At 42.5% G+C, this 137,110-nt stretch overlaps 2 protein-coding genes across 3 annotated transcripts; both read left to right on the top strand.

The window, feature by feature from the left end:
* Positions 1 to 28,321: 28,321 nt before the first annotated feature.
* ARL8B (ADP ribosylation factor like GTPase 8B) lies at positions 28,322 to 82,861 on the top strand. The gene is made up of 7 exons (XM_061396352.1): positions 28,322 to 28,664; positions 69,556 to 69,636; positions 70,976 to 71,049; positions 71,681 to 71,774; positions 75,251 to 75,318; positions 75,629 to 75,699; positions 80,772 to 82,861. The coding sequence occupies exons 1-7, from the start codon at positions 28,362 to 28,364 to the stop codon at positions 80,819 to 80,821; spliced, it is 741 nt and encodes a 246-aa protein (XP_061252336.1). The 5' UTR covers positions 28,322 to 28,361; the 3' UTR covers positions 80,822 to 82,861.
* Positions 82,862 to 90,828: 7,967 nt separating this feature from the next.
* EDEM1 (ER degradation enhancing alpha-mannosidase like protein 1) lies at positions 90,829 to 119,208 on the top strand. 2 transcript variants are annotated; one of them, XM_061396350.1, is made up of 12 exons: positions 90,831 to 91,482; positions 97,317 to 97,389; positions 100,740 to 100,843; positions 102,047 to 102,218; positions 103,248 to 103,431; positions 104,506 to 104,680; positions 106,957 to 107,077; positions 107,543 to 107,713; positions 109,708 to 109,781; positions 110,655 to 110,751; positions 112,930 to 113,133; positions 115,431 to 119,208. In XM_061396350.1, the coding sequence occupies exons 1-12, from the start codon at positions 90,971 to 90,973 to the stop codon at positions 115,518 to 115,520; spliced, it is 1,977 nt and encodes a 658-aa protein (XP_061252334.1). In that variant the 5' UTR covers positions 90,831 to 90,970; the 3' UTR covers positions 115,521 to 119,208. The 2 variants fall into 2 exon arrangements, with proteins under 2 accessions (XP_061252335.1, XP_061252334.1); XM_061396351.1 differs by lacking the exons at positions 109,708 to 109,781; positions 115,431 to 119,208 and having other exon boundaries at positions 90,829 to 91,482; positions 112,930 to 113,019.
* Positions 119,209 to 137,110: the final 17,902 nt, after the last annotated feature.

Here is a 137,110-nt window from a genome sequence, read left to right as displayed (position 1 = left end):
AATATTTTAAAAATTTCGTTGTACTGCTTTAAAAAATTGTTATGGTTTTCATTTTATGACAACTTATAATTGTTTTCCATTTAGAGTCAACATACAGGTTTCTTTCTTTTTTTTTTTTTTCTCTTTTGGTCACACCCTGCAAGTCGTGGGATCTTAGTTCCCTAACCAGGGATTGAAACTGGGCCCTCGGCAGTGAAAGTGTGGTATACTAACCACTGGACCTTAGGAACGCCAGGGACTTTCCACAAGTTTCTTTTTCAAATAAACTTATTAAAGTCAAAAAAGTGAGAATGAAAATATTAGTGGAATGGATGATAGCTAACAAAAATCATGAAGATGACACTTGAATTTGGAAAATGTTGAACTACTGTGTAAAGCAAGAAGCTTTAGCTGTTGTTGAGTCCAGATGACAATTGATTTAGTTTCTTATTGACAGCTGAAAATAACTTCTCCATTGATCTTTGCATTAAGATTTGGCATGATTTCCATTATATTTAATTTTGGCTCAGGTCTAGTCCAGGCCAATACCATTTCCAACAACTAACAACTTCCAATTATGTAGAACATTGGTGAAAAGAAAAGCAGAGAGGACTAAAAAACAGTGATACTATATTTTAAAATCAACATTTGACGCCAATCATCTTTATTTGGCCTTGGAGTACAGAATGAAGCAGGGCAAAGGCTAATAGAGTTTTGCCAAGAGAATGCACTGGTCATAGTAAACACCCTCTTCCAACCACACAACAGAAGACTCTACACATGGGACATCACCAGACGATCAACACCAAAATCAGAGTGATTATATGCTTTGCAGCCAATGATGGAGAAGCTCTATACAGTCAGCAAAAACAAGATTGGGAGCTGACTGTGGCTCAGATCATGAACTTATTGCCAAATTCAGACTTAAATTGAAGAAAGTGGGGGAAACCACTAGACCATTCAGGATTTGACCTAAATCAAATCCCTTATGACTATGCAGTGAAAGTGAGAAATAGATTCAAAGAACTAGATCTGATAGAGTGCCTAATGAACTATGGATGGAGGTTCATGACATTGTACAGGAGACAGGGATCAAGACCATCCCCAAGAAAAAGAAATGTAAAAAAGCAAAATGGCTGTCTGAGGAGGGCTTACAAATAGCTGTGAATAGAAGAGAAGCAAAAGGCAAAGGAAAAAAGGAAAGATATACCCATTTGAATGCAGCGTTCCAAAGAATAGCAAAGAGAAATAAGAAAGCCTTCCCCAGTGATCAGTGCAAAGAAATAAAGGAAAACGATAGAATGGGAAAGACTAGAGATCTCTTCAAGAAAATTAGAGATACCAAGGGAACACTTTATGCAAAGATGGGCTCAATAAAGGACAGAAATGGTATGGACCTAATAGAAGCAGAAGATATTAAAAACAGGTGGCAAGAATACACAGAAGAACTATACAAAAAAGATCTCCACAACTCAGATAATCATGGTGGTGTGATCACTGACCTAGAGCCAGACATCCTGGAATGTGAAGTCAAGTGGGCCTTAGGAAGCATCCCTATGAACAAAGCTAGTGGAGGTGATGGAATTCCAGTTGAGCTATTTCAGATCCTAAAAGATGAAGCTGTGAAAGTGCTGCACTCAATATACCAGCAAATTTGGAAAACTCAGCAGTGGCCATGGGACTGGAAAAGGTCAGTTTTCATTCCAATCCCAAAGAAAGGCAATGCCAAAGAATGCTCAAACTACCACATGATTGCACTCATCTCACACGCTAGTAAAGTAATGCTCAAAATTCTCCAAGCCAGGCTTCAGCAATACGTGAACCATGAACTTCCTGATGTTCAAGCTGGTTTTAGAAAAGGCAGAGGAACCAGAGATCAAATTGCCAACATCTGCTGGATTATCGAAAAAGCAAGAGAGTTCCAGAGAAACATCTATTTCTGCTTTATTGACATGCCAAAGCCTTTGACTGTGTGGATCACAATAAACTGTGGAAACTTCTGAAAGAGATGGAAATACCAGATCACCTGACCTGCCTCTTGAGAAACCTGTATGCAGGTCGGGAAGCAACAGTTAGAACTGGACATGGAACAACACACTGGTTCTAAATAGGAAAAGGAGTACGTCAAGGCTGTATATTGTCATCCTGCTTATTTAACTTATATACAGAGTACATCATGAGAAACGCCGGGCTGGATGAGGCACAAGCTGGAATCAAGATTGCCGGGAGAAATATCAATAACCTCAGATATGAAGAAGACACCACCCTTATGGCAGAAAGCAAAGAAGAACTTAAGAACCTCTTGATGAAAGTGAAAGAGGAGATGAAAAAGTTGGGTTAAAGCTCAATATTCAGAAAACTAAGAGCATGGCATCCAGTCCCATCACTTCATGGCAAATAGATAGGGAAACAGTGGAAACAGTGGCTGACTTTATTTTTTGAGGCTCCAAAATCACTGCAGATGGTGATTGCAGCCATAAAATTAAAAGACCCTTGCTCCTCGGAAGGAAAGTTACAACCAACCTAGACAGCATATTAAAATGCAGAGACGTTACTTTGTCAACAAAGGTCCATCTAGTCAAGGCTATGGTTTTTCCAGTAGTCATGTATGGATATTAGAGTTGGACTGTAAAGAAGGCTGAGCACTGAAGAATTGATGCTTTTGAACTGTGGTGTTGGGGAATACTCTTGAGAGTTCCTTGGACAGCAAGGAGATACATCGAGTCCATGGGTGGATCAGTCCTGGATGTTCGTTGGAAGGACTGGTGTTGAAGTTGAAACTCCAATACTCTGGCCACCTGATGCGAAGAGCTGACTCATTTGAAAAGACCCTGATGCTGGGAAAGATTGAAGGTGGGAGGAGAAGGGGACGACAGAGAATGAGATGGTTGAATGGCGTCACCAACTCAATGGACATGAGTTTGGGCGAACTCTGGGAGTTGGTGATGGGCAGGGAGGCGTGGCGTGCTGCAGTTCATGCGGTCGCAAAGAGTCGGATACAACTGTGCGACTGAACTGACTGACTGATCTTTATTTGGAGCATTGTACTTATTCTGAATAAAATCAATGAAGAAATTTCAAGGACAGTACATCTTTTTGCTTTTTTTAAAAAAAGGGGGTTGGGATAGAGGAATGTTGCACGTGTTTGAGTTTAAAAAGAAAACTTTTCCAAGATATGAAAAAGAAGAGAAAATCATGTCACAGAAGGTTTTTAGAGCAGTGAATACTCTTATAAGGCTATCATGATGGATGTTTATCATTGTACATTTGTCCCAACCCATGAAATGTGTGACATGAAAAGTGAACCTAAAGTCTATTTGGGTGATTATGTGTCTGTGTCAATTCATCTTTTGGAACAAGTGCACCACTCTGGAGGGGGGAGATGCTGATAAGTTGGGAGATCATGCAAGTGTGGGGACAGAGGGCTTATGGGGAACCTCTGTACCTTCCTCTTAGTTTTGCTGTGGACTTAATACTACTCTTTAAAAGTAAAAATTTTATTTTGAAAAAAGACAAATTTTTTTAAAAAGAAATTATTTGTCTATCAGTGACTTTGTTCTGATCAGCAGTGTGGATTATGAGGGCAACTTTTCTAGACAACTCAGTTCTGCTTATATTGTCTCATCCTCAGCCAAGGTTGATAAGGGAAATAGAAGGGCCAACTCATTTGAATTTGTTTAGACCAGCACTCTCCAAACTTTTTTTCGTCTTCTACTTTATCAGCAGAAAACTTTGAGCACATGCTCCCAATATATGTTTGTACATTTATTTATTTATAAATTATATATAGGCTCCTCTACTCATACAAATAACCTCATAAAACATACCTAAAATGGAATTTTAAAAGAATGAAACAAGGATAAAAGTATTTTATTTAATTTATTATTAACACTAAAAACTATTTCTTCTCCTCTATAGCTGATCTATTCATATGGAATATAAGAAAAGAATCACCTTCTGTTTCCTATCATCTTGTGCTTATATTCTCAGTTTGTCTTCCATCAGTAGATTTGCTGCATGTATCTATTAACAATATTTTTCTGTGAAGGTTAATTTTATTAAAATTGAAGGAGAAAAATCTGTAAATCCATATAAGTAGGAACATAGTAAAATATGCTAGAGATAGATGTCTTAGCCAGGTTCTCCCCAAAGTAGAGCCTGGTACAAAGTCTTATTTGCAGCTAATTTACTTGGGAATGTGATCCCAGAGAACAGTGATGCAGGAAAAGGGAGTGAAACAGTAGGGAAACCAGTACAAGAATGTCTGGCCAGGCTGTCTCTCCGACTGCCCTGAGTAAGGTAAGTTGGTGCTTCAACTCATTGCAACCTTGTGGGGAGCATTATGGAGTTCATTTCACAGCTGTGTGCCCTTGGAACAAAAACAGGAGACTTTAGCCATCGGCTCCTCTCCTGAATTGATGAAGAGTGGCTTTCTGGGCACAGATATCCATTTTTTTTTTTTTTCCTGGATTAAGCAAAGGAGGATCCCAAGGAGTCGGGAGAGGGAGCCACAATGTTGGCCATATCAGAGGCTTTTGAAGTGATACAGAAGAGGTCTCCCACGCAGCAGAAAAACCCAAAAGAATGCATTTATAATCAGAGTGATCCAATACTGTACTGCCAAATGGTCATTTGGACGCTGAGTGAACGAAAAGCTTTATTTCCTTCCTTCCTCCCTCCCTCCATCTCTTCTCTCCCTTCCCTCCCTTCCCCTTCCTTCCTTTTCTTTCTTTTTTTAAACCTAAATATAAGTGAAAGTTGTAATGACTTATTGTCTTACCTTACTGTACAAAAATTCTTCCATCCTGTACTCCATGAGTGAGTTCCCATGCTGATCAGAGGATATAGACAACCAATAAAAAGATACTAGAGGAAGTAAATTTGTTACTATTGAAAAAAAATCCAAGCAGTATAATCCAAAAGCCAAAAAGCATTTAGATTTCCCAGTCCTTTTTAATTAAAAAATGTCCAAGATTTGGAACAATTTATGTCCTAGAGTGGATGATAGAGTATTGGCAGTATAGAATTTGAACATTTATTGTGTATACAAGATAATAGCTGCTATTCGAAGATGTTTATAAGTGGTGAGACAATCTATCCTTGTAAGTTTGGGCATTGAGCCAGACTATTAGAGGGTGACTTTCTTGAATTGTCTTGGTCTCTGAAGGAGATATTTTATTAAATTTATGCTTTGGCATCATACTCGTGGCTTGTGTTGAAGAAAATCATAAGAAACAGCTGAAAGTAATTCACTGCTATATTTGCTTTAGAGGTGATGTTGGAGGAATAGCCATTACATCAGCCAATATGCCCTTTATGAAGACTTCTGAAGAAATCAATGCTCAGGCATCAATACTAGTTTTTCCAGAACAATGGGTACAGTGACTAGGGTGTGTGTGTGTGTGTGTGTGTAAAAATCAATCAAAATTTATTTAAATCTTGTATTCAGTGATCAAAATCAGTATTGAAACTGTTTTTCTTTCTGCTTTGGCCACCTGAAAGTTTAGTATTTAATTTGCTGCCCACTTTTAAAAATTGGACAAGACCATAGAGCATGCTTTATCTTGTTATTGGGCCTTGATTTTCCATACTCTGTTTCTTAAAGCAAGAAAGAAAATCTTGTGCAATTGCATGCATTTTTTTTTCAAAGCAGCCTCAAGTATGTTTAGAGTTAAGACTAAGAGCAATTTTCTTTTAAAAATTATTTATTTATTTATTTTTGGCTGTGCTGAGTCTTGGTTGCTAAGCATGGGCTTTCTCTAGTTGCGGCAAGCAGGGCTACTCTGTCGGTGTGGTGTGCCGGCTCACCGCAGTGTCTTCTCTTGCTGCGGGGCGTGGGCTCCAGGGCGCATGCGCTTCAGTAGTTGTGGCACGTGGGCTCCATAGCCGCGGGTCCTAGGCTGCAGAGTACAGACTCAGTAGTTGTGGTGCACGAGCTTTGTTGCTCCATGACATTTGGGATCTTCCCAGACCAGGGATTGAGCCCGAATCTCCTGACTGGCAGGTGGATTCTTTACCTCTGAGTCACCAGGGAAGCCCAGGCTAGGTGCAATTTTAAAAATAAGAACACCACGAGACAGCAAAAGAGACACTGATGTATAGAACAGTCTTATGGACTCTGTGGGAGAGGGAGAGGGTGGGAAGATTTGGGAGAATGACATTGAAACATGTAAAATATCATGTAAGAAACGAGTTGCCAGTCCAGGTTCGATACACGATACTGGATGCTTGGGGCTAGTGCACTGGGACGACCCAGAGGGATGGTATGGGGAGGGAGGAGGGAGGAGGGTTCAGGATGGGGAACACATGTATACCTGTGGCGGATTCATTTTGATATTTGGCAAAACTAATACAATTATGTAAAGTTTAAAAATAAAATAAAATTAAAAAAATAAAAATAAGAACACCATTTCAATATTCTGAGATTCATATGATGTAAATAAATCATTCCAAATGATAGGTATTTTAGCATTTAAGATCACGAGAAAAACTAGACTATGAACATTTATATCCTGCACTATTTTAAGTCTCTCATTTTTTTTAACCTTGATGCCAATAAATAACATTCCTTGATTCCTTTCCCAGTTCAAAACAGTTGTAGAATAAGACACAGCAGAGAGACAAATGGAGATAAAGATGTTATCTCTATTATTGACAAAAGTGATTGTAGACCATGGCTTCAGCTCTGTGTCCCTGAGGGCTTGCTAACACTCCACTGGAATTAACAGACTTTCCCACCTAGGCTGTGATACAGAAGGACTCCAGGTCTTCCCATAAGAACAGAGCCTGCTGAGCAGTCCACTGCCCATGAAGTGTAGGCTGCCCCCGTACATTTTCAGGCTGGCAAGTCCCAAGGCCTGATCCCAAGGCCTGATTCCACCATGGCCTGAGCTACCCTCCTCATTCCTTCTCCCAGAGCCACCAGTCAAGAGAGGTCACTGCTTCCCCGGGGCAGGGAAGGAGGTGGGCAGAGAGGCCAGAGTATCACCCTAGTGGGGTGTTACTGAATGGTTACCATTGCTGTGTTTCTGGTTGAAGGGTCCTACACATTGTACGATCTTTAGCATCCTTGACTTGTGATTCAACTATTTAACAGTCAAAATACTGCCCATGTATTTCTAGATGCACCTCTTTACCTCACAGAGTTGAAAACCTTGCTTGAGAGGAAGTTCCTCCACGGACACAGGAGGCCTATGTGTGACTGTGAATGGGAGTGAGTGAGAGGGGTCAGGTTTCTTGTTTATGTTAATGCCTTTGTTGTCATATACTTTCTATCAGCTATAAATTTTTTAACTTAGAATGATAGTGAGGAAGTGGGTGTCATTCTGGCCTTACCTGGTGTCCCCAAGAAATGTTCAACATAGCACAGTGAGGCAGCCAGCCTTCAGATTTGCTTCAGTGGCTTCTCACCCCTCCGGTTGGTAGTTCCCACATGTGATCTCAGGAATCGTCATATGGGAACCTTGGTGGCTTGACTTCTGACTGAAAAATCCTACAAAGCTAAAGCAGAAGAAGAGGGCAGGTGTGGAAGATACCAAGGGAAAGCTTGGGGAGGAATGGGGAGGCTTTTGCCTCTCCCACCAGAGCCACCCTAAACAAACAAAAAATAAAAGCAAATACATCCCCTGAGTCAGACAACAAATTTCTATTGGCTATCTACTTTACATACGGTAGTGTTTATGCTTCCATGCTACTCTGTCCATTCATCTCACCCACTCCTTCCTCCCTTGTCCATAAGTCTGTTCTCTATGTCTGCATCTTAATTGCTGCCCTGCAAATCGGTTCAAAGAAAAAAATAAATTTAATATCTGCTCCATCACGGTCCCAATTTTAGCCATCTAAAGGAACTAAAAAGTTAACATTTTTAAACGTCCATCCTTGTTTTGAATCCATCACTCACTCTCAGATATGACAATTTTTCATTATTTTTAAGTTCTACAGGTAGTTAGGGTCTTTACCTGATGGCTCAGAAGGTAAAAAAACCCTCCTGCCAATGCAGGAGACACAGGAGATGTGGGTTTGACCCCTAGGTCAGGAAGATCCCCTGGAGGAGGGCATGGCAAGCCACTCCAGTATGCTTGCCTGGAAAATCCCATGGACTGAGGGGCCTGGTGGGCTACAGTCTAAAGGGTCGCAAAGATTTGGACACGACTGAGTGACTAACACTTTCACTTTCACTTTTTTCCACAGGTAGTTAATACTTATTTCAAACACTATTGCATATTCATATCTTATCGACTGTAGATGGTATCTGTTGTCTTCAGGCCATGAGTTATGAAGAACACAGTGCATTTTCTCTACTACCTTTGTACCCACAACTCTTCCTTCCCCATCTAGGTTTTATCTTTAATTTTTATAATGGTGATCTTCATGACCTAAAATAATATTATCAAACCTCAGTTTATTTTTGAAATGTAGACATTTGTCTATTGACACTCCCCAGTGATGGAAATGGAAATCAACTCACAAACATCTCCATCAAGCTCTCACCTCCACACACTTTCAAATTTTTATTTTTCTTCTTTTTTACTGGCAAGATGGTAATTCTTTTCTTATCCATTTCAAGATTGAGTCTAAATTTCAAATTTAATACAACTATTATAATATTTTCATTAAATAATCACTAGTGCTGTGATTAGTTGCTCAGTCAAGTCCGACTCTTTGTGACCCCATGGACTGTAGCCTGCCAGGCTTCTCTTGTCCATGGGGATTCTCCAGGCAAGAATACTGGAGTGGGTTATCATGCCGTCTTCCAGGGGATCTTCCTAACCCAGGGATAGAACCCAGGTCTCCTGCATTGCAGGCAGATTCTTTACCATCTGAGCCACCAGGGAAGCCCAAAGAGCTAAATTAATCTGATTGAATCCATAGAGAAGAAAACGTAATCTTGTGCCCTTAAACTTCAGCTACCTGGCAGGAGATGCCTTGACCATCAGTGTTCAAGGGTACCTCCCTTCCTTGCTTTTGAATTTTCCTCTCTTCATCTGAATCATACTTAACCATACTGCTGCTTTTTTGTCTTACTCTATGTTCTTGCTTAAATTTTTTTTTCTCATTTTGCTAAACTGTCTCCTTTTTAATTACTATGTTGTTCTGGACTTCTGTTTATTTTATTGCAGGATAAACATAAACGTGTCCTGTAAGCACGTGAGTGCCTTCATTTCTCCAGGAGGTCACTGTGGCATGGGTTAACTGTAGGTGATGCACATTCCTATTTTGCTGGCTGAATTTTTACCTTGTAATTTTCCATCAGAGACTGCAGATTGGAATATGAGTTTGTTAGAATGCCCTCCTTATGGCTATCATTGAAAATCCTCACTTACTGATTTAAAAATATTAAAACAGACAATTGGCAACTTTGGTGGCTATTGATGGTACAGAGTTACTTACAACAAAGTCCATCCTGTCATCATGCGCTGTTGGCTGAGAAGTCCAGCTCTGACGCTTTTGTTCATGACCCTTTTATTCTCAGGCTCAGCTGATAGTATTAAAGATTCCTGAGAATCATATTTGTGTGTCAGCCCTCCCATCTCTCCCTCTTTTTACACCCAATCATTAAAACTGGTGAATTTTATGTCTTGATTTTTTTTCCTTTGTAGATACCTTTATGGAGGCAGTTTATGTAGAGGAAAATGCCCAAATCTTAAGTGTACAAATCTCAGGACAAACAACATTCCTGTTACTCTGGAAAGTTCTCTTATGCTCTTCTTTAGTTAGTTATTTCCTCTCCTCCGAGGTAACTCCTCTTCTGACTTCTAGCACCATAGTTTATTTTGATCTCTTCTAGAATGAACTTAGGAGAAGGCAATGGCACCCCACTCCAGTACTCTTGCCTGGAAAATCCCATGGATGGAGGAGCCTGGTAGGCTGCAGTCCATGGGGTCGCTGAGGGTTGGACATGACTGAGCGACTTCACTTTCACTTTTCACTTTCATGCATTGGAGAAGGAAATGACAACCCATTCCAGTGTTCTTTCCTGGAGAATCCCAGGGATGGGGGAGCCTGGTGGGCTGCCGTTGCACAGAGTTGGACATAACTGAAGTGACTTAGCAGCAGCAGCAGCAGAATGAACTTAAATGGAACTAGACCTTTGGAGTCCTTTGTGTCTGATTTCTTTTGCTCAACATAATGTTTTTTGAGATTTATCCATGTTGTTGTGGGTATCTGTAGTTGGTTCTTTTCTACAGATGAATGTTATTTCATGAATATACCAAAAATCTTTTTTTCCCCATTCTTCTGTTGATGGGCATTTGGATTTTTCCTTAATTTTGGCTATTATGAAAAAAGCTACTATGAGCAGTTGCGTATAAATCTTGACGTGCGCTTATGCTTGTATTTCTCATTTATACACCTAGGAATGCCTTTTGCTAGGTTATAGAGTAAATAAATACATGTGAACTTTACCGAAAGATGCCAAATTGTTCTCCCATAGTGGTGGCAGCATTTTATACTCTCACCAACAATATATGTGTTCCTAGTTGCTCCACATCTGTCCCAATACTTGACAGTTTTTTTTTTTTTTAATTTTAGCCTTTCTGATGTATGTATAGTAGTATCTCATTGTAGTTAAATATTTCTTTGAGAATTTTATTTTTCAGTTGAGAGTATATGTATCCTAGCATGTATGAATATGTCTGCATGTGATTCGTGTTGGCTGTGTATAGAAATCTAGGATCAAAAAAAAAAAAATCCATTCAAAACTAGAAAACATGATGTTACTGACTTATCGAATCATGTTTGCTGAGAAGTTCAGTGAGAGTAATGGGTCTCTGCTTTGCAGATAAACAGTACTGGTGCAAAGAATGTGAGTATTTCTTGAAGGATTTTTTTCTTTTATCTTAGAAATCTGAAGTTTCAATTGTGTGTTTCTCTTCATGAACTTTTTCTTTATTCCATTTAGCACTCAGGGACCTTTTAGATTCCCCATCTTTTTTTTTTATCTTGACAGTTTCCTCTCTTTAGGGAGATTACTTTCTCCTCTTTGTGGCGGCTGCATCTCTTCTTTCTGATAGTCCTAGTACGTAACAGTTGTGACCTAGTGGACTCATCTTCTATGTTCTTCAACTTTTTAATCTTTAACACAGCCTCCTCCATTATCAGCATCACTAACCAGAATGATACTTAAAAAAAAAATCAGAGTGACCATACACTGACACATCATAGTCACCCACAGTCCACAGTTTACATTATTGTTCACTGCTGGTGTTACATATTCTGTGGGTTTGAACAAACGCGTAAAGATACATATCCATCATTACGACATCATACAGCGTTATTTTCACTGCTCTAAAAATCCTCTGTGCTCTGTCTGTTCATCCCTCTCTCCCTTCCCTCAGCCCCTGGTGAGCACTGTTTACTGTCTCCACAGTTTTGCTCTCTGCAGAATGTCATATGGTTGAAATCACACAGTATGTAACCTTTTCAGATTGCCTTTTTTCACTTAGGAACATGCATTTAAGTTTCCTCCATGTCTTTTCATGGCTTGACAGCTCATTTGTTTTTAGTGCTGAATAATAATCCACTGTCTTGATATATCACTGTCCATTTACCCATTCACTTACTGAAGGACATCTTGGTTGCTTCTGAGTTTTGGCAATTGTGAATAAAGCTCCTATATACATCTGTATGGAAGCTATTGTGTAGATGCAAGTTTTCAACTCCTTTGAGTAGATACAATCTTAAAAAAAAAAAAGATTTTCCACCTCTTTGCTTTTGCTCTACATCGTAGGGGATTTTTTTCAAGATTATCTTCTAGGTTGCTGTCTTAGGCCTCACTTTATCTGTTCTATTATTCAGTCAGTCCATTCAATAATTAATTTTGGTCAGATTCTTTTATTCTGCTTCTGTCTTTCTCATATCAGCCTATATTATTTTATGGATGTAAAATATTCTCAAATAATTTTGATGGTCTTAATTAGTTCTTATTTAAAAATTAAATCTTTTTTTGCTGATTTTTTTTTTCTTCCTTCTTGGGTCAGTTGTTTGTTCCTCTTAATCCTTCTCTTCACTGTTTTTTGTTTTCCTTAATCATCTGGTGTACTCAGTCTAAACACAATTTGTGGCAGCTTATATTTTCCAAAGATAAGTACGCAAAAGTATTCCATCTCATATATACTTCTTAAAATGTGATGCTGATACTGTTTCATCAAGAAGAGAAGTGTATATTCTTTCCCTTGAATTGGAGACGGTCTGCAATTCACAGTCTGCAATGGATGTGATGCTATATGACTTCCAGAGCTAAGCCACAGGGTCAGTTCAGTATCTGCCTGTCTCTTTCTTAAGATATGTCCCTTTGGAGCCCTGAGCTGCCATGTATGAAGCTGAGCTGCCCAGAAGCCACCATATCTGTAGACACCACACAGAGATAGCAAGCAGTGCCTGTAGTCCAGGCCCAGCATTTGAACTGCTCCAGTGCTCCGAGGAGCAGACACAGCTGTCCCCACTGAATTCTGTCTGCCTCAATTGAAGATTTGTAAGCAGAATAATCGTTGTTATTATTTTAAGTTTTTCGCCACTTGCAGCCCAATGATAGATGACCACAACACTGCTCTTAACCCGTGATGGCCTCCCAGCTGCCCTACCCTGTGGATTTCCACCTTCAAGCTTCTCTTGTTCTTGGGAAGGATTGCTCTTTATTTGAGTGCTTTCTCTCTTCTCTCTTCTCCCTTTACCAAATCCCATTTTGCTTCTACCTTTTAGAATCACTCCCTCCCCCAATTTTAGCTCTGGTCCTGGTTCCTCTACGTTGTTTTTCTTCATAGTTATGGTTTTAGTAGCATATAAAAAAATAACTCCTTTATCTTCTCAGCAGGCCTTGGGGGACTAAATTCTGTCCTCAGCTGAACAGAAGCCTTGAAAAAGTAATACACACACACACGCACACACACACATTTTCAAAATGGAACAAAAATTCTGAGTGGAAATAATTTGGCAAAGAAAAAATTTTGGTCAGTCACACACAATGAATTTTTAAGTTCTGGAGAAGTGAACATTCAACATGATGGAAAGCAAAGTTACAGTATGAAAAACCTCCTTTATTTTGGTGAGAACACAGCACATGATCTATCCTCTTAACAAGTTTTAAGTGTGCAGTACATTATTGTTGACTGTTGGAACAATGTTGTAGCACAGATCTCTTCTTACCTAACGAATCCTTCTTACCTAACTGAAACTTTATGCCTCCCCATTTCGCCCTCCTCCTGGCCCTTGGTAACTGCTGTTTCAGTCAAGGATTTTAAGAAGTTGACTGTTTTAGAAACCTCACAGAAGTGTAATCATGCAATACTTGTCTTTCTGTGACTGGCTCTTTCACTTGGTATAATATCCTCCAGGTCCACTGTGTTGGCACATATAGCATAATTTTTTTTCTTTTTTAAAGGCTGAATAATATTCCACTGTGTATATATACCACATGCCCCCAGTCAGAACCCACGGAGAACCCCAGGACCAGAACACATGGAGAACTTGAGAGTTTTCCACAAACCTTCAAGAACCTGCTTGCCCTTATCTCCTCTGAGGAAAATATTCCTATGAGGGGCTTTCTTCCAAGAGTTGTCATACAATCTGAAAAATGAACTCACATCTCAGGCTGTGTCTCATTGGATCAGAAATGGCACCAAAACTCTCTGAACATGAGAAACTCCACGCTGTAAGGCTGTGTGGGGCATGAAATTCTTCATTCCACTCTGCATGGTGAAGAGCTGTCCAATCTCTGTGGGAAATATATGTTCTAAATGAACAAACATAAAGATGGGTACTTGACTTGGGCTGTCTCCTGTGCCTCATTGATCAAAAAAGCAATTGGAGCTAGAGAGATTGCTTGGCTGGAGAAAGGGACCATGTTAGCTCAGTCATAACATCCCATCTTGGGACTTCCCTGGTGGTCCAGTGCTAAGACTGTGCTTTCAATGCAAGGGGCACGGATTCCATTTCTAGTCAGGGAACTAAGACCCTACACGCTGCAGGGCACAGGCCCCCCGCCCCCCAAAAAAACCCCCAAACCCTCCAATCTCCAAAGGAATCTCTGGGCATGTTTGCCGTGGACAAGTTACAGGAAATAGACTAATAGGGTGAGTGTGACAACCAAAGTTAGAGTTTAGCATTTACTTCTAGGTTCAGCCTTAGGGCTTGGGAGAGGGCAACACCCCTGACGTTGCTTTGCGAAACACAAAGTGCAGCCGAAGTCCTTGCTGAGGACCAATGGGGCTTTTGTTTCCATGTGACCGTCTGCCTCAGAGCTATTTTTTGGGAAGTATTTTGTTTAAAATACAAAAATCTGTGTATCACTGGATGCCTGATTAACTAGACTCTGGGAGGAGTGGGGAGAAGGATGGAGCCCAGGAAATCTGCATTTGCAGCTTCCTGGGATATTCCTTCTGCACACTGAAGTTTGAGAACCTATACATGGGTTCAATCCCTTGGTGGGAAAGATCCTCTGGGGAAGGAAATGGCAACCACTCCAGTATTCTTGCCTGAAAATTCCACAATGCAGGAGGCTGGTGAGCTATAGTCCATGGATTCGCAAAGAGTCAGAGATGCTGAGTGACTAAGCACAAAATACAGGTAGCTTTCTTCAAGGGTGTGTGTGTGTGTGTGTACGGGGGGGTGGTATATGCACAACCTGTGTGTCAAGGATTATGTGGTGGCCATTCTTAGAAAGGGTCCAAGGTTTGTGGGACCAACCTCTTGCCTAGAAAAGAGGGTGAAATTAGCATTTTATTGGGTTGACCAAAAGTTCAAATGCTCTCTGAGAAGTTCCCTTCGGGAATAAGAAGGAAGCAAGTGATGTCATTTCCACCAGACTGCAGAGCCCTCACAGAGGTAGCCCCTTTGAGGAAAGGTGATCTCATGGGAGGATGTCTGTAAGAACTGTGTTCAAATGTTGTAGAGTGCAGTGAAGGGCTCCTTGGGTCAAGGAAAGGAACAAACATAATCTACGTTTCTTCAGGGGAAGTGCTGTCTAGGGCATGAAGTGGGGCAAGCAAGAATCCACTCCCAGTGTCACCAGCCCCACTTGACAGACAGGCCATCAGTGGGGCCAGGGACTGCATAGGTGGTTGACATACTGAAATACTTTTGTAATGGTGGTTCCCGTAGCCACTGCCTCAATCTCCTGTCCCCTCCAGTGTTCTCTCCTGACAATTCTATCCTTGCTTCCCCCTCATGTCCAGTATCTATGATCTAATGAACAAAGATTAAATTCAGGAATGATGGGGGTCCCAGCACCCTCCCTGGCCCTGCAGCTTGCTTATCTTCTGATGGGTTGGTGCCATGCAACACAGATGGTTCATTATTTGGGGTCACAGTTGTAGTGGGTGATTCATTTCTGACAATGACATCAAGTGAAAACTTGGAACATTAGTAACTCTGGTCAACTCTGAAGTGAGGATGCTTCCTGTTGAGCAGACCCCCTTCTTGGATTCTAACGTCCCCTCTATAATCTTGCATGCCAAGGCCAAGAGAGCACCCCAAACAGACAGATACCAGACTCCCTTCTAAACTTGATATATAGGCCTGTGAACAGCTCCTAATTCTATTTTAAAAATAAAGACATAGAGTCACTGCAAACCCCGGGGTCAGGAAGCAATTCATATGGGTTAAATAAGCATAAGGAATTATTATTTTTATTAAATTACCATGTATGTCACAGAAAGGTTACTGAAAACAGATCATCAGGTCAGGGCCTGTGGTTTCATGGCCCATTGGAAGTTCAGACCAGTAGAACAAACCTTCCAAGAGGGTTTTCCTTTTTCTGTTTTGTTCACTGAGACCCCGTTGCCTAGGGACTAGGACAGTGCCTGGCACATAATAGGTGCCCATCAAACATTTTTTGAATGATACCACAATTTCAAAGGATACTCAGTTGTTTTGTTTCAGCAAAGGTAAGAAGAAATAAGCAGGAGATAACAAATCTATTTTCTACATGTAAACATGAGAATTTAGAATCCCTACCACTGTAACTGTGGGATTCTCTATTAGAACTTAAATATCCATGGCTTCGACTTGCAACCTCTGCTTTTGAGGCCAGTTGCAATTTACTACGTAGAGTAGTACTTTATATGCGTGCTCAATTACTCAGGCGTGTCTGACTTTTTGTGACCCCATGGACTGTAGCCCACCATGCTCCTCTGTCCATGGGATTTCCCAGGCAAGAATACTGGAGTGGGTTGCCATTTTCTTCTCCAGGGGATCTTCCCAATCCAGGGATCAAACCCATTTCTCCTGCGTCTCCTGCATTGGCAGGCGGATTCTTTACCACCTGGCCACCTGGGAAATCCTGTAGTACTCTAAAGAATTGACAAAAACAAAATAGGGATGTCCTCATTATTCCATATTTGAACTTGAGCTCTTTGGAGAGGCTCTCAGTAAAGGCTCACTCAGTGACAGGCTCTGGGCAGATCTAGACTCAGGAACCGAGTTCGAGAGGCCAGAGGGATTGATGGATGAGATGAAAGACTATTTTTTAATTAATTTATTTTTTAATTGAAGGATAATTGCTTTACAGGATTTAGTTGTTTTCTGTCAAACATCTCCATGAGTCAGCTATAGGTACATAGACTTTAAAATTTTTATTTATTTTAAATTATTTTTTAAACTAAAGTATAGTTGATTGACAATGTTGTTAGTTTCAGGTATACAATAAAGTTTTATACACACACACACACACACATATATGTTCTTTTTCAGATTCTTTTCCCTTATGCTGCTGCTGGGCTAAGTTGCTTCAGTCGTGTCTGACTCTGTGCGACCCCATAGACGGCAGCCCACCAGGCTCCCCCGTCCCTGGGATTCTCCAGGCAAGAACACTGGAGTGGCTTGCCATTTCCTTCTCCAATGCATGAAAGTGAAAAGTGAAAGTGAAGTCGCTCAGTCATGTCTGACTCTTAGTGACCCCATGGACTGCAGCCTACCAGGCTCCCCCGTCTGTGGGATTTTCCAGGAAAGAGTACTGGAGTGGGGTGCCAGTGCCTTCTCCATCTTTTCCTTTATAGCTTATCATAAAGTACTGAGGGTAGTTCCCCATGCTATACAACAGGTCTTTGTTGGTTATCTATTTTATGTACAGTAGTGTGTGTGTTAATCCCAACCTCCTAATTCATCCCTCTCCCCTTCCCTCTTTGGTAACCATAAATTTGTTTTCTATGTCTATGGGTCTGTTTCTGTTTGGGGATGAGGTGACAGTTTTTTTTTTTTCTTTAATTTTATTAATGTTATTACTTGGATTCTCTGGATCTGATTTTCACCACATGAGATCTTTTAGTTGAGGCATGTGGAATATAGTTCCCTGACCAGGAATCGAACCTGGGCCCCCTGCATTGTAAACATGGAATCAGCCACTGAACCACGAAGGAAGTCCCTGAGGTGAAAGGCTTTGGACTTGATCTCCTGTTGTCAGATTTCTTCTTGGCATTTCACCTGTTTTGCATTTTCTGTTTGCTTCTCTGAGCCTCATTAAAAAGTAGCTTAAACATTAATTAGCAGCTATCTATTATTTCCCTCCTCTTATTGAGCCCACAAAATCAAGCCCTCAAAGCAAAATACCCAGAGAGAACTGGCAGGCCCTTGAAATTCAATAGATTTTAGTTGCATTAGGATGATTGCATTAAATGAAAACAAATAAACACACACATACACACACCCTTCTCTAACAGTGGCACACCTGACCATTAACTAGGAATGCTAATCGGGATATTAACAGTTGTAATTTCTTGAGTACTTACTATATACCAGGCAGGTATTTCACATCCATAAGTGAACTGTCATGTTGGTGAAAACATGGAAACTGAGGTTTAGGGAGATTATCTTGTTCAGTGAAATGAAGCCAAATTAGAAGGCTACTTATAGGCTTTAAGTGTAATATGCTTTTGTGAAAGTAGCCAAATTATAAGGCTACTTCTGGTTTAAAGGTGCCTCTAATGTGTTTAGTGAAAAAAGGCAGATTTCACAAAAGCATATTATACTTAATTTCATTAATAGAAATTGTACATAAACACATACACATGCACTCATATATCTTCATAAACACATGAGAAAAATCAGCAGAAAGTTGCCCAAACTTAACGCAAGTTACCCACCTTCTCTATGCCTTGGTTTTTACATCTGTAAAGTGGATGTGGTAAAAGTATCCATCACATGAAAAGGACATACTGGTTAAATGAAGCAGTCTGTATAAAGCATTTAACACAGTGCCTGACACATAAGTGAGTCCTTGATCTGTTTTTGCCATTATTATTTTTACTATCACTACTATTACTAAAGAAAAGTCAGTTCAGTTCAGTCGCTCACTGGTGTCCACTCTTTGCGACCCCACGGACGGCAGCCCGGCCAGGCTCCTCTGTCCATGGAATTCTCCAGGCCAGAATACTGGAGTGGGTTGCCTATTCCTTCTCCAGGGCACCTTCCAGACTCAAGAATGGAACCGGGGTCTCCTGCATTGTAGGAGGATTCTTTACCAACTGAGCTACCAGGGAAGCCCTATATAATTTACATAATATATAATGTAAATTATTTTATAAAAAGTACCGCTCATGTCAAAATTTATTTCCCCAAGCGCTTTTATCTTCACTCACAAACATCCAGTACAATAATAATGAACTCTTAAAAAAAAAAATCTGAAAGGTCTATTCAAGTGTTTCTGTTCCACAGCGTATTTTTGGCGCAGAGCAGTTTGTGGAACCCCATGTCATTAACAAAGTTTTCTTTGGCTGCCTAGGATCAGTCTTCCCCCAGTACATCCGCAGGGCAGGCGACCTGCCTGAGTCTGCTCAACGCCGGGGTGTTTTGGACTGACACATCTATTCTGAAAGCTTCCAGGCCGCCTTTGAACTTGGCTTGACAGCCGATGAAACTCTCCCGGAGCATCCCAGACGATCCCGCGGCGCTTGGGAACCGTGTTCCTCTCTCTAGCTGCCAGAAGGAGCCCTGCAGTGCGCCCGGCAGCCGCCAGCTGGAGCTCAAAGGCAGCGGCGCGGCTCGGAGACCGCGAGGAGCCTCGCGGTGGGGGCGCCTCCGCTCCTGCCGCCCAGCTTCCTGCGCGCACCCCGCCTGCGGGAACCAAGGGCATCCTTTCCAAAGCTGGACCGAAGTTCACTTACATCTCCCTGTTCTATGCCTGTCTATTCCATTATCACAGGTTGTTTTAGGGGTTTAATACGACCAAACTGAAACGTTGTCAAAGGAGGGAGATCCGAATGTGGAGAGGACTGGAAACTGGCCATTACTTCATTCACTGGCAAACATTTACAGTTTCCCCTGCTAGGTCTCAGGGAAGATTGGATCTTCCCTGGTAGCTTAATCGGCAAAGAATCTGCCTCAGTGCCGGAGACCCCGGTTCGATCCCTGGGTTGGAAAGATCCCCTGGAGAAGGAAATGGCAAACCACTCCAGTATTCTTGCCTGGAAAATCCCATGGACAGAGGAGCCTGGCGGGCTACAGTCCATGGGGTCACAAAGAGTCAGACACGACTTTGCAACTAAGCCACCCACCAGGTGTCTGACCTGCAGCCAGGGGCTGGGAATGCCAAGTAAGGCCAACCAGCCTTTCCAGACAGAGGGCCTCAGTCTAGTTAATAATAACAGGGTAAAACATGGTTTGGATGAAACTGTTTGGTTCGGCTTTTGGCTGAAGCACCAAAACCAAAATTCATGTCACATATCAATGAGATGTGTGAGATCGCCCTGCAGAATTGCAAAGAGTGATGGCTTGGAGGCGCTGAACTCTTCATCCCCACTGAGGGTAGGAAAGGGACCTAGAGAAGGAAATTGAAGGAAAAAGTATTCAAAGAGGGCTGTTGATGAGTTGAATCTCCCCCCCAACCCTTACAGCCAGGGAGGGGGCATGTGAGGCTAGTTCTCTTAGCTTAAAACCAAGGGGAATGGGCTTTAAAGGGACCATTTAGAGAGGCCATCTGGGAAATCTAAAACATGTGGCCTGGGTTGACTAGCTGTTCTGACTGAAGAGGAAAAGGTGTTACCGCGCTGGGGGTGAGCTTACCCCCAAAATTTGTGAAGACAAAGTACAGTGAGTGTTCCCAGGAGAGCGGATGTGGGTCTCCAGTGGAGAGAACTGAGGTGGAGCTGCCTTAGGTCTTGTCCGTGGAGACGTCCTGGTGGAGTGAGGAGATCTCAGCAAAAAAAGATAAGACTCCTAAGTGCTCTGATTCTAAAGGAAGGAATCCTTAAGGCACCTGCTAACACAGAGATGCATTTGCCTGAATCCAGTGAACTGCAAGTAAGGTACTTCCAGTGTACCACGAGGGGCACCGTCAGCCCGAAACACCTGCCATGCCTGGAGAAGGCCAGTCTCTACCATGGCTATGCCAGTCAAGCCAGCACTTTCTGCTCCCCACGCCTGGCTCCCTGTCTCCACTGCATCTGTGCTTCATGGGTAGGGTGACCGTAGACCCCAGTTTGACCAGGGTGGTTCTGATTGACTTCCAAAGTTCTGGCATAATTATTAACAGCACCCCCTTTCACTCTCAAAAGGATCCCATTTGGATGAGAAATTTCATGTTCATCCTACTGATGGGAGGTAGCCCCTTAGGCAGGTCTAACCCCCAATGCCTCAGTCTGTAACCTTATTTGGAAATGAGGTAATCAAGTTAAGATGAGGTTATGAAAGTGGCCCTCTATGACTGGTGTCCTTATAAAAGGAGGGAATTTGGACACAGAGTCAGGCATGCACCCAGGGAAGATGCCATATGAGGATGAAGGCAGAGATGGGGTGATGCCTGTACAAGCCATGGAATGCCAGCAATCTACCAGAATCTACCGGCAATCTACCTCTCCTGTGGGAGAGGCCTGGACCATGCTCCCTTACAGCTCTCAGAAGGGACAATCCTATGACAGCTCGATCTGAGACTTCTGTCCATCAGACTGTAAAACAAAGCATCTCTGTTTTCTAAACTCCCAATCTGCTATCCTTCTTTATAGCAGCCTGGGGAGATGAAAACACCAGGAAACAGAAGCTGCCAGTCTTATCCTCTGTCCCCTTCCCAAAGGTCCAATCTTCAGCTCAACCTAGGCAGCAGGAGAAATTTTGCCTAAAATAATTTGTTTTTTTCAGTTTTCTTCAAACTCCATATATTTGTTACTGAACCTGAAGTATGTGCAGGTTATTTTTGACGGCGTAAGAATATGGGTGCAGGGGGAGAAGCCTAACTCTAACTGCACCAGAGCAATGGCACAGCAGCAAGGGGTGCTGGGTGTCCCCAGAAAGGAGCTAGTTGTCTGGAGAGAAGATAAACCCAATAGCAAACCAGTAGCAAGTAAGCTGTTTGTTAGTATTTCTGCGCTGCAGTACTGAGTGAGGTTGGTGATAAAATAGTCCTCGTACCTGGGTGCCACTGCTGCTGCTCCCACCTCTCAGTACACCATTGCCCCAGGTTGGATTTGAAAGACAGGACGGTGGGAAATAGGAAAAAACAAACACCAAAGAGTAACGTTGAATCCAGCAGTTTTTCAGCTGGGGGCAGTCTTGCCCCTAAGGGATGTCTGGAGCTGTTTTTTATTGTCCTAACTGGGGAAAATGTGTGCTACCAGGGCCTAGTAGATGGAGGCCAGGGATACTTTTAGAGATTCTATAGAATACAGAACAGCTGCCCACAGCTGGAATTCTGTGGCCCCAAATGCCCATAGTGCTGAGGTTGAGAAGCTCTGGCTTCAACACTGAAACCATAGGATGTATCTTAAGTGCTTCCAAAGTGCCCCTGGAAACAGACAGGACTCCCAGGGCATGTGACTGTAGAATGGGAAGCCTTAGAAGGGGACTGTGTTGGTCACTTGCTGGGTAGCGTGCCTGTCACAACACAGAACTTCCATGTGAGGCATTGGGATCTCGGACGTGAGAAGCATCAGTAGTGGCATTTAAGGAGCACCTTCTGTGCACAGAGCTCTGCTGAGAGGCAATGTTGCATTGTTTCATTTGACTCTTGTGACAATCCTAAGTTGTTGTTTAGTCTCTAAGTTGTGTCCAACTCTTTTCCGACCCTATGCACTGTAGCCTGCCAGGCTCCTCTGCCCGTGGAATTCCCCAGGCAAGTATACTGGAGTGGGTTGCCATTTCCCCCTCCAGAGGATCTTCTTAACCCAGGGATCGAAATTTTGTCTCCTGCATTGGCAGGGGATTCATTTCCGCTGAGCCACCGAGGAAGTCCAACAGCCCTGACAGGTAGATATATTTCCATTTAGGCTAAGAGAGGTGTAGTAATTTGCCAAAAGTCAGAAGGGAAAAAACTGGGATGCAAACCTACTCCTTGACTCCAGAATGTGTGTTTTCTTACCTTACAACTGGATTTGCCTCTTGGTGAGAGTTGAGCCCAAAGACACAATTAAGCCAAAGAGCCAGAGAAAAGAGGTTTTATTACTTGCAGTGAGTAAGGAGAACACCGGGATCTTTCCCAAAGCGGTGCCTCCTTGAACAGCAAAACTTTAGTTGAGGACATGCATATTCATGAAGGGGCTTGCACAGTGCATGCATATTCATTAAAGGACTTGAGCAGAAGAGAATTCAGCCTAGAATTGGGGCAAAGGTTGTCAGGATCCATGTTTTGGTTGATTAAAGTCACAGGAGTCAGAAGAGGTCAACATCATCATTCCTTAGGTTCCCACCAGTCTGGGGTCTCAGCATGTGGGGACCTTAATTCCTGCAGAACTCAGAGATTTGTGTCAGATTGTTATGTATAGCTCTTGAAGAGGAACTGGACTCTGTTTTGTCCCTGAACTGTTGTTTCTTGACTGCTTTCCCCTTGTTCCTGCCTTCCCTTGTTTCCTTAACATCATTAATTACTGAGACTTGCTCAAAAACAAACATTGTGGCCAGGCTTACATCTATGACTTATGCCAAAGAATGGCTTCTTTTGCAACAAGAAAGAGAATAGACTGGCTTAAAATTGGGAAAGGAGTACGTCAAGGCTGTGTATTGTCACCCTGCTTATTTAACTTATATGAAGTGTACATCATGTGAAATGCAGGCTAGATGAAGCACAAATTTGAATTAAGATTGCCGGGAGAAATATCACTAACCTCAGATATGCAGATGACACCACCCTTATGGCAGAAAGCAAAGAGTAACTAAAGAGCCTCTCAATGAAAGTGAAAGTAGAGAGTGAAAAAGCTGGTTTAAACTCAGCATTCAAAAAACAAAGATCATGGCATCTAGTCCCATCACTTCATGACAAATAGATGGGGAAACAATGGAAACAGCAAAGACTTTATTTTGAGGGGCTCCAAAATCACTGAAGATGGTGACTGCAGCCATGAAATTAAAAGAAGTTTCCTCCTTCAAAGAAAAGCTATGACAGACCTAGATGGCATATTAAAAAGCAGAGACATTACTTTGCTCACAAAGTTGGTCTAGTCAAAGCTACGGTTTTTCCAGTAGTCATGTATGGATGTGAGAGTTGGACCATAAAGAAAGCTGAGCAGCGAAGAATTGATGCTTTTGAACTGTGGTGTTGGAGAAGACTCTTGAGAGTCCCTTGGACAGCAAGGAGGTCAAATCAGTCAATCCTATGGGAAATCAATCCTGAATATTCATTGCAAGGACTGATGCTGAAGCTGAAGCTCCAATACTTTGGCCACCTGATGAAAGAACTGATCCATTGGCAAAGATCCTGATGCTGGGAAAGATTGAAGGCAGGAGGAGAAGGGGATGACAGAGGATGAGATGGCATCACTGACTTGGTGGACATGAGTTTGAGCAAGCTCCAGGAATTGGTAATGGACAGGGAAGCCTGGCATGCTGCAGTCCATGGGGTTGAAAGTGTCGGACATGACTGAGCGACTGAACTGAATTGAACATCAAGAAAGTCTTGCTGGTTCTCTTTCTCCAGGACCCCTCCCCTTTCTTATCTGGTTAGACTTTTATCCCCGAAACCATAACACTGGCCAGTAATCAACTCCACCAAAAAGCAGTGATGACCTGGATGAAGGAGAGATCCATCTGAAAAAAGTTAATGCTTCTATTTTGCACCTGCATTCTTTTCTTTTTCTATGTTTTTCTACTTTGTTGCATTTTATTTCATTTCCTTACCTCCCTTTGTACCTTTCATAGATACTGGAAACTAAAGCCCAGAGAGGGGACATGACTTGCCCAAGGTCACTGTTTAGTCTTAGCCAGAAGAAGAACTTTTAATTTAAGGCTTTTTCCTGTCAGCAGAATGCTCTTTTCATTACCCAGTGTTGAGTAGCCTTGGAGTTCTCTAATGATTGACTTTTCTTACAATGGGGTTAACTAGCTCTTAGATGAGTGAGGAACATGAGGAACATGAGGAACACTCATGATGAGTGTTGCTTCTAAAGAGAACTCCCTGGGACTTCCCTGGTGGTTCAGTGGTTAAGAATCTGCCTGCCAATGCAGGGTACGCAGGTTCAGTTCAGACCCTAGTGGGGGACCTAAGATCCCACATGCTAGGAAGCAACTAAGCCGTTGTGCCACCACTAGAGAGTCCATATGCTGCGATGAAAGATCCTGCGTGGTCCATCTAAGACCTGACGCAGCCAAATAAAGAAAAATAAATAAATAGAACTCCCGAATTGTTTCTTGCTTCCCTGTTCCTGAGGCCTACCCTCCTTTTAAAAGACAAAGCTGACATTCTTCCCCTTGTCAATTTCGAAGGACTCTCTCTGTAACCTGGGCTGACATCCATGGTTAAGAAAAGATTCTGGCTCCTTGACTGACTTGGCCAAGATGCAGCCATGTCCTGCGGAGAAGGCTCAGGTGCTGTCATTTTAAGACGCTGTGAGGCTGATAGTCAGGCCAGTGGGAACATATGGAATGTGTCACACCCATCTTCTTCTTTGTCCAAAACTATTATCCCATTAGACAAATGTGAGGCTCACAAAACAGAGAGCTAAGAGATGAGACACTAACCACTTATTTTCTCAGAATGACTTTATTGGTTTAGATAAAAACCAATGTGAAGGCGATTACAACTTAAAATCATGTCCCTAGCTGTGATATTTCCTCCCCTGTGTCTCAGTTTTGTTTTGTTTTCTTTTTCTTTTTTTGCCTTTTTCTTTTCTTCTTGATTATTTATTTTTGAGATCGACCCAGTGCAAGCTTTGTTCAGTGGCCAAAGAATGGAGAAGCTGGGACAGATCAACTTCTCACACACCTGGCAAGAACGAGTCATTCTGTTTTTCTTTTTAACTTTTTATTTTATATTGGAGTAGAGTGGATTAACAATGTTGTGTTAGTTTCAGGGGTATAGCAAAGGATTTACTGGTACATATACATGTATCTTCTTTTTCAAATTCTTTTTCTGATAGCTAAAACTAGAGTGGTCTTCAGGGATGCCTCTAGCTCTGATGCCATAGAGTTTTCCTTTTCTTATACAACAGTCATATAGCAAGCGCATGCGTCATTCTGACTTGCCTTGTTCTCTTCATCCACATTCTCAGGACACTGGGATTCCTGACCTTTACATGTGACCTGGGAATGATCTGAGCACATGATCTGGCATTCCCATTTTTAAAACTTAATTCTAAATAAAGTTCAAAGGGAGGAGTACCCACATAGGACTTTGGTTAAAATATCAGATAAAGGTGGTATCTTTACCCCTGTTTTTCAGATGAGAAAATGAGCCCCTATATTGTTAACTAAATGTCCGGAGTCACTATGTTCCAGAAATGATAACTAGCATTTCGTGAATGTGAATGCTGTGCCAGGCGCTATATGAAGAGCTTCATGTGGACTCATTCACTTGCTCCTCACAATAACCTTTTGAGGCTGGTAACAATTCTCTCACTTTACAGTGGACAGAGGCGCAGAGAGACTGAGCGACTTGCACAGTTCACACCGCTGATAGGCGGACGGGGTCATACCACAAGGTTCCTTCTTCTGTAAACGCTGTAAATATACCAGCTTGCCTTTCATTACCTTACTTCATCTAATTTGCAATTATTTTATTTCATTCTCATTTGAATGCTACGAATTATGTACTTACTCTCAGTGGTGTGCCAATAAATGTCTAATAACTGGCTCACTAGGGAAGGGAGGAGCCTAATTTGTAGTGTTTGCCAATTTCAGTGGTGCAAATATCCCCGGTAGTTCATCTCAAGCTACTAATGAGACATCGATGAACCCAGACTTTTGAAAAGAAATGTTCTCCGTTATAGGGTATTTCCATTCTGTGGATACACGTACATAACTTCAAGAATTATAGCTAATAGTAAACTGTATTAAAATAATTAGGAAATGATGTTTTGAATATTTGAATATTTATGGTTTTATTTTTAATGAAATGTATTTAACTGTAGGTGAACAAAGGAAGCTCAGAATAATACCTACAACATGTTCCCATTTTGGGGCTTAAGAGAAAATTCTCTACCCCATATATGTGTATAAACATTTGCTGGTGCTGGGTGCTTAGTCACTCAGTCGTGTCCGACTCTTTGGGACCCCATGGACTGCAGCCCACCAGTCTCCCCTGTCCATGGGATTCTCCAGGCCAGGATACTGGAGTGGGTTGCCATGCCCTCCTCCAAGGGATCTTCCCAACCCAAGGATTGAATCCAGGTCTCCTGCATTGCAGGTGGATTCTTTACTGTCTGAGCCACCAGGGAAGCCCATAAATGTTTATTTGATCAATAAAAAAGTAAATTCTTCAAATGGGTTACATCAGAGATGGGGAAGTGAGGATGCCCAGAGACAGATTATGCCTCTGTACTTCTTGATTGTTGTACAACCATCATACTGGGCTTTTATGACAAAAAATAATTTATAAAGTTTTTAGTTTTAGTTTTTTGGTTTTCTTTTGTTTTTGCTCCCACCACACAGCTTGCGGGATCTCCAGGGACTGAACCTGGGTCGCAGCAGTGGAAATGCCAAGTCCTAACCACGGGACACCCAGGGAAGTCCCGATATAAAGTTTTTTTTTTCTTTTAATATGAAACTAGAATCAGGAAGTAAGAAGTGACTTTTCTATTAAATGGAAAAGTGGTGGTTTCTTGGCCATTTCTTGGTGTTCCCTGGCTTGCAGCTGCAACACTTCAGTCTCTGCCTCTGTCGTCCCGTAGTTTTCTCCCCTTCTGTGCCCGTGCATCTTCTCCTCTTCTTACAAGGACACCAGTCATTTTCTATTAAGGGCCTACTGTACCCTGCTAAGACCGTCTTAACTGATTATATCTGCTTTGGTCCTCGTTTGCAAAGGTCACATCCTGAGGTACTGGAAGGTCAGGACTCCAACATATCTTTTGCAGGGACACAGTTCAATCCATAATGCCTTCCTACCATCATAGCTGCATGGAACTGCCAGAGCAAACTTTTAAAAATACAAATTGGTTCACCTTCCCAGTTCCCTATTACACCGAAATCGAACTAGAGCCCCCATGCCTTCCTTCTTCTGATCCCAGCTGCTGCCTCCATTCATCTCTCTTCCCACTCCCTGTCTTATTAATCTGAGGTGACAGCACTGAATTCTGTTCCTAGAGCATTCTAAACACCTTTCCCCTTCAGAGTCTTTGCTGTTCCTTCTGTCTGGAATGTGCTTCCACCGGATGAGTGCCTCGCTCTCCTTCTCACGGCCTCTAGGTTATCACGTTGAGGGTCACCTCCTCTGAGAGGTCTAGTCTGACTACATCAGGGGCCACTCCCTATTCTTCTCCCTCTGTGGAAGGTAAGCTCCTCAGAGGGAGGGTTTTCTAAAATCTGAAAACCTTGCAGACATTTTAATGTACCTTTTAATTAAATTAAACTTTTCAACAGGCAACTCATTTATATGATTTAAGTGAAAATGATATAAAAAGATATTCAGAGAAGTCTCATTCCCATTTCTGCCTTTGACCATCGAGTTTACCTCACCCCAATAGAAAACTGTTTTTATTAGTCTTCCAGCATTTCTTTATGCAACCATAACATGTGTTTTATATATGTACATATGTATTCTTGTTTTCCCATATTATACCAAAAATATCATATAATGCATAGTTGGTGCCTTAGTTTATGCACCTTGAAAATACTTCCTGGACATCATTACATATCAGTTTACAGAAAACTTTCTCATTTTTTAAAAAACAGTATTCAGTTTTGGGAATGTGCTAATCACTCCTCTACTGATAAACACGTGTGGCTTCCATCTTTTGTTACGTAGGACAGGGATTTTCATGATGAAACCCGCAGAGTTTTGAAGTCTTTCTGCACAGAGCCGACAGTCAGTAAACAATTGTAGAGAAAATGAATGATGAATGAATCAACAGGAATGAGCCAAGGAGTATATAGTAGGAAAGGAGCCCAAGGGCGGCACGCTGGTGCACGGTGCTGCACGGAGAGTCCACCAGGTGGCGCTGCAGGCGGCGGGCGCGCCTGGCCGGACGGGCCTTGCCGCTCTTGCCGTGGGCGCCGGCGGCGGCGCGGGGACGAGCGTGGGGGGTAGGGCGAGTCATATGACCGGCTCGGCTTCCTGGCTCCGGCCGCCGTCGCCCGCCAGTGTCCGCCTGTGTCGCGCCGGGGCCCCGAGGAGCCGTTGGCGGGGTCCGGGCCGAGGCCCGCTCGTGTGCAGGTCGTCGCCGCCGCCGCTGCCCGCCCGCTCGCCCGTCCGTCCGTCCTCCCTCCCGGCCGCCATCATGCTGGCGCTCATCTCCCGCCTGCTGGACTGGTTCCGCTCGCTCTTCTGGAAGGAGGAGATGGAGCTGACGCTCGTGGGGCTGCAGTACTCGGGCAAGACCACCTTCGTCAATGTCATCGCGGTGAGTGCCCTCCCGCTTACCCTCCCGGGGCGCCGCAGCCCGCGAGTCCGGCCCGGCGTCTGCTCGAAGGCCGGGCGGTGGTGGGGGGGGTGGGGGTCCCCTCAGCGCGGCGGGGCTCTTGGGAGTGTGCGTGTCGGGGGAGGGGGCAGCTGTGCTGGTCGCCTCCCCGAGCGTCAGGACCTGGAGTTTCCCGCGTGTTGGTGGCTGAAGTGCATCGGTGCGGTCGGCAGTTGAAGGGTTATTTCCATTTAGTCGTCTTCTTCCAAGCGCCGTGTCCTCGTCGCGGCCGGGGTTTGGAAAGGGTGTAATTGGCCTTGTCACATTTTTAAGGCGCTTGGGGGGTGGGGGTCTGGGATTTCCTTCGAGTTTGGTCTTTTCGGGCCGCGCAGGGGTTAACTTCAGCTTGTCACTTTCCTGAAGGGTGGGATTTGGCCAGTCCGTGTGTCCCGTGAGAAAGCCTAAAATAATTGAGATTGTCTCAACTAGCCACTCGGGACGGAGAGCACCATTGTGAGGAAAGCAGGGGACCAGTGTGGGTTCATCCCTCAATTCTTCGGGCAGCTTGTCTCGTGTTATTCAGTTAATTGGTTTTCTCACCCGTTCCCCGAGGGGCCGAGTAGATTGTGCTGCGTTCGCCGGTAAAGCTAAAGACATTTCCAGCCAGTCCATAATAGTGCACAGCTTTTATTTTTTTAATTAATTTGTTTATTTGAAGTATAGTTGATTTACAAGTGCACAGCTTTTACAAAGCCAAGAAGTTGGGTGGGTGGGTGGGTCTCTATTTCTAGAGCTAATTGTCCTCGTTTAGGGGCTAAGATTTGTGGTCAGCATGAAGTTGGAAAAGAGGTGTTGGTCTTCTGTAATGGTTTTTCTTACATACAGAGAAAGGAAGGGACTGGGTAGAAACATCCACTCCCAGGGAATGAGTTTCTGGGAGGGAAAGAAATTGCCCTGGGAACCTATATACAGTGTGGTGTTTATTCATCGGTGATTGAGGGAAGGAGGATAATTAAATTTTGCTCGTTTGGTTGGCAGGGGAAGGAATAAGAGTGAACGATTCTCGTCAGTCTTCGTTTAGAGCCCAGGAGTTGCTGTGACTCAGTCTTAGCTGATACGGACTTGAGCTTGTCATGGACGAACTTTTGAGCTACTCCAAAGAGAGATGGCAGCAGTTTTTCCACCGTTTAGATGATGGGTGAAATCCTTTTTTTATTGGCGACTCGCTGTCCAACTGGTTTGGTTAGTGGAATGATTCAAACATGCCTGTCTTGTTGGAGAACACAACTTGTGTAACTTGTGACTCTTAGTCCTTGCAGTGATAGAGCAACAGGAAGGAGAAGTAGAGATGAGCAGACATCCAAACTTGCTTTGAGGAATATTGCATATAAGCATAAGGAAAACTTGCGTACTTGTTTGGCTCTTGTAATGTTATTGGGCTGGAGGCTTGAGATGACTGTCTTTTCATCAGGCCTAAAAGAGTGGATTGGATATCTAATACCATTAAAATCAGTAAGAAAAAACTTCAGGCTTTGGCTAAGTATCCATATTCGAACTCCTTATATGATGTGGAAAAGATAAGCTGAGCTCATTTAATTGTAAATTTTCTGATACTGTTTTGGGATGTTGAAGAATTGGTGTCTCTTCCTAAATCCTCTCTTTTTGAGAAGACTTAATTATAGTGTTTTGTAGGTTTATTACTACAATTAATTGTATTTGTTACAAAGAAATAGTTATCGTTGGGAAACCTAAAAAGATTTTAGTAAATCTTGAGGAACTCCTGAAACCATAAGCTCGATTTTCATGCTTGTGTGTTTAGTAGACAGGTTAGCTTGACATAATGAGCATGAGCTTTGAAGTCAAACAACCCTGGATTTGCAATCTGGCTCTGCCACTTAGCAGCCTTGTATCCTCTTTCAGTCTTTGCTTTCCCATCTATTAAGAGGAGTTAATAATAGGTTTCTTACAGAGTTGCTGTGAGTGCGTGAAATGACAGATATTAAGTGATGAGCATCATGCCTGCCCATAGAAGGGGCTAGATAAATGATAAGTGTTGTATTATTTGTAGTGGGTACAGTCATTTAATGCAGAAACGGCATTTTGAAAAATATTTAGAAAGATATTAGCTGAGGTCATTCCTTTGCATTTGTGTAGGTATTCAAATGTGGACTGCTGTAGTGGATTCATAGATCATGACAAGTAATCGCAGCGTGTCCTCCCTCTCCCCCCATCTGTTAACATCTGGAAAGCTGTTAAACTCAAAGTGAACTATTGTTTTAACGTTAGACTCTTATTTTTGTTTCGGTTTGGGCAAGCTGTGCAGCTTGGAGGATCTTAGTTCCCTGAGCAGGGATTGAACTCTGACCCTTGGCAGTGAGAGCTCTGCGTCCTAACCACTGGACTGCCCGGGAATTACCTAGACTCTTCTTTCTGAATGTGGGTTGCAGATGAAGTCTTAGTCACTCAGTCATGTCTGACTCTCTGCGATCCCATGGGCTGTAGCATGCCAGGTTCCTCTTTCCATGGAATTCTCCAGGCAAGAATACTGGAGTGGTACCCATTCCCTTCTCCAGGGGATCTTCCCAACCCAGGGATCAAACCCTGGTCTCCCACATTGCAGACTGATTCTTTACCCTCTGAGCCACCAGGAAAGACCGTAATGTGACTAGGTTCTGTTAAGAAAAAAATCATGACTGTGATCGCTTGTGGTCTTTAAAATGATGGAAAAAAGTTGTCAGTTACTAAGTCCTGTCCGACTCTTTTTCGACCCCATGGACGCCTACCAGGCTCCTCTGTCAATGGGGTTTCCTAGGCAAGAATACTGGAGTGGGTTGCTATCTCCTTCTCCAGGGGATCTTCCTGACCCAGAGATCAAACTCGAGTCTCCTGTGTTTGCAAATGGATTCCTTACTGCTGAGCCACCAGGGAAACTTGGAAGAAAGAGACCTCAGTAAATTTTTTTTAAACCTCAGGCTTTAACCTAATCTGTGTTTCTTATATATCGAGGGTGAGGGAAAAGTTAGTAGTCTATAGTGAATTTACAGAGTTTTAGATAGAAACAGTATGTCTAAAATAGTAAATTTAGCTTTATTTTTAAAAAATCAACTGCATTATTCTTTGTATAAAATGTTTGATTTATAGACTCAGAGATTCAGACGTGTTGAACACTATGTGTCACTTTAGAAAGATGGCCATTTATTTCTCAAATTCAAAGTAATTTTCCAGGTATGAAATGCCTCAGGTGAAACTGGTTTTCTTAGGTAAATATCAACTTTTTGTAAACATCACATTAAAATGTGGCTATATTTACTGCCTTAAAAGTTAATAAGACTGAGAGATGTTATTTAACTTACTATAGAGGTTTGTGAAGCTGAATTACTTACATGTAGAACACCTCCAAGTCTTTAGTTTTTTGATTAATGTTAGAAAATGAAATACTGCTTATTGCTAAGTATTATGGCAGTTGTTGCATAATAAATCATGTGTTTTGTATGTGTAATTTATGTTGAGTAACCTTTACTCTTAACTGAGACTCTTAGATGGGTTATAGGATAGTTATGAAGAAATGTTTGATAGGATTTACCAAAATGGATAAGTTTTATAGACATTGTGTATTTTTGAAAGTAGTAGTATTATAAAAAGTTTCTCTACATTTTTGTGAAGTGTTGATAGCTCATAGGTTAATGAAAGGAAAAGTTTATTACTCCTGAGAATTACGAAAAGGAGATACTTGGAAAGACTGTAGAAATTTGGACCTAGAATAATTTTTTTAAGTTTGTTAAAAAAAAAAAAAAAGTGGTCTATTTTTATCCTTGTTTTATAGATGTAGCCAGGAGATCCAGAAAGGTTAAGTGAAATTCCTAAGGCTAATTAGTAGCAGAGATAAAATTAGAACCCAGGGCCAGTGCATTTTCTCCTTACCTACCTCTGTAGACCTGAGATTAGAATCATAGAGCTGTGAATCAGGAGATCTTAATTCCTTAAATATTTATTTTGAATGTGAGCATACTCCTCTTATGAATATGAACAGCATTTTAAATCCAACATCTTAAGCGTATTGACTACCATTTGAGGACTACACATGCATGCACACACACAAATACAGTGTGTGTGTGTGTGTGTGTGTGTGTGTATTTGAAGACATGAATTGGGGGAAAGAATGATCTGCCCATGAATTAGGGGCAAGTAGGCACACAGCAACTCAGCAGTGGCCACAGGACTGGAAAAGGTCAGTTTTTATTCCAATCCCAAAGAAAGGCAATGCCAAAGAATGCTCAGACTACTGCACAATTGCACACATCTCACACGCTAGTAAAGTAATACTCAAAATTTTCCAAGCCAGGCTTCAGCAATACGTGAACCGTGAACTTCAGATGTTCAAGCTGGTTTTAGAAAAGGCAGAGGAACCAGAGATCAAATTGCCAACATCCGCTGGATTATCGAAAAAGCAAGAGAGTTCCAGAGAAACATCTATTTCTGCTTTATTGACATGCCAAAGCCTTTGACTGTGTGGATCACAATAAACTGTGGAAAGTTCTGAAAGAGATGGGAATACCAGACCACCTGACCTGCCTCTTGAGAAACCTATTTACAGGTCAGGAAGCAACAGTTAGAACTGGATATGGAACAACAGACTGGTTCCAAATAGAAAAAGGAGTACGTCAAGGCTGTATATTGTTACCCTGTTTGTTTAACTTATATGCAGAGTACATCATGAGAAACGCTGGGCTGGAAGAAGCACAAACTGGAATCAAGATTGCTGGAAGAAATATCAATCGCCTCAGATATGCAGATGACACCACCCTTATGGCAGAAAGTGAAGAGGAACTCAAAAGCCTCTTGATGAAAGTGAAAGAGGAGAGTGAAAAAGTTGGCTTAAAGCTCAACATTCAGAAAACGAAGATCATGGCATCCGGTCCCATCACTTCATGGGAAATAGATGGGGAAACAGTGGAAACAGTGTCAGACTTTATTTTCTTGGGCTCCAAAATCACTGCAGATGGTGATTGCAGCCATGAAATTAAAAGACGCTTACTCCTTGGAAAGTTATGACCAACCTAGATAACATATTGAAAAGCAGAGACATTACTTTGCTAACAAAGGTTCGTCTAGTCAAGGCTATGGTTTTTCCTGTGGTCATGTATGGATGTGAGAGTTGGACTGTGAAGAAGGCTGAGCGCCCAAGACTTGATGCTTTTGAACTGTGGTGTTGGAGAAGACTCTTGAGAGTCCCTTGGACTGCAAGGAGATCCAACCAGTCCATCCTAAAGGAGATCAGTCCTGGGTATTCATTGGAAGGACTGATTCTAAAGCTGAAACTCCAGTACTTTGGCCACCTCATGTGAAGAGTTGACTCATTGGAAAAGACTCTGATACTGGGAGGGATTGGGGGCAGGAGGAGAAGGGGACGACAGAGGATGAGATGGCTGGATGGCATCACTGACTCGATGGACTTGAGTCTGAGTGAACTCCGGGAGTTGGTGATGGACAGGGAGGCCTGGCGTGCTGCGATTCATGGGGTCGAAAAGAGTCGGACACGACTGAGTGACTGAACTGAACTGAGGCACACAGCACAGTTGAATATTATTACGTTCGAACATTTAAATAACTGACTAACAGGCGTTGTTGGGTTATTGAACTATGTTGTTATTGTTTAGTTGCCAAGTCTCTGCAGCTCCATGGACTGTAGCCCGCCATGCTCCTCAGTCCATGGGATTTTCCAGGCAAGCATACTGGAGTGGTTTGCCATTTCCTTCTCCAGGGGATTTTCCTGACCCAGGAATCAAATCTGCATCTTTTGCATTCGCAAGTGGATTTTTTACCACTTAACTACCAGAGAAGCTGAACTATGTTAAAAAAAAAAAAAGGAGAAATAATTCTGTGATCAGAGTGTTCCTTATTGAATTACTCTAGGGTAAGAATGCCAAAAATAGTTTTTATATTTACCTGTAAAGTTTAGCAAATCTGAACTGTGACTATAGGAGCTGGCCTTCCGGGTTGCCTTCAGATAGAGATTCGAAATTGTGGAACAGGAAGCAACTTGCTAAGGAGCATTTCTTCAAACTTCTTTATCCTTTTCCCCTCACTCATTATTTTTTCCAATGCAGGCTTAGAATCCCAGAGCAAAATGTTCTTGTTAAAAAGCTGTTAAGAGTGCATTAAGGCATTTTAAATTACTATCTTAGAGGATATTTCACAACTTAAAGCACTTACTAAGTTTCTCAAATGTTAAGTCTCTTTTAAGATAAAGAATGTCACTGCACATGGATACAAAATTCATTGTACTATAAAAAAGTTACTTAATATTTTTAGAAGATTTTTTTTCCTAATTATCAAACTATCACAAAGTCATTAGTAGATATTTGGAAAGAATACTATAACATATAAACTGCTTGTTATCCCCACCATCCAAGATTAAGTACTGTCAGCATATCAAAGTATTTCCTTTTCGTCTTTTTTTTTTTTTAATAATGTGTATATCCAAACCCTTTTTTTTTTTTTAAGTTTTGAGATACTATTTATAATGTTTGTATCGTGGTTTGTTTTAATTATCATGTACACATTCTTCTGTTCTAAAACCATCTTTAATGCCTTCATAATTTATTCTCTTATAGCATATCTTGTGGATATACCATAATGTATTTGATCATTTCCTCATTATTGGACATTTGAGTGGTTTCCAGGGTTTTGCTGTTGTACATCAATTTGATCTGCATTTCCTGGGGATGGATTCCAGAGTTGGCATCACTGAATCAAGGGCATGAACATATTTCATGTCAAATGGCCAAAATTGTTTTCCAGAAAGTATGCACTCCTCTGAACAGATTTTATATACTATGTAAACTTGGACTTCATTTAAGCACTGTGTCCTATGGTATTTTTAGGGCATACTTAGTTTTGTTGTAAAGTTAACCAGCAGTGTTTTTAAACTATCCTATCAGATAATTGCTCTGTTTTCATGTTTCCCTGGTGGCTCAGACAGTAAAAGCGTCTGCCTGCAATGCGGAGACCAGGGTTTGATTCCTGGGTTGGGAAGATCCCCTGGAGAAGGAAATGGCAATCCACTCCAGTACTCTTGCCTGGAAGATCCCATGGACGGAGGAGCCTGGTAGGCTACAGACTGAGCAACTTCACTTCACTTCACTTCACTTCATCAGATAATTGCTCTGTTTTCGTGTTTTAAAAAGTACCATTTATGCTTCAGCAACTGCTAAGACTAAGACTGTAGAAAACATAATTCCTTTTCAGTTTTCTTTTTTTAATTGAACTTTTAGGCAACCCATAAAAATACAGCTGATCCCCTGTAGCTATCACAGTTTAGTTTTAAACTTACTGGTGGATTGCATCAGGAGTTTGTATTGCAGAATTATGATGTATTTCCGTGCAATCCTTACCCAATCTTGCCCTGTTACAGTGGGATGCTGCTTTTTGAAGGGAGAGGTGTTAGAAATATTTTTTTTCTAAACCAGAGTCTAAAGAAGTTTGCTAGATAGATCACTTCTTGAAACTATAGCATATGACATTTTTAAACTTGTAACTTGAGTATTGTTTATATTTGTAAAAGTTGATTCATGTCTTTTGAGCTCTTGTATGAAAAAAAAAGGAAAAAGTATTAACCTGTTTGCTGAATAGGTCAAAATCAAATGATAATTTAAGGATTTTAGTTTTTCTGAGATGGGACAAATCAAAATTGAAATCTGTAGTGGAGTAATTTGAGTTCATTTCTTTCCTCAAAGTCAAAACCACAGGTCTTATATTCTATTGTGCTATTTTTTTTTTTAAGGTTACAGTGTTTCTTAAATTAGACATTGGATCTGCTATTTGGATCTGATTTCATAGTTTGCCCAGTTTTATTTAATAGAGGAACATTCTTATTTCATATCCTGACAGGAACTTAAAAAAAATTAAAATAGTAATAAAGCTTTAGGGTTCATTTAGAAATGATCTTCAAGAATACTGTAATTTTAAAAAATTGTAATACTGGCAAAATAATTTTAGGATTCAGATATCTAAGTTGTGACACCTATCTTGAAAATTGAGGCCTTTTCTGCTAGACTGGGGTTAGAAAAGTAATTGTTGTTAAAAAGGAAAAATTGAATGATGATTGGCAAACTGATTCTAAAAATGTCCTTTGTACCAATTGATAGGAATTAGTTAAGCATCCGCCAGAGTAGTATTACTGTGAGAATATATTTTGAGCCTAAATTTGTTGGCATATGAATGTGGTATAGTTGAGTTTATTTAGAATATGTTTAAGTGGCTCCTTGAGTTAAAATGGCAGGGAGGTTAGGAGTTGAAAGCCAGATGATCTAGGTTCACATCCTGACTCTTGTGGTATTTTTGGTAAGTTATTCAACTCAGTATCTGCTTCCTTATTTGTAAAATGGGAATAATAGTCATTTCTTAGAGTTACTGTGGGTTAATACTTGTAAAACACTTTGAACAGTGATCAGGATAAGGCATGTGTTAGCTGCTAGGTTACTGTTTATATAATGTGATCTCCTTGGAAATTCTCTTTATTTGTTCTCTCGAGTATAAAAGTGCCTTAAACACTGCCTGGCACATGCTTGGTACTCAGATGTATTTACCAGTAGACAAACATTGCATTTAAAATACAAAATTAAGAACAAATGTCTTTATGAACCCATATTCATATTTCAGTGTGCGAAGTGTAGCGTAGTTAGGAATGAGAGTTCTGGAGTCTGACAGATTTGGATTTGAATACTGACTTAGCTATACATCACTTTTGTTAGCATCTGTGTTTCATTTTTCCTCCTCTGTAAAAAGTAGATAGTCAAAGAACTGCCTCCTGGAGTGGCTTTCAGAATTAAATGAATGTTTGTGAAGTGCTTAGCCTTGTGCTCGGAGAAGGCAATGGCACCCCACTCCAGTACTCTTGCCTGGAAAATCCCATGGATGGAGGAACCTGGTGGGCTGCAGTCCATGGAGTCGCTAAGAGTCAGACATGACTGAGCAACTTCACTTTCACCTTTCCCTTTCATGCATTGGAGAAGGAAATGGCAACCCACTCCGGTGTTCTTGCCTGGAGAATCCCAGGGACAGCGGAGCCTGGTGGGCTGCCGTCTACGGGGTCGCACAGAGTTGGACACGACTGAAGCGACTTAGCAGCAGCAGCAGCCGTGTGCTTAGCACTGTGCCTTGTACATAGAGAGCACTCGGTAAATGGTAACTAAAAAAAATGGTGACTGCTGTGTGTCGGGAGTAATGTTGGGTGTAATCATCAGCTTTATGTTAAATTACTGCTTATATTTGTCTTGATTATATTTAACTGTAGCTTTTGTTTAGGAAGTAAGCTTTTGTTTTGTTTAATTGTTTGAAAAATCTTGAACGTTATATTTTATCATGTTGAATTTTTTTGATAGCTGAAGTGGGCTGGTAGGAAAATGTCTTAGCCTCCTGGATAGGCTAGTAATTTTTGATGGACCTACTTGTATAATTCTGTGTGTGTGTGTGTGTGTGTGTATGTAATTGCAGTTTTTGTTGTGAAAACAGTTTGAACTGGGAATTGGAAATATGAGTTGTTCTTTTGTTTGTCCTACCACTGACTAATAGCAGGACTGTGGCCAACTCATTTAACTTCTCTGTTCTTCAGTTGTGATGCTTCTAAAGCGTGAATAAGCACTGAGAACCTTATTATTTGAGGTGTAGTGGTGTTTTCTTACACCTGGAATTGGACCTTTTACTCAGAGACCAGAGGATAAAATGAAAGTATAAGGCTCCAGTATAAGATAGTTATAAGATCCCAGCCTCTTCCCAAAAGAAAAATTGAGATGTAAAAGGTGGAAAGGTAGATTGAACCTCATAGGAAGAAGAGTGGCCCTTTTGAGTCGTACCTGCCCTCTAGAATATAGGTATCCTGTACAAGTGTATGCACAGAAGACAATTTTAATTTTGGACAAGACCATAGTATTGTTTCTTGCATGTGTTGTAATTTTTCGCCAGGATTTAAGGGTCAAGTGGGTTTAAATCACCGTTGACCGCTGTAAATTTGCAAGTCCCAACAGACAGTGCTGAATCTGTATTGGCCTGTTCCCCTAGATGAGAAGTGGGCTGTGTAGACTGCATGCAGACTGGGCCAGAAAGGGCTTTTGGCAGTGTTTCTTCTCTGAAGGTGCCTTAAGGTCTGGTTTAGACACTCACCACTAGGCCTACTTTTTCTTTACTTTTTTCTTGAAAGGTCATTTTGTCTGGAGAATGGTTTAGCAAATGTATAGATTTGGTCATTTCTGAATAGAAGGAAATTGAGGGGAGGAAATTCACTTTTTTTCCCCTTCCAAAATCTACCTGTTTCACTCCACTAGCTGTTGGTTTCCTTATTTTGGTTTTATTTCTTTATTCAATGGCTCAATTAAAAACCTTAAAACAATGGGAAGGAGTGGGAGGGAGACTCAAGAAGGAGGGGATTTATGTGTACTTACAGCTGATTCACATTGTTATACAACAGAAACCAATTCAACATTGTAAAACAGTTAATCTCCAGTCAAAAATTTGAAAAACCAAGAAACCGTAGAATGTTTGTTTTTTTAAAAAAATACCCCAAATCCATATTGTTTAAATAGTGCTGATACAAATAGGAAATAATAATAATAACACCATTAAGGTTTAATTACTGTTAATATTAAGCTGGGTATCCATCACATTTTCCCCCATCCCTTTGTATATACAAATATATACTTTTAAAAATGGACATAGTTGACATGTAACATGAATTTGGGGTTTGTAACAGTGATTCTGTGTTTGTACATATTGTGGAATAATCACCACAGCAAATCCAGTTCTCATCACTAACATCACTAGCCTTACATCGTTACAGGTTTTTTTCTTGTGATGATTAACTCTCAGCAACTGCAAATACACATACAGCACAGTGTTCTTAACTGTGGTCCCATTTCTGTACATGGCACCTCATGACTTATGTATTTTGTAACTGGAAGTTTGTATCTTTTGATCTCCTTTCATCTGCTCCCTATCCCATCTGTTTTGTGCCTGCAAGTTTGGCTTGTTTTGCTCTTTGTTTAGATGCCATATATGCGTCTTCCTCCGTGAGACTTATTTCACTTAGCCTAATGCCCAGTACATGCTTTCTGATCACAGTGATGGGATCATGCTGTACAGACTTAGTGGTCTCGTGTGCTCTAGTCTATTTGATTTACCTTGTGTCATGGTGATAGGTGACTCAAGTTCAGTCAGTTCAAGACAGAACTCTTGATCTCTTCCTCTCTCAATCCAAGGATGGATATCTTCCCCAGTCAGGATTGCTCATATTACCTCCATCATAATTTTCACCACACTTATACCACCATCAGAAGTTATCTTGCTTTTTGTCTTCATTTGTTTTCTGTATATAAGTTCCATAGGGGCTTTTTCCTTTTTTCACTGCTGCATCCCAATGCAAAGAACAGTACCTGGCACATAATAAGCTTTCTAAATGTTGAGTAAATGAATGAATGAATTTAACAGTAAACTAGTGTGTCTGTTCTGTTACACTCAAACTGTGTGCAAGGCATTGTGGTAGGAGATGATTTGTAAATGTACCAGACAAGATTATTTATAGTAGAATATGTGCCTTATAGTAGTCATGTATAGGTTAGAAATATCAACTGTCTTAAAATTTTCTCCCTACCCTCATGGAAGACATCAGAGAAGTTCTAGAAAGGCAGTTTGCTGGGACTATGCTGAGAATGGGTGTCAAGCTAAGCTTTGATTAGAGTAGTTTTCATTCATTCAGTAGTTATTTGAGGCATTGTTCTAGGCAGCATATGTATAATGAAGAACAAAACAGACATATTTCCTTCCCTCCTGGAGCGTCCAGTGCCGTGAAGGAACAGTAGGAGAAGCAAAGGAGAAGCAGAGACACGTTTGAGGGCAAAACCTTTTGTCAGATTAATTATAACCTGTGTGAGTGCATGCTCAGTTGTGTCTAATTCTTTGTGACCCCATAGGACTGTAGTCTGCCTGCATGAAGGAAAGAAACAAAAGACCGGAAAAATAGGCTGATCTAGTTCACAAAAAGCCTTGACTGAGTTTGAATCTGTAGGCATGGGGAGGCATTGAAGATTCTTGTTCAAGGGAATGAAGAACTGTGTTTCCAAAGGATTAACTTAGTAGCAGTGTAGAGACCATCAAAAAGTTATCAGCTCATTACAAGGATCTAGTTGAGAGAGAATGAAATGGGGATAGGGAGTCAGAGAAAGTAGTGAGCATTATTATGAAAGTGGAGTGAGTACAGTTGAGCAGTTGAATCAAATGGGTCGAGCCAAGGGAAATTCATACGTAGTCAAAGACCTTTTTAAGGATTTAAGTGAATGGTGGCAAATGTGATTGTGTGGTGAACAAGTAGCCCATATGGGGTAGAGAAGAGAGGGTATGGTGAAGAGAAGGAGATGTGTTGAGTATAAAATGTATTATATAATTAATGATATAAAGGGAACGATGTTTGGGAATTAGTGCTATGTTTAAGTACAGTGGAGCTAAAACTGAGCATTGAAATTTCATTCCACGTCTTGCCAGTGTTTTGTACACGAGGACCAAGCAGGGTATCTCCACTTCTTTGAATTGCAGTTGGACTATCTTGACTTATTTTTGGTGCTTAGGGACGTTAATCTGTGCCCAGAATGCAGGCCGTCCATAACAGGTCCTTTAGACAGCTGAATTCAGTGACTCAGACTCTTACAGTCTTGGAAGCTTTTGCTGCTTAATTTGAAGGGGATATTTCTATCCCAGGAACATCCCTGGTTTAGTGTCTTTCTTCTGAGAGAAAAGTCGGTGTGTGTTTTTTGTGTGCTTTCAACATGCAGGGCTGGATGGAAGCACAAGCTGGAATCAAGATTGCCAGGAGAAATATCAATAACCTCAGACAGTCAGGTGACACCACCCTTATGACAGAAAGCGAAGAGGAACTAAAGAGACTCTTGATGAAAGTGAAAGATGAGAGTGATGAAGCTGGTTTAAAACTCAACATTCAGAAAACAAAGATCGTGGCATCTGGTCCCATCACTTCATGGCAAATAGATGGGGAAACAATGGAAACAGTGACAGACTTTATTTTTGGAGCTCCAAAATCACTGCAGATGGTGACTGCAGCCATGAAATTAAGATGCTTAACTCCTTGGAAGAAAAGCTATGACCAACCTAGACAGCATATTAAAAAGCAGAGACATTACTTTGCTGACAAAGCTTTGTCCAGTCAAAGCTATGCTTTTTCCAGTAGAGTCATGTGTGGATGTGAGAAAGGGAGAAGTGAAGGTGAAGTCGCTCAGTTGTGTCTGACTGTTTGCGGCCCCGTGGACTGTAGCCTACCAGGTTCCCCCATCCATGGACTTTTCCAGGCAAGAGTACTGGAATGGTTGCCATTTCCTTTGTCAGGGGATCTGCCTGACCCAGGGATCGAACCTGGGTCACCCGCATTGCAGGCAGATGCTTTTACCGTCTGAGCCACCAGAGAAATGGATGTGAGAGTTGGACCATAAAGAGGGCTGAAGGTTGAAGAATTGATGCTTTTGAACTGTGGTGTTGGAGAAGACTCTTGAGAGCCCTTTGGACTGCAAGGAGATCCAACCAGTCCATCCTAAAGGAGATCAACTCTGAATATATCATGTCTGACTCTCTGTGACCCCATGGACTATATATGTAGCCCACCAGGCTCCTCCATCCATGGGATTCTCCAGGCAGGAATACTGGAGTGGGTTGCCATGTCCTTCTCCAGGGAATCTTCCTGACCGAGGGATTTCGGGCAGACGCTTTACCCTCTGAGTCACCAGGGAAGCCCGAATATGTATTAGAAGGACTGATGCTGAAACTGAAGCTCCAATACTTTGGCCAGCTGATGTGGAAAGCCAACTCACTGGAAAAGACCCTGATACAGGGAAAGGTTGAAGGCAGAAGGAGAAGGGGATGACAGAGGATGCAGTGGTTGGATGGCATCTCTAATTCAATGGACATGAGTTTGAGTAAGCTCTGGGTGATGGTGAAGGAGAGGAAAGCCTGGTGAGCTGCAGTCCTGGGGTTGCAAGAGTTGGATGTGACCGAGCAGCTGAACAACAACAACAGCAGCAGCAAACATATAAAGTATCTGATCTTTTGTGATTTAAGTTGGGATTTTTCTTAGGTGTTGGGTAAGCTTGTGGATAATATTAGGCTCAGAATATCATTTTTTCTCTTTGTTATTTTACTCTGTAGTTGCAAAGACAGAGTGTAGGCCTCAGTCCTCGTATCTCAGGCTGTTTGATGTCCACTTAGAAACTCCCTTCGTGTGGTCTGTCGTGGATTTATGGTGCTCGCAGTGCTCACAGACACCAGTGCATTTTGGAACATGTAGACATCACCATAAAACAAGACAGGAAATGGCTGTGCCAACAGCACCATGTCGTTCTCAATGGTAGTTAACATGAAGAATGTTCCTAAACATCCTACTATTTCTTTATCATCGTTTTCCTTTATCTCCATTACACAGGGCATTCAATAAAAATCTTTGCATTTCATTTATTTAGTTAAGGAAACTGTTTTAAGAAGTGCTTTCACACACAAGGCGCTGTACTTTTTTATTGGCTCATTTGTTGAGTGAATATTAATTAAATAAGGTAAAGAAAGGTGTAATAACACAGGTTTTAGCTAAAGCTGGAATTCAGCTTCAACTCTCAGGTTGAATGTTCTGTTCCATAAAAATGGTGAGCTGTGCTGAATCCATGTTTACAGACAAATCCTTTAGGCTTGCTTTGCCACCTGATAAGTACTGCTCTTCCAAGTCTTGCAGCTGAGACTAATTTGGAAATTATCTGTGATCGTGTGGTGGTCCATTTGCAGTTTCAGCTTTCTTTGGCCGTTTGTTGCTGTATGCTTTCAGTCTGCTTTACTAGTCCCTATTTTATTGTTCCTAAGAGCATTTCTAAATCTTAGTGTTGTGTTGTGCTTTTGTGACACTTCGGAGGAGGTCTTAAATTTGCCAGTGAAAATCAGCAACGTGGATATGGGGAGAAGGATGGAGGCATCAGGCCTTTGAGTACATGTTAGACTCTGGTAATGAAGGAGAATGAGACATCCGTTCTTTTTGGGCCTATACCTTTTCTTTATTGGACTACAATACAGTTTTTAGCTCCCAGTGTTCCTTTTCCCTTAGATGACTCTGTCTTATGTATTGTTTAGGGCCCACATCTGTGAACCCTTGCCCCAGGGAAAGTTAATTGTCTCTTGCTCTGTTTTCACAGTACTTTGTTCAGAATTGTATTTGTGCCAGTTATCTGTTCATCTATGCCTACTTCCAGACTGTAAGCTTCCTTATTATTGTTTTGGCCCCTAAGTTAGCTCTGGGCCTGACTCAATAGCTGCTTCATAATTCTTGACTTAACAGAGTGAGGCAGTGTTGGGTCATGTTTAAATGTGTTGGATCAGACCTGCCTCAATTTGAATTCTTGATCTGCCCAAGTTCTGTGACCCCCTCAAAGCTTCAGTTTGCTCACTGGCAATTTGGGAGTGACCCTGGGTATCCCATGCACTCATGGTATGAGGTAAGATAATCAGCACAGTCCCTGGCGTACAGTGCTCCACAGTTGGTAATTATCACTGTGGTTGATGGGACATTTGGGGATTCAGACAGGAGCATGTGCTCCAGCTAAATGGTTGGTGAAATGGAAAGCCCTCACTCCTTAGTGAGCACTGAGCAGGGATCCTGTTTCAGCGACTCCCGAGTTTTAGGGTAGAGGTGTAGTGGGCTCCGAGGACCAGTTTCTGAATGTTGATGTAAGTTTTCCAGTATTGTGAGAGAGAAACTAAGATAACAGACTATCCTTTGCCATAATCCACTATAGATGTGCTAGGATGTTTGGAGTAACCCTTTGAAAAATTTGCTAGTCTGTTTGGTTTGTCTTCCTGTTTGTAACTTTGTGGTCACTAATTTTGGCTTGGTGGAAGAGATTCTGATCTGCTCTAAGTTTATTTTATTGTACGTGCTAGTAGATTACTAACACAGTATCCATTCATATTTACAACCTCTCAGTCCACGGGGCCGCTAAGAGTCGGACTCGACTGAACGACTTCACTTTCACTTTTCACTTTCATGCATTGGAGAAGGAAATGGCAACCCACTCCAGTGTTCTTGCATGGAGAATCCCAGGGACGGGGGAGCCTGGTGGGCTTCCGTCTATGGGGTCACACAGAGTTGGACACGACTGAAGTGACTTAGCAGCAGTAGCAGCAGTTGATCATTAAGTGTGTTTTTTGTTGTTGCTGTTGTTGAACATCCTAACGTTGGTTTCAAGCTTCTGTACAAATAATGACCCTTGCCTGTCAAATAACCCTCAAATGCCTGAAGTATTTTTTTTCAACTGGAGTGTAGTTGCTGCACTCAGTATTATATTCGGGTAGAGAATAACATTCTGGCTTTGAAATTTAGGTCTGGGTTCAGATTCTAATTTTGCCACTATTTAGCTGAATATGTGATCTTGAGACCCTGACTTCTGATTGCCTTTTCTGTAAAATGAGGCCAGTAAAATGACAGATGTGCTACTATTGTTATTTTTATTGTTATTAATAGGGTTAGCCAACAGCATGTATCCTAGCTAATAAGTAATATGTTCTTGATGCAGTAAACACATATCACTGGAGAATATTCTTGTTCCTTCAGTCTCTTTCTGCACTTTCCGTTCCCTTCCAAACTCCCCACCCAACTCCCCACCCGGATGGTAGTAAGCGGGGCTGCAGACAGCTACTGAATAAATAATGATGATAGCCTCTTGGAAGGCACGCAGTTTGGAACTGAGTGCTGTGCAGTGACGCAGTGTTCATGCCTGGCCACCATTTAAGAGCTGCGTTTCAGTATGAAGCAATCCTGATAGTACTGACTGGGCTAATGGAATAACTTCACAGAGTGTAATGTTTCTTTGGGGACACCCATTGAGCCAGAGGGTAAAAAATAACCATGAGAGAGAATGTATTCAGACCATGGCATTTTGTGCAGCCATGCCAATATGCTGCCAAAGGGATAAATATTGCATCAGAGATGTCTCTACTGATATGCAGATAAACAGATAGCTAAAAGAATTGATATACTCTCGTTTAAAACGTTGAGGTGAAATTATTGACTTTGATTTTTTAAAACGTAAACAGTGCTGCTAAACATTTTACAGTGAGGGAAGACAGAGCAATCCACATGAAGTTATTAGCGGGTGAGATAAGGTTGTAAATCCACAAGGCTGGAAAATTTAAAAGTAGGCAATAAAGGGCTAGTAAATTAAAATTCATGTTTTAATGTATCCTAAGGATAGATCTCACAGTTTGTTTTCTCAGAGTCTGACATCACAATTATGTTTAGAAACATTTTCTTGCCTCCACTACTGCTGTCTAGAATGCCTCGGCTAGTCCTTAAAAGATAAGGGAGGCTTGTCTGTTTTATGAAATAAAAACCTATGGAGCAGGGTTTCAGTAGCTTCATTTATACCTTCCAGATGGAAAAGGAAACTGATAAGAGATTATGCATGTGCTGTCATCTGGCATGATATGCTGTAATCCTTGGATATATTTAGAGAATTTTTCATACTAACATTTAAGGGTTCCAAGTAGCAGTAAGAGTCACAGGTTAAATTCCAAACTAGGAGACAGTTTCTTGGTACTTTCTCAGTAATTGGTATTTGTTTAATTGTAGATCTAAAAAGCCACTAATGGATATTACAGTTTCAGTGAACAGTGAAATTTGTTTCCCTGGAAATAGAATGAGGCAGACTCAGAAAATTGTGTTAAATGTTGTCAACGGTTACATGGCCCAGAGAAACACCCATATAACTTCCCTTAAAGAAATGGAGATGAACAGGAAGCAAAAGTAGTTAATGGATATTATTGGACCTGGGAGTTCTGAATGAGTCAGTACAATTCCTCATGGGTGTTTTGTCTAAGAGAAATTAGGGCAGTTTGTGACACAGAGTTCGTGGGGCTCCCAGTGGCCTTCCTAGTCATGTTCTTTCAGAGGTGGCATTGGTCATGGCATCATCTTCCTATACAGGATGTGATTAGTTGTTTTCTTCACTTTGGGGACCATGTGTGGCAGTTTTAAAAATAATGCTCTCATGGTGTTTCAGGAACTAAGCCTCATGGATAAGTTCCAGCACAGATTGATCTTGTCTTTAATTCTCTACGTAGTGAATGTTGGAACAGATTTTAACACTCCTTAAAACTGAAGCATGGGTACAGTCAGAGAAAAGACACTCTCAGAGAAGCAGCTCTATATGTGGAACTGTGATGTGCTGTATTTTGAAAATTAGAATTAATTTCAGAGATGTTACCACCAGAAGCCAAGGGGCTTGGCGTGCTCCCACTCCTCTCCCTCCTCCCCCAGCGTTTGGCTCGACAGAACTGCCCGGTTTTGACATCTAGACCATTCAGCATATCATAACCAGTGAGCCATTCCTCTTCCTTCTTGTTCCTGTCTTATATTTTATGTTTATTTTCGGACAGAGTATCAACCTTTGTGTATGTTGTAAACTATTTTTGGGTATCAAGGTAATGCTGAACTTATAAAATGAGCTGGGAAATATTCCTTGAGAAGGCAATGGCACCCCACTCCAGTACTCTTGCCTGGAGAATCCCATGGAGGGAGGAGCCTGGTAGGCTACACCCCATGGGGTCGCAAAGAGTCGGACACGACTGAGCAACTTCGCTTTCGATTTAATTTTTAGGGAAGAGATTTTGTAGAGTTTGTATTGTTTTGGTAGAGTTCCCCAGTGAAAATATCTTGGTCCAGAGATTTCTTTTTAAGAAGATTTAAAATTACTAATTCCATTTCTTTAATAAATTGTGGCTGTTGTTTAGTCGCTAAGTCGTGTCCGACTGTTTTGCGACCCTGTGGACTGTAGCCTGCCAGGCTTTTCTGTCCATAGAATTCTCCGGGCAAGAATACTGGAGTGGGTTGCCATTTCCTTCTCCAGGGGATCATCCCTACCCAGAGATCGAACCCCGTGTCTCCTGAATATGCAGGCGAATTCTTTACCACTGAGCCACCAGGGAAGCCCTCTTTAGTAAGTAGAGGACTGTTAAAAAGGGCTTCCCTGGTGGCTCAGTGGTAAAGAACTCGCCTGCAGTTCTGGTACATTGTGACTTTTAAGGAGTTGGTCGATTTCACTGGAGTTGTTAAATTTGTGTGGGTAGAGTTCATAGTATTTCCTTATTATCCCTTTACTACCTATTGAGTTTAGTAATATCTCCATTGTGGATGTTTGTAATTTTTATCCCCTCTTTTTTCATTGGTCAGTTGTTCATCAGTTCTATTTATCTTCAGAGAATCAGCCCTTGGTTCCTTTGATTAATGTCAGAGGATTTTCCGATCAGTGTTATTAACTACTGCTCTTACTGTTTCCTTCTCCTTGTTTTGGATTATTTTTTTCTCTCCCACCCTGCTTTCCTAGTTGTATTGAGATATAATTGACATAAGCACTGGGTACATTTCAGGTATTCAGCATAATGGCTTAACTTTCATATATTGTGAAATGATTACCACAACTTTAGTTAATCCCATCATCTCAGTTAGATACAAAAAAAAAAAAGAGGGAAAAAATTTTTTTTTCTTGTGGTGATTAACTCTTAGGATTTTACTCTCTTAACAGCTTTCAAATATACCATACAGCAGTGTTAACTACAGTCACTGTGCTGTACATATTTGTTCTTTTTTTTTTTAATTTCTCACATTGTTAATTTGAGGCTCTTCTTACTAGAGAAAAATCTACACATTTGAGTCTTCCTTCTAAGCATTGCTTTAGCTGCATCCCACAAATCTGGATAAGTTTTTTCTTTAGTTTAAAATACTTTGTAATTTTCCTTGAGACTTCCTCCTTGCCCCAAAGACTATATTTGGTTATTCCTGATACTTTTGTATTAATTATTTCTAGTTTAATTCTGTTGTAGTCAGAGAACATAGTTTCTGTGACTTGAACCTTTTAACATTTCTCCAGTGTTGTTTGATGGCCAGTATTTGGTTTATCTTGAATGTTCTATGTTTACTTAGAAAGAACGTGTACTCTGCTCTTTTTGAGTGTTCTATAAATGTCAGTTACACCTCGTTTGTTGTTATTTAACTGCATCCTTGCTGGTTTTCTTGCTATTTGTTCTTTCAGTTAACATGAGAGTAATTCCACAGTCACTGTAATTGTGGGTTTATTTCTCCTTTTAGTTTCATTAGTTTTAAATTTATGTATTTTGAAGCGTTGTTAGGTGCATACACATGCAGGACATTACATGCTCTTGGAGAAATGATTCTTTTATCATTACTTAGTGTTCCTCTTTATCTTTGGTAATTTTTCTTACTCTGAAGTCTATTTTCTTTGATACGAATATATTTACTCCAGCTTTCTTCTGGTTAATGGTTGCATGGTGATACTCTTTCTGTCCTTTTTCTTTTAACCTACTCTGTCATTTTATTTGAAGTGGATTTCTTGAAGATGGCGTACGGCTGAATCTTCGTAAAATATGTGTATTCTGGCAATCTGTCGTCAGTTGTGTGTTTAGACCACTTTACTCTCATTATCGGTGTGCTTGCATTGAGTTCTGCCATTTTGTTCGTTTTGTCACCCTTTCTTGTTCTTTTTCCTCTTTCCTGTTTTCTGTTCATTTGGACTCTCTTAGAATTGTAATTTCTTGAGGTTTTGGCTGTTCTCTTTGTATAGCTCCTTTAGTGGTTATCCTTGGGATTAAAATACATATACTTTACCTAATTTACTTAAAATTATCATTTCATGTGGAAAGTAGAAACTTACCACCATATAGATGTGTTTACTTTCTTCCCTTTGTGCTATATGTGTCATATTGTATCCGTAGATGTTGAGAACCATACCAGTGTTATAATTTTTTCTTTCAACTATCAAATATTTTATTGTGAAGAGAAAGTTAATAGTTTATTACATTTATCCAAATATTACTGTTTTTGTTGCTTTCTTTTAATTACTAAACTCTAGGTCTCCTCTGTTAGTTTCTGTTACAGCTGAAAAATTTCCTTTAGTATTTCTTTTAGAGCATGTCTGCCAGGTGCAAATTCTTTTTGTTTTCCTTCCTTTGAGAGGGTCCTTATTATCTTCATTCCTGAAGGGCATTTTCACTGAATATAGAGTTCTAGGTTGACAGTTCTCCCCCCTCCTCCAGCACTTTTGAATAGACTTTTATTACTTATGATGAGAAATTCATAATCATTCAAATTGTTACGCATAGACATTCTAATTGCTATTTTCATGTATCATTTCTCTCTGGGGCTACTTTCAAGATTTTTTTGTCTGATCTCAGCAGTTCAATTATGATGTATCTGGATATGGATTTCTTCGAGCTTACCCTGTTTTGGATTGGTTGCACTTCTTGAATCTCTTTCACCAAATTTTGAACATTTTCAGCCATTCTTCTCTCTTTTTTTCTTTATTGTGTAGTTGGCATACAATGGTTAGTTGTATAATCTGAAATAAAATGATTAAATATTCATATGCCTTGCAAAATGATAACCACAATAAGTGTAGTTAACCTCTATCACCTTTCATAGTTGCCAAGAAACTTTTTTTCTTGTGATGAGAACTTTGAAGATTTACTCTGGGCAACTTTCAAATATTTAATACAATACTATTAACTTTGTCACCATGCTGTACATTATATCCTTATGACTTACTTACTTTATAATTGGAATTTTGTGACTTTTGACCCTTTCACCCATTTCTGGCAACCACTTGTCTGTTTTCTGTATCTGTAAGCTTATATTTTTTGCTGTTTTCTTTTTAGATTCCATATATAAGTGATACCATTTAGTATTCGTCTCTGTCTGACTTTTTTCACTTAGCATTACTCTTGAGCTCCACCTGTGTTGTTCCAAATGGCAGGATCTCATTCTTTTTAAAGAGTGAATAATGTTCCATTGTGTGTGTGTGTGTGTGTGTGCACGCGCAACACATGTGTATATAACTGTCTCACATTTTAAACGTCTTATTTGTCATTGGATGCTCAGGTTGTTTCCATATTGTGGCTTTTGTAAATAATGTTGTACTGAACATGGGGATGCATGTATCTTCTTGAGTTAAAGTCTTCGTTTTCTTCAGATAAGTACTCAGAAGTGGAATTGCTAGGTCATATGGTAGTTCTGGAATGTCAGGTCCATGAATCAAGGCAAATTGGAAGTGGTCAAATTAGAGATGGCAAGAGTGAATGTCGACATTCTAGGAATCAGCAAACTCAAATGGACTGGAATGGGTGAATTTAACTCAGATGACCATTATATCTACTACTGCAGGCAGGAATCCCTCAGAAGAAATGGAGTAGCCATCATGGTCAACAAAAGAGTCCAAAATGCAGTACTTGGATGCAGTCTCAAAAACGACAGAATGATCTCTGTTCGTTTCCAAGGCAAACCATTCATTATCACAGTAATCCAAGCCTATGCCCCAACCAGTAATGCTGAAGAAGCTGAAGTTGAATGGTTCTATGAAAACCTACAAGACCTTTTAGAACTAACACCCAAAAAAGATGTCCTTTTCATTATAGGGGACTGGAATGCAAAATAGAAAGTCAAGAAACCCCTGGAGTAACAGGCAAATTTGGCCTTGGAATACGCAATGAAGCAGGGCAAAGACTAATAGAATGTTGCCAAGAAAATGCACTGGTCGTAACAAACACCCTCTTCCAACAACACAAGAGAAGACTCTATACATGGACATCACCAGATGGTCAACACCGAAATCAGATTGATTATATTCTTTGCAGCCAAAGATGGAGAAGCTCTATACAGTCAGCAAAAACAAGACCAGGAGCTGACTGTGGCTCAGACCATGAACTCCTTATTGCCACATTCAGACTGAAATTGAAGAAAGGGAAAACCACTAGACCATTCAGATATGACCTAAATCAAATCCCTTATGATTATACAGTGGAAGTAAGAAATAGATTTAAGGGCCTAGATCTGATAGATAGAGTGCCTGATGAGCTATGGAATGAAGTTTGTGACATTGTACAGGAGACAGGGATCAAGACCATCCCCATGGAAAAGAAATGCAAAAAAGCAAAATGGCTGTCTGGGGAGGCCTTACAAATAGCTCTGAAAAGAAGAGAAGCAAAAAGCAAAAGAGAAAAGGAAAGATATAAACATCTGAATGCACAGTTCCAAAGAATAGCAAGAAGAGATAAGAAAGCCTTCTTCAGCGATCAATGCAAAGAAATAGAGGAAAACAACAGAATGGGAAAGACTAGGGATCTCTTCAAGAAAATCAGAGATACCAAAGGAACATTTCATGCAAAGATGGGCTCGATAAAGGACAGAAATGGTATGGACCTAATAGAAGCAGAAGAGGTGGCAAGAATACACAGAAAAACTGTACAAAAAAGATCTTCACAACCCAGATAATCACGATGGTGTGATTACTGACCTAGAGCCAGACATCCTGGAATGTGAAGTCAAGTGGGCCTTAGAAAGCATCACTATGAACAAAGCTAGTGGAGGTGATGGAATTCCAGTTGAGCTATTCCAAATCCTGACACATGATGCTGTGAAAGTGCTGCAGTCAGTATGCCAGCAAATTTAGAACACTCAGCAGTGGCCACAGGACTGGAAAAGGTCAGTTTTCATTCCAATCCCAAAGAAAGGCAATGCCAAAGAATGCTCAACCTACCGCACAATTGCACTCATCTCACACGCTAGTAAAGTAATGCTCAAAATTCTCCAAGCCAGGCTTCAGCAATATGTGAACTGTGAACTTCCTGATATTCAAGCTGGTTTTAGAAAAGGCAGAGGAACCAGAGATCAAATTGCCAACATCCGCTGGATCATGGAAAAAGCAAGAGAGTTCCAGAAGAGCATCTATTTCTGCTTTATTGACTATGTCAAAGCCTTTGACTGTGTGGATCACAATAACCTGTGGAAAATTCTGAAAGAGATGGGAATACCAGACCACCTGATCTGCTTCTTGAGAAATTTGTATGCAGGTCAGGAAGCAACAGTTAGAACTGGACATGGAACAACAGACTGGTTCCAAATAGGAAAAGGAGTACGTCAAGCCTGTATATTGTCACCCTGTTTGTTTAACTTATATGCAGAGTACATCATGAGAAACGCTGAACTGGAAGAAACACAAGCTGGAATCAAGATTGCTGGGAGAAATATCAATAACCTCAGATATGCAGATGACACCACCCTTATGGCAGAAAGTGAAGAGGAACTCAAAAGCCTCTTGATGAAAGTGAAAGTGGAGAGTGAAAAAGATGGCTTAAAGCTCAACATTCAGAAAACGAAGATCATGGCATCCGGTCCCACCACTTCATGGGAAATAGATGGGGAAACAGTGGAAACAGTGTCCGACTTTATTTTTCTGGGCTCCAAAATCACTGCAGATGGTGACTGCAGCCATGAAATTAAAAGACACTTACTCCTTGGAAGGAAAGTTATGACCAACCTAGATAACATATTGAAAAGCAGAGATGTTACTTTGCCAACAAAGGTTCGTCTAGTCAAGGCTATGGTTTTTCCTGTGGTCATATATAGATGTGAGAGTTGGACTGTGAAGAAGGCTGAGCGCCGAAGAATTGATGCTTTTGAACTGTGGTGTTGGAGAAGACTCTTGAGAGTCCCTTGGACTGCAAGGAGATCCAACCAGTTCATTCTGAAGGAGATCAGCCCTGGGATTTCTTTGGAAGGAATGATACCAAAGCTGAAACTCCAGTACTTTGGCCACCTCATGCGAAGAGTTGACTCATTGGAAAAGACTCTGATGCTGGGAGGGATTGAGGGCAGGAGGAGAAGGGGACGACAGAGGATGAGATGGCTGGATGGCATCACTGACTCGATGGACGTGGGTCTCTGTGAACTCTGGGTTTGGTGATGGGAGGGAGGGTGATGGACAGGGAGGCCTGGCGTGCTGCGATTCATGGGGTCGCAAAGAGTCGGACACGACTGAGCGACTGATCTGATCTGATCTGATGGTAGTTCTGTTTTTAATTTTTTGAGGGACCTCCATATCTTTTTTCAAAGTGGCCAACAGTGTAGATTTATATTACCACCAAAAGCAAGAGTTTCCTTTTCTCCAGATCCTTGCCAACACTTGTTATTTGTTGTCTTTTTGATAATAGCCATTCTGACAAGTGTGAGATGATTTCTTATTGTAGTTTTGATTTGCATTTCCTTGATGATTAGTGATACTGACCACTTTTTCATCTGCCCATTGGCTGTCTGTATGTCTTTGGAAAAATGTCTTCAGATCCTCGGTCCAATTTTAACCAGTTGCTTTTTTGCTAGCTGTTGAGTTGTATGAGTTCTTATATTTTGAATATTAACCCCTTACCAGTTACATGATATGTACATATTTTCTCCTATTTGCTACATTGCTTTTTCATTTTGTTGATGGTTTCTTTTGCTTTTGCAAAAGCTTTTTAGTTTGATATAGTTCACACTTGTTTATTTTTGCATTTGTTGCTTTTCATGTTAAATTTTTAAAAATTGTCAGCAAGGCCTGTCAGGGAGCTTGCCACCTGTGTCTTCCAGGAGTGCTACAGTTTTAGGTCTTACGTTAAAGTCCTTAATCCACTTTGAATTCATGTTTTCAGTGTAACGTAAGATGGTGGTCCTCTTTCATTCTTTGGTCAGTGGTCCAGTTTTATGGTTGTCCAGTTTTCCCGGTGCCATTGTTGGAGTGACTGTCTTTCTTAGTGTATATCCTTAGCTCCTTTGTTGTAAATTAGTTGTTGGGTGTACATGCATGGGTTTATCTCCTAGTTCTCTGTTCTGTTCCTTTGATCTTTGTGGCTTTTTATGCGCATACCATTCTGTTTTGATTACTGCAGGTTTGTAATAGAGTTAGGAATCAGGAAGCATGATGCTTTGTTCTTTTTTCTCAAGATGATTTTGGCTATTTGAAGTCCTGTGTGGTACCATTCTTTTTCTCTTATCCTGGGATTTCAGTGACATGAATGTTAGACATTTTTATATTATCTTAAAGACCCTTGAGAGTCTTTGACTACCCCCCCCCATCTTTTGTTAGTTCAGCTAATTTCTCTTAATCTATATTCAACTTCATTGAGTTTTTTCTTTTACCTCCATTCTTCTGTTAGCCCATCCAGTGAGGTAGTTTTTTAAAAATTTTGGTTATTGTATTTTTCAAAAATTTTGGTTATTGTATTTTTCATTTCTAAGATTTCCATTTGGTTCTATTTTATGGCTTCTGTTTACCTGCTGAAACTTTCTATTCCATTCATTTCAAGAGTGTGTACCCTTCTTGGAGTATGGTTATGGTAGCTATCGTTATTTCCAATATATTGTCATCTTGATGTTGGCATCTGTTCATTGTCTTTTTCCCTTGCTTGTTGAAATTTTTCTTAATTCTTCATGTATTTACTTATTCTAGATACTTAGAAACAAGACTCTGGGATTTTTTTTAATTCTTTGGAGAATGTTTTTTGTTATTTTGTTTTAGCAGGCAGTTGACCCAGATTCAGGCCAGAGGCTCCAATTTGCCTTTTTCTGTGGGCTTTGGTTCTAATGTCAGTCCAGTTTGCAGTAGTACTTTTGGGATCATTCCTGCCTGTATACTACTGAGGGGATTAACTGGAAATCTGGCTAGTGGTCTGCATCATAGTTTAGCCCTCAAGGCTTTTGATAAGTTGCTCAGGGTCAGAGTTACATATCACAGTTTGAGGATGAGCTCAGGAGTTCATGTACAACTTTATGGGGTCAGTTTACCTAGTCCTTTCCTTTATGAATCTCTGATACTGTCTTGACTCCACCCCCATCCTCCACCCCCTACCCCTCCCCACCCACTGCTGCCAGAAAGTTGGGGTGGGGGGTGGATGGATAGATGGGTTCAGTCTCCCTGCTTTGTTATGTCCTTCCCTCAACTGAATCTGTCTCAAGGACTAAGTGGTAGAAGAGAGAATGAAGACCCTGCCCAAAACCTCAACAGGGATTTCTCCTTCTATTTCTCCTATTTCCTCCCTGTCCATCCCACTCCCAAGTACTATTTGGACCACAGTTCCTTTGGTTAGAGAAGATTCCCTTCTCTCAAGGTACTTGCCTGGGCATAGCTGCTGTTAGGTGCTCATGGCTTCCAGACTTGATTTGTGTGGGGACTATGGTAGGAGAAAGGAAAAAACCCAGAGGATTTCCACTTTCTCTGTCCTGTTAGCAACCCGTCCCTCTCCTTCCCGCCCACTCCCCACCCCCCCCGAAACACACACACGCATGCACATGCACCCATACACCATCCTCACACCAAATCAGAAGCCTCCTCCTTGAGCTTTCTCTGTCCATGCTTGGTACACGTTTCTGGCAATTGGGCTGCCTTTGATCCAGGCTCTGGGAGATTGAGAGGGAAGGAAAAAGCAGCTAGGAAATGGCATCAGATTGCTTGTGTTTTGAGTTGTGATTTCCTTGTCTGATCATTCTGCTACACCTCCTTTCAGAGTCCTCAGCTGCTGCATGTGTTCAGTCCATGGTTTTTAGTTACATTCAGTGAAAGAGCCAGGGTGGAGTGTGTTTACCTAAACTTAACCAGAACACTGTGAACTATTTTGTGACATCACATTTCATGGACCCTGTGTGATGTTTGTTGATGGTAACAAATATTCAGTGCTTCCACTGTACCTGTAACCAGTGCCTGAAGCAGGCGTTGTTCTAAATGGTGTATATATTTTAATTTAATTAACTTGAGATAGAGACTTGTTATCTTCATTTTACATTTGGAGAAAGAGGGACATTGCAAAGGTAAGGAACATGTAAGAAGGACCTACAGCTAGGCAAGTGGTAAGACCAGGGTAATAACCCAGTGTGGTTCTCTCCAGAGTCACAGGCATAACCAGAAGACTAACATAAACATCCATTACCTGAGAAAATGAGCACGACTTCTTACAGTAAATCTACAGCCCCTGGGATAATTTAAACTATACTCAAATGATTATTAATCAGTTATCTGGCTTTACTTTTCTATGATGGGCCTTTTTAATTACATTCAAAATACTCTTTTTTTTTATTCTTTTGATTCTGGCTTACTCTAATAGATCTTCAATAGATCAGTAAAGACTTAACTTTCTTATTTTGTTTTAAAGAGTTGAGAATTCATTTTACCATTTGTGGATTGCGTATTTGTTGTGATTTCCACCAGTGTTTTGCTTAAGACTAGGAACTCTTGCTACGTACATAGCTCATTGATTTTGTAGCTTTTGGTTGGTTCTAGGAATCTTCCTTTTAAGTTTAATCATGGAAGTCTATTTCAGGATTTGAAGGAAAAATTTTTGTTTTTATACTTTTTTTTGAAACAGGCTCTATGTGCACACACAGAAGGGCATACAGTGGAAAATAAGTCTCTCATTTTAGTTGCCTAAATACCCAGTTCTTCACCAAAAGAGGGAAAGAAACTTTTAAATAGAGGAAATTACTTATTTGCTTGGGCACATGTGCCCATGGTGTGGAAAGTCAAACTCTTGACAGTGGTAGTTTGCAGCAAAGTCAGGATGTGTTACAGGATGCCAAGCAAGGGAGTAGGAGGCAGGCCTCAGATCCACTCTACTCAGTGTTGAGTTAGGCTTTATTTTTTGATTTCTAAAGGAGGAAGAACAAAGAGGCTGGGATTAATCATTGTCATGTGACATTTCTGTGACATTACTTAATTGTAGATTTGGGAGTCTGGTTTATGATTATCTGGCCAGATGGTCCATGGCTTGGGGGCCTGTTGGCTCATCTTGCCCTGGAGAACAACCTGAGTTTGTTTGTTAGTGATGATATGTGTGATAGTAGTTTTAGGACATTAATGATGTTATCAACAGTAGCAGTTTTAGTCATCCAACTCTGGTTGATTAGTGTTTAGTTAGCACAGAATTGAGGTGAGAGGTTCCATGAAAGGGAATAAGGTTTTGAATAGAGTAATCTTAAACTTTGTAAGGGAACTTGGTTTTAGGGAGACTCAGTTTCAAGTATGTTCGTTTCTGGGCTCTCTGTTCTGTCCATTGATAAATGTGCCTATTTTTGTGCCAGCACCGTAGTGTTTTGGTTACTGTAGCTTTGTAGAGTAGCTTGAAATCAGGTAGTGTGACATCTCAAGCTTTGTTCTTCATTTCAAGATTGTTTTGGCTACTTGGGGTCTTTTGTGTTTTCATATAGATTTTAGAATTATTTGTTCCAATTCTGTGAAAACTGTTATTGGTATTTTGATAGAGATTGCATTGAATATGTAGGTAATCTTGGGTAGTACAGTTATTTTAATATTTACTCTTCCAATCCACAACCACGATATGTCATCTTCCATCTTGTGTCATCTTCAATTTTTTTTTTAATTAAGCTTTTTATTTTGTATTGGGGTGTAGACAGTTAACACTGTTGTGATAGTTTTAGGTGGACAGCAAATATTCCATTTCTTTAATCAGTGTCTAATAGTTTTCTGAGTAAAGGTCTTTTACCTCCTTAGGCAGACTTATTCCTAGATATTTTATTCTTTTTGATGATTTTCTTTTTCCTTGCTTTCTCTTTCTTATAGTTCATTGTTAGTGTGTAAAAACACGACAGATATCTGTATATTAACTTTGTATCCTTCACCTTTACTGAATTCCTGATGAGTGTTTTGGTGGTGTCTAGGATTGTTTTATATGTGGTACCATGTTACTACAGTGACAATTTTACTTTCCAATTTGGATTCCTTCTGTTTCTTTTTTCGTGTCACTTCCTTAATGAAAAGGTATTTGTTAAAAAGGAAGGTAAAAATGAAAAAAGTAGGTGAATTGTTTAGAGACTTCCAACCAGTATGATAGTATGAAGGCCTGAAATGTGGAATTGCAGCTGAGCTATTTCAGATCCTAAAAGATGGTGCTGTGAAAGTGCTGCACTCAATATGCCAGCAAATTTGGAAAACTCAGCAGTGGCCACAGGACTGGAAAAGGTCAGTTTTCATTCCAATCCCAAAGAAAGGCAATGCCAAAGAATGTTCAAACTGCCACACAGTTGCACTCATCTCACAAGCTAGCAAAATAATGCTCAGAATTCTCCAAGCTAGGTTTCAATAGTATGTGAACTGAAAACTTCCAAACATTCAAGCTGGATTTAGAAAAGGCAGAGGAACCGGAGATCAAATTGCCAACATCTGTTGAATCATAGAAAAAGCAAGAGAGTTACAAAAAAAACATCTGCTTCACTGACTACACCAAAGCCTTTGACTGTGTGGATCACAACAAACTTCGTAAAATTCTTCAAGAGATGGGAATACCAGACCACCTTACCTGTCTCTGAGAAGTCCTTATGCAGGTCGAGAAGCAACGGTTAGAACTGAACATGGAATGACAGACTGCTTCCAAATTGGGAAAGGAGTACATCAAGGCTGTATATTGTCACCCTGCTTATTTAACTTACATGCAGAGTACATCATGTGAAATGCTGGGTTGGATGAAGCACAGGCTGGAATCAAGATTGCAGGGAGAAATGTCAATAGCCTCAGATATGCAGATGACACCACCCTTATGGCAGAAAGTGAAGAGGAATTGAAGAGCCTCTTGAAAGTGAAACAGGAGAGTGAAAAAGCTGGCTTCAAAAAAAACAAAGATCATGGCGTCTGGTCCCATCACTTCATGGCAAATAGATGGGTAAACAATGGAAACAGTGACAGACTTTAGTTTCTTGGGTTCCAAAATCACCTCAGATAGTGATTTCAGCCATGAAATTAAAAGACACTTGCTCCTTGGAAGAAAAGCTGTGACCAACCTAGCATATTAAAAAACAGAGACATTACTTTGCCAACAAAGGTTCGTCTAGTCAAAGCTATAGTTTTTTCAGTAGTCATGTATGGATGTGAGAGTTGGACCATAAAGAAAGCTGAGCACCAGAGAACTGATGCTTTTGAGCTGTGGTGTTGGAGAAGATGCTTGAGAGTCCTTGGACTGCAAGGAGATCCAGCCAGTTCATCCTAAAGGAAATTAGTCTTGAATATTCATTGGAAGAACTGATGCCGAAGCTGAAGCTCCAATACTTTGGCCACCTGATGCCAAGAGCTGACTCACTGGCAAAGACTCTGATGCTGGGGAGGATTGAAGGCAGAAGGAGAAGGGGACGACAGAGGATGAGAAGGTTGGATGGCATCACTGACTTGATGGACATGAGTTTGAGCAAGCTCCAGAATTGGTGATGGACAGGGAACCCTGGTGTGGTGTAGTCCATGGGGTCGCAAAGAGTTGGATGTGACTGAAGTGAACTGAACTAATGCTAATCCCCACCCCCCAACCCTCACGCTTCTGAGTTTAGAATCTGCTTGGTCCCACATGTGAAGATTATGTAGGATAATTTTTTTTTAATGTGAAGATACAAATGTATTTTACAGATGTATAGTGGACTTTTGATGTTCATGGGAGAAATACATCCAGACATTAATGACTTGATAAGTTAGCCAATTCTGTATATGCTCAAGCGCTCCAGGACTGATTTCTTTGGGAGTCCTTTTTTCACATTGTTATTTATTTATTTTTTTTCACATTGTTATTACATCATCAGAATTTCTGACTGAGTGAAAACGCTGCACTGTGATGTGGTCGCCCAGTGGTTGACTAGGATGCTCACTGTCAAATTGTTCTACAAACTAGTTGAGTTTTCTTCAGCAGTTCTTTGGAGATACTGTGTTGGCACAAAAGTTCTTTTAAGTTTTTCTGTAAGATGGTAATGGTACAAGACCCTGAACGAACTTTTTGACCAACCCAGTAGATGTGTAAAACCATTACTAATGTGCTGTTAATGCAAGTTATGATGAAAATTATGATGGATATATGAAATAGTAATCAGACTTTTTGAAGTGAATTTTCTTCAGGAATAGAAGTTTGCAGGAATGAAGGTTTTCAGGCTTCTAATAGAAGTTGTGGGTTTGAGGACATTTTAATCCTCAGGAGTTGTCTTTGTAAAGGAGATTGCTGCAGAGTAGCTGTCTTGGTATTAGCAGTGCTAGTGGTAAAGGACCCGCCTGCCGATGCAGGAATCATAATGAGACTAGGGTTTAATCCATGAGTTGGGAAGATCCCCTGCAGGAGGGCATGGCTACCCACTCCAGTATTCTTGCCTGGGAAATCCCACGGACAGAAAATCCTGGTGGGTTACAGTCCATAAGGTCACAAAGAATTGGTTATGACTCAGCAACTAAACAACAGCCACAACTCCTATTGGACCATAAAGAAGGGAGTGAGCAGTCATAGGTGTTTGTGAATCAGTACAACTCAGATTCATCATCTATGTCTGCTGCTGCTGATTGGATCATCTTGCAGCAGAGTTTTAGAACTAGCCTGCCTCCATCAGAACATCCAGACCAGAGTTCATAAATGCCTCATCTATGTGCATAAGACAGATGAAGGAAGAGCACAGCACTCACTGTGCCCAGGTGGAAGCCGCTTCCAGTCAGTTGGAGTTGGCAGAGCAGATGGAAAATATTGACATCTAGAGCAGAGTCTCCACAGGGGGCCTGTCCATGCCAGATCCTAAGGATGCTTTTTTATCTTTTTGGCTAGTGTTTTTGAAGAGTGAGAAGCTGTTTTGACTATTGTTGCAAATTTTGTCCTTTTTTGAAGGATAATATTATAAATTTATGATTTTGCTGAAGGTTTTTATTACTTGATTTCCTTCAGAAAAACAACTTAGGAGTTTAGTTTATTTGGAGTTATAGCTCTTTTTCAGAATTTGGGCCATTTGAAGATGAGAGGCCTTAATTGACCATGCCCCTAAGAAACCTGAAAATTTTGTGTGCTACTTAATTTTGTTTGATAACGACTGAAGAGAATCCCTCCATCTTAAAACAAACTAAAGTCAAAACCCACTGGGATTTTGAGAGATGTTATTCTTTGGTTAGTAAGATTTAACTCTCAAATGAAGCTTAAATATGTCCTTTTAAACTGATGTCCTGTGGGAAGGAATTATGTCTGTAGTTGGAAGTAATTCTGGGTTTGCGCTTAAAACTGATAACAAATTACAGTTTTTTCGGAAATTAAGGAAAATTGTCCAAAGATTTCTAAAAAGAAAATGAACATGATATGATCCTTGATATACCGCTGTACTGAATGATTATACCTTTTCTAGCCCCTTAAAAAAAGAGAGCCTCAGATATGACATATGTGTTCACAGTGGAAACTATGAAGTGCTGAGAGAGAAGAGAAGAATATGTATTAAGTGGGATAGTTTTCACCCAGAAGAGGAACTTAGACTTGGGAGAGCACACTGTGTTTAATTCATTTCCCAGCTTATACATAAATATTAAAATATAGAAAATCAGAGTAGATTTAAAAATGCCAATTTCAAAGCCTAGAGGCTTTTCCTTTATATAGAAATGATTAAATATGGATTTTTCTATTAGAAGACATTTGTAAGTCAGTATCCTTTTAGAACATTGAAGGACAGAACTAGATTAGCAGTGATTTGTTCCTGAACTAGTTGTCATAATTTCTTAAGATTGAATCTGTTCATGAGTTTCACTAATATTATAGTAGGAAATTTATTTTTTTAATTCTAGATGTGTCCTAGATATGATACACAAGAAGGTGATATTTGATTATCCTGTTTAAGAGATCTTTCTTTGGAAACAATTTCAAACTTACAGAAAATTTGCAGGAATGAAAGCACTCCAAAAAACATTTATAGACCCTTTGTTGAGGTCAGACATGTCATCTCATTGCTGTAGCCTTCATGTACTGTGTATGTCACCCTGTATAAGGAAGATCTCTGTGTGCCATGCCCATTGTTCCTAGATGTTTACATTTGTATTTTCTGAGTTTAGGAATATTTTCTTACGTGACTAATTTAGTTGCCAACTTTATTGTGTTTTTTAAAAAATGATATCTCATAGATGTTATCTATCACTGTTTTGTCAGTTGACCCAGTAATGTTGTTGATAGTTTTTTTGCTCCCCAGCAGAGGATCCAGTCTAGGGTCAGGTACTGCATTTAGACATCCTGTCTCTTTAGCACCTTCTGTCTAGTCTGAAACATTTTAGAGTTTTGATCTTTTATGACATTGGCATCTTTGAAACTCCTCCTCTCCCCCTGCCTTTTAAATACAGCGTTCCTCTGTTTCGGGTCAGTCTGACGTTTGTTCATGATTAGATTTATTTTATGCCTTCTCAGTTGAAATACTTGGATGTTGTGTCCTTATGGTAATACTTCTTTGGGCACATGAAGTCCATTTGAGAAGTCCATGTGAAGTCAAGATTTTGTCTTGATTTCTTCATTGTATAATTACTTGTTTTTCCCTCTGCAGCTGATGAGTGGTTTGTGAGGTATACTTTAAGACCGTTTAAGGAATGGAAATACCTTATTCCTCATCAAGATTTTCTCCTAGATCTACCTTTCATTTTAAATAATTCCAGCAAAAGTGGGTTGCCATTCTTTTTTTTTTTTTTAAACTATTGTAGTTTGAAACATAAGAGTAATATTATTAGCAGTAATTTAACTTATTAGTGAAATACAAGAACCAAATAATGATACAAACTAGGAAAATGGGTATTAGTAATGAGTTTTCCAATTGAATTAAACGTTCTTGGAAAAAAAAGTGAATTACTTGTATGTTTGTTTGCTTTATCTTACTTGTCAAATGTGTAAATTTTGGCAGTTTAAATGATTTGCGTCATAGTTATGTTGTTTAAAAAGAGAGACGACTGCTCTGCTTAGCATGTGAAAGTAGTTTCTTTTGGCTGAGAGGAGAAATGTAGTCTGAATCTTTTGTTCTTGCTGTTTATCTCATTCTGTCTCTACAAAGTATCTTGATAACTAAAACCTTAAAAAATAAAAAGATTCTTAGAGAAAAACCTGTGAGAGATTTGTCAAAGCAGGCATTTTTCCACTTGTGTTTAAAGTTTATTGAATTGGATCAGACTGCTGCTAAAGAGAAACAGATCAAGCAAAGAGAAGCTTCTCCCATGTTGTTCACAGCTTGATTTCTGCATTTGTTCATTTATGAGAGCAACTGTAAAATCTCATCTGTTGCATCTGGAATCTCTATTTTAAAGCACTGAAATGTATGGGTATTTCACTGTGTTCTCACAAGTGTCAGAGACCATGGTATATGAGCAGCCAGTGCTTGCATGGTACGTTTCTACCTTAATCTGGTTACAAAGAATAAACACCTTCCCCATTCTTACTGTCTTAGAGTATGGTCAGTGAAGTGTCCTTTCACTAGTACAGGTCCTCTGCCTCCTGTTTCTGCCTTCCTGGGGTTAACCATAACCTTGGTTCTTCTCTTTCCTTTTCTTTTTGCCTTACTCATGCGATCCACAGTAATAAATTTAGGTAAGCTCTGTGTACTGGAGTTGACGCAAATAGAACTTTATGGGACAAGGTCTGCTTTTAGCCTTTGGTATACTAATGATTTTGGGGGGAGAAAAAGTCACATTTTTCCTACTCTTGAAGGCATTCATCACTTAACTATATTTTATTCAATTTTAATTTTTTTTAACACCAAGAACATTTTATATTGGGTTATAGCTGATTCACAGTGTTGAGGTCATTTCACTTGAACAGCAAAGGGGGCTTAACTATCCATGTACATGTATCCATTCTCCTCCAAACCCCCTCCAATCCAGGCTGGTACATAACACTGAGGAGAGATCCTTGTGCTGTACAATAGGTCTTTGTTGGCTATCCATTTTAAATGTAGCAGTACATTTTAAATGAGAGGCCTGTGAATAAGCATAAAATAAAAAGCAAAGACATTACTTTGCCGACAAAGGTCCGTCTAGTCAAGGCTGTGGTTTTTCCAGTACTCATGTATTGATGTGAGAGTTGGACCATAAAGAAGGCTGAGCGTCAAAGAATTGATACTTTAGAACTATAGTGTTGGAGAAGACTCTTGAGAGTCCCTTGGACTGCAAAGAGATCAAACCAGTCAACCCTCAAAGTTATCAACCCTGAATATTCATTGGAGGGACTGATGCTTAAGCTGAAGCTCCAGTACTTTGGCCACCTGATGCAAAGAACTGATTCATGGAAAAGACTGATGCTGGGAAAGACTGAAAGCGGGAGGAGAAGGGGACGACAGAGGATCACATGGTTGGATGGCATCACTGACTCGATGGACATGAATTTGAGCAAGCTCTGGGAGTTGGTGATGGTCAGGGCAGCCTGGCGTGCTGCAGTCCGTGGAGTCTTGAAGAGTTAGACACAGCCGAGCAACTGAACTGAATTGAACTGATGAATAAACATAAAACCATAAATGCTAGAGCTGTAAGTGACTTTGGAGATAGTCTTCCAATTTCCTTTTCTTCTAGTAAGATAGCTTAATCCTGAAGGTAAGATGACTTGTGTGTGGTTAGTAATTAGTGTAACTGGTAATAAGATTCCTCGATCTCGAGGGTATTTTACCATCTTATTTTGCTTCAAATTTATTTTGTCCCAGCCAAACAAATTCCAGAGATACAACCTTGTGACTCTAGGTGTGCATAATAGCTGCAGTTTCATCCATTGTCCCAAAATCATTGTGAGTGCCACTCATGATCTTGAATTTGTGTTAAGTGAAGGTCAGTTTATATTTGATATGCTATTTAAGAAGACAGGTATGAAAACATATTTTTATTTCTCTTTACAGATGTTAAAAATAATGTGACTTTGAGCAAATAGCTTAACCTGTCATTGCCTTGGTTTTCTCATCTGAAAAATGAGGATATTGCCACATATTTCATAGGGTTGTTATAAGGATTTAAGTCAGTTAATATTGATTAATATTTACTGAGTATTTAGACCAGTGCTTCATGCTATGTAAGTATTTGTTAAAATAAAGAGCATGATACACAATTAAGTAGTATTTTTAAAACATCTACTTGTTTCCTAAATTGCTAGTCTCAGTTTAGTGGCATTTTGACAGCATAGAAATAAATTCTGTTATTTAGAGCACAACTGCCAACTGAGTGGTTTAGTCATTCAACACAAGCTTTGAAAAGTGACAATTAAGATTTGACACTAAGAAAGAAGTAGAAAACGCTTCCAAATTTATAAAGTTGTTGTTCCACAAAATCCATTCATCAAAGCCAACAAATGTTTTTTGAACAATTATGCTGTACTCAGGACATTTGGAATTAAAAACCCAAAGATACGATTACCTAATTTTCAGCCTTTGCAGGTTATCAGTGGCAGGTGAATGAGGGAAAACTATGGTTAACATCTGCCAGCAGTGAGAAGTAATGGTGAAGAAAGAGATGAACAACTAAGACAGTTCAGGGTCAGCTGAGTATACTGCAGCCCCTACATCATGATCGTAATCATACAATTTTACTGCCAGAAGGGCCTGTGAGGATTATGGAGTTTAGTTTTCTTGTTTTACAGTTTGTAAAATGACCCTGAAACACCAAGAACATATTCAGTCATATTCCAAGGATTGTGAAAAGTTAGCCAAGTATGTACTGCACCTTAGAAAGCTTCGTGTGCAAGCTGTTGTAGAAGTTTTGGTACCAAAAAACTTCAGGTTTGATTTCTGCCTGCCTCATTATGTATAGCTTCTTTTCCTAATGATACCAAATAAATGAGGCATTGTCTCAGACCTCTCCTCAGATATTAGTTAAAGCCTATTATAATTCACAGTGGCGAACTTTAAGAAAAATAATCAACCACTGTTGAGCAGTGTGACCTTGGGAATTTATTTCCTGTTCCATAAAATGATAATGATTGCCTTCACTTACGTCACACAATTTTTTATAATTGTAAAATGCACAAGATATAAAATTTACCATCTTAACTATTAAGTGTATAATTCAGTACTAATAAGTACATTCACATTTCTTTGTAGCCATCACCACTCTCCATCTGTAGGACCTTTTATTTACCCAGCCTGAAATCCCATACCCACTAAGCATTAACTCCCTGTTTCCACCGCTCTAGCCTTTGGCAACTACCATTCTACTTTCTGTTTTTATGAATTTAACTACTGTAGGTTTCTCATATAAATCGAATCATGAAGTTTTTGTCTTTTTTGTGCCTGGCTTGTTTCACTTAGCACAGTGTCCTCAAGGTTCCTCCATGGTGTAGCATGAATAAGGTTTTAAGGCTGAATAGTATTACATTGTAGGAATAGACCACGCTTTGTTTATCTGTGCATCATCAGATGGACTCTCAGGTAGCTTCCACATTTTGGCTATTGTGAATAATGCTGTGAGCATGGTTGTATAAATATCTCAGATTCCTACTTGCAGTTATTTTGGGTATATACTCAGAACTGGAATTGCTGGATCATGTGGCAATTCTATTTTTAGTTTTTTGAGGAACTGCCATATTGTTTTCATTCTCCCACCCCTGACAACTACTGATCTTTTTATTTACTGTTTTCTTTTTTTTTTCATAATATCATATTGTTGGAATCATGCAGTATGTAGTCTTGCCACATTGGGTCTTTCATGAAATATGCATTTAAGGTTCCTCCATGTTCTTCGTGACTTAGTTGCTCATTTCTTTTTAGTACTGAATAATACTATATTGTCTGGATGTACCAGTCTTATCTGTTCACTTACTGAAGGGCATCTTGGTTGTTTTAGGTTTTAGCAATTATAAACAATGATGCTGTAATCATTTAATGTGTGGATTTTTTTGTGGACTTAAGTATTCAAGCCCTTTTGGTAAATACCAAGGAGTGTGATTGCTGGGTTGTATGGTAAGAATACGTTTGGTTTTGTAAAATACTGTCAGCTGTCTGCCAAAGTAGCTGCACCATTCTGCAAACCTATCAGCAGTGACTGAGAGTTCCTCTTGCTCCACATCCTCATCTGCATTTGATGTTATAAAAAAATACCAGATTTGGGCCACTCTAAATGGTTTGCAGTGGTATCTCATTGTTCTGAATTGCATTTTCATGGTGACATATGATGTGGTGCGTCTTTTCCTGTGCTTCTTTGCCATCTGTGTATCTCCTTTGGTGAGATCTTAGGCTTATATTTTAGTTGGATTGTTTTCATATTGTTGAGTTTTAACAGTTCCATTGTATATTTCCAGTAATAGTCTTTTATCAGGTGTCTTTTGCAAATATTTTTCCCCTACTCTGTGGCTTGTTTTGAGTCTCTTTGACATTGTCTTTTTCAGAGCAGAAGTGTTAATGAAGTTATTAGCTTATTTCCTTTATAGAGCATGCCTTTGATGTTATCTTTGCTCATGTTTTAATCAGGTTATATGTTTTATTCTTTTGTCATGGCTAGTTTTGATATATGTACATTTGATATCACAACTAAATCTTCACATATAAATCATATATGTGAAAGTTCTGAAAATTATACTGTTTGACAGGTGAAAATAAAATAGTGATTATGGTTATATTAACATTTTTTCTAAAATTAGCCCAAATGCCACTGAACAGTAGGGGAAAAGAAAAAGAAGTAGAACATTTTGGGGGATATGTAGAAGAAATTAGCCTGTGAAATTGGAATTCATTGTGCTCAGTACTTGTAGACATTTTGAAATGAATGTGTGGCTAATAGTTGGCCGATGTTAGGGACTTTAAAATAGTCCCATTTTGTTAAAGAGCCCCGTGTTGATAACGAGTTCATATTCCCAAGTCGCAAAATACATAATATATAAAATCAGTATTAATGTGACTCATTAGGTGTACTTCACTAGAGGATATAAAGAATGTTGAGTGGACAGACATATGTGCTTGGGTGGAGAGACTTGGTTCAATATCAAGAGTTGATAAAAGGCAGGCAGTATTGTAACAGAAATAGTTACTTTCTAAAGTTTATTTCAAATGTGAGCAATGAACCACATTTCTAAACATTCCAAATTCTTGATCTTCTATTTAGAATAATATATAGATAAGCTACAGTAATTTGTGTAATCCTAATTTATTTCCAATTGGAAAAAAACAGACTAATGGAAAAGAATTGAGGACTCAGATATAGAACTTCCGCTATATGAAATTTGCCATTTCACGTCAGTCTAGTCAGGAAAGTGTGGATTTATAGATCCATTTGTAAAATGGACCTTTGTTACACTGTGTAATCATAAACATTTAAAAATATAAATAGTATTAGAAGATACTTAATTTTGGTCTCTGACAGGAAGGTTATAAACCAAAAAGAGAATGGAATTGAATAGAATAGAATCCTACATAAAAGGAGGATCATCTTTATGAAAAAACATTTTGTAAGCATTATTAAAAAGCTGACTCAGAAGAGCAACAGTGAATTTTAACAGTATTGTCAATATAATTTCAGTGCTACAAATAGAAAACTCTGACCATTTGCTTCTGATTTACTTCTACCTTGTATACAAAAATGTATGTATAGGTGGAGGAAATTTACATAACAGATTTCTTAAGTAGTTGTACAGTATTTTTCTTAAACTTAAAAATATGTAAAATTTGCATTAGTTTCGAAAATATCTTTAAAAGGAGAATGTCTATGAATGAAAAAAATGCATCTTTTCAAAATCTCTGGCTATCAGGAATATTTTCTTAAGGTTACCATCACTAAAAAATTAGTTACTTGCTTAGAGCCGAAGAATTGATGCTTTTGATCTGTGGTGTTGGAGAAGACTCTTGAGAGTCCCTTGGACTGCAAGGAGATCCAACCAGTCCATTCTAAAGGAGATCAGCCCTGGGTGTTCTTTGGAAGGAATGATGCTAAAGCTGAAACTCCAGTACTTTGGCCACCTTGTGTGAAGAGTTGACTCCTTGGAAAAGACTCTGATGCTGGGAGGAATTGGGGGCAGGAGGAAGAGGGGACTACAGAGGATGGGATGGCTGGATGGCATCACCGACTCGATGGACGTGGGTTTGAGTGAACTCCGGGAGATGGTGGTGGACAGGGAGGCCTGGTGTGCTTCGATTCATGGGGTTGCAAGGAGTCGGACAGGACTGAGCGACTGAACTGAACTGAATATGGGTACAGAAGTAAAGTTGATGTGAAAGGTTGTACAGTGTTGCAGTTTTAATAAGTAACAATTAGTCTAACTTCAGATGTTTTCTTTCATTCAGTCAGGTCAGTTCAGTGAAGATATGATACCTACAGTGGGCTTCAACATGAGAAAAGTAACTAAAGGTAACGTCACAATAAAGGTACGTCAGCTGCTTGCCATACTTGACGTAAATTGTTAGCACATACAAATTAGGAGTTTTCCTGTTTGTTTCTTTTGGTTTTTACATGAGTATTGGCAGTTCTTAATTGGGCATGTTCCAAAAGAGTATAAATTAATTTTTTTCCTTCTTTCTGTAATAGATACAAATGTTTAAGTGTTGAAATGTTAAGTCTCATAAAAAACTTTGCATATGGGTTGGCAAAAGTAATATTTGGGATTTAGATGTTCCTAGGAAATAAAAATCCCATCTTCAGAGTGTTTTGAATGTAATATTGCATATATTTCATGAATAATTTATGTTGAAAGAGAGTAACTGTTTATAATATTGGTAACTTAGTATTGTATTTATGGTAGCAAATACGGTAACCTAGTTTTCCTTTCTTTACTACTAAGCCCTAAAATTAAAACTATAAAACAGTAAAAAATTAATTAGTTTAACATAATTTTGTTTCTAGAATAAGTTTGATAGGTTTGCATTGTGGACTGTTGGACCAGTTTTTAATTTATTTTTATTATTTTTGACTCCTTTGTTCATGTGGGGAGTTTTGCTTCTACAGCCTGAACCCTTATGGCCGTTTTATCCAGTTCTTGTGGCTCAGAGAAGGTGTTTACTAAATTCTTTCTGTAGCTTATCTAATGAAGCTTCTAATGTCTCATGTGTATGTCATTATGCATGCGTCCAGTGTTTGTAGCTAAACTGGAAGCCTTTTGAAGATAAACATCATGACTTAAGACCTTTACATAGCCCTACAGAGTAGCCATAATGGTGAAATGACTGTAGTCGGTGGCTTTCATATGGATAAAATAATTTTATATAAGAAAAGCACCTAGGTAGGAATATTTTCTATGTTATATACGGAATAATTGAAAATGATTACATTCTAATATATATACCCCATCAGACAATTAAACTCTTAATAGATTCTGAATGAAGTGTTTTTTTTTCTCTTGGACTTCAAATGTGGATGGTGCATGATCATGCAGATTCTAAGAGTACTATTTTTTAAAGAATAGGTTTTCAGTATTGGAAATCTATTGGTTAAGAGGCAAAGAAAGTGTTGCCCCAATATGAAATCTTTGCCACGCAGCACGTATTAGATCTAACGTAAACATATTAAATACGGACTTCAAGTTCAGAAATGGCCCCAAGAACTTCCACGTCAAGAGCTTGTTTGAGCTCAGTTTTTTCCAAAGCAGTTTGGCTCTCACATTGTGGAGCTGAGCATATCTGCTTCATTTTTTCTCTTCTATCTGCAGCTTTTTTCTTCACTGTGTTATTTGAAATATTGTTATTAAGATTTGTCTATCTTGATTTGAAGATTTGGGACATAGGAGGACAACCCCGCTTCCGGAGCATGTGGGAACGGTACTGCAGAGGAGTCAATGCTATTGTGTAAGCTGCCTCCCTTCCATCCTGACCCCCTGGTCCCCCATCTCCCCTTATAGTCAGTTTAGGTTTCAAGGGAATAAGTCATTTTTCATACTTTTAAAGGCTTAATTTTAATTTCTGGCAGTAAAATCTTTTTTAGGTATTTTCTTAGTATAATTTCCCATTAACATCAGACTTTAAAAAGTAATCATCAAATGAGACTTTTTTTTTTCTCTGTGTTGCTAAGAGCTAATGGATATACATACATGTTTTACTGTCATGTCTTAGCCCCCTAAAGAACAGTCTGTTTCTCTGCTTATTTTATTGATGTGTAGTTGCTTAACAGTATTAGATTCAGGTGTACAGCATAGTGATTCAGTATTTTTGCAAGTTATATTCCATTATGGGTTATTGAAAGATAATAGGTATAATTTCCTGTGCTATATAATATATCCTTGAAGCTTATCTAATTCTGTATATAGTAGTTTGTATCTTTAGGACAGTCTTAAGTATTTTGGGGTGATAGCCTTTTAAAATCTAGGACTTAATTTTGATCAACAGTTTCAGTAGTATAAATTAAGAAAATTAAAAATTTGTTCATTGTGATCATTAAAGAATATGGTGGAGGCATTTTGAGATCACTTTTTTTTTTAAGTTACATGATAGATGCTGCAGATCGTGAAAAGATAGAAGCCTCTCGAAATGAACTACATAATCTTCTAGATAAACCACAGTTACAAGGAATTCCAGTAAGTATGGTTAATTTCACATTATATGATTATAATATTTGTAGTTATTAAAAGTTTAATTATGCATTTTTGTTAATTATGTTTGAAATCAGTAGAGTGTCTTATTTGTTTTAAAGTCTGGAAAGCTTCTATTTACTGAGTATCCATCATATGCTGGGCAGTGTGCTATTTAGTCATTTCTTAACAAGCTGTTCAGTGAACTGTATGTAGTAGAAGCAGTGGTTAGTCCTGGGGAAGTAGTAGTGAACAGAAGTAGATAGAAACATGCTTCCTGCCATCATGGAGCTTATGGTTTAATAGGAAACTAGGTAGATGATATGAAAATGGCTTGAATAATGCAGCTCTGATAAGTGCTATGAAGGAGAGATTCAAGGGGCTTATGGAGTTGTAAGTTACAGGGCAGATTTGATACAGTTTGAGAGAAGTAGGAAAGATTCCCCAAGAAGTGCTACTTGAGCTGAGGTGTGAGGGATGTGTAGGCATGTGAGGGATGTGACAGTTGGAGGAAAAGAGAGTTGCAGGCAGAGGATCTTAGGCAGGAGGAAGTGGGGTTTGCAAGGAGGCTGGTGTCTCTAGAGTGCTGAGCAGAGTGGGCGGGAAGAGCATTGTGAGCCTGTGACAGCAAGGGTACTTCAGGAGGCTGTGCTGGGTGGGACTGGGTGTTTGAAATGCTCAGACTTACCTAAATCATTCTTACTTCAGTTTAAAAAATGGATTGCACGGGGACTATTCCCACATGGTGCTATGGTAAAGAACTCACCTGCCAGTGCAGAAGACGTAGGAGACACGTGGGTTCGATCCCTGGGTTGAGAAGATCCCCTGGAGAAGGGCATGGCTACCCTTTCCAGTATTCGTGCCTGGAGAATCCCTTGGACAGAGGAGCTTGGCGGGCTACAGTCCATGGAGTGGCAAAGAGTCAGACACAACTGAAGCAGCTTAGCATAAGGAAGACAGTTTTAGGAAGCTATGGAAACAGTTTTCAAGTTCAAGACAGTTTTGAACTTGTCTTGGCAAAATAGAGTACCATGGATTGGGGTGGTCATAGACAAGGTTGTGAGAAGGAAATAAATGTGGAGGCTGTTTAGGAAGACAGTCCACCAGACTTAGCAGGGAAGATAAACAGGATAATTCCTAGTTCCTGGCTAATATGGTTAGATGGGAGGTGGTGCCATTTGTTGAGTGAAAAAATGCTGGAAAAGGCCTAGGCTTTACCCTCATGACAAGGTCATGAGTGTCAGATCTCTGAAGTGTGTTATCTCAGTTAATCTTCACAGTGTACTGAGGTTGATGGTGTGATCCCTCCTGGTAACAGTTGTTACTTGCTCAGGATCACATGGCAACTAGTGTATTGCACAGCCAGGTTTGAATCTGTTTATTTCTGACTTCAAGGCCTGTCCTTTTCCTTCTGTATTAACTAGTTCTGCATATTGTTGTTCAGTTGCCTAGTCATGTCCGACTCTTTGTGACCCCATGAACTGCAGCATGCCAGGCCTCTCTGTCCCTCACCATCTCCTGAAGTTTGCTCAAATTCATGTTCTTTGCATTGGTGATGCCATCCAGCCATCTCATCCTCTGACACCCTCTTTTCCCTCTGCCCTCAATCTTTCCCAGCATCAGGGACTTTTCCAGTGAGTCAGCTGTTCGCATCAGATGACCAAAATATTGCATACCATAAGTAAAAAAAAAATCTTGTTCCCCATGAGAGTTCTTAGTAGCAAACAGTAGAAAGCTGTTTAAGTAGAGAGGAATTCATTGAAACAATATTGGGTAGTTTACAGAGTCTTGAGAAGGCTTCCCATAACCGTGTTGAGAAAACACACTGGAACAAGGGAAGGCTGAGCAGCTTCTAGGACCACATCCAGATTGACATCATACAGTAAGTCTGGTGACCCCACGCAGTTGGTGAACACCAGACACAATCACTCCAGTTGGAAGAGCATTTAGTTGATGCCCCTTCTGTAGCAGAATGGGTTCAATATTCCTGCTTTCTTGTAAAACTGGCTCTGCATTCAGAGTTTTGGTTGATCGTAGATTATATGTCCATTCTCTAGCAGAAAAGAAGGCTGGAAAAGAAAGTATCTACAGAAGCAATAGCTTTATTGGGAGGCAGAGTCATAAGGTGGAAGATTTCTTTGTTTTTTTTTTTTTGAAAGACTTTCTTAAATGTAGGAAGAGGACTAAGATGCCAGGCGATCCCAAAACTGAGAACTGATCACAAATGACCGGGATGTATTTTTTTTTCAACTCACATAGATCCAGGTTGAGAACCTGAGGTGACTTAGTAAGACTAGTGAAAGTGTTAGTCACTCAGTCGTGTCTGACTCTGTGACCCCATGGACTGTAGTCGTGAGGCTCCTCTGTCCACAGGATTCTGTAGGCCAGAATACTGGAGTGGGTTGCCATTCCCTTCTCCAGTGGATCTTCCCAACTCAGGGATCAAAACCTGGTACTTGCATTGCAGATGGATTCTTTACCTTCTGAGCCACCAGAGTTTGGAAAGGGGTAAGAATGGGAGAAGGGAGGACAGGCTGCCCAAGGGTGCTGAGATTTGGCTTTTGGCTCTCTGACCCCTACGATTTCAGCATTCTTTCAAGAGCTCTTGGTGCTCCTTGCACTCTGTGCATCTTTTCTTGGCTCTTTCTTCTTTGTGAGAAAAAGAGTCTAGGGCCTGTGAGTAGAATCAGTCACAGTATCTGGAGTTGAGGGTGGGGGTGGGACTTGTATTAAGTGAAAGAACATAGGTTTGACACGTGTTTGACGAGGCGACAAGGTAGCCATGGTGTGCACTCTCCTAGGCTTGGTCAAAGATACAAGTTCTTGGAGAACATTGACTCAGAGTAAGGATGTTATCAAATACATTATGTGTACTCATAGTTTTTGCTTTTTGTAAGGCAGAAAGGAGATACCTAGGAAAGACAGATGGTTTTGGAATGCCCCTCTCCACTTTCCTCTTTTTGCAAAGCACATCAAGTAATCACATGACACATTTGTTCTCAGAGTTGATGGCTACTGTATTTATCCTGGTTCCCAAACTTACCTATTGTCTTAATATTTATACATGATATTTTATAGGATGGATATAGAATTTTAAAGTCTTATTTACATGTTTACTGTTAGATTAATGCCTAACAGGTAATAGTGGTTGAAAATCATGCCTCTACCCTTGGCAGTTAAGATCATATTCACATTTTGGTGAAGATTTGTTAAGAAATAACAGAATGCATACCATAGACTTAGAATATCTTAAATAGAAGTTGGTAGCCACGTATTGAATTAGACATCTGCGTAGCATTAATAGAAGTTAGAGTAAATGCTTATTTGAATTACGAAGTGAATGAGATAGGCCAGTGGTCATGTAAATATGCTTTTAATACTGTGGCATGCAGTAACCTCCTAATTTTACTGTGGACACATGTGAATATGCTTCTGTGACATTTTCTTACATAAAATTTACTCCGTGACTTTTCTTTTTAAAGGTGCTAGTACTTGGAAACAAGAGAGATCTTCCTAATGCCTTGGATGAGAAACAGCTAATTGAAAAAATGTATGTCTTAAGAATGAATGATGGTTTTTTTTTTTGTTTTTTTGTTTTTTAATTGGTTCTGTTTTGCTCACAAAATGTACTATTTTTTTGTTTTGTTTAGCTTTGCTCCATTATTTAGTAATGATCATAGCCCTGTTTTGGGGTAGATAAACTTGACATACTAGAGAAGTAAACCCGTAAAATTTTATTAGTAATAACATAATTTCTTCAGTATAATAATTTAAAAGAACAAGTAATATTGAGCATAGAGAGACAAGATGACAATTGTTTTAAAAGCCCAGACTTACTTTCCTAATTCTGCTTCTTACAGGAATCTGTCTGCTATTCAGGATAGAGAAATTTGCTGCTATTCAATTTCTTGCAAAGAAAAGGATAATATAGGTAAGAAATGACGGATATTTGTGGAGAAGTTGATATCAGTAGAAGGGATATCTCTTTCTTTTTACTGTTTATTACCTTTATTTCTGTTTACTTGATTTCTCCTATAAAGTACTATTGCTTTTGCCTCAGGAAAAAGAGTAGACATTATACCTTTTAGCAACAAATACAGTATCCTGACTCTCCTCTGTGCTATTTAAAGAAGTAAATGCAATAAAGACATGAGATTAATTATGTGCTATCAGCTTATTGCATTTTTGCAGAGCTAGTGTCTTAACTGTGCTTCATAACAGAATGACGTTCTTGAAATAAGACTTAACAGAAGTTGGTTTATAGACACTGTAAGGATTTTACATTTATCAAACCAGTATATTACTGCAGTATGTTAGCACTCGCAACTATAAGCCAAAAATAACCCTTTACCTACTTAATATTCTGTATTAATTTCCTAGGACTGCAAAGTACTACAAACGGGGTGGCTTAGAAACAGCAGAAATTCGTTCTCTAAGGTTGAGGAAGGTAGAAGTTTGGTATCAGTGTCAGCAGGGCTGTGCTCTCTATGATGGCTCTAGGGGAGGATCTTTCCCTGCCTTTTCCTGCCGTGGGGCTGCCAGCAGTCTTTGACCCTCCTTGATTGTAGCTTTGTATCTCCACCCTCTTCCTCTGGCTTCAACATGGCTTTCTCCTCTGTCTGTATGTCTGAAGGTCTATTTTCTCTTCTTACAAGGACAGATGTTACTGCACTAGGGGCCAACCCTAATCCAGAATTACCTCATCCTGTGTCTGCAAAGACCGAATTTCCAAATAAATTCTGAGGTTCTGGGTGGATGTGAATTTTTAGTGGTCACCATTCAATCCAGTACAGTATCCGTAAAGAATAAATATGTCTGACTCAACTTCAGTCTCTTAATTTGGTGAGGTATTATTTAATTAAAGTGTATTGGCATGGAGAAGATCAGAAAGTTAAAAAAAGAAAAGAAAGAGAAGTGTTTGACAAGATGAAAGGCTTTTCTGTATTAGCTGCTCAAGTGAAAAGACCCGTAACAGTGCAATAAAAAATACTCCCTAGTAAAAGATAACTTTGTCACAAAAGCTTCTCAAGCCATCTTGTCTGGCATGACAGACTCCACTGAAGTCTGAAAGGAGAGTTTGATGCCTGTGCCTTGAAGCAGATGGGTAGGAACCTAGGGATTTTCATGGCTCCTCACTTCTCCCAGTTGGTGGTCACTGGTGAAAAATTTTCTCTCAGTGGGTCACTATAGAAAAAGAGGCTCTCCATCAGGGCTGCATTGTGACTAGAAATAGCGTGGGCTTTGGAGTAAGGCAGCCTCAGTGTGGAACACCTGGTCCTAAGTTCCTTTCTCATTGGCCTTGGACAGAGCACTTAAACTCCCAGATTTCTGCATTGTACTCATCTGTAAAATGGGGATGGTAGCAGCAACTTCAAAACTCTCTTGCAGGAGTGAGTAAAAAAATGAATTGCAGTGTTTAACTTGTGGGGGACATCACAGGAGTATATTCGTTTTCTCTTGCTGCTGTCAGTCAGAAGCCTGTCACTGACCTTATTGAGCTAAAGTCTAGGACTAAAGTTACAGGCGAGCTCCTTCTGGAGACTGTAGAGGGAAGAATCCATTTCTTGGCCCTTTTCCTCTTCTAGAGAGTGCCTGCTGTCTTGGCTCATGGCTCCATCCCCATCTTCAAATTCTCTCTCGCTCACCATTCTTCCATAGTCATTTCATCAATTAAAAAAGTATATCAGAATAAAATGTAATAAATCAATAATGCCAAAACAGTGTGTTTAAAAGGTTTTTTGACACTTTTTCTTTAGCCTTTATTCAATATGTATTGTTTCTCCCTGTACTTAACTTTTTTTTCCAGTCATTTCCAGTCTGTATCTCAGCTCCTGCCCTTTTCCCCTCAGACCTGCTCTAATTCGCTTATAGTAATGATGGTTTTTGTCACTGATTCTGGGCTTCCTTTAAAGATCACCCAGAGCAGTCTGAGCCCACTACATTGCTGATGGACACAAACTCTCCTCTATTAATTACATAGAATAAGTGACTTGTTATTTTGGGATCATCTAGCTCATTTGAGAACAGACTGTTCCAGCAATTAGGGTTACTTCAAGTTTATTTAAAATGTTTTTCCTATATTGAGGGGAACTCTTTTTAAGTTTTAAGCTGTGCCCCCAAGAGAGCATTTACTTACACAGCAGAGGTTTTCACGGAGGGATTATTTTTCTCCCAGAGACATTTGGCATTTTTTCCCCCTGGAAACTCTTTCAGTTGTCTTAGGAGGAGAATGATGCTGGCATCTAGTGGGTGGAGACCATAGTGGCCTTAAACATCCTCTCGCCTCCAGAGCTGAGAAATGTTCGGCCTAAAATGTCAGTAGTGGCAAGATTGAGAAACCCCGTTCTATACTAACCAGGATTTTTAGTACGTTGTGCTATTCTGTAAATCCATTACTCCCTTAAAACCCTTATTTTCTGCTGTGACAAACTAGTCAGATACTTTGCTCATTTATGAAGGAAACGCAGGAGAACTGATGAGACCTTCTTAATGCTTTTTAAGCCTAATCTTCACAGTTTACTTCAGAGCTCCATGGTCACCAGGTTTGTGATCGTAGAACTCCTGGTTCACTTCATGTTATTATCAAGCTCAAGGAAACTGATCCACTGTTAACTAGATTCAAAATTAGTTTGTAAAGCCTATTTATTTGGAGCGAGAAGTGCAACAGCCAAGTCAGGCTTCTTGAGTGAAAAATCTCAGAATACTCTCCTTAATTTCAGCTTTTGTAATATATTTTAGTACCAAATTTATGAATTTTCTAAATTGCTCCCTAAAGTATTCATTGCACATGGGTTGGGTTGTGTGTTATACTTGCAGCTTTCTAATGGGGAGCATGAGGTCCCTTAGTTTCATTAGTAATATGTCCTCAACCTACGCATCAAGTGAAGTCGCTCGCTTGACTCTTTTTGACCCCGTGGACTATAACCTACCAGGCTCCTCCCTCCATGGGATTCTCCAGGCAAGAAGAATACTGGAGTGGGTTGCCATTTCCTTCTCCAGGGGATCTTCCAGACCCAGGGATCGAACCCGGGTTTCCCGCATTGCGGGCAGACTCTTTAACCGCTGAGCCATCAGGGCAGCCCTACGCATAGGGTAGATTATTTCAGGGAAGATGGTCTTTTTGAAGATGGTTGATACTTGTGGCCTTATCATAGAGGTAACTACTCCTTCATCTGAATATCTTACTTTTTGCCTTTTAGTCTGGTCTTAAGGATTCATCTGTCTTTAGGGTGTGACTTAAGTCCAGTGTCCATAGGTTGGTTGGTTGGTTTTTACCATGTGTTTCTTAAATACTTAAACCTTGTCATTTCACTTTCACATTTCCCTTTGCCTCCTTTCAGTTCTAGTGATTGTGGCTTTGCTCATATCACACACTGCTGTCCTCCTTTTGAAGTGCAAATGACCTGCTTCAACATTATTTCCCCAACTCTGAACAGGTTGTGTCTGTTCACATCTCAGCTCTAGGCTCTTCTTTATATACAGTGTTTGGCTTACAGTTTCTGTAATGAATGTTAGCTGGAAAATTGGGAGATTGAATATTTTCCAGGCTTGGAGAAGAGAGTGCTGCTTCTAGTAGATGCTTGGGTATCCTTTATGTGGGTAACACATTTTAAAGAACTCAAGGGATAGTAATTCAGTGTTTTGATTTAGCTGCCTTCTGTCAAAAGTGCTTTTCCTGCCTATTCTCAGCCACTGTAGCTTCAGTTGCCACCTCCACAGTGGTATCTCCATTTCTTTCTCAGATCTGTACAGCTGAAACTACCTGCTGAACGTCTCCATGTGTTAACCTTCTGTACCTCAAACCTCATGTGCTCACTGCCAAATCCTTTGTCTTTTTCTTTCCCAAATCTGTTCTTCCTTTAGCCACTGGGTTAGTCAGCAGCTGCATGATAAACACACTTATTCAGGCGAAAAGATTATTTCTCACCCACTGCATTTGGTCAGTCCTGTTAGTTCTGTATTTTAAATATGCTTCCTATTTTATTCGTCTGTTCTTACAACACCCGATGTGCTTCAGGCCTTTGTCCCTTTGCTGTTCGTGTTGTGAATGATCAGTCTCTATACCAGCAGCCCTCCCAGGTGCCCTCCTCTGTTGCCATTGTTGAACTTGCTACAGTGAACTTACAGTTTACAATAAACAGTATAGCTTTCCTGCTTAAAATTCTCCAATGACTTCCTATTGACTTGAGAATAAAATCCCAACTTCCGAGCCTCTTAGAATGGCGCATAAGGGTATCTGGCTCTCTCTAGGCCTGTGGTGCTCAACTGAAGACAGCTGTGCTCCACAGGGGCTGTTTGGAGATCCCTGGAGACATGACTTGTTTTCACAGCTGAGGGTGGGGGTGGTAATAATGGCATCCTATGGTCGGGGTTATAGATGTTGCAAAATATTCTACTATACACAGGAAAGACTCTCCCCTCCACCTTCCTAGCAAAGAATACTCAGCCCCCAACGTCAGGGTGAGCTTGAGAACCTCTGCTCTAGCCTTAGCAGTGAGCGGCATCCCTTCCCCATCCCTGCGCTTCAACCACCTATCACTTGTCATCCATCCAGAGCTCAACATTTTGTTTATTCTTTTGCGCTTTCTTATGCCTGGAATTCTGTGAGGGCCATCCTCCAAACCCAAATGATACTTGGAAAGTAGAGAGGGGTTCTCCCATCTCTTTGGATTCCTGGAACTTCACATACAATACCTGATCTTACAGGCAATCATTAAACTTTTGAATGAATAAAGAAAGGCACATGCTGTTCTGTACACAGTTTAACTTTTAAACTGGAGACTGTTCAGTTCTTCGTGTTTCCAGATTAACCTCTCAAAGGTCAGGTAATGAAGAGGAGTAGTACAGATACAGATATCTATGTATTATAGTAGTAGAGAGGCAGAAAAGAAGAGGGCGGGCCTGACATGCTTTGAAATAGCCGCATTTTAAATATTATCTTTGATATCTCGTTTCTTCACTTTGATGTCTTAACATCTTCACTTTTTTTCCCTCCATCTTTAGATATCACACTTCAGTGGCTTATTCAACATTCAAAATCTAGAAGAAGCTGAAGCATCTCCTGAAGTCTTCCAGTTCTTCCTGGCTCTAATCCTAGAATTATTGTCCGTTCCTCTGAAGTACTTCCCAGAATACGGTCCTTCCTAAACCCAAGAAATTGCCTTTTTCAGAGTTTATTTCTCATGTGCACTGCTGAAGATGTGTATCCCTAATCCATCATAAAGAATCAGCTAGAGTTGTCATGATAAAGTCAACACACACAAAAAGACTTCCTATACATACTTGTCTTTAACAGTGTGTAGAGCTTTTTTTTTTTAAACAAAACAAAACACACTTTTGACCATCTTAAATCAAGAAAAATTGCATACTTCTGGTCTTTCTGGGCCAGGTTTTTCTATTGGTTTTCGGTAAATGTCTATCTATGATATTTCATTATAGAGTCCAGTAGCTTAATACTGATACTGACTTGATACAGCATGACGTTTCTAGTGCCACACACAGTATTTAGCAAACCTTTAGCCTGACTCCTGTGGGATAGAAACATGATGTTTATATATCTCACAAATGCATGTGAAATGTATAATTACACCTTAGGAATTTAAAAAAATGGTCTGCAAAGAGTGAGCAGAGGCACCAGATGAATGTTGTTATTGGTTCTTTACACTGGGAAGATCTTAGGCAATGAATTTTAAACACATTCTGCTCTGTGAGAATTCTTCATCTCCAGAAGGCAGTTGGGGGTACGGGAGGAACTGAGGCATGCTGTTTTGTATCTGTCCAGATCATTACTTCTATATTTTTTCTCCTTTTTTTTTTCCTGGTTCAACACACTTTTTTAAGGGGTTGGGAATTGAAGATTTTCTCAAAAGCTTTCATGAATTTAGAGCATTCCAGCCAATATAATAAAACGTGTTAAGAATGTCAGACTGTTCACACACCTGTTTGTTCTTTCTCTGTCCAGTTATTAAACCAGTGTTGCTGCATGACACTCTAATTCTTGACTTTTTATATCCAGTCGTAAAGTTGACTTTCAGCACAATAGATACTTAGAGACAAATAAAAAGTCTTTATTTTTCTCTCTTACCGATACAAGCTTTGGCACTGTTTTGTCTGGTGCCATTGGACATCCTGATTATTGTGACAACTCTAGACCTGCCTGCTTTCTCTGATGTAATCATGCCCAGTGTCCGCAGGTTGTTGAATAATCACACAGAGAGTGGAGGAACCAATGCTGTCTATTGTTTGCTTCTATGCTACGGAGATGTGTACAGACTTCCATGAACATGTTTTGTAGCTTAGTTATCTCCATACACATAAAGGGACATATGAAAACTGGATCACTTGTAAATCGTTACTTACATAGCCCACTGTAGTAGCTAAAAGTCTGTGGTACACCTGCTTATGTGTTGCCTCACACTGTGTGTGATTTTGTTTCCTTTGTTAAGCAGCACTCATGTAGACAGTGCATTTCCAAACGTGTTGAGCACTCAAAGTGCAGTCAACCGTAAGTTCTTTTAATGATAACCAGTTTTAATTTATAGACTGCCATGGCCTTAAAAATATTCTGTACAAAATACTGCACCGTGTTGCACGGACACTACTTGCTTTCCTCCACTCACATTTTTATGAGTAGAACCTCAGCTTTTAAAATTCTGTTCTTACTCTGATGCATGTTGCATACTTCCCTGATGGGATGGATGGTTCTGTAAACAAAGGGATATGTAAACTTGCTACTATGTATCAACACCATTAATGGTCACTGTGAACCATTACAAAGAATGTGGCAACTTGCTTGTGCCTGAAAGGAGGAACCAGAACTAGAATGTGTGACTTTGCGGGACCGCATAGGTTCGTTTAATTGACCTACAGCTAAACCGTAATGTTTTTGTGTGTCTCTTCATTGCTTCCAGCGTTTCAAGACATCTAGACACTACTACCAACATTTTCCTGTGCACTAACTTCTGCATGTGAAACTTAACAGTTACTGAACTTTGTAAATACGTGAATTTTTTTAATTTAGGTGGATGCATTTTTTTTGTCTGTTTACTGCTCTTCTCAGCTTTATTCAATAAACTTGCATTTTGAGGGTTGTATTGACAGTTTGAACTTAAAATATGCATCATGATGGAAGGTGCTGACACATTGGAAAGGGGTTGGAAAGATACCATGAACACAGTCTGTAGAACATGTGCTAGAAAGAAATCAACTCAGCTGTCAAAGAAGTGGGTCTGTGGGGCAGTTAAAATTGAAATAAGCACTTAAATATTCACAGGACTGACATTGCAACTTGTGGGGTGGAGGCAATGATATTGCTTGTAATGGGCTTCCCTGATGGCTCAGTGGTACAGAATCCACTCCCAATGAGGAGACTTAGGTTTGATCCCTAAGTCGAGAAGATCTTGTAAACTGTCATAATACACCAAATTTAGGACTTTTTGAAAATAAGTGGCAAGAGCTAGTTAAGCATTTTGTAATCCAGTTTTTAAAATCATAACAGAACTATTAATAAACTGAAATTGCAAGACATGTCTCCTTACTGACTTCAGTTCCAGAATGAAAAGATTTAAAAGTATCAAACGTGATTTTCCCAGAGGGGCACACTTCTAAAGTAAAACATTTGATCTGTTTTGTTTCGTATGTTATCTTTCACACTGTGAAAGTGAACATTTATTCCATCAAAGCTATTGGGGAAATGATCTTATGTATTTTTTCAGAGAAGTTCAACTTTGCTTTTCTTCCATATCCACACTGTCACTCTGTACAACCATACAGTGTTGGTCAGTGACATGTGTGTTTTTACATTTCTAGGATAGAAGTAACTGGGCATCAGGTTTAAGTTTTTTATTGAATTGGTGGAACCATATAGTCAAGCTACCAATTTGGTCCTCAGCAGCTTCCTACTAAAGTAGTATTTTGAAGGAGGCGTGTTTTAGGAGCAGGGTGGGGAGAGGATATAAATTTAGCTTACTTTACCCTCAGTTCTAAGTCTATGTTTACTTTCAAAAGTTGAGACTTCTAAAATTAGTCCCTTTGATTCTGTCAAGTAAATTGCATGAATTGGACTGTGTCTGCTTTTGGTGTTTATTGTTTTTGACTAAGGAACTAATTGCCTTGTGTACTCTTTTCCTGTAGGATCCAGTTACACTGAAATGTTGATTTGATATTATAATTCAACCTTTCCAGGGACTGGAGGATTGAGAACTGGAGTGTTAATTTTACTGTAGCTGGAACCCTATCTGTAACATCCGGTTGGCTGAATGTATGTGCATGTGTGCTAAGTCGCTTCAGTTGTGTCTGACTCTGCTATCCTATGGACTGTAGCCCACCAGGCTCCTCTGTCCATGGGATTCTGCACGCAAGAATACTGCAGTGGGTTGTCTTGCCCTCCTCCAGGGGGTCTTCCAGATCCAGAAGATCCACATCTGTTAGGTCTACCTGCATTGGCAGGTGGGTTCTTTACCACCAGGGCTCCCAGGGAAGCCCAGTTGGCCAAATGCTTTTCTCTAGAAATGTGTCGTTGGGGGAACCACTATGTTCAGAATGTGAAATAATTTTGTTCCAAACTTTAAAGGTTGTACAGTCAGCAACATATACATCAGTGAAGATACTTGAAAAGGAAGACAGTTAAAGCAAACACTAGGCTTGCCTGATTTCCCTTCAGTTTGCAGTTCTACAAATAATGCAACCCGTGGCAGGTGCATCCTGTTGATTAGTAAATATTTTCCACACAATTTCTGTTTAAAATTCAGCTATTAATAAAAATAGGTACTTTTGTAATGGCTGCTGCTTGAATGTCATTAGGGAAACTAGTCATTGACGTCCCAGACAGACTCAATGGAAAGTTCCTTAATCTGAACAACAGCCAAAGTCATTCATTATTCCATTTCATTAAAGAGCTCTCTCCGGTAAGGTAATTTTAAAATCCCAAGGTAGCCGGTGATTTAGGAAATGAAGATTTCTTGGCAGAAATTGGGAAGGAGGGGATACCTTAACCTCATTTTATTGGGACTTGGAGGTCTTGTATTCATCAAAGGATTGTGGTGTGAAAAAATTGTCACCTTAAAATGCTTCCTTAGCTTGGTTCCATGTGCTGGATGGGTGTTTAATAAGAGAATGAGTTCTTTTCTTTGCTGTTAATGATTGTGTGACTGGTGAGTTGCTGAACCCCTTTGGCTCTGCAGTTTTCCCTTATGAATAGTAGAGGGTGTCTACTATCATTTCTCCCACTAACAAGCTCTGGTTCTAGCAGCCTAGAGATCTGGATGGTGGTGAGACCGAAGGCAGGGAAGAGATGAAGATGCCCACTGGTCCTGGTGTCCCCAGTGATTATGTTAGTGGTGTGTGTGCCTCCTAAAACCACAGAAATGCTTACATTTCATAACTTTAATTTTAATGTAGTTAAGGGCTAGAGATCACAGACATTTTACAGTATGACATAATAACTTACATTTTGTCTGAAGGAAATGCTGTAGCCACATGGGCTTTGAAAGCCATTAAAAATTTTCAAGCATTTCTCCCAGACTGCAAAAAAATATATTCTGGTATACAATGTGGAAAAATATAAACCACATATATACTACTAATTTGGGGGCACATATCTAGAGTGAATGTTTAATACTTCATAACTGCTGTGTTGCTAGGGTTCTTCTGGAATTTATCTAGAGCTTGGAGAAACCTGGGGCAGTTAGAAAATACTTCCTTTAAAATAGGGAGGGGGAAATCCCCCAACAAAAATTATGCTCCCTTTTGAGCTGGGGGAGTAGAACATCAACAGATTGCTAATTATAGTATGTCTCCAACCAGCTCTTACATAATCTACAGCCTTCAGTTTTATACAGTCTGTATTACATAATGTACTATCTTGTTTCTACATTTTAACAGAGTCCATCTTTTCTACTATTACGCAATACATGAATTAGATGACTCCTTTTTCTACTTGTATAATCCCCTAAGGAAAAAGAAATCGTCTTACCAGTAGCCACTTTATGAAATTGCTAGCTCTCCTCACTCTTAAGAGTTAAAAAGTTGTATCATTCCTACTTTTTCTAGATGCATCAATAACTTAAGGGCTGGGGCATGTGGCATATGAATGGTGGTGATGAAAATCATTTCTTGTTGGAAACTTGATGTGTTTGATTTAGCAGAACATGTGGGCAAGGAAGCTCACCACGTTTTTTCTAAGTTCCATTTATTTTCCCAATACTTTGATTTTTTTCATAAGCCCCATTATTCACCCATGACTGAGTTACCACTCTCCCACTACCATCCCTCTTAATATCAATTTCTTATCTTGTATAGTGTTTTCTTATTGAAAAAACAAATATAAACTTTTGGCTTTTATAAACATTACTCCAGTGGATCATTATGTCCGCGTGCAGCAATTCACAGAAACATGGCTGGGTCAAAGGGTAAATGCCTTTACACTTTCTCTGGGAATTGCCACTTTGGCCCCCTCAGGGGATGTACTAGTTTTTATTTCCAATAGTCTCTGTCCCCTGTGTCTTGCCAACCTAGTGTGTTGACAGACTTTGAGACTAATGCCCTTACAACAGGTACAGATGATAATTCTCTACTGTCCAGTTTTAAAACAAATGTGAAATTTAGCGTTTCTTACCTAGCTAAGGAAACAGTATTACTGAATTATGGAGTTGGATCTTTACCAAATCAATCATGGGGTTACAGGTATTCCCCCCCCCCACCCTTTATTGTTTGTTTATTCTCCGTTACCCCCACCTTTATAAAGCAAGTATGTATTGCTTCAGAAAGAAGCAGTAGTCAGAATTTTGAAAGTCATCATCTTTTTTTTTTTCACATTATTGTTTTGGGTAATAAATCACTTATAAATTCTTAGGGGAGAAAAAGCCTTCCTTTTAATAGACTATTTTAGTCCTGATATTTCACATAGGAAGCTCTGAGACTACTCTTTAGGGTCATCAAAAGGCCAGAGGTTTTTTTCTGGCTTTGCAGTTTTTGGCGGCTAGTGCATTGATTCACCCAGGCAGCCTTACAAAACTGATCCTCAAAACTGTAATGTCTGTTTACAGTGGAGGATATCTTTGAAGGAACTGAAATAGATGTAAGCAGTCATCTTCAACTATCAAAATCGGACAGAGATTGAATGGACCCTGATGTGTGGAAGCTGGAGCAGGTTGAGTTAAATAGAGCTGGAATTAGACTTGATTCAAAGCTTTTTCAACTGTTATTAGACTATGGTGAGTTTTTACCCTTGTCCTATTTTATACTCGGTTTCCTTAGACACATTTTTTTTCCTCCTAAAATAATGCTTTGATAATAGAGGCTTAGTTATTTAATTCATCCAACAGCCGACCTTGGCTGTTAATATTCCAAGTACTTATACTAGATGCAGGTCTTAACCCAGAGTTCATGTGTCATAATAGAGCTCAAGCTTCCTGTAAAGAATCCGCCTGCACTCAGGACATGCAGGTCCGATCCGTAGGTTGGGAAGATCTGAAGAAGGAAATAGCTACCCACGCCAGTATTCTTGCCTGGGAAATTCCATGGACAGAGGAGCCTGCCTACAGTCCGTGGGGTCACAAAAGATTCTGACACGACTTAGTAACTGAACAGCAGCAATGATAGGGCTCACCATGTCTGCAGCACTGTTGTAGGTACACTATATACAATAAACTTAATTCTCAAAACCATGTGTGGTAAGTACTATCTCATCACCCTCATTTTACAGATGAGAGAACAGGTCCTGAAAAATAACTTCCCAAGGTTACTCAGAGGGCAGTGCTAAGATCTGAAGACCTGGCAGTTCGACTTCTGAGTCTGGGTTCTTAGCTGTTATCTCTGGTGTTACCCATTTTTATTCAGTGTTCCCTTTAATCAGTCCCCTGATGTTTTGTGAGATTATGTATGGAAACATCTATCACGACAGTTACTTAAGGAGTTGATTTTTAAGATTGGGTTTTCCTGTTAGAGCTGGGTATTGTTCCAATCTTAGCTACATTTACCTTGAGGGGAGTCTAGTCTAAAGGGCTAGCACAAGATTTTTGTTGTTACTGTTCAGTTTAATTGGAGAAGGAAACACTTTGTGAGTCTGACCCCTAAATCTTAGGCTGTGCTGCTGCTGCTAAGTCACTTCAGTCGTGTCTGACTCTCTGCAACCCCATAGACGGGAGCCCACCAGGCTTCCCTGTCCCTGGGATTCTCCAGGCAAGAACACTGGTGTGGGTTGCCATTTCCTTCTCCAATGCATGAAAGTGAAAAGTGAAAGTGAAGTCGCTCAGTCGTGTCCAACTCTTTGAGACCCCGAGGACTGCAGCCCACCAGGCTCCTCCATCCGTGGGATTTTCCAGGCAAGAGTACTGGAGTGGGGTGCCATTGTCTTCTCCCTTAGGCTGTGCAGGACACTAGTATCAGCATTGTTGGTTTGGGAAGAGTAGGGAAGCACCAATTTTTTTTTTTTTTCTCCTCCTTTGAGGGCCAGCTAGTTACAGTGAGTTTCTGGGACTAAAGTGTGAGAAACCAGGGCAATAATTCTTTCTGCCTGGAGCCAACTAGCTTGAAGAACTTGAGCACCCCCCCCGCCCCCCCTCAACCTGACTTCTTCCCTTTATGGCTTATGGAACAGAGCTTACAAGCTTTTCTGTGAAGATTAAATGAGAACATGTGAAATTATTTTGAAACTTGCTCAACATATACAACTGGCAGCTGTTGTCAGTTTGACCGTGAAAAGCATCTTTCAACAGTCAAATGGTTTTTCTCTGGTTATGAAAAAAGATTTGTTTTTGTTAGTTGCTCAGTTGTGTCCGACTCTTTGTAACCCCATGAACCCATCAGAATTTTCCAGGCAAGAATGGAGTTCTGTGGGTAAGAATACTGAAGTAGGTAGCCATTTGCTTCTGCAGGGAACCTTCCCTGACCCAGAGATCGAACCTGGGTCTCCTGCATTGCAGGCAGATTCTTTACTGTCTGTGCCACCAGGGGGTCCTGGTCTTTGTTAGAACTTGTATCTAATGTGAAGATAGGAGTTGTTACCAATGTGTTCTGCAGTTGACCGTGATGAGTCCAGATTTACAAGAAAATAAGTTAGGAAACATAGGACACGGTCCTTAATATTCTTATTTACTTTGCAAGTTCTGGAGGAGGCAGACCTGAAAGTTGAGGATCAAGACCCGAACTTGGACTTTCAGATGCAGAGTCCATAGGTGCCTTTCACAGAGAAGAATCTGTAGGCAAAAGATCCAGGCTCCAACTCTTTTTAACATTCTTTTCAACGCTTGGGCAGGCAGGATTTTGGACAAGAATAAGACTCAGTCAACAAAAAGGGCCTTACTATGTGCCAGCTACCTTGTATTATAATCAGATGTTTCTTCGGGTTCCTTCTTAGTCCCCATTATACCTCCTCTGTGTTCCTAAAAACCCCCTGACCCTGAGTATGTGATGAGTATGCCACATGACAGCTTCATCATCCTCTTAATCACTCCCCTGGTCCCTCGGCCAGTCCGATTTGAGCTAACCATCAGGCCTTGCTTCTCAAGCTTTTCAGGAACCTCAGTATAACAGGCACGTGGTTTAAACTTATGGAGGGCAAAACTTAGCAGACATTTCCAATGCAGCAAACAAAAGAAAACAAAACCCTCATACGGTTGTCATCACATGAAAGCAATAGACCTTTGGAGCCGACATTTGCCATATTACTAATTATGGAAAGATGGTGGTGGTGGTTTAGTTGTTCAGTCATGTCCGACTCTGTGATTGCATGGACTGTAGTTCACCAGGCTTCTCTGTCCATGGGATTCTCCATGCAAGAATACTGCAGAGGGTTGCCATTTCATTCTCCAGGGTATCTTCCCCACCCAGGGATCAAACCTGTATCTCCTGCATTGCAGTCTTTTTTTTACCGCTGATCCACCACAGAAGCCAATGGGAAGCAGATTCAGAGGGGTAAAGATTTGACCAGGAATCTTTCCCACACCCCAAAGGTTAGGTCAGACGACATTGTACAGGAGAGATGGTAGCAGTGGGAGGGGCAAGAAGCGACATGGTTAAATGAAAAAGTGAAAAGTGAAAGTCGTTCAGTCGTGTCCGACTCTTTGCGACCCCACGGACTATACGGTCCATGGTATTCTCCAGGCCAGAATACTGGAGTGGGTAGCCTTTACCTTCTCCAGGGGATCTTCCCAACCCAGGGATCGAACCTAGGTCTCCCGCATTTCAGGCCGATTCTTTACCAGCTGAGCCACAAATAGATATGGTAAAAATAATTTGGTCGTGGCAGCGGCAGCCTTGACTCCTCCCCCCAACTCCTGATCCGTTTAAAAAAGATTCTTTCCTTGACAAAGGCAATATAACCTACCTCAGTATTTCGAGATTGACGGTTGCTAAAAATTGCTCAAGAGCGCTTGTTATACGTACATTCTCGGGGCGTTCCTTTGGACCTCGGTGGATAGGAGCTGGGAATATGGGTTTTACAATCTCTGTGAGAGATTCTTACAAGTTAGCGTGTTTTAAAAAAGTGTTAAAGGTACAAAATAGGATGTATTAACAAAAAGAAATCAGGACACCGTTTTGTGCAGTCTTAAGCTAAACGGTAGGATCATCACCCCCACCATATAACAGACAAATGAAAAACCCTGCCCTACAGAAATGTCCTTTTTCCTCCTCGTCCCTTACGTCTTTTATCTGTCACCATTCCTAACATAGAGCTGGAGTGGTTTTCTTCCGCCTCAGGTCCGCGGGAAACAGGCTCTACACGGAACCGGGCGGGCCCGTGGCCACGTCCTTGTCCGGCAGCTGGCTGCTCCCGTGCCGAGCTCCCATTGGCTGGAAGTTGCCTTGTCCCGAGCCGGAGCGGCCCCTACTCGCCACGCCAGCCGGTCCGACTCCTACTGCCCAGGGGGCGGGGCCGGGGGCGGGGCGGAAGGGAGGGGCGGGGCCTCGCGGTTCTGAGGACGTCCGGGTGGCCTATGGCGCGGTGGGGAGTCCCGGGCCGCTCCCTGCGAGGCCGGGTCGGGGCCGGGCCAATCCGGGCGACTGGGCGGGCGAATGCGAGGACTGGCTGGCCGGGCTCGAGGTGCTAGGGGTGGGGGGGGACAATGGGCCAGTTCCTGGTGCGTCACGAGGGAGTTCCTTAAAGGGGAAGTGAGCGGAGCTACGGGGCGGACGTGGGGTTCGGTGGTCGGCGGGGAAGGCCCCCCGCGTTTCAAAATAATGCCCGCGGCGCCCTCGCGACCATGCAATGGCGAGCGCTCGTCCTGGGGCTGGTACTCCTTCGGCTTGGCCTCCACGGAGTGCTGTGGCTCGTCTTCGGGCTGGGGCCCAGCATGGGCTTCTACCAGCGCTTCCCGCTCAGCTTCGGCTTCCAGCGCCTGAGGGGTCCCGACGGCTCCGCATCTCCCGCCTCCGGGCCAGCGGACCGGCCCGGGGGGCTGTCGGGGCCGTCGTGGCTGCAGCCTCCGGCCCCCGGGGCGGCAGAGGGGAAGCGGCGGCGGGCTCCGCGGCGGCCCGGGCAGGGCGTGTGCGGCCCGGCCCACTGGGGCTACGTGCTGGGCGGCCGGGGCCGCGGCCGGGACGAGTATGAGAAGCGCTACAGCAGCGCCTTCCCACCCCAGCTGCGCGCCCAGATGCGCGACCTGGCGCGGGGCATGTTCGTGTTCGGCTACGACAACTACATGGCGCACGCCTTTCCTCAGGACGAGCTCAACCCCATCCACTGCCGCGGCCGAGGACCCGACCGCGGGGACCCGTGAGTAGCTTGCGCCGGCCCGGCGCCCCGGAGCGCGCGCCGCACGCGCTTCCTTCTATCCTCCGAGCGGGTGCAGCCTTGGGTCCTCCGGATTCCCCCGGCGCTGCCTGGGTGTTTAGTGTCCCGGGGGCAGCGCCCGGCGCCTCGGCTCACCCGCTTTGAGGTCGCCCTGGGCCAGAGGGGTGCGTGGATGGGCCGGTGGCTGTCTTCTGTCTTGATTCTCCTGGAATTTCTAAGTTACTGGACACCTGAGCCCTTTTACAGATGGGGAAACTGAGGCCCAGAGATCTGAAGGGACAGTGGCACTACCGAGGACTGGCTTGGGCTGGGGGCCGGGGGTGGACGGGGACGCTTAGACATCCATCTCCAACCCTTTCTCCAGGTGAACATCATATCAAACTGAAATGCAGCTTCAAGACAAGCTCTTATCTCCCCACTTCTAGCCAACTTCCACTTAACTGTATAAAAATATAAAAATTCAGAAGTTGATCCTGAGAAGGGACTTTTAAAGCCCTACAGTGAGTTGTAGGCAGAACAGGGCTACAGTCTTTCTCCTTTATTACAGGGACTGCTCCTTAGGCTGAGGATGGTTAGGTGGGAGTGGGAGAGAGAGATTGAGTGGTCCAGATTTAGGGTCCTGATACTCAGAGTGACCTTCCTTGCCCTGTAGGGTCTATCCCATAATCTCCCTCACTCTGGTGGCAGAGCTGTGAGGAAAGATCTGCCAGTCCTCCCATTCTGTCAACCGTGTTTGCAGAGGCTGAGCTCAAGGGTCACCGCTGTTGACCTCAGAGTCCAAGAGGGCAGCACTCCCAGCTGAGGACCTCCTAGCTGGCGGGAACCAGTGTGCCTTGACAGACACTCACCCTGTTAGACTGGATAGGTGACTGTCTTTCTGTGGGTCGCTCCCCTCGGGTGGGACTGGAGGAGTTGGCCTGCTGGTCTCTTTGGACATTTGAGGCTTGTGATTTCCTTCACCTGAAGAGAAGCAGCCAAGTTCAGTCCTTAGGTCCTAAAAAGGAACTCATACACCAAAGGGGATTGAAGAGTTTTAAAAATGGTTTGATTATCTACAAATTCTTGTTTTAAATTGCATTTGGAGAGAATGATTTTTCGTGAAGCCATGGGCACATCCCGGCTTAACTTAAAAGGACTGGGCCTTTCTAGAATTGTAGGAAACTGATGAGTTATTTTTTCATTTTTGCACTGTATCAGGCTTTATACACAGAAGTGTATTTTCTATCTCAATTTTTTTGGGAGAAAATTTTTAATTAAAAAATTTAGAAAATATTACTGGGCTTTTCCACATTGGAGGAAATTAAGTTGTTTTGCTTAACTGACTTTCTTTGCTTCCTGATGACATATGCTGAAGAGTGGTTTGGTTTGACTGTTCAGTGACAGTCTGGATAAGTTGGGGTCAGGTTGCTTTGAGACAGATAGATTTGTTGCTGTTGGAAAGACGGAGTTAGAAATATCCAAGGGATACCGTATAAGAAGAGTTGTGCCCATAGGTTATTAATAAACCTTTTGGTTAGTCAGCCTTGGTGTCTTTGAGGAGATGAAAGAGCTCTGCGATTATGGCGGCCTTGAGTAGACCCTGGCCACTTCTAAAGTGAAAAGTTAATTTTTCTTCCTCCTTTTCCTTTAACATAGCTACTCTTAGACTTTAGTATATTTGAGGAAACAGTAGGCCACATTTACATCTCTGAAATAAATAGCCTGTAATAAATATATTACAGATATTTATTTTAAGCAGATGTATTATTATAATTGTTGTCAAGTGAATTCTCATGATTCATGTAAAAAATAAAATAACTATTTGAATAATATGTAAAAAGTACAGAAACGAAATGCGAGTACTAAACATACGTGTCTTTTCTTTTTAGTCGCATTTACTTAAGGCTTAACTTGCCTGTCTTGTTTGACTGGAGATAGGGTGAGGAGTATTGACATGAAATAAATTAAACCGGAACACTTTAAAAATAGCAACTGTTTCTGTCCAGCTACAGATCACTATGCAAACTCAGTTCCTCTCACATCCCCAGTTTGGGTTGGAGGCTCCAAATTCAGGTTCCTTCAAGTAGATCTGGATATTAAAAATTTGCAGTCTCATGAACCAACAGTGTTATTTCAGACCTTGGGTATGTGACCCTTCTTTGCTTTCTGCCCAACACTATTGCAATTCAAACAAGAAAGCAAATCAAATCAAACCTATACTGGCTCCCACATGGACTGGTTCCTAGGCACCTCTCGTTTAGGATGGCTCCTCCACATTCCTCTTCCTTCCTGAAATCCTGGCCTGTTCAGAATCAGGCTCAAGTCTTTTTTTCCATGACGTCATTGAACTGTTTGAAGATGACTGTCGTTGATCTACTCAGTTCTCCTTTTGGGTCCTTTCTTTGAAGCTGCTGTTCCATGTTTTAATATTTCATGACAGTTGAGTACTGTTGTGAGTTCACCTTCCTTTCCCTGTGTCTTGTCTCAAATCCCTGGTACACAGGGACTGTTTGTTATATTACCTCTGTGCCTACCCAGCAGCAGGTAGATTTCTGAACAGGTTAAGTATATGTGGGGATTTTTTTTTTTTTTAACACATACCTTTAATTTTGAACACGCTATGTGAGCATTGTTAGCTGCATCACCAGAAATTTTCTATAAAAGGCCAAAGTTCTCTCCACCTTCTCTGTTCTGGGTTGAGAAGAACCTTAAAAATTCAGAGTGGGATGAGGGTCATGAATAGCCATACATGATGAATTAAGTGGGGTGCTGTCGTGGTTTGGCAGCCGCTTATGTGGAAAGACAAGCACTTTTGAGCCCAGACTGTTACCGATTCTTGAGTACCCATTCCTGTACCAGAAGTTTGAGTTCTTGGCCAGGCTGAATGGTGATCAAGAAGATCTCTACAGAACAGGTCCAGAGTCTCAACCGCAGGGTGGGCTGGCCTGAATGGAATCACGATAGTTTGGTGGTGTTAGGCCAAGAGGCTTTTGTGATGTTTATTTTTTCTTTCCTTCTCCTCTCCATTTTTCTTTTTTTCTCTCTTGGCACATTTGAAAAGAGTGTGTATCAGTGATCTGGTGAAAAGAAAGTGAAAGTGAAAGTTGCTCAATCATGTCTGACTCTTTGCGAACCCATAGGCTATACAGCCCATGGAATTCTCCAGGCCAGAATACTGGAGTGGGTAACCGTTCCCTTCTCCAGGGGATCTTCCCAACCCAGGGATCGAACCCAGGTCTCCCGCATTGCAGGCGGATTCTTTACCAGCTGAGCCACCAGGGAAGCCCTGATTTGGTAGAAAATAATTTCAAGGTGTTTTAATGAATGCCTTAGATCTTTTGAATGGATTTGTCTGACTGAATGGAGAGAAGGAAGTACCAGTTAATCACTAATACAGTTTTTCCTGTGATAGCTCTTGTACTGGTTCTTTGTCAGTGACTGCGAAGGTGTTCTATTGAGAAGTATTTTAAACCTGAGTCCCTTTTAGCTATGTCCTAAAAGGAAAAGCACAGTAAAACATGGGACGGAGTACAGGGCTCCAGACCAGTCACTCCTTCCAGGGGCTGGGGCAGGTGGAGAGGGTGACAGATGCCATAGAAGAGGGTATTGCTCAGAAAGGTGGTCACACGCGGTTTACCCAACATCTAGCCTGGAGGCTAAGTGATGAGGGGCCCCGTTTTCTGCTGAGATGGGTGGTTGGAGCCAGCTCTTTGTTTCTGAACAGCAGAGCAAGGGAGGTAAATATTTAAGTCCAGGAGAATGATCTGGAGTTGGTTGAATTGAGGATCTCTCTGTCTCCTTTGCTCTTCTCCTCCAGCTTTTGACACTTCCTATACCCTTTCTGCGGAGAAGGCAATGGCACCCCACTCCAGTACTCTTGCCTGGAAAATCCCATGGATGGAGGAGCCTGGTAGGCTGCAGTCCATGGGGTCGCTAAGAGTCAGACACGACTGAGCGACTTCACTTTCACTTTTCACTTTCATGCATTGGAGAAGGAAACGGCAACCCACTCCAGTGTTCTTGCCTGGAGAATCCCAGGGACGGGGGAGCCTGGTGGGCTGCTGTCTATGGGGTCCCACAGAGTCGGACAACGACTGAAGCGATTTAGCAGCAGCAGCAGCAGCAGCATACCCTTTCTGGCTGGCACCACCCTTGAAGTGCAGATTTGAACCCGCAGCTCTTGTCTTAAGAGGACCTTTTACAATTGTGTACTGCTACTACTACTACTAAGTCGCTTCAGTTGTGTTCGACTCTGTGCGACCCCATAGACGGCAGCCCACCAGGCTCCCCCGTCCCTGGGATTTTCCGGGCAAGAGTACTGGAGTGGGGTGCCATCGCCTTCTCCGTTCAATTGTGTACGTGTGTTTAGAAAGAATCTAGCTGTAGCAGGTGCAGTTTTTCAGCCGTGCAGTGTGCTTGCTTCATGGCTGTGAGATATGGGTTCGCCCTGGTTCCTAGATAGCCCCTTCTAGATAGCCTGGTGCACAAAATGTAGGTAAAGTTTTGCTGTACATTCTTTGCCCTAGACTAAGTGGCATAAGCAACATAAAACTAAGGTTCAGGTAAGAGAAGATGTGAAGTGTTGGAGCTGTTTGTGCCTGCACCACGTGGGGCCTGCTTCGCCCCAGCTAAGGCACATAGGAGGCCTCTGAGAGAGCAGAGACCGCATCAGGAACACAGAGATGCTTGCTGTCCCCAGGAGTGTGGGACAGGACCCTTTAGAGACACCCAAGGAGTAGGTAACGTGGTCTGGGGATTGGATGGAAGATGTCATAATACCGGTGCATCAGTTGCTGAAAATAAAACTAGGTCTTTTTCACTGTGGTCTTTCATACTCATAACCTTTAAACAGTCATCCTGTTTCCCTCCTTACATACATCTTTTTTCATTTCTCTCCTCAGTTTCAAATCTTTTCAAGCTTCTGCAGTTATTAGTACTTCCTGGGTCTGCAGGAATGGGATGGGAATAACTGAGCCCCCTAGAATTTGTCAAACCGACTTGATGACTTTCAGTCTTTCTCCATCCCCACCTTTCCCAGATATATTATTGTCGTCTTGGTGGTTTTTTTAGCGTTACAAAGAACTTGTCAGTTAACCTCGCTGCGGTCTTGAAGTTGGCATTTGAAGATGATTTCAGAATGGGCGATGGGTGTTGATTGTGGGGCAGGAGGTGTGTGGCAGAAGCATTAACACAGCTCTGCCTTTGTTTCTGTTAAAATTCCATCCTGTTAAAGCTCCTCAAGATTGATGGAGCTGCGGGGGTGGGGTGGGGGTGGGGGGGATTCTTTGGGTGAGATGTGAGTGAAGCAATGTAGAAAGCAGTTAATTTATTCCCCCCGCCCAAAGGACAGATGAGTGAGATGGGGACCGTAGTTGAGGTATTTATTTGCTGCTTTGTGTGTGTAATCTGCCGCAGTGTCTGATTTCTGTATTCAAGTTTTAGTTACAGGTCATGTGACCGGGCCTCTCCTTTTTCATTCCTAACGATTTCGAAATCAGAACTTTTTGAAGCTAGACAGAGAGATCATCTATGGCGATAAAACTGGATCTCAGGGAGAGCAACGACTCTTGTTTTCCATCTCCTTGCTTCCTGTTTCATGCTCTTTTTTTATACCGTAGTATAAATGTGTGCATCTCTGTTCTCCTGTGACACTGTAGAGGCTTGTGTGGTCCTCGTGTGGCAGAAGGACCATTGCCCAACTGATCCATCCACAGGAGTCCCTGAATAAATAAAGGCTTCCAGCAATTTTAGTTTCTGATGAGTGTTTAGTTTTATTGTCTTTTTTTCTCCCTCTTTTAAAGTACCTTTGTGTAATTTTCGTTTCATTTCTTTTTCAGCTCAAATCTGAACATCAATGATGTGCTAGGGAATTATTCCCTTACTCTGGTTGATGCGTTGGATACCCTTGCAGTAAGTGTTCGGCCTTATTATTTTTTTTTTTTTTTGAAGTTAATTAAGATATTTTGGAGTTAATACCGTTGCTTCCCCCCAGGGATGAGAATTCCAGGAAATGTGATCCTCAGAATGTATTCATAGCCGTTGTTTATTTTAATGAGCTTAATATGGAGAGCAAGAAAAACACTGAAGGTCAAATGAGGGGAAATGTGATCCCCCTAAAAATGTGGAGAAGGCAGTGTGAGTATTTTGGGGAAACCTATTTTTGTCCCAGTTTCCCACTATTTTATTCCTTAAAGGAACCAGTTTACAGTTCCTGGGGTTAAGATTTCTGAAGTGAAAGTCAAGATCTCCAGGGGAGAAGATCCCCTGAAAGGTCCCATAGCTCCTTACTCCCTGAGAGCAGGTCCAAGCCCTGCTCCCAGCCTCTGCAAGAGACCCTCTGTGTGAACACTCTTGTGATCTTTGCTTTCTGAGTTTCGTGTGGACACTGCCCACTCCAGACTTGGGCTGCCAACTCGGAGACTGCCTTTACCTCCTTCAGGCCTTATCGGTTCCCTCAGCTGGAGACCTCGGGACACATTCACACATGGAAAACGGGCCGGCCCCATGCACAGTTCTTATTACCAGGCTGCCCTGTGCACATGCTCTGCATCATGGCAAGGCCCTGTAATTCCAGCGGAATATTAAAAAATTTCCTTATAAACCTGATTTTACTACCGCTTGGCTCTTCTTCATTGTCTCAGCACACTTTTACCATTAGAAAATGTTTACTCTAGCCGATTCCCAATCCTGCATTTTAACTGTCCTTAAAAGAGTTTAAAACTGTCAGGAGTTAGAAGTGGGTAATTCTAGCTAAGTTTGCATGACAGCTGTCCTAGATCTTGGCCAGCAGTAGAATTCCGAGAGCTCGGGGAGAGCTTGGGCGGTCTTTGTGTGTTCCCCTGGGCTCACGGTCTGCAGGAAGTCCAGGCTTGCGTGCTGCCAGGCTGTAGTTGCACAGCAGTTTAGTTTCCCTTCTCAGTTTAATTTCTCCTTCTCAAGTGATGGCTGCTGCCTGTCAGCATCTGCCGTCACTCATCAAAATGGGCCCAGGCTAGTGTTGTTGTTTAGCCGCTCAGTTGTGTCCAGCTCTTTGTGACCCCATGGACTGTAGCCCACCAGGCGTCTCTGTTCTTGGGGTTCTCCAGGCAAGAATACTGAAGTGGGCTGCCATTTCCTTCTCCAGGGGATCTTCCCAACCCAGGGATCAAACCTGGCGTCTCCTGCTTTGGCAAGCAGATTCTTTACTGCTAAACCCACCAGGGAAGCCGCCCAGACTAGTATGTTCACCCTAATTAGAGTTAACTCGTTGAAGATACCAGAGGCTGACTCAGCCTACAAGTATTGCTTTAAAAAAAAAAAAATCCCAAGACATATATATATATCTAGCTTCTGAAAGGCCACCTCTTCTCCCTGAGCCCTCTCTTTTGGTCCCATTGTATCTTTTTGTAAATATCTTTATTTATTTGGCTTCGTCGGGTCTTAGTTGCAGCAGGTGGCACCTTTGTTTTGTCATGTAGGATCTTTAGTTGTGGTGTGGGTTTAGTTGCTCTGTGACATGTGGGATCTTAGTTCCCTGACCAGGGATTGAACTTGCGTCCCCTGCATTGCAAGGCAGATTCTTAATCACTGGACCACCAGGGAAATCCCCCATTGTATCTTTTTATCTCTCTGCCCTGCTTGTGAAGTACAGAGACCTTGCCTCTGTTCATCACTGCACTCTGTCCACGCCTCATGGTGTCCGATACATGGTGGGAGTACAAATAGGTGTTAAGAAAATGAATTTTGACGAATCTGACATTTCCCAACACAGATTCCAAGGGTGTGCTCCTGCAAAGGACAATTCTGTTCCCAAATGAACTTGAGAAATCCTCCCAGTCTGCCCACTCTTGGAAAGCCACTGTGGACACCAGCCTTTTCAAGGCTGTGAGAAGTTCTGCAGTAAAGAAGCCTGTGTAATGCTTCTGTCCAACCCAGCTTTTCTTAAGCCTAAGTGAGCGATTTCAGAGCATCATTACTCTGTTCTGTAGCTTATAAAATGGTAAATTACAATATGTCACTGAAACCTTCCTCCTCTGTCTTGCACGTGCTCTGAGCTCATATCAGCATCTGCAGCTGCTAACAGATTCGGCTGCTGGTGAACATCAGTAGGGAAACAGACCCATTGCTGTGGTTTTCACGGTAGAAATATCCGGTCTTTGATGTACACTGCAGCCTTCTTTTTCAGATGTTACTTCTGTTGAGGTTTCCCTGTGCTTTTGCTGACATTTTAAACAAACCGTAACAGGTGTATTTGGGAAGCACTCAGACAATAGCAGTCCCTTGACTACTTGATGCAACTTGCAGCAGGATTGCATGATCTTGTTAAAAAACCAAATTAAAAGCCAGAAAAGAAACTGTACTTTCTCTGCATGGAACAGCAAAATAACAGTGAGGGGGAGAAAAAGAAAAAAAGATGCACTAGATCAATAAATACTAGGAGATAAGAAACACTTGAAAAAGTAGTATCTGAATGACATCATTTGTTTTTTCATTCTTTTTTTCTGGATGTGTCCTTATGTTGTCATTATAGTCCCAGGATGGTCATAAAATTTTGAACAGCATGAAAACATTTCAGTTCTGGTTAATTTATCAAATTTTATGCTCAATTTGCACTTCACATAAGAGAGAGATGCTTGGAATGATACCATATCCACACACCCAAAAATAGGAATCATAATTCTAGAATATTTTTTACAAAGGATGTAGGGCTGGTTACTTGCGTATTGTGTTGGTTTTGAATGGCATTGGCCTTATGCTGTCCTCCCAAAGATAATACCACTATTTCTCAACGTGTTCAGACATCTGGGTAACAAGCAAAGAGTCAGTTTCCCAGATGTTTTAGTCTCCTGGAAACCAAGTACCCAAGCTGTTGAATTATTTGAGGAACAGAGGAAATAGCCTGTTTTTTTGTTTCTTTTATTTTGGGATTGGTTTTTACTCATTTCAGGAACTTCAGGAACTGTAATGCCTGCCTTGCTAAATAATCAGAGTGAAGCTGAGGGGGCCTGGGGAGGGGTGATGAAGGCTGCTAATGATTTTATGAGGAGTTATTGTCAAAGTTTTGCCATCTGGAGATACGGTTCTTGAGTTTGGTGGAAATGGGCTTGCCATCTGTCCCAGAATGTATTCTAAGAGATAACTGGGCTTTTGTGTTTCTGCTGCCATGAGTGGCAAAACCACAGCACTTACAGACATTCAGATGATGTGGCCCAGCTCCTGTGATCATGTAACCTCGGTGTCATTTCATGCCGTCATAATGGCTTGTGTTCCTCTTTTTAAAGATAATGGGAAATTCATCCGAGTTCCAGAAAGCAGTCAAGTTAGTGATCAACACAGTTTCCTTTGACAGAGATTCCACCGTCCAGGTCTTCGAGGCCACCATAAGGTAAAAGGATTGTCAAACAGACTGAAAGCCGCTCTTGTGTGTGTGTGTGAGTGAGGGGAATATCCCTGTGACGGTTCATGGGCCACAGGGTCCAGCTGGGGAGTCCATGTAGACCTCGTGGGCTCAGTGTCCCCTTTTCCTCTCTTTTGGATGGATCAAAACTGAAACAATGGCCATTTCAAAGTAATTCCATTTGGGGCTGAATAGAAAGACACTTTAATGTGTATTTAAGATAGGTGTCCCTTTAAAAGAGTTTTTCATGATTTCACTTTACGTCTGGTCTCATTTCCTTCACTGTGTCCTAGGAAAACCCCTGTGTATTTCTGAAGAAATCAGAGTTTCTCATCTCACCTACCACCTGCAGAAAACCACTGCTTACCATGTGGGTCACTTTGCTCCCGTGTGTCTTTCTCTCTCCTTCCTTTCCCCCTCACCCCCGCTAACTTCCTCCATCTCTCCCTCTTATGTATTGACTCATGTTTTATATCTCACCTTTTTAGTCTGATAGACCGTGACAGCTTTCCTATTCCACTGAAACTTTGAAAATTGTATCATTGCATAACATTTATTTGTGTAGCATTTATTTAAAGTTCTGAAAAATGTCACAGTCCACTTCTGCTCATTGGAGGGGACATGAACTTGTGGCCCCTGAGGGCTGGGGATGTAAGCTGGTGGCCCCTGCCTCTCGGTGGGCCATTCTCTCCTCTTCTCTTCCTCTTCCCCTCCTTGCCTCTGCACCAGAAGTTGGAGAATTTCATGTTGTTTGGCAGCTAGAGCTACAAAAGTTACTTGGTATTTGTTATCTTGCTCTTTTCTTTTTTCTTGTTTGGCTAAGTTTTCTCCCCCAAGTGAGAGAAACCAAGAGTAGTTTATTAGTACTAAAAAGTGATATTTATGCTGGGACTGATGAGGCCGCTGTCTTGTGATGAGATGATGACGATTACCAAACAAGGTTATCACTAGAAGGGGGTTATTCTCAGTAGACTCAGATGAATAGATCGCCCTCTCCTTTTCAGTAGTGTGCTTAGCTAGCAATTGATTGTTCCCTGTTAAGGGCCAGAAAGAATGTCAGGGGGTCAGTAAGTTCAGCCCCTCTGATTCAGGCAGTGCTAAGTCCACAGGGGATTCGAGCCTGCTGCTGTCATTCTGAACTGGATTGTACAGCCAACATGATTTTTATTCTTTTGTTCTTCCTGTCTTTAGGGTTCTGGGGAGCCTTCTTTCTGCCCACAGAATAATAACCGACTCCAAGCAGCCCTTTGGTGACATGACGATTAAGGATTATGACAACGAGCTGTTACACATGGCTCACGACCTGGCCGTGAGGCTCCTCCCTGCCTTTGAAAACACCAAGACTGGGATCCCCTACCCTCGGGTAGGTGGACGGTTTCCATAACTCACCCCTTGCCTGAATGAACACTCTTTGTTGATGAATTTATTTGCGGGAAGGAGTGGGGCTGATGTGGGAGAGGAAATCCATGTCCTTGAGAGAATTTAGCCCTAAATATGGTACACATTGGTTTTAACTCATTCAGCATTTACTGAACACCTATCGTGTGCTAGGCATAGGACATATCTGACTTATCCTCCTTCTTAAGAAAGTTACGTTCCTCTGCTCAGTCAGTCTTCTTAACCCCTTTTACAGGTGGGATTTGTATCCTGTGCTACAACAAAACAGTGAGGGGAATTTGTCTTTGTTTCTGACCTGGGTCCATTTCCCCAGACACTCTCACATGTATACCATAGGAGTTCAGTGTATGTTGTTTCACGTGGATCTTTCAAATAAAGCCTGTACAGACCAGCAAGTTAGTTGCTGATTTAAATGCAACATATGGAAGAAGATTCTGTCTTTGTGGCGTCTGATTTGCTGAGCCCAGATCTCCTCTGGGAATTGAGTCAGCCTCTGGGTAACCAGTGGAGAACTGCCAGACCTCGGGAGCCTCCATGATGGAACAGGCTGTCACGCTCTTGCTAGGTGCCCTTTCTCTCCCAGCCTGAGATTTGTTCACGTTTGCTGAGCAGGACTGGCTTCATAGCAGCTCACTTAAAATTTCTGCATGATTCCACAGCTTGCCTTTGTCCCCCATACCAAAGCCTGGTGCTGCATAACCATGAAGAGAACCTGGAAATCTGCTGAAAAGAGGCGTATTAGTGAATAGCGTTATTGTGATTCCTCCAAGACTGGCTCTTACGAATAACACAGGGCTCTGGTGTTCGTATCATCTTGTTTGTGTGTTTTAAACTCGTTCCCATGTTTGTCTCGGACATAGAGCAGGAGGCAGGGGCTGACTCAGCCTGCAGGAAGCTTGGTTCCTTAGTGGAGTGTGGTCGCTGTGACTTGGCCTCCTAGCCACGTGAGTTCCTTGACTGTTGCCACAAATCCTTTGTCTCTTCCTATCCCCAGGTGAATCTAAAGACAGGCGTTCCTCCCGACAGCAATAATGAGACGTGCACGGCCGGTGCTGGTTCCCTCCTGGTGGAATTTGGGATTCTAAGCCGACTGCTGGGGGATTCCACGTTTGAGTGGGTGGCCAGGCGAGCCGTGAAAGCCCTTTGGAGCTTGCGGAGCAGCGACACGGGATTGTTAGGTGCGGGGACCCTGTCGGGTCTTGGTGCCGAGAGCATCACCCCCTTTCCTTTCCTCTTCTCTGGGGCCCTCCCTCCTCTCCACTCCTTTTTCCTTGTACCATGGAGCCTGAAATTGACAACTCAGAGAGGGGGGCCCTCAGTGTTTCTCCGTGTGACTTTTCTTAGAGGGAGGCTGGAAGGTTTGATGGCATGGAATCATGCTTTTCCTATCTGAGGGCTCTCTTCCGATTTGAATCCCTTGGCATATTCCACTTGAAAATAATTGTTAATGGGAATGCTATAAAAAGAGCTGCCTCAGAGGCAAATGATGTTGCTTCAGTATGAGGTTCCAAATATAGGAATTTAGAGCTAACTGGTAGAGTGACTTTCTCCTTTACAGAAATCTCGCCGTATGATAGGAGGTTGAAAGTCAGATTAAACCAGTATTAGATTTTTCTTTTTTTCCTCCAGAATTTTGGTCAAGACATTATTAAAAAATTATTTCAAACATACTGAAAAATTCAGTTTCCTATTGAAGTAAGAGAAAGGTTCATGAATAATGAGCCCCTATGTACTCATTATTTATCTTCAATAATTATTAGTATTTTACTAGCTCAAGATGTTATCTTAAAATAGGTTGTTGCCTCTTATAACTGTCTTATTTTGAGAAATATTTTCTTGTCACTGGGAGGGAACTGGATTGGGGGTCCTGGAGCCTAGAGTGTCATTGCAAAAGTACTTCCGTTTAAAAGTGATTTTCGATTATTCCTTAGTTTCTCACAAATTTGTTGTATTTAACAACAGGAAAAATAAAATAGTCTCCCCATTTTTCACCCAGTGTCACCCCAAACTGTCAACTTTAAAATTCCATAAGCCCTTGCAGCCTGTCACATGAAACTTTTGTATACAGTACTTTTAAATTCTAATATAGATATTTTCAGTCTTCCTTCCATTTGTCAGATCACGCAAGAGGCCTTGTACCCTTGCTGCCTCTTCCCTGTGCAGGATGAAGGTACTGAGGGGCCATGGGGCTGAAGTAGGAGGCCTCCTGCCCCTCGGCCCTGGGTCCTGACGAGCTCCACTTATTTTCACAGGCAATGTTGTGAACATTCAGACGGGCCACTGGGTCGGCAAGCAGAGTGGCTTGGGTGCCGGACTGGACTCCTTCTATGAATACCTCTTGAAATCTTACATTCTCTTTGGAGAAAAAGAAGACCTAGAAATGTTTAATGCTGCATATCAGAGTATTCAGAACTACTTAAGAAGAGGGTATGTCTCCTCACCGCCTGTCTCCTTGTTCCGTTGAGCAAGCAGAATGTGTCGTGAGGTATTCATGTTCTTCTCCACGCAATTCACAGGCTCTGGTCTCGGGCCTCGTTTTACTGCCTCCTAGTTGTTAGCTGGTCATCTGGGGATGAAGCGGTATATTGGCTCTTTACGGCTGTGTGACAAATTATCCCGAAGCCTAGTGGCTTAAACAGCGAATGTTCTCTCTCCAATTCTCACGAGGTCGCCCACAAGTTGCAGCCATGTCATGGCTTGGGCCAGGCTGGAGGGCTCCCTCCCAAGCTTTGGTTGCTCCCTGGCTGTGGCCGGAGGTCTCAGTTCCTTGCCACATGGACATCTCCGTAGGCAGCTTATGGCAGCTGGCTGCCCCAGAATGAGTGGTCTGAGAGAGACAGAAAGAGACCTTCCAGAAACCGCCCTGTGCTTTCACGTCCTAATCTGGGAATGACAACCAGAACTTCTGCTGGACTGTTGGTCACACAGACCAAGGCTGATGCAGTGTGTGAGGGACAGCACAAAGGTGTGAGGGCCCAGAGGCAGGGGTCGCTGGGGGCTACTTGGGGAGTGGCTTGTGACAGCCCAGAGGCAGGGGTCGCTGGGGGCTACTTGGGCAGTGGCTTGTGACAGCCCAGAGGCAGGGGTCGCTGGGGGCTACTTGGGCAGTGGCTTGTGACAGCCCAGAGGCAGGGGTCACTGGGGGCTACTTGGGGAGTGGCTTGTGACAGCCCAGAGGCAGGGGTCGCTGGGGGCTACTTGGGGAGTGGCTTGTGACAGCCCAGAGGCAGGGGTCGCTGGGGGCTACTTGGGCAGTGGCTTGTGACAGCCCAGAGGCAGGGGTCGCTGGGGGCTACTTGGGCAGTGGCTTGTGACAGCCCAGAGGCAGGGGTCGCTGGGGGCTACTTGGGGAGTGGCTTGTGACAGCCCAGAGGCAGGGGTCGCTGGGGGCTACTTGGGGAGTGGCTTGTGACAGCCCAGAGGCAGGGGTCACTGGGGGCTACTTGGGGAGTGGCTGCCACAAGGAGTGACACGTCCCCGGTTTCTCAGGCTTTAACTGCACATAGAGCTGCCTTGTGGCACAGTTGTTTTGGTTCACTTTCCAGAGAAGTTAGGTTCAGTCTTTATACTTGATGAGAGGAAGGACAGTTACCACATTTTTTTCCCTTCTGTGTTTGTTTTCTTAGTAATTATTTTTTATTTTATTTTTTAAATTAATTTTTATTGGAGTATAGTCGGTTTACAGTGTTCCATTAGTTTTTATTATACAGCAAAATGGCGTATTTGGTAAAAACAGTACTGTTTGCTGCTTGTCGGTTGTGCATTGAGGATGGCAGAGAAGTGCCATTTGAAGCTGCAGCAGCTTCTACCCTGTGCCTCCTCTCTCCTCCTGGGTCTTCCCCTGTGCACTTGGCGTCTATTAAGTGGCCAGAGCAAGTGACAGCTACTGAGTTGCCTGCTTGGTAGGATTTTCTCGGACACATTTCCACCCTAGCTGTTGTATGAACAGGCAAGTGCTATGTTTAGGTAAAAGGCTGTTTGGCCAGAGTTCAGTCCTTTTTATTTTTTAAAGCCCCTGCATTTACTAAATCGAGTGGTAATCCCTGAGCTCCTTGGCTCTGATGTGCTCCTCCAGGCCCAGACCCCGTGGTGTAGGATTCTATTAGAGACGAGACCCTTGTGCAGAAAGAACTAGGCTTCCCCACTCAGGTCAAGACTGACTCACTGTATATACCAAATTGAAAGTGAAAGTTGCTCAGTCATGTCCAACTTTGCATCCCCATGGACTATACAATCCATGGAATTCTCCAGGCCAGAATACTGGAGTGGGTAGCCTAATCCCTTCTCCAGCAGATCTTCATGCCCGAGGAATCGAACAGGGGTCTCCTGCATTGTAGGCATTTACCAACTGAGCTATGAGGGAAGCCTTGTACGGAAATGCTTTTGCATTGGCTGGAAAATATACCAAATTACATGGAAATATTACTCAAACCTGCATGTCAAAGTGCTTTCTGCAAAGTGCAGTGACAAGTCAATGTGTTACGATGGCCAAGTTCAGAACTTTTGTCTCACAGTAGGTGTCATCTCGTGCTAGAGTACTGTATTGACAGGGAGAGGCGGTCTGTCTCCAAAGGTTTAAAGACTGTGTTGGGAGCAAAGGTTGATGTTGATTCCACTGAAGTGAAGCTGCTGGGGGCTGATGGAGGAACAGGGCTAGAGCTGTGTCTCTTCCTTCTCTCTGACCATTCTGCTTGGCTCCTCAGTCGGGAAGCCTGTAACGAGGGAGAAGGGGACCCGCCCCTCTACGTCAACGTGAACATGTTCAGCGGGCAGCTCATGAACACGTGGATCGACTCTCTGCAGGCCTTCTTCCCTGGACTGCAGGTATTTCACAATTCCGTTTGCTTAGTGAAAGAAGTCATTGGAAAGTGTTCTGCCCCCTCTTTTCTTTGTATGGTTCCAGAATGTTCTCTGGCTCCTTCAGATTTGGGCAGTTCATGGCACAGTATGTGTCCATTGTTCTCTTTGAAAATTACTCCGCACTGAATCAGCGCAAAGCCATGCCTGAAAAGTAACGGTGTAAAATTTCTGGATGGTCCATCTCTCAGTTGTCGATGCTTTGCTCATGAGGAGTTAGCGTCTTGTCCTCTGCAGTCCTCGGGAATGTGGCGCTGATGGCCAGATGGGGGGTGGCGTCTGTCCCACAGGCAGCTTTTGGGTTGGGTTTGTCTTCAGCTATGTTTGCGGATCAGATAGCCAGTGGGTGGAGGGGGAGCCCAGGGCCCATGTGTCACGTCCTGCCACTGTGAGAACCCCATCCTAGCCTGGGGCCCTGCGTCTTTCCCTCAGGTTCTGATAGGAGACGTGGAAGACGCCATCTGCCTGCACGCCTTCTACTACGCCATCTGGAAGCGCTACGGGGCCCTCCCCGAGAGGTACAACTGGCAGCTGCAGGCCCCTGACGTGCTCTTCTATCCGCTGAGGCCCGAGCTGGTGGAGTCCACGTATCTCCTCTACCAGGTACTGCTGGGAAGGCCTGGAGCAGTTGGTTCACAGGGAGTGCTTGCCCACAGGTGGAGAACCAAGTTACTTCACAGTGACCGTTGGGGTGACTGCCAGCCCGGAGCCTGGTGAGCGCGCAGCGTCAGCTGTGCTTCCACAGGACAGGGAAGGCGTCTGCGGTCACGTACGCATGTGACCCACATTCTGCAAAGCTGGCTCCTATCTTCACTCCAGGACTTGTTTCTCCCACCCTTAAAACAATCAAGAGGCACATTTGGTACTCACTGTTTTCCAATATATTGGACCAAAGAACTCTCCCTGGGGAGCGCATTTCTGTCCTCATGTACTGTGGAACCCTGGGCTGTGTAAATTATTCAGACGAACGAAGTCTGTTCCTTAGCTGGAAAGGGAACCACCTGGGATTCATCTGAATACCTATTTTTTGTTTAATCCTTTAAAAAAAAAACAGTCTTTTTCTTTTGTGAAATTACGAATGCCAGAGGAAATGTCACTTTAACTGTGAAGAATCTTCTCCCCCACAGTTTAAGGCAGATATTTATCCCTCTGTGCACGCCATGCATATATACACACCGAGAGCTGTCAGCCATTCGCAAATATAGCACCAGAGCTGCTCACTTTCTGAGAAGCTGGCCCTCCGTGTGTTCAGCAGCCGTATAATGACGTGTGTAGTGAGCAGGCCCTTGCAAGGAGATCTTACGAGCTCTGCTAGCAGGATTAGTGCTGTAGTTTATTTTTATTTTTTCATTTTGACTGCACTGGGTCTTCCTTGTGGTGCGTGGGCTTCCACTCCAGAGCGAACAGGCTCAGTGCTTGTGGCACATGGACTTAGTTACCACATGGCATGTGGGATCTTAGTTCCCTGACCCAGGATCAGACCCATGTCCCCTGCATTGGAAGGAGGATTCTTAACCACTGGACCACTGAAGAATTCCCAGTGTTGTAGTTTAGATTTATTCAATAATTTTTTTTTTTTAAAACACCGAATCCTTGCCATTTGCTTCTAAAAGAGGCAGAAATCCTGTGCAGCTGGTAATTGACCTCACGGGGGTAGAGAGACCTTGTGAGTTGTAACCTGTCAGAGGAGGAGCCAGCCTGTGACTCTGCCTCCCTGGACTCAGGGCCGAGTCAGGCCACTCATGCTCCAAGGGTGACTCTCGGGCACCGTCTGTGGCCTCCCCTTAAGCTGAGGTCTGTTGCCCTTGGGTTTAGGCTCTTGGCTTCTGTCACTGTTTGTTTCCTCTTGCAGCTTCTTCTTCACATTGCCTATTTTCTTAGAAGCCAAAGAAATCTTCGGCTTTACCACCTTGCCCTCTGAGGCCTCTCCCTGCACTCTCCTAATCCAGAGACAGTGACTTTGTGGTTGTTTGCTTCTGCTGCTCCTGCGGGCTTGGCACTGGGAATGGATTGTAGATTATCCCCAACTTTTAAACTTGTTTTGGGAGGAAAGTCTAGTCCTCCCAGAGAATTTTTCTTCCCCTCACAAAACCATCTATGAGCCTGTGACAGAAGAGTCAGCAGCCCCGGGTCTGCGTCCTGGGGGTGATTAGAGGACAGAGAGTGTGGAGGCCCCTGCAGATGCTTCAGAAATCTTGTCCCCAGGCAGTTCTTCCCAGTGCTGTGTGTGGAATGGAGGCAAAGTCCTGTTTTCTGTGCTCGCGGCTGAGGTTTCTGAAGAGTTCTCAGACAACACAGAAACTGGATTTGTCCTTAGACGCAGGACTGTCATGATGGGGGATCAGGAAAGCCAAAGGCAGGGGGTTGATCTGCCCTGGAAGCAGGCCTTCTTGCCACCCCCAGCCCGACATTCAAGTTAAGCAGGTTGGAGGTGCACTTTGACCAGAATTCACCGTATACCTTAGTCCTTTAAACGTTCGAGACACTGCAGGATAAAGTGGCCGTGCCTCCTCGGGAAAGCCCCGCAGGCAGCACAGTGTGTATGGGTGGCGTGTCTCCCAGGCCCCCTGGATCACCTTCTCTCATGTTCTCTCTAGGCAACCAAGAATCCCTTCTACCTCCATGTAGGAATGGACATTCTGCAGAGTCTGGAAAAGTACACAAAAGTCAAGTTAGTTTCCTAAGTTCCTTCCTTTTCCTGTTGACCACTTTTATTCTGAGTCGTTCTGGGGTGATAATATTCTATTTGGTGTTTTACTCTTTAGAACAGACCCTTAATGTTAATTTTGCAGGGAGATTCCTTACTTCTTGTATAGTAGAACCTGCCTGTTATAGTGTGAATTAAAAAATTTTTTTTCACCTTTATTCCTGTAGAGTTCTAGCAGACTCTATGGACTCTTTTTAAGTAACTTATTTCCCTGTTATACAAATAATACATATGCTAAAAAGTTTAGGGAGTATAGAAAATATAGAGGTAGAATATTATCACTGTGATCTCCATGTGCAGAGATAACTACCATTAGCATTTAAGTATAGAGTCTTACACTCTTTTTTATACATTTATATATGTCTGTAATGTGTGTATATATGTATAAAAACTAAATTTTGTGACCTGCTTTTCTTAACCTAGTAATAAATAAATAAACCTGTAAAATAAATATTTTCTTACAAAATACTGTTTTAAACCATCCGAATGAGAAGTCAGTCTACAAGTACTGGGACATGAAATGTAAATCAGTCCTTTAGAATTTGTTGCCAGTCATTTTTCTTGGTGTCTTGTCACACTTTTGGCAAACACTCTCCACCACCTTCGTACCCCTTTCCCCACCATTCACCTAATGATTTGGCTGCCAGACCACTTTTTAATGAATTTGCAGACAGTCAGTTGAGGCTAAAAAAAAGGTAGCTTTTAAACCCACCCTGTTTCATTTTCCCCGGTGGCGTTTGATCATTTGGTTATTCTGTTAATAGATTGCTTCTGCCTCTTAAGTGAATGAGCAGGTGGGAGGGGCACTGTGGGACTGACCGGACGACTGTTTCGTAGGTGTGGCTACGCTACGCTGCATCATGTCATCGACAAGTCCAAGGAGGACCGGATGGAGAGCTTCTTCCTCAGCGAGACCTGTAAATACCTGTATCTGGTACGTGTGCTGTGAGATTGACCCAGAGTGTTTCATTCTGCTGAAAGCAAGCATGCCTTTTTTTTTTTAATGGGAGGACAATTGCCTTACAGTATTGTGTTGGTTTCTGTTGTACAACAGCATGAATCAGCCATAAGTATACATATGTCCCCTCCCTCTGGAATCTCCCACCTCCCCACCCCCATCCCACCCTTGTAGGTCATCACAGAGCATATTCCTGTGCTATACAGCAAGCAAGCATGCCTTTTGCCTCCATCTAACATACATGAGCAGGCACTGCTCCGTGCTGGGCATCTCGCTGGCCCAGGGGTGCCACCCTGTCAGAACAAAAGCACGTTGATGTGTCCTCTGTGGTTCCTGGCCTCATGGAGGAAGTACTGCCCAGGACACACACCCACCCACACACACACACACACACACACCCACACACACACCCACACACACCCACCCACCCACCCACCCACCCACCTAGCGTCGCACAGCGTGTGGAGTGCAGACGGCAGTTCTTAGAGGACCCTTGTGAGCCTGGGGGTTGGAACGTTCCTCTGAGGAAAAGAGCAGGGTCTCAGATCTCATTTTCCCTGACGTGTGTGCTCTCGTGAGACCCACAGCCCAGCCAGCTCTCTGTCCAGACACACATGCTCACCTGTTTGGGTAGAAACTGAACTTTTGGATCTGGAAGAAACCTTTGGGATCATCTGGTTTGTGTTCATTCTTCCCCTTGGGATCTGTCATCTCTGGAGGGAGGTCAGGGGACTTGCTTGCGTTCCGGGGGTGGTGACATGGCAGAGCAACCAGTCCTGACTCCTTGTCCAGTGCTCTTTCCACTCGGCTACTCAGCCTTGGACGTGTGAGGCATTTGCACCAGGGCATGAGGCTGCTTTCTTTCTCTCAAGGCTCTAAAGGTCGGGACTTCCTGGTGGGGAAACAGCATGGGGACCTTAGGCGAAGATCCAGAGATAGCCATCAGTGGTGATAGGTTCCCTGTATCTAGTTCAGTGGTTCCCAAGCCCAGGGGCAGCTGGATTGGAGTCACCCTGTTAAAATTAGAGCCATGTTGAGTTGGAAGCTTCAGAAGCAGGCACAGGCATCTGTCATTCTGCCAAGTGGCTCAGATGGTTCTTCCAGACATCCCGTCCTGCAGCCTGTGGTGTCTGGGATGTTCATGGGGCAAATCCTGGAGCGAATGAATGAAGGAGACCCCCAGGGTGTTTGAAGGGAAAGAACTCGGTCCGGTCATGGGGGGAGGGGGAGAACCTGGGCTGGCCCTGTTCTTCTCCTTCGAGCTGTGTAAACATAGACCAGCCCTGCTGAGTGTTTTTTTCTCATTTGTAAAATACTTGAGATGCCTGTAAGGTTTTTTCCCATCTTGAAGAGATCTGTTTCTACTTTTTGCCTCGTTTGTCATTTTTTGCACACCTGCCTTCTCCCACTCTGACCTGTCCCTACTCAGCTAGGTCTTTCTAGATGCCCTCGCTGCACGCTTCTTCACCCCCACGTCTATTGCTGAAGGAAGGGACTGCCTTGGGTGCCCTGTTCCCACAGAGCCCATGTAGGAATGTGTGTCAGGGCCAGACCCTGGGGATCCAGTGAAGAATAAGCCATGTACCTCCTTCTCTATGGAGTTTTTACAGTTTAGGGCTGAGGTGGGGGCCAGTTCCTGAATCCCAGCACTTGAACTCTTAGGGGAGTGGGGCGAGGAGCATCATCTGGGGCCTATACAGACTAGTGTCACTGGGGTCTTAGGCCTGGGCTTTCTAACCTCTAGGTCTAGGTGGGGTCAGGGAAGTTCAGGCATCTGAACTTAAACACAACCGGTGATTCTGCCCCACGGGCTTCCCAGGTGCTGCTAGTGGTAAAAAATCTGCCTGCCAATGCAGGAGACGTAAGAGACGCGGGTTTGATCCCTGAGTCAGCAAGATCTCCTGGAGGAGGGCATGGCAACCTACTCCAGTATTCTTGGCTGGAAAATTCCATGGACAGAGGAGCGGGGCTGGCTACCAGTCATAGGGTCACAAAGAGGCACACCGACTGAAGCCACTGAGCACGCACACTTCACAGCCTGGGTTGGTGTGAGAGCTTAGCAAATTCTTATCTCTAAGTAGTCTGGCTCACCCCTATGAATTAGTTCCAAACATGCTACAATTGTATCTGTGTTCCCCCCCCCCCCCCCACTAGCTCTTTGATGAGGAGAACCCAGTACACAAATCTGGAACCAGATACATGTTTACAACTGAGGGACACATTATATCTGTTGACGAACATCTCCGGGAGTCACCCTGGAAGGAGTTCTTCTCTGAAGAGGGAGGGCCGGACCAAGTGGGAAAGTCTGGGCACAGGCCTAAACCTCAGGAGCTGAACGTCATCAACTCCAGCTCCAATGTAAGTTGCTGTCTCAAGGGGTGATTTGTCTGTGGAGGAAGAGAAAACACTCCTCATAATATTGTCATCCAGGGGTCTTAACAGAATATTCTTGGCACCTGAAGCTTGGGTAATTTGAGAAGAGTTTCAGCAAGGGGCCGTTTCTGTAGGTGCCATCAGGGTGTAAGGACACAGTGGGGGCAGCCGCCCGCCAGTGCTCCGGGCTGAGGGGCCGGTGGACTGGGTGGTCATGGGAGCCCTGATGCAGAGAAGCCTGTGCTGGGGGCGGCCTCTGGGCAGGAGCCGCTGCTCTGGGCCGGCTTCTGTGACTGTGTGGGAAGGGGGCTGGCAAAGTGAACATAGCGCTTCCGGTCTGCTGGAGCTTCTCATGGGCCAGCCCCACCAGGAGCCTGAGGGCCGGGGAGCCTGTGCATAGTGTCCCTCGGGTCAGGATGTCCCTGGAGGTCCAGTGGTTCTGCTCTCCCAATGCAGGGGGTGCATGGTTGATCAGCTGTCAGGGAACTAAGATCCCACATGCCATGTGGTGTAGCCAAAAAATTTACAAAGTGCAAGACGTATCTGGCCTCATTTAAAGGGGGCGCTCAACTGGGCACTCTTGGACCATCCCCGAGAGCAGTGAGGAAGGTTTGGAAACACATCCTCGAGTCTTTCCTTTCAGCCAAAGGTAGTTGTGTTGATTTGAGCCCAGCAGGTTGGTCTGGATGTGGGCGCTGCATCCGGTGATAGAGCAAACCTCATGATCTCACAGTGCATCGTATGCCAGCTCCCTCCTCAGGAAAAGCCTCAGTTGCCAAGAGTCCTGCCACCTCCCCCCAGGCTACCTGGGTTAGGGCATGCCCTCTCATCCCAGACTGTACTTTTTCCTTTTGTGTCTCATTGAAAGTCTTTCAGTTTCTGAACTAAATCAACAGGCCAGAGCAGAGCAAAGTCCTTGAAATTTCCAGTAGGCCATGGAGTGTAGATTAAATGAATAAAATACAACTGAGAAGGAAAGGGAAGGGCAGAAGGAAGAGTAACCATCAGAGTTAGCATTTATAGAGTTCACATGTGCTGAGCACCAATCTAACTGCTGATATTAAGTATGTGAACTTCTCATAGCAGCCCTGGGAGGGGTAGGTAGTCTACGTGTCCGATTCGTAGCTGGAAGCATCGAGGCACTGAAAGGTTCAGGTCACGGCGGAGCACGTGGGGGAAGCCAGACTCGGACTGGAGGAGATGCTCACATCATAGACCAGATCCCATTGTGCCAGGCGCCGGGGTTTGGGCCAGTCATTGTGGTCCTGGTGCTGGTTCGGCTCAGGGTCTGTTGTGGACAGAGATCTGCTCCCCCTGAGTGCTCGTCAGTAGGAGGCTGTGTAAAGTGCTGTTGGGACATGGAAGACGGAGAAATTAGCCTGCTGGCAAGCCAAGGAGGGCTTCACTCAGGAGCTTGCTTCTCAGTCGCTACTAGAATGATGAGGGGGAGGTTTCAGAGGGACAGGCAGAAGGCACAGTTCCTACAAAAAGCAGGAGCTGGGAGGGAGGGTGGGGACCACCCTAAGGACCTGTCAGTCTGGATCTTGCAGAGATGAGGCCCTGGGCAAGCAAGTTCCAGTGAGAGCAGCAGGAAAGTGTTTTTCTGAGGAGGGGCATGAATGTATGTGGAAACTGCTTCCACACAACACATTTGGTTCTCAAACTTAGGTCCCCTCTGAGAGAGAGGGAGAAGAAAGCTTTGCACTCTTAATCATGTAAACTCAGAAAAGCCACAGTTTTCAAATAGCCAAGGTTTTTTTTCTTTTTGCAATTCTAGGTCGGTTAAACACCCAAGGGATACAGCTTTTAGTCTGAACCATCTGTACTTGCATGCACGTATGTCTTTTTTTGGCCACACCTTGCAGCATGTGCGATCTTAGTTTCCCGAGCAGGGATTGAACCTGTGCCCCCTACAGTGGAAGCGTGGAGTCCTAACCTCCAGGGAAGTCCCTGGGTGCATGTCTTTAGTTTCCCTGGGTCTCTACATCTTCATCTGTAAATTACATCAGTGGTCCTAAACTGGAGGTACCTGTGTTCCTCAAAGGACATTGGGCAGTGTCTGGGGACATTGGTTGTCACAGCTGGGGGTTAGGGGTGAGGGGCATGTAGGTGGAGAGGCCCACGGATGCTGTTAACCATCCTGCAGTGCCCAGGATAGGCCCAAAGAGTCCACAGTGCCAGGATGAGAAACCCCAGGGGAGGTCATCTGGTCACCCCTTCTGAGGGATTAACACACACGGTTTTAACTCATTCAAATGGTACTTCATTGATTTTCTTTCCAGTGCAATCGGGTTCCTGATGAGAGGCGATATGCCCTGCCCCTAAAGAGCATCTACATGCGACAGATTGACCAGATGGTTGGCTTGATTTGATCTGCCCTCCCCCGTGTGGTCTCCATCTGCAACTGGACCCCAAACAGCTGAACCCCGGGCCAGGCCGAGACCCAATCCGAAGTGGAGGAGGATGGAAGTCTGGCCATCCACGATGGTGTAGGAATTTTCTTTCCAGCTCCCCGCGCACATCTGGTAGATCCTTGCACACTTTAGTGTTTCTCTTCTGTTCAATAAAATGCCTGTTTGTCTTAAGGATATACTTTGAAGTGGAAAGGTACGTAGAAGTTGGCCTCTTACGATGTGCACCGTGGACAGGCTGTCTTTGGCTGGATCCTCAGAGCTTCCTACTTCGGAGTCTGTCGAGTCAAGTCTCCTCTGCCTGTGCTCGTGTGACTGCAGCCTGACTACCTCTCCACCAGAGGATTGTGAATGAATTTCTGTGCAACAGGTCCTGCGGTTCCCCTGACCGCTCTGTTTATTCTATTTTGTCATCCTCTCTCTGGATCACTGGGCTCCTTCCCAGGTCTCTCCTCTGTGACTGTCAGTCACGTGGGGAAGAATCCAGTTATGCATCTGTGCCCCGTGTGATTGTCAGAGTGACAAGATTATCTGCTCACAAAGGGAGCCGGATTCTAACAGGCAGTCTCTTAGGTTATCACATCACCGTTCAAGAGCTTTACAGGTAGGTCTTCCAAGTGGTGGTCTCTGTTTCTCATGAGCTTACCTGAGGATCTCCCACGGTTTCAGAACCAGGTGCCTTTTAGGGAGAGAAAAATACCTGTGATCATCTGAGTCTTACATCTGCCAACCAAGGATTCTCAGTTCTGACCGTGTTTGGGTTGGGAGTGTTTTGTTTTCGTTTCCTCTGTCTAGTGCCATTTAGCCAAGTCAGGGAGAAAGAAATGACCAGATGACTTCCTGGTGTCCTTGAGCCGTTTCTCTGTGTAATACAGGCTTTCGATTAGTGCCTTATATTTTTGTTTGGGCCACTGGATGTCACAGCTGCTGCTATGGTTTTAGCAGGCTTGTTTCGTATTGCTCCATGGTGAGACCACAGTGAAAGGGGGATGGGATGGGGTATCAGATAGGTAGATTCTGAAAACTTCTTGGCCCATCCTTGCCTTTCAGCCTGCTATTTTAAGCAAGCATATATACGAAGGAAGTCGTGCTAAAGCACCTCTTTTCTTTGTTGTCATTATTTCCTTAGCGAGAATGGACTATGTCTCTTTGAACTTGTGCAGAGTGCTCAGAGAAAGCAGAGGTGGGCTTGAACCCTGAGCTTGGCTTCCCTGTAGCGTCAGAGGTTGACATGAATCTCCGCAGAGAGGGTAGGAAGTCTCTTCAAAACCTCCAACTTCACCTGTCGTGTGTGGTGCCCCCGTTACTGCTGGCACACTTCAAATGATTTTATTTTAGTCTTTTTAAACCTAGAAGAGAGGGCTGTGTAAGCCATTGCATTTCCTATCAAAAGAGAGGAGTTTTATTCTTGAAAACTTGTGTTACTGTTTTTTAAAAATGGATATATAATTCAGTTCTTTGAAATTTCTAAAAAAGGGATTTTCAGTAATAAATGTCACAGTAATAAATGCCTGTCTTTTTAACATTTACTGTGCAAATTGTTTTAAAGGAAAAAAAAAAAACACATCAAATGCTTCTTATTTTACATTTTTTCTTCATTTTAGAAGCATTCTGTTTATCAACACTGTCTCACTTACTGAATAGAAAGTTTTCTTTGAGAATATCCTATATATTTTCAATGTTTTCGTTGCTTTGTTGAAACCAAAATATCCCATTTAAATACAAGTGGCCCTGTGCCTTTTCTCCAGGTTAACCAAGGTGGGACTATCAGTGAGCCTCTTGGGAGAATGGGGCACCTCAGGGAAGAAAGTGGGCCCTCCGTGATCACGCAGTGGTGTGATCACACCCCCACAACCCCCTCCTGTGGGCTTAGGCATCCCATCGCCCCTCCCACTCTGGACCAGGGGCCAGGACCTGAGTGTTGCAGAAGCATCTCAGGGCCACAGGTTGACGGAAGACATGTTCCCTCTTAGCTTCCAGGCCCTGGACTTGTACTGGTTGTGAGTCCGAGGGTGAGGGGCTCATTCTCACCCTGGTTGCCAAGCTTTCAGATTGCCCTCAGTGACTAGATGCCAGAATGCCATCTCTTGCTAGTTACAAGAGAAGGTTCTCTGAGCCACATTCAAATCTTGCTTTCTTTTTGAAGATCAGAATGTCGACAACTGTGATGTATCCTGCAGGGTTTTTGCTGTTCCTTCTATTCTGTGTTGGAAGAGATCAGGGAGGGGAGGGCTGAGGAGAGGAGTGTCAGGGGAAGTCCCTTGCTCTGTTACTTGCCCTGGGAACACCCTGATCCCAAGCATGCCATGCTTTGGAACAGCCCGCACCATCCTTGCATTCCCATGTGCAGCTAGTGTCTAAAGGCTCCGCTTTAGTTGACTCAATGAAAATGGTTTTGCCAAACCTTTGTGGGAAGCTACCTTGTAGCTACCTTTGTGGGTTGAGTTGAAATCTACCCCCGCAGAGTTCTAAATCGTTCCAGGGCAGGCTTTGCGGGTTGAGATGGTGTAACTGAGAGATTCCATTTCCTGGAGAAGGAGGAGGTGATGAGGGAAGTGTTTGCTAGCTCTCTGATTGTCCTGGCCTGGGTGAACATCAGCTTCCATGTTCAAGTCTGTGTTTCAGAGCTTCTGCATCCCCAGGTTCTGAGGCTGTCCTGGGTCACAGGGCAAGAGCACACACTTCAGTAGTTTTCTAGGTATTTATGCTCCAGGATGGTGTCTGTGCAGATGGAAGTCAGTCTCTAGCTCCCTGGCTGGATAAGTGCCATGGTGCAGTCTGAGGGTCTCAGCTGAATTCCACTCTTACCTCCACACCGTGTCCCCCACCAAAGGAAAATGCCCCTCAGCCATTTTCTTAGCTCACTTGATTGAATGATTGCAAACTGTCACCCTTTGCTTTGGGTTTCACAGATGCAGTATCAGACATTCCTTTTTTCCAGAGGTCTTTCTCTTTTGCTGATTTCAAATTTAATGCTGGTTAACAGGTCGGGCTGGATGATTGCCCTAGCCCTACAGTGGCTGAGCAGGAACTTTAGGGAAAAAAAATCTTGATCTTTCTTTCCTTTTGCATTCCCAGACATCCAGCTCCTTCTCTAGTGCCTGTTCCTGCAGGGCAGGGACTCTTATGAAAGTGAGAAGGGAGGGGTGGGTCTCTGGGCTGTGTCTCCAGGTTTTATAGGGCTCAGGGTTGCGTTCCCAACTTGAATCTGGATGTGAATCTGGCGAGAATGTCGAGTACCTGTGGACCTTCCCAATTCATTACCCGCTTCCCTCTTTCTGAGAGGCAGAGAAATATTTTGAAAGGTATTTTTAGTTTTAAATAGCAAAACACAAGCTGTATTTTTTATTTATTATGCCCAAGAAAGGTAAATCTGTTTTTACAAAAGGAAAAAAATCTAGAGTTGGAAACTCTGGGAAAACCTATTGAAATACACAAATGCTTCTGTCTGTAATGTGCAATATGCTTTGCAACTATAGATGATATTTTATGTGTAATCTGTAAATAAGAAATGTATTTAAATTAAAAGGGAGCTTTTTGTAAAAGGACCAAATGTTCTTTTATAAATGTACTAAGAAATATCTTGCTCTTGGAAATTTATTAGGATTTTTATGAGTAATTTTTATTAAAAGAATTCTTTTTTTTTTTTTTTTGAGTTGTCATTTTGTTTCTCTTTTATGTACTTACATATGCACATTATATAGAGGGCTAACACAAGGAGCACAGTCTTTAAGGGAAACAAAACTGGATGAATAAAAACTTTATTTTGTTTTTTTACAGCTCAGCCCTGACTAATACCACTCCAGTTTGTCTGCCACGCCATGATTTAACCGTCCTTCACATACGGGTCAGAGCCACTTTTGATGACCTTTGTTCTGTCCCTACCCTCTTTACCTTGGCCTCTTTCTCCCAGGCACTGACTCACTCACAATTCTTGCTGTCATTTATCCAAGTCTTTCTACAGCCTGGAAGCAGTTCCTCTGTTACCTTAAGCACGGCAGTTCCTTTCTCCCAACTTCTTACAGGTTAAGATGGGATTCATGGTCCAGAGGAAGCGCGAGCCAGGAGGGTTTCGGAGGGGTGGCCCCTGTGCCTACTGCTGCCTGAGTCATGACGGTGTCTAGAGGGAGGTTGCTGATTTGGTCCCTGTGAGATCCTGCCCTGCTAGTTCTGTGTCCTGGCAATTTTGATGGGCCTTTGTAAAAATCATGAATTGCTACAGGGTAAAGAGTAGTCTCGAGATGGAAAGTGCCTGCTGATACCAGAATGCACGCCCATGTAAGGCAGGGTGGGTGTTTATGAAGTCCCATGGGTTAGTCTGCCTGAAAAGCCGAGGCCAGCCCAGGATGCCTGTGGACAGTTGAAGAGCCATGGATCCCGCCTCGGCCCCGCCTTCCCTCTCCAGGACGCTGAGCCTGGGAGCCTGAGTCCTCGGCCCACCACGGAGCGAGTGGACTAGAGCGTCCTGTGTGGATGCCACTGTAGAGCATCAGGGTGAGGCTTGGGCCTCAGAGCCACACCATTTGAGGTAAGTCCTAGCTCTACCACTGATGAGCTTTGTGCCAAGTTATGCAAGTTATACCATCTTGTTTTCAGTTTTCCCATCCATGACACGGATGGTAATAAGAATCCATATGCATAGGGTGGACTGAGTGGGTTATTACCTGCAAGATGCGCCATGTGGCACATGACAGGCTCAGTATGTTTATTATGCTGCTGCTGCTAAGTCGCTTCAGTCGTGTCCGACTCTGTGCGACCCCATAGACGGCAGCCCACCAGGCTCCGCCGTCCCTGGGATTCTCCAGGCAAGAACACTGGAGTGGGTTGCCATTTCCTTCTCCAATGCATGAAAGTGAAAAGGGAAAGTGAAGTCGCTCAGTCATCTCCGACTCTTCGCAACCCCATGGACTGCAGCCTACCAGGCTCCTCCATCCATGGGATTTTCCAGGCAAGAGTACTGGAGTGGGGTGCCATTGCCTTCTCCGATGTTTATTATAATCATGACCAAATCAGATTTGGTACCAAGGACCAGTCCTACAGCCTTTAAACAGGGATCCCAGGGAGAAATATGTTTTCCTCATTTTCGTCTGGAGAGGCCTGGCCCAGAGTCTTTCCCCACAGCTCAGAATAACCTCTGTGCCTGAGCAGGGGATGTGTGAGGAGGTGGTGTGGCCACTTTGGGGTCTGTACTGTCTCCACATGACAGAAATGCCCTTCTGGAAGAGCTTGGTCTTCCTTAAGTATCCACCTTTCCAAGGCCAGGGTTTCTTGCATCATGGGTAACACTGAGGAAACCCTGCTCTGAGTGGAGCAGGGCTAAGGGCAGCTTCCATGGCAGGCTGGTCAAATTCTTGAAGGAAACTTCCCGCTTGTTTGCAAAGTTTGACACCTGCTTAGCGAGAAGACTGAATGGAAGCCAAGATCTGGCTTTTGTCCTTGGAAAGCCTATCTGAGCCACTGTAAACTGATTTTTTAGGGATGTTTTAAAACAACACTGAAAGTTACTCTTTTAAATATATTTATTTAAATCTAAAAACCATTGAAGTTTGTTACCTACGATTCTACTGCAGGGGATGCAGGTTCAATCACTGGTCAGGGAACAAAGATGCCACATGCTGTCCTGCATGGCCAAAATATTTGAAAATAAATAAAAGTACATTCAAACATGTTCTTCTTTATTCCTTTTCTACCACAGAATTTTATACTGATTGAACATATTTCAATCCTTTATAAGTTTTGCTGTGCACACAAAGTGTGCCACAAAATATAGTTTGCTAAATAGAAGGTTTAACACATCTTCTGTGATCATAAAACTCTTAAGTATTAAAAACATTTTTTTCAGGATTGAGCTAACATTGCAATTACTATATGAATGGCATAAATATGTATTTTGATAATTATTGAAAAGGTAGTATTTTGTTGAAAAAAATTTCCTTTGATTACATAAGTTTTTTTTTTTTTTCCCTTCTCTAGTTGAATTGCATGTATCTGGATGAACACCACTGGAACATGACCATAGAATGAGATGAATTTTAGTATCAATTATCATCCGTTTTCTTATTTTCATAGATGTAACTTTCTTCACAGAAATAAGTGGATAGGAATACAAAGAATTTTTATAGCTATTACATATAAATATCTGGGGATATAGATATCTTAATTATTTGAACTTAGCAATATTGCCAAAAAATTACCCAATACTTTATGATGAGGACTTATCTTTAAGAATCCATTTGTGGACAGATTAATTGGGCTTTCTTTCAGTTTTGTTGTAAGCAGAGAATTGGAAACCACTGAGTTACAAAAAGCTTTGTTCAGTTATTAAGAGTCATTTACTTTTGCACTTTGTGGTATGTATTTCAGAAAGGCCTTCCAAGATTTATCAAATGATTATTCTTTGTATCTGTTATTTTTCAATTTAGAGGCACTTTGTATAACCTGAAATACTCGAGTGCTGGGAAATTTAGAAATAATATTCAGTGCAACATATCTCTGATAATACATTTTTAGGAATAAGTGCCTTTATCTTATGGCCTCCCTTAAATATGTTTGCATCAGAACCTTGAAGCTGCAGGCTTAACACATCCAATTTAGAAAAATATATGCATCATTTAATCTAATTGGCTAAGTCGATCCTTGTTTTCAAGCTAATTGGCACTGCGGCTTCTTTGCTCACTGGAAAAGTCTGACTTCATTTTTCAGTCCTAATAGATGTGGTAATGCATGTCCAGTAATAGTCATCTCCCCTCCGGGTTCTAAGGTGGAGAAATGCTGGCAGGAGATTGTGCTCTAGTTTGCTGCAGGAATGAAATGCGTGGAGACAACCTCTGGAGCAAGGCATTGTTTGCCAACAAGGAGGAAGGGAAAAGGCAGGTTGCTACATGAAAAATATTTCACCTGGACCCTTTGAAGTGAAAGTCACTCAGTCATGTCCGACTCTTTGTGACCCCACGGACTATACAGTCCACGGAATTCTCCAGGCCAGAATACTGGAATGGGTCGGGTAGCCGTTCCCTTCTCCAGGGGATCTTCCCAACCCAGGGATCGAACCCAGGTCTCCTGCATGGCAGGCAGATTCTTTACCAGGTGAGCCACCAGGGAAGCCCAAGAATATTGGAGTGGGTAGCCTATCCCTTCACCAGCAGATCTTCCTGACCCAGGAATCAAATCGGAGTCTCCTGCATTGCAGGCAGATTCTTTATCAACTGAGCTATCAGGGAAGCCCAACAGAAAGGGACCCTTTGGTGCCCCAGAATAAAAACACACCATGGCTGTGCACCCAGAGTAGTGGGTTCTGGGTTTGTGAGAGGCCTGCCCTCTGATAAGGTAGAAGACGGAACTGTGGGTGTTGAGAGATGGTAGAACATACATCAGGTCTCAAGCTGGTCCATTTTAGGTAAAAGTACAAATGTGTGTTTTTACCTTGAGGATCTTGAAATTGATTCCCTTGGAGTCAATGGGTTGCAGGCTTCAGAGTGCCTCCAGTTCACCTGGAGTGAGTGTCTATGAAAACAGGTCACTGGGCTGCACTTCACAGTGTAGAATTCAGTAGGCCTGGGGTGAGACCTGAGAATCTGCATTGCTGACAAGTTTCCAGGTAAGACTGATGCTGCCAGTGTAGGGACCACAGCTTGAGAGCTTTCCCTGCAGCCATGTCCCTTGGAAAATCTTCTAGTAGGAAAGACACTGTCAACTTTTCCATGTCTTGCAGGGGTTGATCCAAGTTCTAGAGGCACCCCTTTAAGAAGAAGAACATAAAATTATAAAAGTGAATCTAAAAGTGAATATGTATTTAGGATGAGAAAAGACACAGCAAATCACAACTATTAAAAACTAATATATAACAAAATTCATAAAATAATGTTTTAATTAAAGTCACCTGATTCATCTCTTTGATTCATACATATTTTGGTTATATATTCTTTCACTGCTGTCTGTATTTACACTTACATTAATATGTGCATGGGGCTTCCTTGGTAGCTCAGCTGTTAAAGAATCCGCCTGCAATGTAGAAGCCCCCAGTTCGATTCCTGGGTCGGGAAGATCTGCTAGAGAAGGGAATGGCCACCCACTCCAGTATTCTGGCCTGGAGAATTCCATGGACTATATAGTCCATAGGGTCTCAAAGAGTCGGACATGACTGAATGACTTTCACTTTCACTTTAATGTGCACATTTTGTGGCTCACATTCATGTACCCTTTTCCTAACATTCCCTCTACCCTCTGGTTATGGAATCTCAGCTTCCTGGCAGCCAGAGCAAAGAGGGAAAGTTGCTGGGCTCTTGGCCTCTCCTTATCTAAATAAGCCAAGTCTGTTTCTTCAATAGAAGACAAGTGGTCCTGAGGCAGAAGAGTTTACATGGATTTATTTAAGGGATATTCCACTATATTTATGATTGCATTTTAAAAAAACTACTAAGACAGCACCAGCCTGCCTTTACTGCTTTTACTTTTTCCCTGAAACGTAGCTGGCTTTCCCCATGTATTATCTCATTTAACACCTAGACTAAGCCAATGAGAGAAGCCCCATCATTACTCCCATTCTTCACATTAGTAAATAGTTCCAGAGAAGTGGAACATCAGCCCAAGGTCACCCAGCCAGCGGGTGGTCTCGTCACCCAGATCTTAAACCCTAGCTATATCATACCAGTTGGTATTCTGCATCCATGGATATGGAGGGATAACTTCATTATGAATAGTTATAGAAGGGACTTGAGCATCCTCAGGTTTTGCATAACCAGTCTCCTGCAGATACCAAGGGATGACTGTGTATCCACTGGGGGGATGTTTCTCAGATTGGCTTTCTGTAAGTTGACGAATATTGAATAATGGTCTATAGTCTTTTACATGAGCTTATAAATTCTTTTAAAATAATATGTGATACAGTGATTGAACTTATAAACAGATGAACTCACATACAGACAAACAACCCAGAACTTCTAGCTTTGGTGAAGGAGGCGTGGTAATAGGGACTCTCTCCACTTGCGCATACACCCTAACTTTCCACATCCTACAGCCAAGGCAGTTTTATAAGATCCAGGTCCCCTGGAAACCACTTCAGATCAGATCAGATCAGATCAGTCACTCAGTCGTGTCCAACTCTTTGCGACCCCATGAATCGCAGCACACCAGGCCTCCCTGTCCATCACCAACTCCTGGAGTTAACTCAGACTCATGTCCGTTGAGTCGGTGATGCCATACAGCCATCTCATCCTCTGTCGTCCCCTTCTCCTCTTGCCCCCAATCCCTCCCAGCATCAGAGTCTTTTCCAATGAGTCAACTCTTCGCATGAGGTGGCCAAAGTACTGGAGTCTCAGCTTTAGCATCATTCCTTCCAAAGAAATCCCAGGGCTGATCTCCTTCAGAGTTGACTGGTTGGATCTCCTTGCAGTCCAAGGGACTCTCAAGAGTCTTCTCCAACACCACAGTTCAAAAGCATCAATTCTTCGGCGCTCAGCCTTCTTCACAGTCCAACTCTCACATCCATACATGACCACAGGAAAAACCATAGCCTTGACTAGATGAACCTTTGTTGGCAAAGTAATGTCTCTGCTTTTCAATATGCTATCTAGGTTGGTCATAACTTTCCTTCCAAGGAGTAAGCGTCTTTTAATTTCATGGCTGCAGTCACCATCTGCAGTGATTTTGGAGCCCAGAAAAATAAAGTCTGACACTGTTTCCACTGTTTCCCCATCTAGTTCCCATGAAGTGATGGGATCGAATGCCATGATCTTCGTTTTCTGAATGTTGAGCTTTAAGCCAACTTTTTCACTCCACTTTCACCTTTATCAAGAGGCTTTTGAGTTCCTCTTCACCTTCTACCATAAGGGTGGTGTCATCTGCATATCTGAGGTTATTGATATTTCTCCTGGCAATCTTGATTCCAGCTTGTGTTTCTTCCAGCCCAGCATTTCTCATGATGTACTCTGCATATAAGTTAAATAAACAGGGTGACAATATACAGCCTTGACGTACTCCTTTTCCTATTTGGAACCAGTCTGTTGTTCCATGTCCAGTTCTAACTGTTGCTTCCTGACCTGCATACAGGTTTCTCAAGAGGCAAATCAGGCGGTCTGGTATTCCCATCTCTTTCAAAATTTTCCACAGTTTATTGTGGTCCACAGAGTCAAAGGCTTTGGCATAGTCAATAAAGCAGAAATAGATGTTTTTCTGGAACTGTCTTGCTTTTTCAATGATCCAGCGGATGTTGGCAATTTGATCTCTGGTTCCTCTGCCTTTTCTAAAACCAGCTTGAACATCAGGAAGTTCATGGCTCACATAATGCTGAAGCCTGGCTTGGAGAATTTTGAGCATTACTTTACTAGCATGTGAGATGAGTGCAATTGTGCAGTAGTTTGAGCATTCTTTGGCATTGCCTTTCTTTGGGATTGGAATGAAAACTGACCTTTTCCAGTCCTGTGGCCACTGCTGAGTTTTCCAAATTTGCTGGCATATTGAGTGCAGCACTTTCACAGCATCATCTTTCAGGATTTGGAATAGCTCAACTGGAATTCTATCACCTCCACTAGCTTTGTTCGTAGTGATGCTTTCTAAGGCCCACTTGACTTCACATTCCAGGATGTCTGGCTCTAGGTCAGTGATCACACCATCGTGATTATCTGGGTCATGAAGATCTTTTTTGTACAGTTCTTTTGTGTATTCTTGCCATCTCTTCTTAATATCTTCTGCTTCTGTTAGGTCCATACCATTTCTGTCCTTTATCGAGCCCATCTTTGCATGAAATGTTCCTTTGGTATCTCTGATTTTCTTGAAGAGATCTCTAGTCTTTCCCATTCTGTTGTTTTCCTCTATTTCTTTGCATTGATCGCTGAAGAAGGCTTTCTCATCTCTTCTTGCTATTCTTTGGAATTCTGCATTCAAATGTTTATATCTTTCCTTTTCTCCTTTGCTTTTCACTTCTCTTCTTTTCACAGCTATTTGTAAGGCCTTCCCAGACAGCCATTTTGCTTTTTTGCATTTCTTTTCCATGGGGATGGTCTTGATCCCTGTCTCCTGTACAGTGTCACGAACCTCATTCCATAGCTCATCAGGCACTCTATCTATTAGATCTAGGCCCTTAAATCTATTTCTCACTTCCACTGTATAATCATAAGGGATTTGATTTAGGTTATATCTGAATGGTCTAGTGGTTTTCCCTACTTTCTTCAGTTTAAGTCTGAATTTGGCAATAAGGAGTTCATGGTCTGAGCCACAGTCAGCTCCTGGTCTTGTTTTTGCTGACTGTATAGAGCTTCTCCATCTTTGGCTGCAAAGAATATAATCAGTCTGATTTCGGTGTTGACCTTCTGGTGATGTCCATGTATAGAGTCTTCTCTTGTGTTGTTGGAAGAGGGTGTTTGTTATGACCAGTGCATTTTCTTGGCAAAACTCTATTAGTCTTTGCCCTGCTTTATTGTGTATTCCAAGGCCAAATTTGCCTGTTACTTGGTGTTTCTTGACTTTCTATTTTGCATTCCAGTCCCCTATAATGAAAAGGACATCTTTTTTGGGTGTTAGTTCTAAAAGGTCTTGTAGGTCTTCATAGAACCGTTCAACTTCAGCTTCTTCAGCGTTACTGGTTGGGGCATAGACTTGGATTACTGTGATATTGAATTGTTTGCCTTGGAAACGAACAGAGATCATTCTGTCGTTTTTGAGATTGCATCCAAGTACTGCATTTTGGACTCTTTTGTTGACCATGATGGCCACTCCATTTCTTCTGAGGGATTCCTGCCCACAGTAGTAGATATAATGGTCATCTGAGTTAAATTCACCCATTCCAGTCCATTTGAGTTCGCTGATTCCTAGAATGTCAACATTCACTCTTGCCATCTCTTGTTTGACCACTTCCAATTTGCCTTGATTCATGGACCTGGCATTCCAGGTTCCTATGCAATATTGCTCTTTACAGCACTGAACCTTGCTTCTATCACCAGTCACATCCACAGCTGGGTATTGTTTTTGCTTTGGCTCCATCCCTTCATTCTTTCTGGAGTTATTTCTCCACTGATCTCCAGTAGCATATTGGGCACCTACTGACCTGGGGAGTTTCTCTTTCAGTATCCTATCATTTTACTTTTTCATACTGTTCATGGGGTTCTCAAGGCAAGAATACTGAAGTGGTTTGCCATTCCCTTCTCCAGTGGACCACATTCTGTCAAATCTCTCCAACATGACCCGCCCTTCTTGGGTTGCCCCACGGGCATGGCTTAGTTTCATTGAGTTAGACAAGGCTGTGCTCCTAGTGTGATTAGATTAACTAGTTTTCTGTGAGTATGGTTTCAGTGTGTCTGCCCTCTGATGCCCTCTTGCAACACCTACCATCTTACTTGGGTTTCTCTTACCTTGGGTGTGGGGTATTTCTTCACAACTGCTCCAGCAAAGCGCAGCCAATGCTCCTTACCTTGGACGAGGGGTATCTCCTCACTGCCGCCCTAAACCACTTAGACAGCTGCTTATGCTGCCTTCTTCACAGGGTTCAGGGTTCTAATATGATCTATCTTGGTCCCTTCCCCCCACCAAATGGCCTCAGCCTCAACCACCAGTATTTTTTTTTTTTTTTGGCTGTGCCAGGTCTTAGTTGCAGCATGCAGGATCTGGTTCTCTGACCAGAGAGCAAACCCAAGCCCCCTGCACTGGGAGCCGAGAGTCTTAGCCGCTGAACCACCAGGGAAGTTCCTCAACCACCAGTCTTGGTCACTTGTCTCTCCTCAATAGGAATGCTTTAAACATCTAAGACATCATTTGAATTATCAACATCGTTGCCTCTGCAATGTGTAAGCCTGGTTTGGGCACAGGGATGAGGGAGATACAGCAGCACAGGACTTCTGTCACTCAAGTGCCCAAGGGAAAAGGACTTACCTTCAGTTGACAGAAGAGTAAGGTGGCTGTCAGAAATGCATGAAATTAGGACTCAGCCACTTACTAGTGAAATGCAAACCCAAACTACTGTATTACCTGTAAATTCACCCAAAATGACTGACACCAAGGATGGTGGGAATGTGAGTGAAGGGGGCATCATTCTCCGCTGGTGGGAATGCAAACTTGCAAAACCACTTCGGGGAAGAGTCTGGCCTCACACGGCAGAGCCGGGTACACACTCTGGCTCAGCAGCCTGGGCTGCAGCAGGATGTGCAGTGTGCACTCTGGTTGCCATGGAGCTGTGCGATGGGGCGGTCCCAGCGTTTCCACTCCTCAGCAGGCCATCTTTAGCAGAAGTCAGCAAACTATGGGACTATAGCCCAAATCCAGCCTGCCATCTGCTGTTGTTTCAAGTTTTGCAGCACAGTCATGTTATTTGTTGACATCTGGTCATGGTTGCTTTTATGATACAATGGCAGAGTTGGACAGCTGGGAGAGACAGGGACTGTGTGGCTTGTAAAGTTCCATATATTTACTGTCTTCCCATTTGCAGAAAATCTGCGCCCAGCTTCCAGTCTGGAGGATCCCTTGCCTATGGGAATCAGGCGATGGTATGACACTTGGGGCTTCCCTCCTGGCTCAAGTTGTAAAGAACCTGCCTGCCAGTTCAGGAGATGTGAGTTCCATCCCTGGGTTGGGAAGATCCCCAGAGAAAGAAATGGCAACCCAGTCCAGTATCTTTCCTGGGAAACCCCATGGACAGAGGAGCCTGGTGGGCTATAGTCCATGGGGTCACAAAAGAGTCAGAGAAGACTTGGTGACTAAACAACAACAGTGAGACTGTTCTCAGCAGTTCTGTGTGCTAAAATGGAAAACATGGAAAACAACCCAAATGTCCATCAAAAGGAGTCAATTTGTGCAATGGAATATTATACAGCAGAGAAGCGAGTCACAACAGGTCCATTTATATGCAGTTCCAGGGCAACTCAAGATAAATGTATGCTTAGAAATACAAACACATGTGAGAGCTACAAAGAAAAGTAAGATGATTGTCATAAAAGTTAGCCTGGGGCTCATCCCTGGAGTAATGTCAACCCACTCCAGTACTCTTGCCTGGAAAATCCCATGGATGGTGGAGCCTGGTAGGCTACAGTCCATGGGTCGCTAAGAGTCGGACACGACTGAGCGACTTCCCTTTCACTTTTCACTTTCATGCATTGGAGAAGGAAATGGCAACCCACTCCCGTGTTCTTGCCTGGGAGAATCCCAGGGACGGGGGAGCCTGGTGGGCTGCCGTCTATGGGGCAAAGAGTCGCACAGAGTCGGACACGACTGAAGCGACTTAGCAGCATCCCTGGAGTCGGTGTGCTTGGAGAGGCACATGGGGGTCCTGGCAATGTTTGTTCTTAGTTTGTGCTCGTTCTTAGCTGCACGGATGCCCACATTTTATTCTTTGTATGGTCGACATATTTTAGATGATCTCAGTATTTATGTCGAATTTCATAATAGATAAACTCATTGTATGTGAAATTGGCTTCCCAAATCTTGAAACACAAGTCATCATCCAGTTCTGGCACAGCCTAAAAAATGGCAAAATGTTCATCAAAATAGGGGGACATAATACAACGTGCATCCTTTGTGGAGAAATCTCCCAAGTATTTTGGGGCTCCTCCCAGCCTCTGAGTTTTGTTCCTCCTGTGCCTTAGTCCTTCCTTGTCTTTCCTGGACACATACCAAGACGAGGGGCTGCCGAGGGCTTGCAGCCCAGGTTTTTTAAAAAAAGACTTTTGATTTTATATTAGAATATAGCTGATTTACAATGTTGTGTCCGTTTCAGGTGTACAGCAAAGTAATTCAGTTATATGTGTAGCCATTCTTTTTCAAATTCTTTTTCCCAGTTAGGTTGTACATGATATTGAACAAAGTTCCCTGTGCTATACAGTAGGTCCTTGTTGGTTATTTTTTTTTAAACTATGTGAGGTATGTATGTAATGTTTTTTTTTTTTTTTAATTGGAGCTAATTGCTTTACAATGTTGTGTTAGTTTCCGCAGAACAACGGAGTGAATCAGCTTTCAGTATACACATATTCCCTCCCTCTTGAACCTCTCTCCCCACATCTCATACATCTAGGTCATCACAGAACAGGGAACTGAGCCCCCTGTGCTGTGCAGCAGGTTCCTGTCCATGTTAAAAACGTTAGTGTGTACATGACAATCCCAAAGTCTCTCTCCCAGCTCCACCCTTCTCCCTAGTAATCATAGGTTCATTCTTTGCCTGTCTCTGTTTTGTAAGTTCATTTGTATCATTTTTTTTTTTTTTTAGATTCTGTATACAAGGGGTATCATATAATATTTCACTTCCTCTGTCTGACTTACATCACTCAGTATGACAATTTCTAGGTCCATCCGTGTTGTGCAGTTGGGTTTTGAGTGGGTATCCAGGAAGGAAAGCCTGTAGTAGCGTGGCCCCACTTCGGCAGTAATGTTTCAAGAAAATGCAGTTGCATGGCCCACGCAAAGCCAGTGAAACTCACTGGAAGGCTGAATCTCAGAGCTTATCTCTGGAACACCTGCTTCAGACTCACCTGGCTGATGGAGGGGTGCAGAGGGGGAAGGCTGGCGGCCAACAGGAGGAACCAAATTTTCATGGCCCCAAGGAAAGAATCCCAAGGCTTAGATTTCAGGCCTGTACCTTCAAAAACCACCCGCTCTGAAAACTGGCCATTTCCCACCAATTTGCTTCTGAAACACCACCCGCTGTGATTCACGTTCTATAAATTGTTGTACATACTGTTTACTTCCACAAGAGACCACTCTTGCTTCACTTTTCCTTATGGTGTCTTAAAAAAATACAGTCTTAGCCACCAGTGGTACAGAAAAAAAAAAAAAAGTGTTTGGCAGGTTTTAAACACAGTGTACAAAAGTGTAATTTCAGGGTCCTTGGGAAACATATCAGATTCTTGGCGTGTGCTGCTCATTGACGTATGAATGACAGTGAGGACACTGGGCATCTCTGTAGGACCTCCTCTCAGGACCAAGTTTTTTCATATATATCATTCAGTTAAGACTCACAGGGGTATGTGTCTTGGGGTTGCTGTTTTCCAGACAGTGAAACTGGGGAAACACCATGAGTCAGAGTCAGGGGATGACACTTGAGAACAAGGGGAAGTAAGAACCGTGGAACCGTGGAAACTTCCACCCCAGGCCTTCCTCAGGGTTCAGGTGGGTGGTTTGACTTTCATCTCGTGAAGTTGCTTTCAGCTTGATATGTAATTGGGCAGGTATGTTGTTCTGCAGAAAGCTTGGGTGGCGGGGGTGGTCTGTCAGTGTCCAGGGAGTTTCCCAGACCACCGCTTCCTCCGTCTGTCCCTCTTCACAGTCTCTCACCAACAGTCTTCACTCTGGATGCTAGAAGCTTCTGAGTCCTTGAGCCTCCTGCTCATTGCTGCCTGCCTTGTTTCCATTATCCCACATGGCAGACAGAGGGCAGTATTTGGAATCAATATGGTGGGTTTGATTCTGGCTTCTTATTAGCTGGGCTAGCTATTGTTAGTAAACGTCTCTGACCCTTAGTGTCTTCAGATCTGTAAAAGGGGGCTAATTATACCCATCTCACAAGGTCTGGCAGGGATTCAAGCAATTGTGTGTGTAAAGGGCCTGGCATGCTGTGGATGCCTCTGCTTAACAAATCCTTTCCTTTCTTCCGCTCTTGCGTATATCAGCTGTTTCTATGGTTGTATGGCCTGATTCTAAGAGAACTCAGGGAATTCTTGTTACTGACTAGTTACATTCAAGTACCACCCAGCAGTCTTTGATGCAGTGGGTCTCCTATTTAAATAAGAACCTGTTGAATTTGGAGATGCCGGGCCAGGCCTCTGTGGGGATGTCCCTCAGGAGAGCATGGCTGGACCATGGGTCCTCCTGTCACCTCCAGCCCTGGTACCTGGCTGAGCCATCCAGGTCACCCTCACCAATATGGGCAGATGGCATCCACTCCACAGGGGGCTGATTAGCATTAAAGGGCATAGAAGCTGCAAATTTGCTCTCTGCAGGGTAAAGTCATCCATCTTTCTCTGCCTTGGACCTCAGTGCTGCTGTTTCTTGGGTTTTATAAGTCATTTCATGGATGTACACCACTGGCTGCCCTGGTTCTTGGGCCTTAGAACTTGGACTGGAGCTACCCCACCGGCCTCCCGCACCTCTGTCCTGTGGCTGACAGGTCCTGTGATGTCTCAGCTTCCATAACCAGGTGAGGCCACTCCCTCACAGTAAATCTCTTTCTGTGCACCTTAAAAATATCTCCTGGTATGATTCCTAAACATGTTCCTGACTTGGAAGCTACTTTTTGACAGTCATCTTCGGGGGGTCATGAGGTCAGTGGTTAGAGGACCACTGTTTGAGAATGAGTCTAGAAGTTGGCTGCGGGGGTGGGCATCTTTGCTGGGGGGGTGGGGCGGGGTGGGCATCTCTGTGGAGGAGTAAGCTTCTTCTGCATCTTAGGCTTCCTTTTAGGGACTGATTAAAATGAGCAAATTTATCTTTTCTAGCCAACTCCCTGCTGTACCGCCCCGTGAACCCGTAGGGCACTCAGTAGCTGCTGACCAAACACTGGAAATACTATTAATATTAGTATTAAAATTTTGCTGCAGAAAAGCTTGGTTCTCAAACTGGTTCCTGAAGCAGCAGCAGCACCTGGGAACTTACACAGAGTGCCAATTCTTGGGCTTCCCCGAGGATTTATGGAATAGGATCTCCTAGGGGTGGATTCTGCAGTCTGTGCTTTTACACACTGCTGACCAGGGGATTTTTTTCATCAAAACTAACACAGGCACCACCATGCCTGTGGCTGGTGATTTGTTATGTTAGTGAATATGGAAACACTGCGTTTGAATAAATATCAACAACTTTTTTGCACCTAATGCGTTTATTTGAAATGCTGTGTGTCTTACTAAAGCATCCAGTGTTTTGTTAGAGGGTGATAGGCTATATAGCAGGCACCTGTGTGCAGGAGAAGGCTATTACAAATATACCATGTTTCGCTTTGCTTTCCCAGTCTGTGGAAGAGCAGGCTACACGTACAGGCAGCACTTTTTTTTTTAAAGTTCTGTGGGTATTATTTCCTCTAGAATATTTTCGTTTATTTCACCTGGTAGTCGACAAAGTGGATCTTCATGTTGAGGGGAGGGGCTCCTTTAGAAATTAGAAATTTTTTGATCTGTCATTTTTGAAAATTTTATGGTAATAAACATGTGTATAATATGTACAAGGTTGTAACAAAAGCATAACAGAGCAAAATGTGAATGATAATGACAATCAAAGTTTCATATAATGAAGGCTTGATCAGTTTTAAGCTCTAACAACTTTGCACAGTGATGTTAATTGTATCACTCTCTAAGAATGTATTGATACATCTCTGGTCAAAAATGTTCAAGTAACAATATGTCTCCGGTCAATGATGAAGCCTCAGGGATTGTGCAATGAGTGGCAGATCCCCCTCCTGGGGGGCGGGTGCGGCCAGTGGGGCTTCCTCCCAACCCTCTGGGGCAGGTGTTCGCATCCCTCTGCTGGCTGCTGGAGGCATGGGAGTGGGGGCTTGCTCTCTGCTTGCCTGGATGCACAGGTGCTGAGCATTTGTTAAGCACTTAGTGGGGGTGCTGATCATTTAGTCTCCTGTTGAAGAGGCCGCATCACATAAACCCTTTAGTTGTGAGGCAGGTTTGGTGTTTCTATTCATTCATTCTTTTACTGAGTAAATATTCCACAGCTCTTATGTACCAGGTGCTCTTCTGGGTACCCAGGATATGCTGATAAGAATGTGCCTTTGCAGAAATAAGCCAATTTACACTATAGAGTTAGCACATGGTAGGAGCTTTAAGGGTAGGCTAAGAGGATAGAATTTTGGGTGGGGGAGGTGAGGACTGTGCGTTGCTGCCCTCTTAATCCTTGTTCTGGGAGGGACCCCTTGATTTTCATTGCTACACATTTTAAAAGATTCCACTTTCTTCACCCACAGTTTGGGGGTTGGTTGGGCACATGACCAAAGTCTGGCCAATCAGAGCATTCATCTTCCTGTCCTGCCCCCACAACAGTGATGGCTTCAGCAACGGGTTCCAAGCTGCCCTAAGGAGACTGAGTCTTGAGGCTTTTCCTAGAAACTAGTGCAGAGAGAAAGAAATGTAAAAACCACTTTTAATAATGACTGAAGTTACTGAGCTGTGAGAATTTTAGGCTTGGGGTTTTCAGAGGCTGCCACACAGGATGAACTATCTTGAGAAAAAAAGCCCACACAGAGGAAGTGGAGCTGAGAGGCAGCAAGTATCCTGATCATGTCATTTGAGCCTGATCATTGTCGTTAGATCCCACTATGCCCGAAGCATTTACCCCTAGACTTTTCAGCTTGACGAGCCAGTTATTTACTTATTCAGCTAGAGCCTCTTCCAGTCCCTTAAGTCATAATATCAAACTTGGGAGACAGGGTTCAAATCCTGGCTCTGTCACTTACTTGCAGGCTGGTTGAGTCTCAACTTCTTCTGTTACAAGGACTGGTGGAAGGAATTCAACGAGGGCAGTGAATTTACCAGGCAGCTGCCACAGCCCTTGGCCCATAGTAGGATCTCAGGGCAGGCTGGATTGCAGACAATAATTAGCTGTCAGGCTGATTTCTTTTTACCTTAGCTTAATTGTGTTCATATTTTGCATTTCTGAACATGTGACTGCATTCCCAGTGGCCGGGTGAGTGGCTCTGCTATTTTTCATCTCTGTTCTGACAGTCCAGATGGTACAGTGCAGTCCTTCTCTCTTCCCTGCCTCTCCCCACCCGAAGACGCACAAGGAGACACATTCTTCTTTTTCTCAATGAAATACAATTACGTGGAATTCATGGCATTGATGATATTCATTGTCTCAAATTACACTGTTTCCTGGTGCTGGGTTGAGAGCTATATAATAACGTCCTGATAAGGACATTTTCTTTCTAACCCAAAGTGTATGTAGATAGATGACACCTTCTAAGGGCAATAATTTCTCTTTTTCTCAGAATTATGAAAAAATCAGTCATTCTGAGGCTAATCTACATTACATATGTTCTTCACACATCCATCAGTTTCAAAATAGATTTCAATGAGGAAAGAAGTAAAAGTCTCTCAGCCCAAGAGACATCAAGATGATTTGATTTTAATAATATGCAAAGCATGGGTGCGGGAGGTGGGGGAGAAGAATCACCAGGCTTGTCCAAGTGTAAATAAGCTGCTAACAAGAGGAGGCTGGAAGCATTGACTTCTGCTGTGGGGGTGCTGGAAGAGCAGTCTGGACTGACCAGTCCTTAGACTGGAATCTGCCAGAGCCACAGAAGAGGCCATTTGGAGCCCACAGGTACCATAGTTGGCTTCCCAGGTAGCTCAGTGGTAAAGAATTCACCTGCAATGTAGAAGATGCAGGTTCGATCCCTGGGTCAGGAAGATCCCCTGGAGAAGGAAATGGCAACCCACTCCAGTATTCTTGCCTGGGAAATCCCATGGACAGGAGTCTGGAGGTCTGCAGAGTCAGACATGAATTAGCAAGTAAACATCATCACCACCATAGTTAGCATCCACCTAGGGTAGCATTCTTCAACTTTTTTTTTTGCATTATTGCCCCCACCCTCCCTGCCCCTTCCTCCCACGCCAGCTCCCCCCTCCCCCGTCCCCCGCCCAACCAAGGAGAATCCCATAGACAGAGACGCCTGGCCCGGCTATAGTCCATAGGGTCACAAAGAGTAAGACAGGACTGGGCACACATATGCACACAAGGTGCCTCTTAGACATTTTCCCCTAATCCTCTCCAACCCCCGACAATGAAATTTTAATGCCACAGATAGACTAGATACCTATTTATGTACTGTAGATATAGTTGTGTTTTATGCATAAAAATAAGATTTTTTTTTTGCCTCCAGGAGCCAATTTTTGCCCTGTTGGTGGTTTTGTTTCCATGAAGTATTCATGATATCTAGTGCTTATTATGTAGATAGCAGCCTCTTTTCTGAGGGCCTCCTTCTATTAGCTAATTCCTACCACCTGAGGGCAATTATCTGAAAAAGGGCAGCTGTGTGCCTCTAGCAGCCAACACTCTCAGGGGTGAGGTGGTGGGGAGGGGCAGGGCGGCAGGGAAGGGGGGCCCTCCCAGGGAGGGGAGAGCTGGGCTGGGCGGTGCCGGAGTGTCTCCTGCTATCACCTTGCTGAGTATGTGTTGCTTGGGTTCTTTTCAGAAGTTTAAGAAAGTCCTTCCTGGGGATTTTCCTGGTGGTCTAGTGGTTAGGACTCTGCGCTGTCACTGCCAAGAGTCCCGGTTCGATCCCTCGTAGAGGAACTAAGATCCCAGAAGTCTGGGCATGGCTGAAACCTAAGTCTTGGAGGCTTTCCTGGAGAAGTACTGCTTGAATTGAGTTTTAAAGGATGTGCAAGGGTGAATATGGCAGAGAGCGAGGGGGAAGGTGAGGGAGGGCAAGAACGGGAAAGGAAGAATGTACAAAAGCTCTGGGGCAGGCAGGAGCATAGAGTTTTAAGGGACAAAGACAGGTCAGATTGGCTGAAACCCAGACAAAAAGGGCCTCAACGTGAGATTTTGGCTGGGAAAGTAGGGCACGGCAAACCACACATTGGCCACATCAGCGGGCCAATCTGATGATTGTGCTTCATTTGGAAAGCATTGAGAAG

Source organism: Bos javanicus, chromosome 22 (genome assembly GCF_032452875.1).
Source record: "Bos javanicus breed banteng chromosome 22, ARS-OSU_banteng_1.0, whole genome shotgun sequence".
Lineage (NCBI taxonomy): Eukaryota > Metazoa > Chordata > Mammalia > Artiodactyla > Bovidae > Bos > Bos javanicus.
The sequence above is the reverse complement of the archived record's forward strand: the minus strand, read 5'-3'. Positions and strand labels throughout refer to the sequence as shown.

Coding starts and splice junctions, on each gene's coding strand:
- ARL8B (XM_061396352.1), top strand. CDS start 28,362: ATGACCGGCTCGGCTTCCTGGCTCCGGCCGCCGTCGCCCGCCAGTGTC. Junction 69,637..70,975: donor AAGGTAACGTCACAATAAAG/GTACGTCAGCTG, acceptor CTTGATTTGAAG/ATTTGGGACATAGGAGGACA. Junction 75,700..80,771: donor CAAAGAAAAGGATAATATAG/GTAAGAAATGAC, acceptor CTCCATCTTTAG/ATATCACACTTCAGTGGCTT.
- EDEM1 (XM_061396350.1), top strand. CDS start 90,971: ATGCAATGGCGAGCGCTCGTCCTGGGGCTGGTACTCCTTCGGCTTGGC. Junction 91,483..97,316: donor GGACCCGACCGCGGGGACCC/GTGAGTAGCTTG, acceptor TTTCTTTTTCAG/CTCAAATCTGAACATCAATG. Junction 109,782..110,654: donor GAAAAGTACACAAAAGTCAA/GTTAGTTTCCTA, acceptor ACTGTTTCGTAG/GTGTGGCTACGCTACGCTGC.